We start from the raw sequence: 144,179 nt of genomic DNA on the forward strand, positions 1-144,179 counted from the left end.
CAAGGAACTTTTTTCTGGGAAGAAGTGGAAGAACAGTACGTAAATCACTTTTTTTTTTTTTTTTTAAATCCTCTGCAGCCTTCCACTGCAGCTGAATGTCTTTCTTCAATAGCTATTGCTTTATAATGTGAGCATTTACATTGACATTTAAATTGGCCATTTGGCTGGAGATAGTTTTCTGTGAGGCAGATTAAACTAGGAAAGCATCCACTGGTTTATACTGAAATCCTTTATAATTATAAAAGTCACAGATCTCATTGGTTCCAACATCAACATTAACAAACACCCCACCTTCAAGAAAGAAAAAGACATGCCCACATGAAAGGGCACTTTGATTACATGGAACTTTCCGACGTGCAGCTTTAAATACATCTTTTCACGGGTTATCCTATTACGGTAGAGGAAAATGAATGATATTTTCCCCATCATGGGGTTAGAGACTAAGAGTGAGCTTATAAACCAGAGGGTGCTGGCCAAAGCCTGGAATACAGGCGTTTTGGGAGGCTGTTGCTTGTGGTGATCTGGTAAAGGGTTACTCAGGGAATAGAACTGTAGAGGCTAGGTCTTGAAAAAGAGACCAGGGTATGAGATAGCACGCACTTATCCAAAAACCATATTTCAGAGTTGAACGTGGGCATGTAACTGTCCTTGTTTTTCTGCGTTTTCTTCTCACATGCTCTGAGTCTCAAAAGATTCCTGGCACGCGACCATGTTCGGAGGCTGTTTCTGTACTCATACAGTCTGTGATGCCAGAGACACGAAAACACCCCTGATTTTCTAAGTCTAGACACGAGGGGATATCCAGTGACCAAATACACGCGCCCATTTGTGTTTTTTTCTAGGAGAAAAATCAGCTGGGTTCCATGAATACACTTCTTTAATCAACTTTCCAAACCAAAGAACTGTGTGTATTTGGCAGCCATATTTTAAAGAATAGGCTGAAACCCAATCAGGTGAATTATTGAGGATTCCTGTGTGTTAGCATCATCTTTTCTGGCACTTTAGTTTTAAAAGAACTCCACAATATGACATTTTTGGTTTAAAGAGATGATGGAATTGAAATTAAGAAAAATCATGTCACTTAACACTGGCAGGAAGAATATTTCAACTTGAGGTTCTTTAAAGACTCTTTTGTTCTTACTAGGTTCTCCATCTCCTCAGAGAAAACCATAAAAGAAGATAAATTAGTTAAAAGAAGACCTACAGGAAGAGGGTGGTGTTCTGTGTTGGGAGGCCTGACCGCCGTCAGGAGCAGAAAGGAACCCACCCATGGGCTGGCTGTGGCCTCAGTGAGTTCTGAGCTGCTAGGGCCCTGGCTTCAATCTTACAAGTTCAAAATTTAATCTGATCTTCATTCCCAAACTGATCCAGCTAGAGTATATTTTTCTCCCTCTCTCAAACATCACAAAAGTATATTTAAAATCACGACAATCTTTAAATTTATAGAATGAGAACTGTAACACCCAAGTGAAATGAACAATCACATTATCCTTCCTGCACATTCTCTTCCCAGAGATAAGCTTTATGAGATGCCAAATTATGACTGGAACCAGCCAGCTTTTGTAGAGTATTCGAAAATCTACCAGATCAGAGTCTGATAGCCATGCACACAGCTGGGGATCGATTCCTTGGGCCGGCTAATCAATTGGTCTTCATTATGGATCAACATCTCAGTCAGCCTTGAATATTCAGATTTAACTTTCCAATGTGTGTCTCCCCGTGCTCTCTTTTTCCCAAGACCTCTATGGCTCACTAATTTCTTTCTGATTTATTAAATTAGCACAATTAATTAGGCTATTGACAATCCTTGAGGCCAGGGGCCCATTTTTATTTTTATTTCATTTTTAGGTCTCTTGAGATAGGTTTGTGTTTAGCCATTCAACAGACAAAGAGAAGCCATTAATTTTATTCAAATCTAGCTGCCTACCCCTATCTTTGGAGAAAAGAACCTTTTGAGAGTTTCAGCTGTATCTGGGACCAAAGGAAGTCCAGTTTTCACCAGGTTGACATAGTAAATCGTATAATAAGATAATGATTCTACACACGAAAGGTATAGCTCATTTGGCACAACTGTCCTTTAACCTGATGCCTCATTAGGAGATTTCAAGCAGCTCATTTGCAGCATAAAACCACCATTCTGGAGAAAATTTCTTCATGAGTAATTATACAAAAATTAAATAAACATGCTGCCACCAAGTAAATCCGTTAAATTGTACTCTCACTATATCAGGGCCTCGATTCCATTGTCATCTGTCTGTAAATACTAGGGAAGAATTGGCCATCACTTTCAGAAGATAATGACTGGCAGTTTTCCAGATGTAATTACTCAAAGACAGAACAGCATTGTGTGGACCGCAAATGCTGACACAAAGGCTATAGTCTGTGTCTGAGGTAAAGTAAGGGCATGGAAGAGGAAATACTACTTTTATGCCCATTACAAATATCAGGAAAAGATTGGGAAGAGACAGTGCCGTAGAGTTAATGAAGGTGACATTCCCACATGTAACTACAACCCCAGTTACAGAGAGAAACATCCTTCGGCTGCAAACATCATCAGAACCTATCAAATTTCAATCAGGCTTATGCTATAAATACTGGAGAGGAAAGACCAGTGAGACATAATGACTTAGAGCAGATCAGTACTTTTCCAGAGATGAGACAAGGATGTCATGGAACCAAATATGGCAGTTTTTCAGTTCAGAAGAAATGGAAGCAGGACAGATTTAGCGTGAATGAATGGGGTGGCGACTTGGAGAGCTGGACTCAAAGGTGGAGGAGGCCCTGGGTGTTGCAATCCAAGGAGCAGGAAGGAGCCCCTCCCCCAGAATGCTCTGCCCCTGCCTTGCTGCCAGGGAAATTCCCCCTGGAGTCTCTTCATACAGTGCTGGTTCTATTCACATTCCAAATGCCATTGAGAACGAAAGAACAGCAAGTGTCTGCCAGTTATTTACTTTTTAGTGGGAAATAATTTCACAACATTTATTGCACAAACGTTTATTTATATACCAGGCCCTCTAATAGATGTGAGGGATGCATGGTGGAAATAATATAAGTAATACAGATAGGATTCCTTGTCCAATGGATCTTAGGTTCTGGCTGAGAGGATGACCATTGACCAAATAGCCCCCAAATGAGTACTTAATTGCAGCTGGAGATAAGAGCTATGCAGGAAAGAAAGCTGAGCCCTGAAGTGCATATGACCTCATCTAAGCTGGGGTTTTGGGGGAGTTCCTTGAGGAAGTGTGATCACTGGGCTGACTACTGAAGGCTGGACAGAAGACAATCAGATGAAGAAAAGAGTAGAAAATCATTCTGGGCAAAACAACAGTATGTTCAATGCCCATAAATGGAATATCATTCAACTATAAAAATGGATAAAGTGCTGATACATGCCAAAGTGAATGAACCTTGAAAACATTATGCTGAGTAAGAGAAGGCAGACACAAAGGCCATATATTGTATGATTCTATTTATATGAAATGTTCCCAATAAGCAAATTCACAAACAGAAATCAGATTAGTGGCAGGCCGGGTCTGGGAGTAGGAAAGAATGAAGAATGTCTCTTTAATAGGCCTGGAGTCTCCTGTGGGGGTAATGGGATTGTTCTGGAACTTGACAGTGATGATGGTCATGCAATATTGTGAATCCACTAAAATGTCACTGACTTATCTACTTTGAAAGGGCTAAAATGATGAACTGAAGCTGGCGGTGGTTTAGTTGCTAAGTCATGTCCAACTCTTACAGCCCATGGACTGTAGCCCACCAGGCTCCTCTCTGTCCATGGGATTCTCCAGGCAAGAATACTGGAGTGGGTTGCCATTTCCTTTTCCAGTATAACAGCATATGTAGTATATATTTATGATGCTGAAAAATGACAATGTTGGGAATTTTTAATGGATTGTTGTTGGTATTGTTTAGTTGCTAAGTAGTGTTCAACTTTTTTGTGACCCCCATGGACTGTTGCCTGCCAGACTCCTCTGTCCATGGGATTTTCCAGGCAAGAATACTGGAGTGGGTTGCCATTCCTTCTCTGGTGAACTGTAAGTTATGTGTATTTTACCACAATTAAAAAAAAAAAAAAACAACTGTATGTTCAAAGGCTCTCCCCTGCAGGAATGAGCATAATCCCTTCCTGGCACTGAAAGATGAATGGTTGGCAGGAGTGAAAGCAAGGCCAAAGGGACAGGGGGCTGGAGAGTCAGGCTGGGGCCGGAGCATGCAGGGCATGGAGACCGTGTTAGACTTTGACCTTTATCTTAGGGGGAATGGCGCTTAAAGTGGGGAAGGGCATTGTCAGACAGACAGACATTTTAGAAGATATCATATATCCAATCAAGAGTGAGTTTCCACAGCTTGAAAGTAAGATGTGATCAAAGTCAGGACAGAGGAAGGGTACTCTACACAGGTCAAAGGGTGCCTCCTCCCCAGTTTCTATAGCATGGATTCTGCCTGCTCCTGCTACATAGACCTGTAGAGAAGTTTCGGATTATCATAACAGCTAAGGACATTTCAGAGCAAGGTAAAGCAGAAAGTGATGCTGAGTGTAATTACTGGGTCTTAAGTGTCAATGCTCTTAATACGGGAAGGCAGAAGAGTAGACCAGCAGACATCTCATGGGGTTCTAAGATGAACAGCCTAGTTGGCGTTCAGTGTGGGCGTGTGTGCTCAGTTGCTTCAGTCAGGTCTGACTCTTTGTGAAACTACAGAACTGGAGCCTGCCACGTTCCTCTGTCCATGGGATTTCCCAAGCAAAAATGCTGGAGTGGGTCACCACGCCCTCCTCCAGGGAATCTTGCCCACCCAGGGATCGAACCAGGGTGTCCTGCGTCTTCTGCATCACAGGCAGATTCCTTACTGCTGAGCCACCAGGGAAGCCTGGTGCTCAGTAGAGGGAGAGGTTTATAGGGCTTCAGGATGAGGCAATGAAGAGGAGACCTCAGAGAGGTTGGGATCGTCAGTGACAGTGGTAATATGATTTCGGTTTTCTAGAGTTACTTAGGTCTCTTGAAGATGGGCCAGAACATCTGGACTCCAGATCATTTGTGGAATGCTGTAGTCTGGCCAGATAATGAGCACTCTTAGCATCAACCATGGTATTGATTGTGATGGGAATGGTACTGATTGTGGCTAGGTCTCAGTATCAGAAAGGTGCTCTAAGAGTCAATCTGCTAACTGATTTTGAAATGGTAGGGTAGCTAAAAGGGCAAATACAACATTGTGAACATGTTTCACTCATTTGTTCCTTCTGTTCCTTTCTCATTCAGCAGGGATTTTGTTTCTTTGTTTAGTATTGCCTATGGTAGGGTGCTATGCTAGGCATAGATTTATGACTAATAAATAAGTTAGGTCATCTTATATGAAAACTAAGAAAATATCTTTTTTTTTTTTTTAGTTCTACCAGTTTATTGCTACCAACCCATCACCCTCCACCTTCATGCACACATGCTCAGTCATGTAACCCCGTGGACTGCAGCCCGCCAGGCTCCTCTGTCCATGGACTTTTCCAGGCAAGAATGCTGGAATGGGTTACCATTTCCTTCTCCAGGGTGAAATTATCAATAAAATATCACAGATAAGCTACATAAAAGAAGCTTTCCATTTAGATCACAGGCGAGAGCCGAGGCCCCCTTGTTTGCTTTCTTGTTTTCTATGTTATTGAGCCCATCTTTGCATGAAATGTTCCCTGGGTATCTCTAATCTTCTTGGAGATCTCATTCTATTGTTCTTTCCCATTCTATTGTTTTCCTCTATTTCTTTGCACTGATCACTGAGGTAGGCTTTCTTATCTCTTCTTGCTATTCTTTGGAACTCTGCATTCAGATGCTTATATCTTTCCTTTTCTCCTTTGCTTTTCTCTCTTCCTTTCACAGCTATTTGTAAGGCCTCGCCAGACAGCCATTTTTCTTTTTTGCATTTCTTTTTCTTGGGGATGGTCTTGATCCCTGTCTCCTGTACAATGTCACAAACCTCAGTCCACAGTTCATCAGGCACTCTATCTATCAGATCTAGTCCCTTAAATCTATTTCTCACTTCCATTGTATAATCATAAGGGATTTGATTTAGGTCATACCTGAATGGTCTAGTGGTTTTCCTTACTTTCTTCAATTTAAGTCTGAATTTGGCAATAAGGAGTTCATGTTCTGAGCCACAGTCAGCTCCCGGTCTTGTCTTTGCTGACTGTATAGAGCTTCTCCATCTTTGGCTGTAAAGAATATAATCAATCTGATTTTGGTGTTGACCATCTGGTGATGTCCATGTATAGAGTCTTCTCTTGTGTTGTTGGAAGGTGTTTGCTATGACCAGTGCGTTCTTTTGGCAAAACTCTATTAGCCTTTGCCCTGCTTCATTCTGTACTCCAGGGCCAAATTTGCCTGTTACTCCAGGTATTTCTTGACTTCCTACTTTTGCATTCCAGTCCCCTATAATGAAAAGGACATCTTTTCGGGGTGTTAGTTCTAAAAGGTCTTGTAGGTCTTCATAGAAACATTCAACTTCAGCTTCTTCAGCATTACTGGTTGGGGCATAGACTTGGATTACCATGATATTGAATGGTTTGCCCTGAAAACGAACAGAGATCATTCTGTCGTTTTTGAGATTGCATCGAAGTAGTGCATTTCGGAATCTTTTGTTGACCATGATGGCTACTCCATTTCTTCTAAGGGATTCCTGCTCACAGTAGTATATATAATGGTCATCTGAGTTAAATTCAGCCACTCCAGTCCATCTTAGTTCACTGATTCCTAGAATGTCTGTGTTCAGTCTTGCCATCTTCTGTTTGACCACTTCCAATTTGCCTTGATTCATGGACCTAACATTCCAGGTTCCTATGTAATATTGCTCTTTACAGCATCGGACCTTGCTTCTATCACCAGTCACATCCACAACTGAAATTAGAGATACCAAGGGAACATTTCACGCAAAGATGGGCTCAGTAAAGGACAGAAAAGGTGTGGACCTAACAGAAGCAGAAGATATTAAGAGGAGGTGGCAAGAATACACAGAAGAACTATACAAAAAAGACCTTCATGATCCAGATAATCTTGATGGTGTGATCATTCACCTAGAGCCAGACATCCTGGAATGTGAAGTCAAGTGAGCCTTAGGAAGCATCACTATGAACAAAGCTAGTGGAGGTGATGGAATTCCAGTTGAGCTATTTCAAATCCCAAAATATGATGCTGGGAAAGTGCTGCACTCAATATGTCAGCAAATTTGGAAAACTCATCAGTGGCCACAGGACTGGAAAACGTCAGTTTTCATTCCAATCCCAAAGAAAGGCAATGCCAAAGAATGCTCAAACTACCACACAATTTCACTCATTTCACACACTAGTAAATTCATGCTTAAAATTCTCCAAGCCAGGCTTAAGCAATACTTTCAGATGTTCAAGCTGGTTTTAGAAAAGGCAGAGGAACCAGAGATCAAATTGCCAACATTTGCTGGGTCATCAAAAAAGCAAGAGAGTTCCAGAAAAACATCTATTTCTGCTTTATTGACTATGCCAAAAGCTTTGACTGTGTGAATCACAAAACTGTGGAAAATTCTGAAAGAGATGGAAATACCAGACCACCTGACCTGCCTCTTGAGAAACCTGTATGCAGGTCAAGAAGCAACAGTTAGAACTGAACATGGAACAACAGACTGGTTCCAAATAGGAAAAGGAGTCTGTCAAGGCTGTATATTGTCTCCCTGCTTATTTAACTTATATTCAGAGTACATCATGAGAAACACTGGGCTGGATGAAGCATAAGCTGGAATCAAGATTTCTGGGAGAAATATCAATAACCTCACATATGCAGATGACACCACCCTTATGGCAGAAAGTGAAGAAGAACTAAAGAGCCTCTTGATGAAAGTGAAAGAGGATAGTGAAAAAGTTGGCTTAAAGCTCAACATTCAGAAAACTAAGATCATGGCATCTGGTCCCATCACTTCATGGGAAATAGATGGGGAAACAGTGGAAACAGTGGTTGACTTTATTTTCTTGGGCTCCAAAATTACTGCAGATGGTGACTGCAGCCATAAAATTAAAAGACACTTACTCCTTGGAAGGAAAGTTATGACCAACCTAGATAGCATATTAAAAAAACAGAGACATTACCTTGTCAACAAAGTCCATCTAGTCAAGGCTATGGTTTTTCCAGTAGTCGTGTATGGTTGTGAGAGTTGGACTATAAAGAAAGCTGAGCGCAGAAGAATTGATGCGTTTGAACTGTGGTTTTGGAGAAAACTCTTGAGAGTCCCTTGGACTGCAAGGAGATCCAACCAGTCCATCCTAAAGGAGATCAGTCCTGGGTGTTCACTGGAAGGACTGATGTTGAAGCTGAAACTCCAATATTTGGCCACCTGATGCAAAGAACTGACTCATTTGAAAAGACCCTGGTGCTGGGAAAGATTGAAGGCAGGAGGAGAAGGGTATGACAGGATGAGATGGTTGGATGGCATCACTGACTCAATGGACATGAGTTTGGGTGGATTCTGGGAGTTGGTGATAGACAGGGAGGCCTGGCGTGCTGTGGTTCATGGGGTCTCAAAGAGTTGGAAACAACTGAGCAACTGAACTGAACTTTCTATGTTATAGATGTATGGATGTGAGAGTTGGACCAGAAAGAAGGCTAAGCACCAAAGAATTGATGCTTTCGAACTGTAGTGTTGGAGAAGACTCTTGGGAGTCCCTTGGACTGCAAGGTAATCAAACCAGTCAATCCTAAAGGAATCAACCCTGCATCTTCACTGGAAGGACTGATGCTGAAGCTGAAGCTCCAATACTTTGGCCACCTGATGTGAAGGGCCAACTCACTGGAAAAGACCATGATGCTGTGAAAGATGGAGGGCAGGAGGAGAAGGGGACAACAGAGGATGAGATGAGATGGTTGGATGTCATCGTTGATTCAATGGACATGAGTTTGAGTAAATTCTAGAGATAGTAAAGAATAGGGAAGCCTTGTGTACTGCAGTCCATGGGGTCAGAAAGAGTCAGATACAACTTAGTGACTAAACAACAATAATGTTATAAGAATTATTTTCCAATAGTCATAATCTTTGAATGACTAGATTTTGAAAAATAACTAAAATAACTTCTTACCCTGATGCCATCAATTGCTGATTTCTGCCCCCATCATAATGTTTTTAGGGTACCAGGAAGTATGGACATCTCAGGTAAAAAACTAAAAATGGGTAAAGAGATGGGCTTCCCTGGTGGCTCAGTGGTAAAGAATCCACCTGCCAATGCAGGAGATGCAGCTTTCATCCCCGGGTTGGGAAGATCCCCTGGAGAAGGAAATGGTAACCCACTCCAGTATTCTTACCTGGGAAATCCCATGGAGAGAGGAGCTTTATGGGCTATATAGTTCATGGGGTTGCAAAAAAGTCAGATATGACTTAACCACTAAACAACAACAACAGAGAGATAAAGATTTCTTTCTTTATTATTTATGTACATGTAAACCCGTGTCATCATAGTCCACTGTAAGATGTGAGATTCTCAGAACCAGCTGACAATGAAAATGGAAATGTTCAGTGAAATCTCACCAAGCAGTTTCTTTGTGAAAACAACTCTCAGAGAGTTATCCACGTTCCCATAGCAATAAAGCAGCACCGCATTAAACCCCCTACATCTTGCTGTTATTGTCTAGCTCTGTAACAGACAGCCTTTCCACTGAGCAGTGAGCAGATCAGAAGGGGCTGCTTCCTTTCCTTTCTGTGGAGCTGAACATTGGTCAAAAGATCAAGAGACCATCTAATTAAAATGTTTCCTACTGACTCAAAACCAAGATGCAAGGGTAGGCATGAAGAGGCACCCAATAGTTAAGAAGTTGAAAAATCCAGAAAGAGTAAGAGTATCTTCCACAATCCTATGGCTTAAAAATATCAGAAACATTAGATAACAAAGAAAAAAAATTTATTTATTTTTTTCTCATTTATTTTATATAATTAATTTTATTATACTCATTTATTTTATATAATTAATTTTAACTAACGTCCATGGCACATATGATAAACCTGTAATAATATGTGCATGTGCTTAGAAAATTGGAAAACAAAGCTTACATTTGAAAAAGAACAACCATTTTTAAGAATGTGACTGTTTAGTATCAAAGAGGAGACTAGCAAACTTCTAAAAATTCTTGCTCTGGGATAAAGAGGAAATTATAAAGGCAACAAATATGATACACCCTTTCAGTTATTAAAACTTATTGACACTGATAAGCCTAAATTTGAATGGCAGTGTTTTCTTATATGAATGAGTCGTTGATACCATTCATATTATCATGTCCAACTAAGAAAGGGATTTGTAGTAATCCAGGATTTTTATAGCACATAGGCTATCTGTCAGTGGGCTTTCAGGCATCTGTGAACTCCCCATCCCACCAAATTTTATGAGGAATAGTATGTGATTGTTCTGTATGATGTCAACTTGGCTACATTGGAACTATGTTTTCCAGAATTCCCTTCTCTACCCACGGAGTTAGGCCTCAAGAGAGATTTTGCACGAGATTAAGAAAGTAGAAGAGGAGCAGTGGCCAACTTGTTTCCTTTATGCTTGTAAGATGGGCACAGGACAAAAATGTGGAAACAATGACAATTTTATTTTCTTAGACTCCAAAATCACTACAGGTGGTGACTGCAGCCTTGAAGTTAAAAAACACTTGCTCCTTGGAAGAAAAGCTATGACAAACTTAGACAGTGTATTAAAAAGCAGAGACGTTGCTTTGCTGACAAAAGTCCGTATACTCAAAGCTATGGTTTTTCAGTAGTCATGTATGCGTGTGAGAGTTGAACTGTAAAGAAGGCTAAGCACCAAAGAATTGATGCTTTTGAACTGTGGTGTTGGAGAAGAGTCCTGAGAGTCCCTTGGACTGTAAGGAGATCCAACCAGTCCATCCTAAAGGAAATAATCCTGAATATTCATTGGAAGGACTGATGCTGAAGCTCCAATACTTTGGCCACTTGATATGAAGAGTCAACTCACTGGAAAAGACCTTGATGCTGGGAAAGACTGAGGACAGGATGAGAAGGGGATGACAGAGAATGAGGTGGTTGGATGGCATCACTGACTCAATGGGCATGAGTTTGAGCAAACTCTGGAAGATAGTGAAGGACAGGGAAGCCTAGTGTGCTGCAGTTCATGGGGTTGCAAAGAGTTGGACACAACTGAGCAACTGAACAGCAGCAACTACACCAACAGGGCACCAAGAGCTGTTGGCACTAAAGCGTGTTGTTACTTATCTACAGGCTCACCATGTTGGCCTGGGACAGCAGCTGGGCCCCTGCCAGATCCTTCTGCTGGCAGCTTCCCTGATTCCTGGACCAGATGCGTAGTTAGCTCCATGATGGAAGGCACCAGCTTCACCTTCATCCAGCCTGTCTGTTCTGACCCTGCTTCACATCCTTCTTTTCCCAACTGCCTGTGGAGTCAGGTGCCAGAAGCAGACACAGAAGCAAGTGTGCACTCTTACCTAGACCTCTTAACCGGCTCCCAGAGTACAGTAAGTTTAAGTCCTGGTAATTAATATATTATTAATAAACATATATAAATAAATGTACATGTGGTTTTGCTTAAACCCTAATACATTGTATGCAAAAGCATAATTTTTGAAAAGCTGCAACTATAATTCAATGCAAATACATAGCAAGCATGGGAAAGATTAATTTATGAGGAACCCAGCAAGGTTTCATATATAGTTCAAAGAAAGATACTAAACACTGATGTCAGTCAAAGAAAAAATTCTGGAATATGATTGGCTAAATTAGACTCAAAACTGGTTAATATATTGCATGACAATCAGAGCATAATCTTTGGGATTATCTTCTCTTTTGGAGAGAAATCCCTGCACAATAAGCATTTCTACAACTTAGTACACATTTTTCACTTAAATAGAAATTTTAAGGAAAAACTTTTAATGCTACAAAATAAAAAAAACCTGGAAGTCAGTATCACTTGCTTTAAATAGAAGTAAGCCTTATAAATTATAATTATTAACATAAGTATTACATATCAGTTCAGTTCAGTTGCTCAGTCATGTCTGACTCTTTGCGACACCATGGACTGCAGCACGCCACGCTTCCCTGTCTATCACCAACTCCCGGAATTTACTCAAACTCATGTCCATTGAGTTGGTGATGCCACCCAACCATCTCATCCTCTGTCGTCCCCTTCTCCTCCCACCTTCAATCTTTCCCAGCACCAGGGTCTATTCAAAACAGTTCTTCACATGAGGTGGCCTAAGTATTGGAGTTTCAGCTTCAGCATCAGTCCTTCCAATGAATATTCATGATTGATTGCCTTTAGGATGGACTGGTTGGATCTCCTTACTGTCGAAGGGACTCTCAAGAGTCTTCCCCAACACCACAGTTCAAAAGCATCAATTCTTCAGTGCTCAGCTTTCTGTATAGTCCAACTCTCACATCCATATATGACTACTGGAAAAACCATAGCTTTGACTAGATGGACCTTTGTTGGCAAAATAATGCCTCTGCTTTTTAATATGCTATCTAGTTTGGTCATAACTTGTCTTCCAAGGAGCAAGCATCTCTTAATTTCATGGCTGCAGTCACCATCTGCAGTCATTTTGGAGCCCAAGAAAATAAAGTCTCTCACTGTTTCCATTGTTTCCCCATCTATTTGTCAAGAAGTGATGGGACCAGATGCCATGATCTTTTTTTCTGAATGTTGAGTTTTAAGCCGACTTTTTCACTCTCCTCTTTCACTTTCATCAAGAGGCTCTTTAGTTCTCCTTCACTTTCTGCCACAAGGCTGATGTCATCTGCATATCTGAGGGTATTGATATTTCTCCCAGTAATCTTGATTCCAACTTGTGCTTCATCCAGCCCAGCGTTTCTCATGATAGACTCTGAATATAAGTTAAATAAGCAGGGTGACAATATACAGCCTTGACGTACTCCTTTCCCGATTTGGAAACAGTCTGTTGTTCCATGTCCAGTTCTAACTGTTGCTTCTTGACCTGCATACAGATTTCTCAGGAGTCAGGTGGTCTCGTTCCCAACTCTTGAAGAATTTTCTACAGTTTGTAGTGATCCACACAGTCAAAGGCTTTGGCATAGTCAATAAAGCAGAGGTAGATGCTTTTCCAGAACTCTTTCACTTTTTCAATGATCCAATGGATGTTGACAATTTCATCTCTGGTTTCTCTTCCTTTTCTAAAACCAGATTGAACATCTGGAAGTTCACGGTTCATGTATTGCTGAAGCCTGGCTTAGAGAATTTTGAGCATTACTTAACTAGTGTGTGAGAGGAGTGCAATTGTGCGGTAGGTTGAGCATTCTTTGGCATTGCCTTTCTTTGGGATTGGAATGAAAACTGACCTTTCCCAGTCCTGTGACCACTGCTGAGTTTTCCAAATTTGCTGGCATATTGAGTGTGGCACTTTCCCAGCATCATCTTTTAGGATCTGAAATAGCTCAACTGGAATTCCATCACCTCCACTAGCTTTGTTTGTAGTGATGCTTCCTAAGGCCCACCTGACTTCCCATTCCAGGATGTCTGGCTCTAGGTGAGTGATCACACCATTGTGATTATCTGGGTCATGAAGATCTTTTTTGTACAGTTCTTCTGTGTATTCTTGCCACCTCTTCTTTATATCTTCTGCTTCTGTTAGGTCCAAACCACTTCTGTCCTTTATTGAGCCCATCTTTGCATGAAATGTTCCCTTGGTATCTCTAATTTTCTTGAAGAGATCCCTAGTCTTTCCCATTCTATTGTTTTCCTCTATTTCTTTGCATTGATCACTGAGGAAGGCTTTCTTATTTCTCCTTGCCATTCTTTGGTATAAATATTACATATATACCACTTGAAATACATATTCCACAGGTAGCAAATACTGTTCCATACTTTGGGAAATACTAGTGTAAGATATTTATGAAGATTCTAGATTACAGGTTCAGTTCAGTTCAGTTCAGCCACTCAGTCATGTCTGACTCTGTGACCGCATGAATTGCAGCATGCCAGGCCTCCCTGTCCATCACCAACTCTTGGAGTTCACCCAAATTCATGTCCATTGAGTCAGTGATGCCATCCAGCCATCTCATCCCCTCTTGTCCCCTTCTCCTCCTGCCCCCAATCCCTCCCAGCATGAGTCTTTTCCAATGAGTCAACTCTTCGCATGAGGTGGCCAAAGTACTGGAGTTTCAGCTTCAGCATCATTCCTTCCAAAGAAATCCCAGGGCTGATCTCCTTCAGAATGGACTGGTTGGATCTCCTTGCAGTCCAAGGGACTCTCAAGAGTCTTCTCCAACACCACAGTTCAAAAGCATCAATTCTTTGGTGCTCAGCTTTCTTCACAGTCCAACTCTCACATCCATACATGACCACTGGAAAAACCATAGTCTTGACTAGACGGACCTTTGTTGGCAAAGTAGTGTCTCTGCTTTTGAATATGCTATCTAGGTTGGTCATAACTTTCCTCCAAGGAGTAAGCATCTTTTAATTTCATGGCTGCAGTCACCATCTGCAGTGATTTTACCTACCCCTAAACTCAGAAGAGACTGTAGGAACTAGCTCATTTTAGACATGAAAAGATGGAAAGAGAAAAAGTTTTAAGTGACATTCCCAGCCATTCAGTGATGACTATGGTCCTCCTCCACCCTATTGCACAGCTGTCCATGACATATATTTGCTTATCTCTATCTGCCATTTGCAATTAAGTAAATCTTCTCTAAGCATTTACCTAACTCTGAACATTTCCTTTTGCTTTTCTGGCCCACCCATCAGATTCATCTTGAGTGCTACCTCCTCCATGAACGCTTTATTTGTATTTCTCTTTTAGCATTTATTTGTCCCTTTTTTTTCATTCAACTGCTCTCTTTTTGCACTTGTTTTGTGTTTTCTACTTTTCTTGAACCTCAGTACAGAGCTCGTACCTTCCTCTCATGGTGCCAGCATTATACCTGTAAGAGTTTGTGCTCCATAGGCTGCTTGCAATGAACTGTCTATTGAATCTCACTACTATTTGGGAACAAAGCAGTGGAAAATGTGATGCTGGTGGTCTTTCTATATTATGGGGCCCATCTGTTTGCTATTACCTGTTTCCCACCTGCTGTTCTTACCAGCATAAAACTCCATCTGCTACTTTCTCTTCGCTTCCAAGCCTGACTTGGCACTAAATCTATCAGACTCTGCTTTAGGTGTGCCTAGTCAGCATTACTTTTCCTTAATGATTTTTTACTAATTAATATTAAAGGTCTGCTTTATTTTATTCGCCTCTTGAGAGTATTTAAGATGTGAGCAAGGTAAGCAATACTGAATTCAAGACAATCTGTCTAAACTATTTGTAAAAATAGTACTAAGCAAAGCCAAAGGAGGGGGGAAGTATTAAGCAAGCATCCAGATTTGGAACTGAAGAAAGGGTTACAGATGAGAGCGAGTGACCTTGGGAAATAAATTAATGTTCTTTAAGATGAGAGAATTAGGTTCAAAGTCTCTAAGGTCTTTTCTGAATGAAACATTTTCGATGGCAAATATTCATCCTTTAGGACAGCTTTAATTCCGTCTCAATTCCATTTCCTTTATGAATCTTTCCTGACCTCTATCTTGATAAAAATGCATCCCTTCTTTTAACTCCTACATGGCTTAGTTCTCAACTATGTTACAGAAATACCTTACCCTGAATCATGGTCAAGTTAGCTCTTCAACTTGACTTTGTTTTACTCCATTACACTGACCCTTCCCTTAAGCTGTGGGTTCTTTAATGTATTCATAGAGACTTTGTAACTCTCCCAAATGCCTAGCCAAGTGGATTATAGCTAGTACCTTACAGTGCAGGCTGGATCACTATTTATTGAATAAATTAATGAATGAACTTGAAAATGACTGAATAAGTGAATGAATGAATAACATCATAATAGTTCTGTTCTGAAGGAAATAAAAACCAAAAATGCTACTGAACTAACTGAATAATGAAAGAAATTAATGCCAGAGCTATGAATTTTGGTCACCATGGAAAGAAACTCCAGAAGGTAAATATAATAATTATTTAATGGCAACATCTAGTGTGGGTAAATTGTAAATACAGTAGTGTATGTAGAAGGAGAGGCCATGCTACAGAGTGACTGGGAGCACAGATTCTAGAGATAGATAGTGGCTTTTGTTCTGGCTATTAGATCTGGAATGACCTTGGGAAAGGTACGCATGTAACTCTGTCTAAGCTTTATGATCATCTGTAACATGGGAGTAATTACTTCATAGAGTTATTGTGAAAATTAGATGACTACCTGGCAACCTGGCACATATTAAGTGCTCAATAAATGTTAACTTATTGTACAATTAGTACTGACATATTTCAATATGTCTGTTCTTTAGTACATAAAATGAAAGTAATAATGAAAGCTTTCTCCAGGAAGATTGTGAGGATTTTTTTTTTTTTTTTTGCTCTTATGGCCATTGAATATGTTCTACTTACATCCTTATATTGAACAAAAATAACTTAAAAATACCTAGAAAGCACAGAGGTATTATTAAGGTGATCTGGATTCTTACTCATCTCCGGACAGTTTATTTTTCCAATCTAAGAATCCTACAATGTGTTCTTGTTACAAAACCGGCATAACATAAACTGCATTCTGTACTTATCTTATTATATACACATCAGGCACAAAACTAACAAGCACAAATATTTCCCCTTAATGCTTCAGAAGAAAATTCTACAACATTCTTGAAAGCTACCAGAACCCTTTGGGGTCCTCCCAGGCACAAACCCTTTCTGTGTCCCCCATTTCCTGTTTGTAGGAAAATAAGGTTTCAGCCTCCTAGATCTTCCCTGAGTTCCAAACAGCAGATTCAAACAGTTACTAACTAGGGACAGGAGGTAATGCAGAAACAAAGGAGAAACAGTCAAGAAAAAGGAGTGCAGGATGGGGCAGAGTCCTGGGTCCCCCTCAAGGGATATACAGAGCAATATTTTCGAGATTTTCTGCTGGAACTCTGCCCCACCCTCCAGGTAGAGGATGGTACATTCAGGCTGAACACAAGATTCCTGGAACACGCCCTGTTACCTCACCACAAAGCCATCAGAAGAAAGTTAGACTCCCTGCAGCCCTCAACCCAAATTTTGCCTATAAGAACTTTACCCTGAAAACCATAGCAAGCCCAGGGTTTCTAAGCACAGGTCACGCATCTCCTCGTATAGCCCTGAAATAAACCTTTCTCTCTGCTCCAGGTGGTGCAGTGGTAAAGAATCTGCCTGCCAAGGCAGGAGACATGGTTCAATGCCTGGGTAGGGAAAATCCCCCGAAGAAGGAAATGGCGACCCACTCCAGTATTCTTGCCCGGGAAATCCCATGGACAGAGAAGCCCGGTGGGCTACAGTCCGTGGGGCCGCAAAAGAGTTGACACTAGTGAGCAACTAACCGTTTCACTTTCTGCTCCAAACGCTGATGATTCTGTCTGTTTGGTCTCACTATGTATTAGTCCATGAACTTGCATTTGATAACATTCTTACTTCAAAAACATCTTCCTCTTGGAAGCAACCAAATGCCTTCCCCAAATTTGTCAGTTAATGCTAATTCTGTGAGGATGAAATTTGTAATTAGGGCCCAGATGCCAGTTTCCATTCTGGCTTTACCAACTTCCTAGCCATATAAATGTGTTATTGCATGCTCTCTAAACCTCAGCTTCTCTATCTGTAATACAAGAGTAATAGCAACATTTGTACTTAGAGGGTTATTGTAAGGATGAAGTAAGATTGCATAGAAGATACTAAGCTCTGAGTGTGTGGCAGATAATAACTGATCAATCCGTGGGACTGATACTTTTTTTGGATGAAATACACTTGCAATTATACCAACAAAACACTAAAGTAAGTCCATTTAGGTATACTGCATTTCATAAAGAGGTTCCAGGTTTCTACAATACTAACTGATTGAACAATTAGAGGAATTTTATTTTTATTTTTTTTTAATGAGAGGCAAAATTTTGCTTGAGCTGTGAATAGTCTTTTTTTTTTTTTTTTTTTAACAAGGCTTTCCAGATCCTGGGATGACGTCTTGCTATCATCTTTCTCATTGCTGAAAGACTGACAGTCCACAGAATTGTTTCCCTAAGTGTAGGCGGTGAGAAACAGGGAGGAGAGAGAGGTGTTAGAGCAGGGATATAGGAGTGTTTTGAAGCCGTAGGATCTCTCGCATCTTGCCCAGTGGAAGAGACATAAGCCCCCGTAACATCCCCACCTGACAGCACCCAGAACTGAAGGGCTGTCTCACGGTCAGCACATGCATTTACATCTACCTTTTCTGCCCCCATTCTCCTGACTTCTCACTTCAGTGACCACAGTAGGAGCACATATAGGAAAGCACATGAAAAATTCAACAACACAGCAGAATTCAGTGATACAACAAGGTGACTTTTCAGGAAGCTTTAAACCATAAGAAATGTCTCTTGGGAAAACAGAAAAAGGAGTTAAAACCTAAGCAGTTTGACACAAAATATTTCTCTAAGATATTTCAGATCAATTGGTGATTTAAGATGATACAGTGCCAAGGTGACAAACAACCCCAGATTTAGTGATGAGCAGAGAAATGCCCTCTAATTTCCGTGACCTTCTTGAGCTCTGCTCTAATTCACAGCATCTCCACTGACAGCTCGCTGAGCTATGTATGTATATCTTTTTATTTCCACACAGGAACCATGCTCAGAAGCCCATGAGCTGTTCAAAAATGCCAGGCTCCTAGCTGCCATTCTCCTAAGACACAGAAGATCCATAATTTCTTCATGTATTTTTATAAATGACTCCGATGTGTGGGAAAGACTTTATGAGGCCATCCTAAACTTCTGATTTGAAACAACCCATTACCTATTACCATCCTCTGTCACTGGTCTGAGCATAGAGAAGGAGAGCCCATAGAAATGTCATAAAAGAAAAATGAAATAGTTCAAAAAGATGAGGTGAAAGACAATTGCCTAGCTCTAAAAATGCAAGTACTGGGTATAACTGTATATCATCCATATTAGGTCATTAAACCAGGGGACGCAGAGAAGGACTGAAAACCCTGGTACTGAAAATACTATAACCATTTGATTCTTTCTCATCCCCTTCTCCCTCTCTCCTTCCCTCCGTATCTCTCAGTCTTCCTCTGTCCCTCATGTGAAAACCCTATTATTCAAAGAACAAAAGCAAACCTGTTTGAGGAAAGAGAAAAAAACACTAATATTTCTCTCTTCTTTCAATCCATTATTCTTCTACAACTGTGAAAGCTATTAAGTGATCCTTGCACCACAGAATACCATTGAATAATCTGAGCACTCTAATGAGGACATTTCATCAAATAGTTGCTTCAATTATAAAAATTACCTAGATTGGATAATTAGATCTTTACTGAGAAGCTGTTTCTAACCCTCTTGTACAAGAAGGTATGAAAATGGATAGATTTGAAACTGCGTTTATTCCAGAACTTGTTTATCCTCAGTTCGAAATGTTGAGATCTGGGGTCAGCTGGTCAGAATCCTTTTTATCAAAGAACAGAGGAATCATGGAGAATGAGCTCATTCTAAGAAGAGAAGCTGGGACACGAGGTAACTTCCAGGAAAACGGACCAGAGTGTCAGGGGGAAGATGATTCTGGGGAAGTCGGTGCTAGATTTTTAGCCTATCATTTTCCAACCACTCACTGACTCTCTTCCTGAAAGCAGCTTTCTTGAGTCCACAGCAAAGACTGTACTTCCATTATCATTCCCCCTCACAGCATCTGTAGTCTTCCTCCTAATAAAATTACATATTTGTTGTTATGTTTACCAGCTCAATGCCTGTTCTTTCTACTTGATTGGAGGCTCCATGAGGCCAGGGATCATTACTGTTTTGTTTCCTATCTCCTTATTGTTCTGGGTTTCCCAAGTGGCACCAGTGGTAAAGAATCTGCCTTCCAATGTGGGAGATGCGGGAGACTGGGCTTTGATCCTGGGGTCAGGAAGATCCCCTGGAGGAGGAAATGGCTGGCTGAACAACTGAGCATGTATTGCTCTGCTCTGATGCTCTCAGTTGCTTGGTCATTTCCGACTCTTTGCAAATCCATGAACTGCAGCCCACTAGGCTCCTCTGTCCATGGGATTTTCCAGGCAAGAATACTGGAGTGGGTTGCCATTTCCTCTTCCAGGGGATCTTCCCAACCCAGGGATTGAAACCACATCTCCTGTGTCTCCTGCACTGGCGGGCAGAGTCTTTACCACTGAGTCAGCTGGGAAGCCCTGTCCCCCTATTACTCAGCCTATGTACTTATTGAATGAATGAGCAGATGAATGCATGAGTACCAGGAGAAAGAGGGAGAGCTTTGATATAAAGAGAGAATAATGAACAAAAAACCAGATACACTAAGAACAGAAATCACATCGCCATTAGCTTCGATTACATTCATAGGGGTAGGACATGGCACACGTAGTGCAGATCTTCGACATCAAGCATTGGCATCTTTCTCCCAGACACTAGATCACTAGATGCCACAACCAGTAGCAAAGACGCTGTCTCTAGGAAGGGAAGGGGAACACAGTTACACTGTGCCCTAAACAGCACTAAGAACAGGCCATGAAGGAGAGAAGTTGACGCTTTATAGAGAGAAAAATAGCCCAGAAGATTATTTTTAGGGTTCACACAAGTTACCTCAGGAAATTCTCTGGATTATTTGGGGAATATTTGAGAAAAGCTCAAAATTTACATTTATAAATTGATTTTGAGATGTTATAATCACACTTATAAACATTAATGGAGGTACTGCTAAGAGAAGAAAGCAGTCTGTAGATGAACATTATAAAGTCATGTTCCTATATGCATGCATATGTTGGAAAGGACAGGAAATTTATTTACAATACATTCATAGTGTATTATATAGTATATATTATTTTGAAAAGTGACATAGATAGTTCTATTTATCTTTTTTTTAAGGTTTGTCTTTAGTTTGTTAAGTGAAAAATCATTGTGCAATCTTAATGAGTCTTTAACATATTACATTACACTTGAAGTATATTGCAGTGTGCAGCCCCAGGGAACATGGTGCAGTGGGAGTTACGTGCCACAGAGAGACACACTGATCTGTGAGTTCATAGTGCTGCAAAATTAGCATTTATTTGTATTTCTAATTTAAGAGTTTTAAAGATGTGCTTTTTTTTTTGAAAACTAGTAAGAAAGGAGAAACAAACTGCTCATTTCAGCGTGCTAACTTGAGAACAGAGAAAAAAAGGTAAACGGGTACAGGGTCACTTATGGAAGCAGGGACACGATGACCCCGCCAGATAATGCGATGGTGCAGCTCCTCTTTCTTACACTCTTTTCTGCAAGTGATCACTTCCACTCTTAGATCATCTATGAGAAAATAAAGGTGTTTTGGAGGGAACAGAAAGAGTGAATATGATAGTAGACAATGGGATCAGAGAGTGAATAATATGAAGTTCTTATGTAGATCAGGTAGGAGTAACCCTATTAACCGCCGCCCCCGCCCCGCCGCCCCCAGACACACGCTGGGCAAGATGGGACACGGCCCACAGGCACCTCTGTGTCTTTGCACAGAGCAGCTCCTCTGGCCTGGAAGATGCTCTCTGCAGTTTTCCTCCTTGCTCCTTCTCATCTATCCAAGAGGAGTCAATATCTGATAGCTTTTGATTATGCCCTGAGGAATCTGTTACCATCAAGTGGGATAGCAATTTGAAGGGTTGAAAAATTAAGAAAGCTACTTAATGGCTGTTTTCAATACAAGCAAAGCCAAAGATGGATTGCTGTTCCCCACTCCACCTCTGGTTTTGGCTTTCCATCCAGTTGTTTCAGCTTCACTGGCACAATTAAACAACAACAGTGACCACAACAGGACCTACTGACCCAAAGAAACAAACAGCGCACCTTCTCAAGTGCCCGTTTGTTACTGCACTGGGCTCTGGAGAGATGACTAGTTTGGGATTGTGATGGCAGAGACTTGGGTCTTTTAAAATGCAAAGTGAGAGTCACAGGAAGAAATGAAGTTGGCTTTAGCCCAAGTAGTTTCCACATCTGACACTCCGGTTTCTCACTGTGCCCTATGGCCTTATTCAGAGTATTTCCTCCGCCCACAAAGCGGCTCAACATCCCTGCACATGTCAGTGTGCCATCTGTTGATTATTTCTTAACAATATCTCCCCTTAATAAATGGCTGAAGACCTAAAAAATTGTTCTTAAAGCCACCAGTCTGTGTGGAGAAGAGGATAGGGAAAATTTTAAAGTACACAAACATGGTAGAGAGCACACCAACCACATGTGCTTGTCATGCAGAGGGGCTTTGTAACAAAGACCAAATCTCTCTTCTACCTGAAGGTTAAGTACTTCACCAAACAAGTTTCCCAGCCCACTGCAACCATCCCAGGCAGACACCATCACCCCAATTATAGAACTCCCATAATACTTTGGTTTGCACCAAAAACAACAATGAAAGTTAAACCTCAATATGAAAGTTAGATGTGGTCTTGCTATGACTCCAGGTAAGGTGCAAGCTTCTCCACTAGGGGAATGTCTCATACATCTTGGTCTTCAGAGCTTCTAACTTAATTTTTGGTACTTGGGAAGTTTTGATAAACAATTACAGATAAGATAATCCAAAGAGAACTTTAGTACCTCTTACTTTATAGAGATATATATTATTATATAGCTGAATAACAATGTTTGAATTAAGACGAAGGACCCACATCTCTAATTCTTTCATACACAATTTCATGGATACCTATTGTCTCACTGAAGTATAATTCTAGTCATGCCATTTTCCTGCTCAAAAAAAAAAAACAAACATAAAACTTAAATAAGCTGCTCCCCATTACCTGGAGAAATGTGGGTTCCCCTTAAAATCATCTCATCCCCAGTCTTCTCCATCTTTACCCAGTCATCCAACACCTAGGAGCCATTCTTGATGTCTCTCTTTCCCTCTGATCACTCATGATCAACTCCTATCAAATCTGCCTCCAAAATACACCTAAAATCTGTCCACTTTACCTCCTCTGTGACTTTCCTAATCTCAGGGTACCAGTACCCCTTACTCAATTCTCAAAATAGCTTTACTAGTCAGTAAAACTAGTCTCCCTGTTCCTAGTCTTGCCCATCTCTAATCCACTTTTTACATAAAAGGGCAGTGGAATGAACTTTAAAAAACTGTGCATTCATACTTCAATGCATTCTAACTAAAACATTTTATTACCTTCCATTGTACTTAGGGAAATACAGAAACTCCTTACCATCACCTTGACAGTGCTCTTTGACCCAGCCCTCCCTATGTTCACCTCACTTGACCACATCATCCATGACTGCTCCTTTTCCTTGACCATTACTTTTCAGCCATACTACTAATTTCAACCTGAAGCCTGTCCCCTCCCCGCCCCGCAGACAATTCTTCTCAAGGACTTTCTCATGCATGCTTCCTTCTTGTCTCAGCCTTAATGTCACTTCCTTAGGTCTTCCTGGACGACCTAATGGCTGCCCCATCCACGCTGTCATCTCACTGTCCATTGCACTTTCTTCCCAGCACTTATCACCACTTGATATTGCCTTGTTTGTTTTCTTGATTTTTTCGGGCTCCCCTGATGGCATCTGGTCCCATCACTTCATGTGAAATAGATGGGAAACAGTGGAAACAGTGTCAGACTTTATTTTTGGGGGCTCCAAAATCACTGCAGATAGTGATTGCAGCCATGAAATTAAAAGACGCTTACTCCCTGGAAGGAAAGTTATGACCAATCTAGATAGTATATTGAAAACCAGAGACATTACTTTGCCAACAAAGGTCCATCTAGTCAAGGCTATGGTTTTTCCTGTGGTCATGTATGGATGGGAGAGTTGGACTATAAAGAAAGCTGAGCGCCGAAGAATTGATGCTTTTGAACTGTGGTGTTGGAGAAGACTCTTGAGAGTCCCTTGAACTGCAAGGAGATACAACCAGTCCATTCTAAAGGAGATCAGTCCTGGGTGTTCATTGGAAGGACTGATGCTAAAGTTGAAACTGCAAAACTTTGGCCACCTCATGCGAAGAGTTGACTCATTGGAAAAGACTCTGATGCTGGGAGGGATTGCAGAGGATGAGATGGCTAGATGGCATCACCGACTTGATGGATGTGAGTTTGAGTGAACTCCGGGAGTTGGTGATGGACAGGGAGGCCTGGCGTGCTGCGATTCATGGGGTCACAAAGAGTCGGACACGACTGAGTGACTGAACTGAACTAAACTGATGGCTCAGATGGTAAAGAAACTGCCTGCAGTGTGGGAGACCTGGGTTCAATCCCTGGGGAGGGAAGATCCCCTGGAGGAGGGCATGGCTATCCACTCCAGTATTCTTGCCTGGAGAATCCCATGAACAGAGAAGCTGGCAGGCTACAGTCCACAGGGATTGCAAAGAGTTGGACATAACTGAGTGACTAAGCACAACATCCACTTCCAGTGAAATAGAATGTTGGACCCTCTTCCATCTTGCTTGGAAGATGGAATCACACTGAACTGCATTGCCTGGAACAACTCCTGACACATGGTGGATGCTCCATAAATATTCATTGAGTGAATAAAAGAATGTGGTCCAAATAACTGGACAGGCCATTCAGAACCCTGCTGTTAAGATACCACATTATTCTTCCAGCCACTGCTCCTGCTGTGTTTCTAACCAAACACAACAGTTTGTTCCCTCTACACACTTAGGATTTCCCTGAACTGTTCAAGGATGGAAGGGTATTCAGGATGAATTCATGACCAAACCCAGCTAAATGTGTCGAGTCAGTCACATTTGTCTTTTGATCTTTCCAGCCCTCTGCTTAGATTTCTCCCTTTGCCTTGCTCACTATGCAGTGTTACTACTTTGAGGGGAATTCTGTAAACTTATTCACCGTGATGTGAAGGGCTATAGATAACCAGATGGGTTCATACAGTTTTATCTACATTTCACTCAGGTTGACCAAGTGCCTCAAAATGATCTGGATAATTGAGGGTAGAAGTTTCTGCTCAGGAAACAAACAAACGAACAAATGTTCTATGAAATTTTGATTTCCTAATTAAGCAAATTGTACTGTTATTACTATCTGACATGCCTCAGGGACAGATATTTCATAGGAGAGGCTCCACACTTACTGTCTAGGCCTGCACCGCACATTCCAGGGCCAATGTGCTCTTTTTGTTAGCCTGGTATCTCAATCCAGGTGTCTCTGTGCAGAACAGCCTGGAAAGACATAGTCCCAATTCTCAGGACTGCAGGGTGGTGCTAAGCTGTTCTAGTTCATTGACACATAATTCAGGATAGTGTTATCTCATTTTTAAAAAAAATTTTCAGAAAATATAGGCAGTTGGGCAGTTTTATCAAAAACCTTACAAATAAAATCTTCAGTCTTAAATTCTCACTTAGTTTGATATCTCTATTTTCCCTTTGCCTCTTTTTTCTGATATATACATATATAGTTTCTATAAGAGTGTCTGGCACATTATAGACACTTTAAAAAAGCATTTGTTGGGTTTCCCTAGTGATTCAGCGGCAAAGAACCCTCCCTCTCGCAGGAGACACGGGTTTGACCCCGGTCCAGAAGGGCCCCACATGCTACAGACCCACTAAGCCCGTCTGCTGCGACTACTGAGCCTGTGCTCTTGAGCCCAGGAGCTCCACAACTGAAGGGCACGCCGTAGAGCCCTTGCGCTGCAACAAGAGAGGCCGCGGCAATGAGAAACCCAGGCACCACACTAGAGGGTCGCCCCAGCTCACCACAGCTAGAGAAAAGCCTGCTCAGCAACAAAGACCAATCACAGCCGTAAAGCAAAAGTAAGTAAACAGAATTTTAAAAAATAAATAAGAAACACTTGTTGAGTAAATTTTCTTTTCAAAATATTTTGAAAAAAGGCATTGATAAAAAGATTGTCACTATAAAAATGTATTCCTGCGTCACAGAAAGACTACTTAGAGGTTCTAATGTCTGAAGTGCTGAATGTATAGAGGTCCTCAAATAGCCAGAGAACTTTCCGACTGAAAATTTCCTTGTAATATCCTGATTTGGGCTTATCCTGAGAACTCTGAAGAATCACTACTCTTGGCCAGACACAGAGAATACATCACCTCTCTTCACTGCTTCAAAGTTAGTCAAGCATCATCTCTATACTTATGTACATTAAGTAAGCCCTCCAAGAGCCCACAGCCAAATCTGGATGATTTTGTCCTTTGCTAGATATGTGCTTCCTTGTATGAAATGTTCATTTCCCCTGAGGTAGGAGCACATCTTGATAATTCATCATAAGTTTCCCCCATGCCTACCCCCATCCCCAGCAAAGACACTATCTCTCTAACATTCTGTGTCAGTTTGGGGAAAAATGCTGGAATGAAGGGAACAGATTGTAACCTGAGTAGTTCATCTCTCGATGACTTCAGCAGATTAAGTTTTGATTCAGTAAGAAGGGAATTTTTTTTATTTTTAAAAATTTACTTTGAAAAAAAACTTTTAGTTGATAAATGTTATATAGTCTAGTATAAACTGCAAAGTACAGTGTAGATGATTGTCAAGATTTCAACATTGTATGTATGTTTTTCTGCACATTTTAATTTTATGTCCAAGGTTTTCATTGAGACCATCTGGCAACATTCATTTCCTCTCGCTTTTACTCTGTGCTAAATTATACTGCTTCCCATGTCCTGGGCCATGTGCCCCTTAATGTACTAATTTAAGGGCTCAGGGCTTAACGTGATGCTGCTCCTAGATTACACTTGTGTTTGACACAGTTGACTTTGGTGCTACAAAAACTTCCGTGCTTCTGATTAATCAGAAGAGGGAATTACCCACAAAACCTGATATCACTCGGGAAAGTGTTTCCTGGGGCCTCTCAATTCCACCAAGATAGATAAATGGAGAAGACATTTTTTTTTTTTTTTTGAAACACACTGTATGTGTGTGGAAAAGCCATGAGAGAAAAGTTGAGTTCCATGGAGTATACACGCCATCCCTGTCAGTTGTAACCCTGATGCTCTCACTAACATGTAATAGACTAAGGAGGGGGGAATACAAATTAAGCTTTTCTGAGTTACTATACACAATTTTAAGAAAAATGTCCCCTGAGGATGTGTTTATACACACACACAATCTTGAACACAGATTCCCTAAAAAGGTTTCAGAGTAACAACACCAGATGGTGGTGAGAGGGGGAGACTATTCAACACAACCACAGGGAAAGCAGTTCAAAGCTGAGGTCAGGTTGGCCTTCTGGTCAACAGATGCATAGTTTAAATGATTGCTATGTTTGTAAAAGAGAAGAAGGAAGGAAGGGGGACAGTAGAAAGGAATGAAGGAAGAAAAAAGAAAGGAAAAGGAAAAAAAAAAGGCTATCTCCCATTATAGAGCATGTCTCCTACTGGTAATTTAATGTTTTAAACATGCATTATTGTAACAACCTCTTAAAGGGAAAAAACAACACATATGAGGCGTTACCCAAAGTAATAAACTCAATAATGACTTCAACAGATTGGGTTCCTGTGACCCCCTTTGAAGTTCAGTTCAATTCAGTTCAGTTCAGTCACTCAGTTGTGTCTGACTCTCTGAGACCCCATGAACCACGCAACGCCAGGCCTCCCTGTCCATCACCAACTCCCGGAGTCCACCCAAACCCATGTCCATCGAGACGGTGATGCCATCCAGCCATCTCATCCTCCATCATCCCCTTCTCCTCCCGCCCTCAATCTTTCCCAGCATCAGGGTCTTTTCAAATGAATCAGCTCTTCACATCAGGTGGCCAAAGTATTGGAGTTTCAGCTTCAATATCAGTCTTTCCAATGAACACCCAGGGCTGATCTCCTTTAGTATGGACTGGTTGGATTGCCTTGCAATCCAAGGGACTCTCAAGTCTTCTCCAACACCACAGTTCAAAAGCATCAATTCTTTGGCGCTCAGCTTTCTTCACAGTCCAACTCTCACATCCATACATGACTACTGGAAAAACCAAAGCCTTGACTAGATGGACCTTTGTTGGCAAAGTAATGTCTCTGCTTTTTAATATGTTATCTAGGTTGGTCATAACCTTCCTTCCAAGGAGCAAGCGTCTTTTAATTTCATGGCTGCATTCACCATCTGCAGTGATTTTGAAGCCCAGAAAAATAAAGTCAGCCACTGTTTCCACATCTATTTCCCATGAAGTGATGGGACTGGATGCCATGATCTTAGTTTTCTGAATGTTGAGCTTTAAGCCAACTTTTTCACTCTCTTCTTTCACTTTCATCAAGAGGCTCTTTAGTTCTTCTTCACTTTCTGCCATAAGGGTGGTGTCATCTGCATATGAAGTCACAAAACATACAGCAAACTCTGAAATTTTAAAAACAAAATGGCTGAATGAACTGAGCTTTACAGCCTGTGGCTTGGTCAGCATCTCACTCTCCTCCCATCTGAACATTGTTAACGTTCCTTTACCAAGTTCTCACCCATTTACATATGTACTTTTTCTTAATTTTTTCCCCCAAACTAACAGATCATTGACATTCCAAATTCATACTGATACAATTAGATTATTAACCCAGTGAAATGTTTTTGTCACAGATGTAAGTACACAGATGAGCCAATGAGAATTGTGTGCTTGAGTTGCTTAAGGACCAGTGGGAAATACATGATACATTCACACCCACATATACAGGCCGAGGTGACACGTACGGTTGGTTAAGTTGTGCAGTGTACAAGCTGCATGGTCGACTAGGCAGTCTGTAAGTAAAGTGATAGACTGTGGGAGTACAAAGGGGAGAGGCTTCCTTCGTCTGAAACATTAGGAAAGGCTTCCTAGAAGAGATGATATCTAAGGGGCACATTGATGGAAAGGGTTTAGACCAACACACATGTTGTAATGCTGGTGAGAGAAATTTAGCTAGGAGGAACTGGCTGCTTCGGACCCCGTGGCCCAGAAGCCACTCACTGGCCTTGGTCCCCTGTGCTGTGATCAGTGTGTATCACTCTGGCCTGACTTCTTCATAGGACTCCTTCATGGGGATTCTTTCTATACCTGCTGAGGCCTTTGCTTCATGCCTCCTACCCTTTTTCCTGCTTTGCTAACTCCCCTGCCGATCTGAGGTTAGGCTTTACTGTCCATCACCCACTCTCCATCCCAGTCTAGATTAGGCCCTCTCCCTGGAACTCTGGACAGATCTGTCATCAAACTTATATATGTTCTGAATAGAGTCTCTGCAAAACTACAGGCTCTTTAAGGGCACAGACTATGCTTACCTTGTTCACAACTAATTCTCCAGTGACAAACAGTCACTGATACTGACGAGCTCAGTAAACAATTTTTGAATTGCTAACAAAGCAATACTTTGCTACATCAAGTTAAAATAGGCTTTGTGAGAAAGGGAGACTGAAAATACTAGGTTTTCTGTACAATTCAACTTCTTTCAAAAGTACCTGGAGATTTATAAAATTAATTTAAGGTAATAAGATTCCATATTTCTTTAATTTTTAAAACTCTGCTCTATGAACATTTAGAATTGTTATCCGACTGAATAAATAAGTCCTATCCATTTGGAGGCAAAGGAGAAAGGGAAAGATATATCCATATGAACGCAGAGTTCCAGACAATAGCAAGGAGAGATAAGACAGCCTTCTTAAGTGAACAATGCAAAGAAAGAGAGGAAAACAATAGAATGGGAAAGACTGAGATTTCTTGAAGAAAACTGGAGATATCAAGGGAACATTTCATGCAAAGATGGGCTCAATAAAGGACAGAAACAGTGTGGACCAGAAACAGACGAGATTAAGAAGTGGTGGCAGAAGAGATTAAGATTGCAATGGACTGGTTCCAAACTGGGAAAGCAGTACGTCAAGGCTGTGTATTGTCACCCTGCTTAGTTAACTTCTATGCAGAGTACATCATGTGATGCTAGTCTGGGTGAATCACAAGGTGGAATCAAGATAGCCAGGAGAAATATCAACAACGTCAGATATGCAGATGATACTACTCTAATGGCAGAAAGCGAAGAGGAACTAAAAGAGCCTCTTGATGAGGGTAAAAGAGGAGAGTGAAAAAGCTGGCTTAAAACTCAACATTCAAAACACTAAGATCACGGCACCAGGTCCTATCACTTCATGGCAAATAGATGGGGAAACATTGGAAATAATGACAGGCTTTATTTTCTTGGGCTCCAAAATTACTGTGGATGGTTACTGCTGCCATGAAATTAAAAGATGCTTGCTCTTTGGAAGAAAAGCTGTGACAAACCTAGACAGCATATTAAAAAGCAGAGACATCACTTTGCTGACAAAGGTCCATATAGTCCAAGCTATGGTTTTTCCAGTAGTCATGTATGGATGTGAGATTTGGACCAGAAAGAAAACTGAGTGCTGAAGAACTGATACTTTTGGAATTTTGTGCTGGAGAAGACTCCTGAAAGTCCCCTGGACAGCAGAGAGATCCAACCAGTCCATCCTAAAGGAGATCAGTCCCGGGTGTTCACTGGAAGGACTGATGTTGAAGATGAAACTCCAATACTTTGGCCACCTGATGCGAAGAGCTGACTCATTGGAAAAGACCCTGATGCTGGGAAAGGTTGAGGGGAGGAGGAGAAGGGGACGACAGAGGATGAGATGGTTGGATGGCATCACCAACTCAATGGACATGAGTTTGGGTAAACTCCAGGAGATAGTAAAGGACAGGGAAGCCTGGTGTGCTGCAGTCCACGGGGTCTGTCCAAAGAGGTGGACTCGACTTAGCAACTGAACGACAACGATCCACATGGCACTAATCTCCACATGGCAAGAATATTAAAACACATGAATTTCAGTTCTTTTGAAAGTATAGAACATATATGACAGGCTAAGGATAGATTTCATCCACTGATTCATCCATCCAATAAAACATTCACTCAATGCCAGAGCTATTCTAAGCATCGAGGATACAGTTAGAAATAAGACAGAAAAGACTGCATGGGGGTGCTGGGTGGAGGAGATAAACGTGTAAACCAACAAATAATAAAAAACACTTGGAGATGATGAGTGCTACCTCAGAAAATAAAAAGGAGCTTGTGCCAAGAGATGGGAACGTGAAATCACTTACTTTATAGATGATCAGAGACGGCATCTCTGAGGCGGGAGTATTTAGGCTGAGACGAGAAGGAAGCAGGCCTGAGAAGAACTGGGGAAGAATGTACTGAGGTCTGTTATAGGAAGTTGTAAAGGACGCAGTTCAGATATTTCACTGTAACGAAAGGTGAATCCATTGAGGGCCAGTGATGAGTACTATCCAGGCTTCTGCAGAGATCTTCTTGCTCCCCGACCCCACTCCTCCCCCACCCCCAGTAGAATCACCTTTCATGGTCAGAGGAGCAAGTCTTTGAAATGTGGGAGGTGAGATAGAATTTTTTATTTTTATTTCAAATGCCATTCCCCATTTTCTATTTAAATAACTCTGCGGAGGTATCTTCGCCTTCCAGCCCTGAACTGGTTAGGCTTCTTACTTGTACACCACTGACACTAACCCGACTGACTTAAGATGAAAAGGAGTCATTGGAAGGATATGAGGATTTTATTCATCCAATGAAAATGCTGGAGAGTCAGCTTAAAAAGCTGTTGGGAAACAAAGGTCCTAATCAGCAAAGAACAGGGCCAATTCCCTGAGAAAAGCATCTGCTTGGAACCCGGAGCCTGGCCCTGCCCCTACTCAATCCACACTGCCAGCTCTGCCCCTACTCGATCCACACTGCTGGCCCTGCTCCCACTCCATCCACAGTGCAGGCTCTACTGTCAGTGGGAGCTAGCCATGCAGTTCCCTATTCACTCCATCCCCACTGCTTCCAAAATCATCTCTCAATAGCCTTTTATCTTTGCAGCTGTCCCTCCAGCTTCAGAGTCCTTGGCAGACACCAAGGAACCCAGGTGGCCAAATTCAATATGCTTACACCTTGGTTTTCTCATCTCAAAAATGGGTACGCTTGTATCATATCCATTTCATAATGTCATAATTGTCAGGATTAAATTAGACAATATGACAGTAGCTGTGCTTTGTGTTATTTTCATTCCTATTTGGACAGGTTCTTTGGGATAAGCAAAGTAGCTACATAGGCCTTTATTCTGTTTTTTATTTCTTTTATTTTGTTTTTGGTCATATGCAGCATGTGGGATCTTAGTTCCCTAATCAGGGATTGAACCCACGCCCCCTGCATTGGAAGAGTCTTAACCACTGGACCACCAGTGTTGCTCTTTCCATTTTTGGTTTCTATTCCCTCTTCCTTTGTCATTTCATCATTCTTTTTTTCCCCTTGATTTTCTCTTTTGTCTCCCATTTCATCTTCCTTAATGAATCTCAGTTTTCAGAATTATACATTGGTCTTTCATTGCTATCACTGGCCAATCAGAGAATGTCTCTCATTTTATGAAGGAAAAGAATGTTTCAAGCAGGACCGACAGGACTTTGGTTCTTCTCCATATTTTAAAATGATGTCTTTGGTTGTTGAGGACAAAGAGGTATTGTATTCTTGCTTTTCTTTTCTAAGTCCAGGGTCAGCCTAAAAACTGGAGGCTGCAAAATGTTATTCTCTAGAGCAGAGTTTTCAGTCTTAGCACTCTTGACATTGTGGGTTGAGCAGTTCTTTGTTGTGGGGTCTGTCTTGCATATTGAAGTATATCTAGCAGCGTTTCTGGAAGCCAGTATCTATCCTCTCCCCTATTCCAGTGTCACAATAAAAAAAATGCCTCCTGGAGGTTAAAACCATCCTGGTTGAGAATATCTGCCAGGCATTCGATTAGGTGATTTAGATCTATGTTACTCTTGACTTCACCATGGGGCTTTTTTCTAAACAGTATTTAAATATTTTGCCCCAACTTAGATGACCTGGACCACTTCTTGAATAAGCTGACTGACTTTTTCCAGTCCTAACCATAAGTTGTGTCTTGAACTTCCCACCTTGGCAATAAGAGTGACTTCATTCAGAGGGTACATATGGATCATGACTGTATGGTCCATCAAGAATATTCATAAAGCAACTCAAAAGTGTCTTTTTTTCCTACATGACTTATAAGCTCACTGTTGCTGAAATATAGTTGTTTCATTGTCAAATACCATTGATTGTAGGATTCACCATTATCATTTTTTTCTCACTTAAAATACATTATGTTAAAAGTTCACATCTTCTTTTTAGCTTAATTAACCACAAATGTTACATATATTTGCATTCCACTTTATTTCTCAGGATTATAGTCAAACTATGAGTCTAAGGATAGTTTTAAATGGTAAGGTACATCAGAATTATCTTGGGACTCTGTTAAAATGTATCTTATTTCTGTCCCTGCCCTTCATATTATAACTTTGAGGATGAGCGGCAGAGTCTAAGGACGCTCTAAACAAGCATCTCGGCGAATTCTGATGCCAATAGCCAACCAACACACATTGAAAAAGGTTGGTTTAAGTTTTCTTCCCTGTTAGAGTATAAATGTTTTTCTAAATCACTCTCGGACCTCAGCAGTCATGTGTACCATCACAATAACACACTGTTTCATAGGCTTGCTTGTGATCTTAGGAGATGTTCTAAATAGTACCAAGGGTTCATTTGAACTTTCTATTTTGCTAAATTTGCAGTTTTGCTTTTAGTAATTCAGTGATGTACCACTGGGAGTTGAATAGCTTGTTTTATAAGCCAGCTGGGACCTTTCAACAGATGAATGTTTAATCCGTGATACCCCACTTTCCTGATGCTTATGTTGGCTACACTAATCTTTGCTGTCTTAGAAAATCCTCTAACTATTCCCCAAATTTTGGCACTTTCTACTGTTTTTCCCTTGGGACAAAACAGATGGTCTTCTGGATATAAAATAATTTTTATTTCAAGACTGCATAATAACGTCAATTTTACAAGAAATGTTAAGTGATGGTTAAGGACTGGAGTTGAATTTAAAATTCACCAGAATGCGTTGTTACTAATGCAAAGCTGTTAATTAGGGTGACACCTGAGTGATCAGCATCTTGTCCACATGTTACATCTGTTTGTGTCCAGTCACTGACAACTACTTGTCAACTCGCCTTCTCCCTGGCAGCTGGCGATTTTTATTTGTCATTTATTACATGTTCAGGTTTTAGAAGCAATCAACTATGATAAAAAGTATTTCACAATAAAAAATGAAAAATTTTAAGGCTAAGTTTTGCATTTGCTAATCATCATACTTTTCAATAATATTGATTAGGCAGACTTATCCAAATAGGGCAATTGTGTCCTACATAGAATTTTTAAAACAAGAAATTTTACTATTGCCCAAAATAAGAAGCACAATATTTGAGTCAATGGGGCTCCTTTTTTATATCACACATACTAGTATTCATAAATAATTAGCAGGTTCTTAGTAAATGTGCTTTTTCCCAATTAAAAAAAAAAAAGCATAAGCTAATTCAGCAATTAAGGCTTAAACTCCTTTTCCCAGACAAACTACAGAATTAGAAGATGTGGAAACAGGTTTATCAGACAGAAAACTACAGGATTAAGTCTTTAAACAGAGTTAATACAGAAATGTTTTGGCTCCATTTAATTTCAGAAGGCCATGGTCCACATGAACGACCCTAGAACATGCTCCAAAATTGGCTGTTTCTATCCGTAAAATGTGCTAGTTAGTCATTCAGTCATGCCTGATTCTTTGCAACCCCACGTACTGTAGCCCATCAGGCTCCTCTATCCATGGGATTCTCCAAGCAAGAATACTGGAGTGGGTTGCCATGCCCTTCTCCAGGGACCTTTCCAATCCAAGGATTGAACCAGGATCTACTACATTGCAGGCAGATTCTTTACCATCTGAGCCACGAATGAAGCCATAATATGTGCTGGGATCTATTTTATTTGATGGGTTAGAAACCACTTGACGAATTCTGCTTACTCTACACAGACTACACAAAGCAGAGAAGTGAACGGAAGTCCTAAAGGTTCCTTACTGAGGGCTACTCATTGTGTAAACAATCATCGTTTACTCACCAAAGCTCTCTAATAGAGTTACTACAAAACACAGGTAGATGGGAGAGCTGAAAGCAACACTCTGTACTAAGAGAGTGCTAACAGGGCATCTCTGAAGGCTGTCAAGAAACTGGTATCTTAGCTTCATTAAAAACTCCCCCTCTACATTGGACTTTTATTTTGATATGGCCAAATTACAAGAAGACGGCCAGACCTCTGCCTTGAAGAACACCAGCAACACCAAGAAATCCTTCCTGTTGTTTTAACAGTCAGTCTGGCTTCTGAGATGTTAGGACAAAGTAAACATGGGATTGGGAGAAGACGATGGCACCCCACTCCAGTACTCTTGCCTGGAAAATCCCATGGACGGAGAAGGCTGGTGGGCTACAGACCATGGCGTCGCTAAGAGTCGGACACGACTGAGCGGCTTCACTTTCACTTTTCACTTTCATGCATTGGAGAAGGAAATGGCAACCCACTCGTGTTCTTGCCTGCAGAATCCCAGGGATGGGGAGCCTGGTGGGCTGCCGTCTATGGGGTCACACAAAGTTGGACACGACTGAAGTGACTTGGCTGCAGCAGCAGCAAACATGGGATTTTGTCAAGATCAAAGTCTCCTAAGATTTATTCCCTGGAAATAGAAAGCTTTGGTGCATCTTCACTGACTGAATCATGGAAATGAGAGCCATGGTAATCAAGGTGAACTGTCAGCCTTAGCCTCCACAACAGCAGTGAACATCCCCCAACAACTTGCTTAGTCTAAACATAAGCTAATGACGGCCAAAATTATGGTGGTAAAAACTGGATTAAAAGATGGAACAAATGAGGACTGAATTGCCAAGAAAGGCTAGGCAAACCTTGTCAGTTTTTTAAAATGGGAAGGGAAAGAGAAGGCAAAATAAAAAGCCACTTCCATTTTTAAAACCCAGAAGACTGAATACAGCAGTGCCATTAATAGCACTTGCAAAATCAGGATAAATATTTGAGGGTTCAAAGATGTGTGAGGTTTGCAATTTATTAAATTTGAAAGACCAATCCAGTTGCAACTGTCCAGTTGGCATGTAGAGGAATCGGAACAAAATTCAAGAGGGGATTTGGGAAATTGCACAAAGATGTCAGCGGACATGAAGTAGTATATAGGAACCAAGGAAGAAGTGGCTGAAGATACATGTCTTCAAAATATTTACAGTTAGCAGATAGGGGAGGGCAAACCGGCAGCTGAGAAGACAAAATTCTGAAAGTGTGCTCAGAAAGCTCTGTGTCAGAGAGGCACATCTCAGGGAAAGGGCTGATCAGCTGCAGAGATGGAGAAGCCTGAGCCAGGTTACAGGACGGTGAGCACAGCAGAAGAGGAACTGAAGCAGCCTGGGACACGTTGCGGCCACACTGGAAGGAAGTGCTGTAGAGACTGCGCCCATGACACCTGATATTTCATCTCCAGCTTAGCCTGAACAGATGGCACAGATGACACTCTCTTCATGTGAGAGTTCATCTGGATTTATAATCTAGTCAGTCCCATTTCCTTATTCGCCTCCAGAAGGACTGGAAGCAAACCCCATCTGTATTCCCAGAGGATGCAGAATAAGGCTCATTAACAAGATGTTTGAGACAGCTCTGCTTGCAGTTTTATGAAGAAACTTTATGAATTAGCACATAATATGTAATATAGTGTACACTCTCACCATTGCAGACCAAGATTTCAGTGTCTTATATTACAGCTATATTTTCAATGAAATGTAATCGGTTTCTTAACTGACAGATTTTAGCATCTTAAAGTTAGTATTAAAAGTAAGATTGATAAAGTTATTTTCATGTAAAATATTAAGAGCTGGATTCCTGTGAGAAATAGAAATATGGCACTTTCTTAATTTCCAAATTTAGCAAATCCCAAGCCGAACCTTTTCAGAATAATAAATCTTTTTTGTATTACACTGAAATCCCCTCAAGTCTATCCCAGAAGTGGGAAATAAAGTATGAAATTAACACTTGTTTCATTTCTGCAAAATACTTCAAGTTTCCTTTTTGGTATACAGTACTTGTTCAGATTTTATCCATATGTTTTGAATTTCACTAATGCCATTTCAAATACTTTATCATATTTTGCTATACTGGATGATGTATTAGGAGTTTAGTGAAGAAATAAAGCCACAATTTGATTAATTACAGTCCAGTGGTTATAATTCTGCCTTTCAAGTAATTGAAGTAATTTCTTTTGTCGTAACATAAGTAGTCCTTTTACGGACATAATTTTTCACCAACCACTAATAACTACATTTTATGGAGTTACATCTGGTTGTAAACAGTAGAACACTTCTTTGAGCTAACCTCAATATTGTCATAATAACAAAGGCCAGTAACCAGACAAAGCACCAGAACGTAGCTGGGCTCCGAGAGTGATCTAGAATCAGCTTTGTGCTCCGTCTGCTCTTCTGCTTCAGTTTTCCTCCAAGGACTAGCTGTGTCTGCTCCTTTGTCAACAGATAGAACATGGGGACCAAAAGCTGATTTATAGGTCATAATTCAGTCATCCATGGGGAGACTGATCCTCTCTCTCTCGTTTCAAATTTTAAAATTCGGGGACAAAAAAATGACTAGTTTTCATCAGCTATCCATTCTTAAATGAATCAACTCTGGCTAAAAAGTGGTGTCTCCAGAGAGGAGAAGGGGATTTTTTTGACCCAGCCCATCAACTGTGGACAGGAGCCATGGACATGTCAGACAAAAAGGCTGCCCAGAATTTCCAACCATTGTGATGAAAGGAGAGGTGAAAAGTGGCAGAAGCTACAGAGGCTCTTCTTCTTCTTCTCTCTCTCTCTCTCTCTTTTTTTTTTTTTAAATACAAGAGGCTCTTCTTAAGCGTTGAGATAACATATTGATTCCATCACTTACATTTTTTTTTAATTGACTGATTTGCATAGAAAACTACAATCATAACTATTGTTTGGGTCTGTTTAAGTAACTTTATTGAAAAATATTTGGTGTGGGTGCATGTGTAAACACTGTTTATTTTTAGTTGCCTACTGGGGACTCTGGTGGAAAACTGGGTGAGCAGGAGAACATACTTCAAATAACACAAGACAGCTGGTTTTATCCAGTCACTGATTGGTTAGGTGTGGGGGCGGAGGAACATAGAGGCTTGGAATTCCCCTTGGTTAATAGAGACAATACTCAGGTTGCTGACTCAACTCCCTTCATGCTTGCTTTCCTCCAATGCAGAGATCAAATGGTGAAAATTCATCTTCCCAGCCTCCCGGGAAGGGGGGCCTTGCTAGTCAGTTCCCATGATCAGGACACAAGTGGAAGTCCGTTAGTGCTGCCCCTTCTGCTTTCCTCCCAGCCTGGAATGCGGGGAGGACACCTGAGGCTCATGTCACCCCTAAGGATGACAGAGCAAGAAAACAGGAAGAAGACAAGAAACCATGAAGTGCCCATGTCTGAACTTCCTGTTGCCAGGAAGATAAACTTCCTGAAACAGATAAACCCCCTGCCTTATAGAAGCTCTCTGCAGAATTTTTCTTTGACTCAGAGCTGACACAACCTAATGGATGTAGCTATTACATCAAGAAGTAGAAAATAGTACAGGTCTGACCTTGGTAGCCAAAGGTCACCAATTTTTTCTGCAAATCATGTTGCCCTTTCAGGAGGCATAGAAGCATCAATATTGATCCCTCAAAGCTGTTCACATCCTATCTCCAGAACCTGTGAATTGGATATCTGTGAACATGATATCTTTCCTAATAAAAGAGAGCTTGTGTTATGATTAAGTTAAGGATCTTGAGCTATGAAGGTGAGCCTCGATTATCTAGGTGGGGCTAGTAGTAGTTACTATGGTTTTTTGTAGTTACAAGGGTTTTTATAAAAGGGAGACAGGAGTGTCAGAGATGTGAGGACGTAAGCAGAGGTTACGAAAGAAGATACTACGCCACTGGCTTTGTAGACAGAGGAAGGGATCACAAGTCAAGGTTTGCAGATGACCCCTAAAGACTGGAAAAGGCAAGAAAACGGATTCTCCCCTAACACTCCCAGAAGTAATGCCACTCTGTGGACCCATTTTAAACATCTGACCTCCAAAATTGTAAAATAATAAACTTTTGTAGTGATAATACTTAGTTTATGGCAATTTGATATAGAAGCAGTAGTAAACTAACCCAGGAGCATTTAAATCACAACAACACTAACACACAGGACTCCTACAAGACTTCCCAAAAGATCACTCAGCCCCCAAGCACCCCTCAGATCCGTACAGGACGCTTCAGGGGCAGCAGGAGACTGTGCTTTCAGCAGATCTCTGACCTAATGAGATGACATTGCAGACTTGAAGGCAAATCTGGTTTCTTTGATCCGTAACTGGTTTTTTGAACTCAGTTTCCCAGAGGTTTTTGTGACTAGGTTGTATCTATTGAGTTGGAAATCTCATTCATGTGACATGTAATATAGAACTCTCTGAATGCATGATTAATTTTTGCAGATCAGATATTACCTCATTATCAGATTTACAGAAAGCAGCAATGTAATTATAAAGCAGCTATTTTCAGCACACTCTGCCCAGGTTATTTCTCTGCCAAATCATTTTGCCCTGGGAAATCACACGTGGCACTATCAAAAACAAGTTGAATCTTGGTGAGCAATCTGTTCAGATAATTGCATCTTTATTATTGATGGTCCCCCCTTAGGATTTGGGGATCTCAAGATCTGCTCTGCCCCTGTACTGTAATTCATTAAGCTTTCCATCCTGAGCCAGTTTTAATTAAACTGTCCTCCTTTTCTCTTTAGTTTCCCATAGCTCATCTTTCTTAGCAGGTCACAGTTGAGAAATCCAGCTGCTGGGTTCATCTGAGTCCTGCCTCCCTCCTATTTATCATTTCAAGGAGTCACCTCTCAGTTTACAAGTTCAGCATTTTATTGAGCTGAACAAGCATAAAATGTACCTGCTTCCAAAAAGAGAAAACAAAAACTAAAAAGGAAAGGGAAAAAAAAGACAGGCATCTCAGTCTGCATCTTATAGAAAATAAAACAGGTACTATTTTATTCATAAGCTGACCCTGTGTTTGTGATAGTAAGGCTAGGTGATAATTTAATGTCCTTAAAAAATCAACTTCTGGCTTTCTTCATTCTGAAATTAAACTGCCTTGTGATGGATTAATGCGACATGACAGGGTATGACATGAGATATGACATACAATAGGCAGATTTCTGGAAGATTTATAACTTTTCATCCCCTTTCCAGTAGGATTCTCCTGAATGACTGCAGTCAGTTTTTTAATCTCATGTACAAAGTGAAATAGACTTGATTGTCTGTCACTTGTTTATTTTCACTGAGAAGCAATAATATAACTGCATTTCTTGTCAGTTGTCCTTATACGTTTTCACAGTGATGACTTTGTTTCCATAACACGGGTTCTCCTTCATTGTAGGTAAGGAAAAAAAGGAGTTTCTTTGTTCATCCAACAGTCTAATAAATATTCATTGAGAGTTTTCTTTGTGCAAGGCTTTGTGCAAGGCAATGCATAGAATATAAAATTGTCTAAGAGAGGCTCTACTTGAAGGCAGTTCACTGAGTTAGGTTTTACATGTTGACGATCATTCTCTACCTCAAAGAAAAGCAAAGGACTCTTCATTGCCACCCCATTTCTCGTTACACTATTTGGAAGAAAAGATTTGAGAACATAGCCTGGAGGAAAGGTTAAGATTAGTTACGAGCCATCAGTTATTCATTAGATACTGTAGGGACAAATAGAACAATAGAATAAAGAGAAAAGTAATGTTATAAAATACATTTACAAAGGAAGGCTTGAAAAAAATGTAGTAACTGGTCAGCCATTAGGTAAATATATAGTAAATATAAAACATTTTTTCTTTTAACTTCTTTAATATACATATCTAAGCATTGTCTTATGAGGTTAAGATAAAACAATAAATGTAGTACAAATGAAAACTACAGCATGAAGGATTGAGTGAAGTGGAGATAAATGGAAATACACCCTATTACAAAACTGCTACGTGATGTGAAGCGGTATAATATTTACTTGATATGTGTGCTGTGAACAGTTAAGGATGTGTGAGTGTGTGTGCGTATATACACAGGCTGCGTGGGTCCGAGTTGTAGCATACAGGGTCTTTGTTGCCCCACGGCATGTGGGCTTCTAGTTCCCTGACCAGAGATCGAACCTGCACCCCTGCAGAACTGCAAGGCAGATTCTTAACCACGGGATCACCAGGGAAGTCCCAAGGATATATGTTTTAATTCCTACAGCAACCCATAAAAATAAATGCAAAGAAGTATACCCCAGAAGTCAATATGTAAATTCCAGCAGAAATCTAAAAGTTATTCAAGTAAGCTCAAGAAAAGCAGGAAAAGAACAGAGCCAAACATACAGAAAACAGAGAATAAAATGGTAGACCTAAATCCAACTATATCAATAACTGCAGTAAACGTTAAAGACACTCACTGGGTGATGAAACACTTTTCACCAAATAGTGCTAGAACCGAAAGTCCATATACAAAATACTGAACACTGTTCCCTATTCCATGCCACACACAAATATTAATTTGAGGCATATCATAAACCTAAAGGTAAAACCTAAAATCATAAGGCTTTTAGAAGAAAAGAAAATGGGAGAATACAAGTAAGCCACAGAATACAATATTAACTAAATAAAACTGGTAAATTATATTACACCCAACACTTCTGCTTATCAGCAGAGATTACTAAGAAATGAAGAGGTGACCTATGAACTGGGGAATAGCATATGCTAAACTAGTATCTGGAATACACAAAAGGTGGTCTCAGTAACAAGAAGACATACAACCCCATTAGAAAAACAGACAAGGGATTTGGAATTTACTCAGCGTTTAAATGTTCTTTTGATGAATTTGTGGGAGAGGAAGTGTTCTCCCTGTCCTACTCCTCCGCCATCTTAGCTCCTCCTAGACAAAGAATTTGGACAGACAGTTCATAAAACAAGATAATACAAGTGGTCAATAAATATATGAAAAAGCTTTTAACTTAATTATGCAATAGAGAATGCAAATTAAACCCACAATTAGGTTTCATTATGTGGCCATCAGAATGGCAACATTTTAAAAAAACTGAGAACAGCAAATGTCAACGAAGCTGTGAAACAACTATAAGGTTTGTGGGGATGTAAATGGTATAACCACTGAAAATCATCCAACAGTTCTTATAAAATACACATACCTATGCTACAACCTAGCAATACCATTCCTAAGTATTTACCCCAAAGAAATGAAGACTACCATCTACATAAAGACACGAAAGAATATTTATAAGAGCATTTATAACATCTCAAAACTGGGAACGGCTCAGGTGACCATCAAAAGGAGAAAGGATAAACATAATATATTCATGGGGTATTATTCAGCAATAAAAAAAAGCAATAAAAACTACTGATACAAGCAATAGTGTGTATAAATTTTAATTTATGTTGGAAGAAAAAGCCTTAGGCAAGAGAGTACTGTATGACTTTCATTTATATGAAATTCTAGAAGATTTAAAATTAATCTACTGTAGAAAAAAAATCAGAACAGAGATCCCTCTGGAAGTATAAAGTCAGAGATTGCTGTTTCAGGGACATAAAGCAACTTTTTGAGGTTATGTTAACATTTTATACCTTGATAAGACTTTGGGTTACTCAGATGAATACATTTTTCAAACCTCATTAAAGTTTATAGTTAATATTTGTGCATTTTATTATATGTCGAACCAAAGAAAACTGTGAAAAACCAAAAAGCATTAAACTCTAATTGTTGATATGTAAACTAAAATCTTTAGAAACAAGTCTATGAATCTGAAAGTTACTTTGAAATTCATAAATAAATAAGATGGGCTGATGGACAGATAATGGATGAATCTAATAAAGCAAGTTAGTGAAATGTTACTGGTCATTCATGGCAACACTTTCCACCTTTTCTGTATGTTTAAAATGTTGGAAAAAATTTTTTAAAGTCAATCAATATAATGCCCAATGAACAGAATAAGAAAAATAAAGCAATTCAACTCAATAGCTGCAGAAAAACACTTTAAAATTCAAAAACCCATATATTATAAAACTCTTAGAAAACTAGGACTATAGTTTATTTCTTAAACTGAAATAAATTACACAGACACATGAGCACACAATTTACAGCAAAATCTACCTAATGGTGATTACTTTAGAAATTTCCTTTTGAGATAGAGTATGATACAAGGTTTTCCAATTGTCATTAATTTTATTCCACACTTCTGAAAGTCTTCAGTTTAGTTCAGTTCAGTTGCTCAATCGTGTCCAACTCTTTGCGACCCATGAATCGCAGCACGCCAGCCCTCCCTGTCCATCACCAACTCCCAGCGTTCACTCAGACTCACGTCCATCGAGTCAGTGATGCCATCCAGCCATCTCATCCTCTCTCGTCCCCTTCTCCTCCTGCCCCCAATCCCTCCCAGCATTAGAGTCTTTTCCAATGAGTCAACTCTTCGCATGAGGTGGCCAAAGTACTGGAGTTTCAGCTTTAGCATCAGTCCTTCCAAAGAACACCCAGGACTGATCTCCTTTAGGATGGACTGGTTAGATCTCCTTGCAGTCCAAGGGACTCTCAAGAGTCTTCTCCAACACCACAGTTCAAAAGCATCAATTCTTCGGTGCTCAGCCTTCTTCACAGTCCAACTCTCACATCCATGCATGACCACTGGAAAAACCATAGCCTTGACTAGATGGACCTTTGTTGGCAAAGTAATGTCTCTGCTTTTGAATATGCTATCTAGGTTGGTCCTAACTTTCCTTCCAAGGAGTAAGCATCTTTTGATTTTATGGCTGCAATCACCATCTGCAGTGATTTTGGAGCCCAAAAAAATAAAGTCTGACACTGTTTCCACTGTTTCCCCATCTATTTCCCATGAAGTGACGGCACCAGATGCCATGATCTTTGTTTTCTGAATGTTGAGTTTTAAGCCAATTTTTTCACTCTCCTCTTTCACTTTCATCAAGAGGCTTTTTAGTTTCTCTTCACTTTCTGCCATAAAGGTGGTGTCATCTGCATATCTGAGGTTATTGATATTTCTCCCGGCAATCTTGATTCCAGCTTGTGCTTCCTCCAACCCAGCGTTTCTCATGATGTACTCTGCATATAAGTTAAATAAGCAGGGTGACAATATACAGCCTTGACAGACTCCTTTTCCTATTTGGAACCAGTCTGTTGTTCATGTCCAGTTCTAACTGTTGCTTCCTGACCTGCATATAGGTTTCTCAAGAGGCAGGTCAAGTGGTCTGGTATTCCCATCTCTTTCAGAATTTTCCACAGTTTATTGTGATCCACACAGTCAAAGGCTTTGTTGAGCCTAAAAAGATAAAAAAAATTCAGATGAAAAGAAAAAAAAGGCATTATCATTGGATTAAAAATAAAATTTACAGACTTCCCTCGTGGTCCAGTGACTGAGAGTCCGCCTGTCACTGCAGAGGACAGTTTCACGCCCTGGTCCAGGAAGGCTGCACAGGCCTTGGGGTAGCTGGGCCTGTGTGCCGCAACTACTGAGTCCATGTACCTAGAACTCGTGCTCCATACAAGAAATGAAGACCCAGCACAGCCAAAAAATAAAATAAAATAACATTTTACTATTTGCAAGTTCAATTCAGCCACTCAGTTGTGTCCAACCCCCACTGGGACACGGGGACGGAGCAGCTGAGCGAGTACCAGCACTGCTTCTTCCTCCGTGTACCAGCGAACCCTGCTTCAAAAATATAAACAAATTGAACGAAGGGCTCTAGATAAATCACCTGATTGCATTTCATGCCTTTGGGGAGATGGCTGTTTCAACCAATAAAACCGGTATTTTTTTGCTACACCTTTTGCATTTCCTCCTTGTCCTTGGGTGCCCCTTCTAAGTGTTTTACACATGACAGAAAAGAAATCCTATTTTACACTCAAGTGTAACCTTTAGTTTAAATTATGTCCACTCCCCTTGATTGTCCCATGAGGACAGAGAACTGTTTTGTTCCCTCCTCATCAGTTCAGTTCAGTCGCTCAGTTGTGTCCGACTCTGCAACCCCATGGACTGCAGCACGCCAGGCTTCCCTGTCCATCACCAGCTCTCCGAGTTTACTGAAACTTGTGTCCATTGATTCAGTGATGCCATCCAACCAGCTCATCCTCTGTCGTCCCCTTCTCCTCCCGCCTTCAATCTTTCCCAACATCAGGGTCTTTTCCAGTGAGTCAGTTCTTCGCATCAGGTGGCCAAAGTATTGGAGCTTCAGCTTCAGCATCAGTCCTTCCAATGAATATTCCGGACTGATTTCCTTTAGGATGGACTGGTTCGATCTCCTTGCTGTCCAAAGGACTCTCAAGAGTCTTCTCCAATATCACAGTTCAAAAGCATCAATTCTTCGGTAATTAGTGATAGTTTGAACATTTGCAAGTTTGTAAATAAAAAATTTGTAAATAAAAAATCTGAAATATTTATAAATGCTTTAGAATTAATAAGTAAATTTATCAGGTTTGCTGAATTTAATGTCACTATTCAAAAAGTAATTGCATTTCTATGAACGAGCAATAAAAGTTTCTTAAAAAGTAAGATTTTAAAATTATAACATTAAGAGAAAGGAAAAATAACAATTCCCTTGGAATAAGATGTGTGAAACATTTTTTACAGAAAATTACAAAATATTGAGGTAAATTAAAAATAAAAATTTAAAAAAAGATATAAATGGAAACATACACACTGTGCATGATCACAAGTTTCAATATTACAGAAACATCTACTTTCTCCAGTCAAGACACGAACAGGACCTTTTGTGAAACGTAACAAGCTGATTTTAAAATTTTAATGAAAATTACCATAGGCCAAAAAACATCAATGCAATCTTGAGGAAGGGAAACAAGATCAGATGATTTGGTCTACTGGGTATAAGACTTACTATAAAGCTACAGTAATAAAGAAAAAAAAAAGCATGGACAAATATAACTAAACATAATGGAAAAGAAAAAATATCCTTGCATTTATGTACCTAATACTCAACAAAGCAGGCATGAAGAACAGTAAAGAAAGGTCAATATTTTGAAAAAAAGATTCTGTCTAATTTGGACATCCATTTGGAACAAAATAGAATCTTAACTCTGTCTCCCACCATACACAAAAATCAATTCCAAGAAGACCGTAGCTCGAAACAGGACAGAATAATAAAGTATCTAATATAGGAGAATGTTTTCAGGATACAGGCTATTTATTTCTTTTCAAAAATTAACTACTTCTTCTTCCAGTTTCATTGAGATACAACTGACATACAGCACTGTAAGCTTAAGGCATGCAGCATAATGATCTGACTTACACACATCATGAAATGATTACCACACAGTGAGCATCCATCATTTCACACAGATACAAAAAAGAAGAAGAATGTTTTCCTTATGATGGGAACTCTCAGGGATTACTCTCAGCAATTTTCATATGTAACATACAGCAGTGTTAAATATATTTATAAAGTTGTACATTATATCCCTAGTGCTTATTTATCTTATAACTAGAGTTTGTACATTTTGACCACCTTCATCCAGTTCCTTCTCCCCAACCATTTTCCTCTGGTAACCACAAATCTCACCTCTTATTTTTCTATGAGTTTCTTTTTGATGTATAATTGTCCTTCAACACTATATTAATTTCTAGTGTACAACAGAGTGATACAGTGTTTCTATAGTACAAAATGATCATTATGATAACTCTAGTTCTGTCATCATACAAATATACTACATTATTATTGATTATATCCCTATACCGCACATTTCATCTTTGTGACTCATTTATTTTTTAACTGGAAGCCTGTACCTCTTAGTTTCTTAATCAGGGAACAATACTAACCATGTAGAAATAATTTTTAGAAATTGTAATATATTAAAATTAATAACTGCTTTTGTAAAAAAGATTTCAGAACATGAAAGTTAGAGAGGAGATTTGTAAAGCTTATAACTACTAAAGGGTTGTAGCCAGAATAATCAAGAACTCTAAATCAAATAGAAAAAGAAAAGGCAACAAGAAAAATGAACAAAGAGATTTAAACAGGTAATCACAAACTAAAATATCCAAAGTGAAAGTGAAGTCGCTCAGTCGTGTCCGACTCTTTGCGACCCCATGAACTGTAGCCTACCAGGCTCCTCTGTCCATGGGATTTTTCAGGCAATAGTACTGGAGTGGATTGCCATTTCCTTCTCCAAGGGATCTTCTCAACCCAGGGACTGAACCCAGGTCTCCCGCATTGTAGACAGACGCTTTACCGTCTGAGCCACCGGGGAAATCAAAATATCCCAATGACCTTACAAAAACATAATGACCTCATCAGTAATTAGGAAAATGCAATTAGTATCATATTGTAGTACCACTATAAACCCATCAAAATGGTAACATTAAAAAGAATGATAAGACCAGGTGTTCACAAGGACATGGAACAATGGAAACACTCATCCACTCCTGGTGAGAGTGTAAATCGGTACAAGCATTTTGAAAGACAATTCACCATTATCTACTAAAGTTGAAAACAGGCAACCAATGACTAAGCACTTCTTTTCTAAGCTAAGCTTCAGTAGTATGTGCATGGAGAACTTCCAGATGTTCAAGCTGGATTTAGAAAAGGCAGAGGAACCAGAGATCAAATTGCCAACATCCGGTGAATCATAGAAAGAGCAAGAGAATTCCAGAAAAACATTGACTACTGCTTCATTTACCATGCTAAAGCCTTTGACTTCATGGATCACAACAAATTGTGGAAAATTCTTAAACAGATGGGAATACTAGACCACTTTAACTGCCTCCTGAGAAATCTGTATACAGGTCAAGAACCAACAGTTAGAACTGGACATGGAATGATGAACTGGCTCCAAATTGGGAAAGGAGTACGTTAAGGCTGTATATTGTCACCCTGTTTATTTAACTTCTATGCAGAGTATATCATGTGAAATGCCGGGCTGGATTGAAGCACAAGCTGAATCAAGATTGCCAGGAGAAATATCAATAACCTCAGATATGCAGATGACACCACCCTTACAGCAGAAAGCAAAGAGGAACTAAAGAGCCTCTTGATGAAAGTAAAAGAGGAGAGTGAAAAGCTGGCTTAAAACTCAACATCCAGAAAACGAAGATTATGGCATCCGGTACCATCACTTCATGGCAAATAGAAGGGGAAACAATGGAAACAGTGAGAGACTTTATTTTCTTGGGCTCCAAAATCACTGCAGATGGTGATTGCAGCCATGAAAGTAAAAGACACTTGCTCCTTGGAAGAAAAGCTATGACAAACCTAAATAGCATGTTAAAAACCAGAGATATTACTTTGCTGACAAAGGTCTGTCTAGTCAAAGCTATGAATTTTCCAGTAGTCATGTATGGATGTAAGAGTTAGACTATAAAGAAGTCTGAGAGTGAAAGAATTGATGCTTTTGAACTGTGGTATTGGAGAAGATGCTTGAGATTCCCTTGGACTGCAAGGAGATCCAACCAGTCCATCCTAAAGGAAATCAGTCCTGAATATTCATTGGAAGGACTGATACTGAAGCTGAAGCTCCAATACTTTGGCCACCTGATATGAAGAACTGACTCGTTGAAAAAGAGCCTGATGCTGGGAAAGATTGAGGGCAGGAGGAGAAGGGGAAGACAGAGGATGAGATGGTTGGATGGCATCACCAACTCGATGGACATGAGTTTGAGCAAGCTCTGGGCGTTGGTGATGGACAGGGAAGCCTGGCATGCTGCAGTACACGGGGTCACAAAGAGCTGGACACAACTGAGCGGCTGAACTGAATGAACTAAAGGTTAAATTATGAAAAAAACAATATCTGGTCTTTGTGGCTTTTGTAGTATAGGGTGGACCTTGTCATCATCAAATCATAAAATGTGAAAAGCAAATCATTGCTTTTTCTAGTTTGATTAGATGCAGCCTGGAAATTCATTGATCTCACTATGCCATGGCAGATCTTTCAATTTATTCAATAATTATATATCAAATAACTTCTGTTTCCTTTTGTAATAGTGACTGAGTGAATGAATGCCACAGAAAGTTGACCACACTTTTCAAGATTGTTTATAATAACCTTGTAAAATACAAAGAGCTCTACACAATCTTAATGGTCTCATAAGGTAGCTCTGAAAAGCTGGTGAAAAGACATACCTCTACTCCAAGCCCCAGAGTGTATAACCATGCATTGTTACAATAGAAGCATTAGCAGTTTCGGACTCTACTCTAGAGGCTGCACACCCTGAGTTGACTACAGACAGGTGTCCGAGCCTTGGTTTCTTTACTTACAAAATGAAAATATCAATAAAATTATAATAACCTTCTATTACTGCCTCACCAAGTTTTTCTGAGGATCACATAGGACAATATATGAGTATACCTCAAAGAATAAAAGATATGCACAATACATGTAAAGTATCAATATTATTATTATATAAGTAGCTGCTGCTGCTGCTAAGTCGCTTCAGTTGCGTCCGACTCTGTGCGACCCCAGAGACAGCAGCCCACCAGGCTCCCCCGTCCCTGGGATTCTCCAGGCAAGAACACTGGAGTGGGTTGCCATTTCCTTCTCCAATGCATGAGAGTGAAAAGTGAAAGTGAAGTCGCTCAGTCATGTCTGACTCCTAGCGACCCCAAGGACTGCAGCCTACCAGGCTCCTCCATCCATAGGATTTTCCAGGCAAGAGTACTGGAGTGGGGTGTCATTGCCTTCTCTGATATAAGTAGCAGGACTCTATTTTCATTGGAGACCATTTCTATCCTAATCACAGGAACTACCATTTATTTGTCTCTTGCTATGTCCTATAACTGCTTCCAAGGCGGTTCAGTGGTAAAGAATCCACCTGCCATCCACGGGTGCCATCGCTGGGTCAGGAAGATCCCCTGGAGGAGGAAACGGCAACCCACTCCAGTATTCTTACCTGGGAAACCCCATGGATGGAGCAGCCTGGCTGGTTGCAGTCCACGGAGGCGAAAGAGTCAGACACGAGTTAATAACAACAACAATGTCCTGTAAACATGCCTAGCCCCTTATTCTCTCATTCTTTTTTCTCCTGCCACCTGGCTGAGCACAAACATCTCAACTAGATCTCTACCAGATCTTAGAGATCCTGACGAGGGCCCCTTCCTTCTCTCTTGACCTCATGCTTCGTATGAAGAGGTTTCAGATAAGCCAGCTAAACTCATGGTCTCCCTCCCCAAAGAAGGGATTTATTTGATTAAAGAGTTTAGGGTAAGAAACCGACCTTCCTTAAACTAATAAGAAATAATAAGTCATTTTTGCCTTATAATTATATTGGCCATTTTGTCTTATACTTGACAATATCTCTGCAGGGAATGAAAGTTTCTTTATAACATCTAATAACCATTCGCATTACTTCATTCATTGTAAAAGCTTAGGTCTTCAAAATTTGGTTAGTTCATGCTATGGCTGGCTATATAACACCTGGAGTATTTTATGTATATTCATTCTAGGCAATTTTACCCTTATAGTTCTTGGCAGTTTTGCCTCTATTCATAATCAAAGACATATAGATTTGCCCCTTGTAAACACTTTAACATATTCATTCATTTTAACTTGCTAACACGGAAAATGTGATACGTAAAGAACAAACGCAAGTCACAGTGCTTATAACACAAAAGCAGCAGAGTGGACAGATTTTTAAAAGGCTCAGCCCAACAGGGAATAGAAGAAAAGAAAACACAAATGTCTCTGCCCTGCATGGAAAAGCCTTGCCTTTGTGTGCTGTTTCCAGGCAGATGAAAAGGCAAAGAGAAGCCCCCGCCTGCGTTGCTCCCCTGGGATTCAAAAGAACAAAAGAAAAGTAAACACTCCTTTGCTTCCAAGAATGACATTTAGGCAGGAAGCCTCCATCTTTTCCTTTCTCCTTTTTCCTTACTGTTAAACAAAAGATAATGGGAAGGTAGGAATCATTTTTATAATTATTTTTGATTAGGGGTTAAGCGTGTGGTACCTCTTGTGAAAATGACAGCAGAATTTATTTTGCTTCTCTTCTTCACATTGTCTAATACAAAATCCAGTTGTTAATTTCCAAGGGATTTCTGATTGCTTTATGATATAGCTGAAATGTAAAACCTCTGATTTTTTTCAACGATCTTTATTCCAAGAACTATAGGGAACACCCTCAGTTCAGTCTTCCCTGGTGGCTCAGTCGGTAAAGAATACATCTTCAATGCAGGAGATCTGAATTCAATCCCTGGGTCAGGAAGATCCCCTGGAGAAGGAAATGGCAACCCACTCCAATATTTTTACCTGGGAAATCCCATGGACAGGGGAGCCTGGTGGGCTACGGTTCATGGGGTCACAACAGTTGGACACAAACTGTGGTTTATCGACTAAACCACTACCACCAACAGTTAATGGTGATTGTAAATGACTTCCTCATGTGACCTAAAACCTTCTCAAAGCCCCATTCCTAGGACTTCAGCTCATCTTATATGTTCAATGATGTGCCATGATGGTGAGCAGCCACTAGGATGAACTCAACGCTTGCCACGCTTCTGACCTTATAACTGTCCCAAGCTCTTGAACCAATGAGTGGGAGATGATGTGAGACTCTCCAATGGATGGTAAGAGTTGTGCTAGTGTGCTTACTTCCAATCCACACTGAGACGAGGGGTTTCCGTTACTGCCTCTTTCTCACGAATCTTATTCTAAATAGCAAGACGTGTGTGGAAAACTCAAGTTTTATTGAATTCAAAAAACATCGCCATCAAAATAATTGCTGGCTAATGCATTCAGTATCCTCATCCTCTAAATCCTGGAAGTTGTAACAGGTCCTGTCTATGAAATCCTTTGCATTTCTTCCTGACTCTGAGGATCAGATACTGAGATGAATCACATAAAGAGAGCAGAATCTTCTTGGGCAGCTTTTGCCAATTAAATCCACAAATATCTTTGACTTAAAAAAAGACTGTACAGGGAATTCCCTGGCGGTATAGAGGTTAGAACTCCATGCTTTCACCACCAAGAGCCTGGGTTCAATGCCTGGTTGGGGAACTAAGATCCCACAAGCCACTTAGTGCGGTATTATCATCATAAAGACCTTACAGCCTAAAGTGGATGCTCTTGACCTCCAATATTCTTCACATCCTATCCTTATGCATTTACTCCAAATTCTCTGGTTATTACTTTTCAGTGCCTAAGGCTCTTTGTCCACTTTCTTTTTTTGTGGATCTTGTCGAGGCTTCCATCCTTGGTACAATGTCTTGGACACTCGATAGGACTAAGGATCACAAAGCCAAGTGAGTACATGACTCTGAACATAAATAAATGGAACAGGCCATGATAACCCTCATCCAAGATAAGGAGCAGCGGCTCCACTTTGCTGGAGCAGCCGTGAAGAGATACCCCAAGTCCAAGTTAAGAGAAACCCAAGTAAGATGGTAGGTGTTACAAGAGGGCATCAGAGGGCAGACACACTGAAACCATAATCACAGAAAACTAGTCAATCAAATCACACTAGGACCACAGCCTTGTCTAACTCAATGAACTAAGCCATGCCCGTGGGGCCACCCAAGACGGGCGGGTCATGGTGGAGAGGTCTGACAGAATATGGTCCACTGGAGAAGGGAATGGCAAACCACTTCAGTATTCTTGCCTTGAGAACTCCATGAACAGTATGACAAGGCAAAATGATAGGATACTGAAAGGGGAACTCCCCAGGTCAGTAGGTGCCCAATATGCTACTGGAGATCAGTGGAGAAATAACTCCAGAAAGAATGAAGGGATGGAGCCAAAGCAAACACAATACCCAGTTGTGGATGTGACTGGTGATAGAAGCAAGGTCTGATGCTGTAAAGAGCAATATTGTATAGGAACCTGGGATGTTAGGTCCATGAATCAAGGCAAATTAGACGTGGTCAAACAGGAGATAGCAAGAGTGAACATCGACATTCTAGGAATCAGTGAACTAAAATGGACTGGAATGGGTGAATTTAACTCAGATGACCATTATATCTATTACTGTGGGCAGGAATCCCTTAGAAGAAATGGAGGGGCCATCATGGTCAACAAAAGAGTCCAAAATGCAGTACTTGGATGTAATCTCAAAAACAGCAGAATGATCTCTGTTCGTTTCCAAGGCAAACCATTTAATATCGCAGTAATCTAAGTCTATGCCCCAACCAGTAACGCTGAAGAAGCTGAAGTTGAACAGGTCTATGAAGACCTACAAGACCTTTTAGAACTAACACCCAAAAAAGATGTCCTTTTCATTATAGGAGACTGGAATGCAAAAGTAGGAAGTCAAGAAACGCCTGGAGTAACAGGCAAATTTGGCCTTGGAATACGGAATGAAGCAGGGCAAAGGCTAATAGAGTTTTGCCAAGAGAATGCACTGGTCATAGCAAACACCCTCTTCCAACAACACAAGAGAAGACTCTACACATGGACAACACCAGATGGTCAACACCAAAATCAGACTGATTATATTCTTTTTTTTTTTTTTATGTTTTATAATGATTTATTACCTTATGAGTACATCTACATACCCTCATCTTGCATGATTCACATACAGCCAAAGATGGAGAAGCTCTATATAGTCAACAAAAACAAGACTGGGAGCTGACTGTGGCTCAGATCATGAACTCCTTATTGCCAAATTCAGACTTAAATTGAAGAAACTAGGGAAAACCATTAGACCATTCAGGTATGACCTAAATCAAATCCCTTATGATTATACAGTAGAAGTGAGAAATAGATTTAAAGGACTAGATCTGATAGATAGAGTGCCTGATGAACTATGGACTGAGGTTCATGACACTGTACAGGAGACAGGGGTCAAGACCATCCCCATGGAAAAGAAATGCAAAAAAGCAAAATGGCTGTCTGGGGAGGCCTTACAAATAGCTGTGAAAAGAAAAGAAGTGAAAAGCAAAGGAGAAAAGGAAAGATATAAGCATCTGAATGCAGAGTTCCAAAGAATAGCAAGAAGAGATAAGAAAGCCTTCCTCAGCGATCAATGCAAAGAAATAGAGGAAAACAACTAAATGGGGAAGACTAGAGATCTCTTCAAGAAAATTAGAGATACCAAGGGAACATTTCATGCAAAGATGGGCTCGATAAAGGACAGAAATGGGATGGACCCAAGAGAAGCAGAAGATATTAAGAAGAGGTGGCAAGAATACACAGAACAACTGTACAAAAAAGATCTTCACAACCAAGATAATCACGATGGTATGGTCACTCACCTAGAGCCAGACATTCGGGAATATGAAGTCAAGTGGGCCTTAGAAAGCATCACTATGAACAAAGCTAGTGGAGGTGATGGAATTCCAGTTGAGCTATTTCAAATCCTGAAAGATGATGCTGTGAAAGTACTCAACTTGCCAGCAAATTTGGAAAACTCAGCAGTGGCCACAGGACTGGAAAAGGTCAGTTTTCATTCCAATCCCAAAGAAAGGCAATGCCAAAGAATGCTCAAACTACAGCACAATTGCACTCATCTCACATGCTAGTAAAGTAATGCTCAAAATTCTCCAAGCCAGGCTTCAGCAGTACGTGAACCATGAACTTCCTGATGTTCAAGCTGGTTTTAGAAAAGGCAGAGGAACCAGAGATCAAATTGCCAACATCCGCTGGATCACGGAAAAAGCAAGAGAGTTCCAGAAAAACATCTATTTCTGCTTTATTGACTATGCCAAAGCCTTTGACTGTGTGGATCACAAGAAACTGTGGAAAATTCTGAAAGAGATGGGAGTACCAGACCACCTCATCTGCCTCTTGTGAAACCTGTATGCAGGTCAGGAAGCAACAGTTAGAACTGGACATGGAACAACAGACTGGTTCCAAATAGGACAAGGAGTACGTCAAGGCTGTATATTGTCACCCTGCTTATTTAACTTCTTTGCAGAAGTACATCATGAGAAACGCTGGGCTGGAAGAATCACAAGCTGGAATCAAGATTGCCGGGAGAAATATCAATAACCTCAGATATGCAGATGACACCACCCTTATGGCAGAAACCGAAGAGGAACTAAAAAACCTCTTGATGAAAGTGAAAGTGGAGAGTGAAAAAGTTGGCTTAAAGCTTAACATTCAGAAAACGAAGATCATGGCATCCAGTCCCATCACTTCATGGGAAATAGATGGGGAAACAGTGGAAACAGTGTCAGACTTTATTTTTTAGGGCTCCAAAATCACTGCAGATTGTGACTGCAGCCATGAAATTAAAAGACGCTTGCTCCTTGGAAGGAAAGTTATGAGCAACCTAGATAGCATATTGAAAAGCAGAGACACTACTTTGCCAACAAAGGTCCGTCTAGTCAAGGCTATGGTTTTTCCTGTGGTCATGTATGGATGTGAGAGTTGGACTGTGAAGAAAGCTGAGTGCCAAAGAATTGATGCTTTTGAACTGTGGTGTTGGAGAAGACTCTTGAGAGTCCCTTGGACTGCAAGGACATCCAACCAGTCCATTCTAAAGGAGATCAGTCCTGGGTGTCCATTGGAAGGACTGATGCTAAAGCTGAAACTCCAGTACTTTGGCCACCTCATGTGAAGAGTTGACTCATTGGAAAAGACTCTGATGCTGGGAGGGATTGGGGGCAGGAGGAGAAGGGAACGACAGAGGATGAGTTGGCTGGATGGCATCACCAACTCAATGGATGTGGGTTTGAGTGAACTCCAGGAGTTGGTGACGGACAGGGAGGCCTGGCATGCTGCGATTCATGGAGTCGCAAAGAGTTGGACACGACTGAGCGACTGAACTGAACTGAACTGAACTGAATGCTCTTTTACTTTTTGATACAGTAAAGAACTACCTTTTCTCTTATAAGAAAAACAAATCACAAGCACAATCTTAAATGGCAGCTGAAATTCAGCATCAGGGCGGTAATGAGTCAGTAGAATCACTAAGGCTACAAGGAACCAGGAAGCAGCTACTTCTTGGCTTCAGTCAACGTCTGCCAATAAGTAAAACAGCTATTAGCAAATATTTTCATTTCTCAAATGAATCCAAAAGCCAGATTTTTATATGAAACCTCCAATATTTAAAAAAGATTAGATATGTATATGTATAATTAATCAGTTTGCTGTACACCTGGAATTAATACGTTGTTAATCAACTATATTCCAATATAAAATTTAAAAATAATTTTTAAAAATTAATACAATAAAATAAAATTCTGCTCAAGACTAACACATCTGCCTACCAGAAACAGCCAGCCAAACAGAACATATTTTCTTGGCAGATGTGATCATTTGGTCATCAGTTGGTGACTTCTTTGCTATAAATTACTATAGGCAGTTGTTTTCAAACTGTAGAGCAGTCTAACAGTCCATTAGACTGTGTAATCAGTTCAATGGATTGCAAGAAGCAATTTTAAATGAAGTCAAATTGCTTTGAAGAAAATAAAAAATAAGGAAATATATCACACTGAATAAGGATAGGCGTTATTACAGGAGACCAACATGCATCTGTGAGAGTGTGTGTGTGTAGTTGGGGATTCCCTGGTGGCTCAGACAGTAAAGAACTGGCTTGCAATGCAGGAGACCTGGGTTATGATCCTTTGGTTGGGAAGATCCCCTGGAGAAGGGAATGGCTATGCACTCTTGCATAGCCATGTACTTTTGCCTGGAAAATTCAATTTTTAACTGTCATCAAAAAGTTTGAAAGTTACTACCTAGTTATGTCATTCCAATCCTTTATCTTCAATTGCAACTTAAATGCAAATTATTGTGAAATGTTCATCTGCATGCTAGATTTTTCTCTTGAACTTCAGTCATTTACTTTCAATTATCTGCTGGATATTATCATTGGATAACTCACAGGTCCCACAAATACAATCTAACAGAATGAAATAATAGCCTCTATAGTTAGAGCTCAGTGTGACTCTTAAGATTTCTTAGCCTGTTTTCTCACCCTTAACATTAGGATAGCTGAGCTGTCTGAATAGGGCAGACTTTGTCCTTACAACAGTGCCTGACACATACAAAAATAAATATTGCTTGAGCACCAATCATAGACATTGCTCTGGGCACTAGAGATTAATGAGAACAGTTAGCCCTTCCGTAATAAGATAGTGCTGCTTTTCAGCAGTTCAATAAAGAAAATTAAATCAACAAAACATCACTTCAGTATTTACTGGGTACATACTGTAATCCTTTCATAACGTAACCTCTCAATACCCTTTTCAAATCACCTCTTTGAGGATTACCAACTTGTGACCATAAGGATGACCTTTTCCCTCTGGAGTATCATGAGCCCACCCCTGCCCTGCTGACCAGGAGGCAGTTTTCAGACAGGTCTTAGCTGCACTCGGTATAGGACACAACCTGTCATTCTGCTGTGTTACAGAGCTTGGGTGTATGTTCCACAAGTTCTGGGGAATAAGATGGTGTTTGTCTTGGTCCCTTAGGGCTGCTGTAACAAAGCGCCATAGATGGGTGGCTTATCTCCAGTGGACATTGATTTCTCACAGTTCTGAAAGTGGGGAAGTCCAACAACAAGGTACCAGCACATTCAGTTTCTTACCTGGTAAGGGTCAGCCTCCTGGTTTAGAGAGTCTTCTCACCGTGTTCTCATAGGCAGGAAGGACAAAGGATCTCTCTGGGGCTTTTTTTTTTAAGGGCACTAATCCCATTCATGAAGAAGACTCCACTCTCATGACCTTATCACTTCCCGAAGTCACCAAGTTCAAGCAGAATCACATGGGGGACTAGGTTTCAACATATGAATTTGGGGGGTGGGGGACACAAACATTCTGTCCATAGAAATGTCCTTCGCCTTGAGAAGCAGTGAACACAGGAGCGATCTCTGTTAATCTCCTGATTGGCCTTCCTAGCCCCTTTTAATATATGCTTTACTCTGAAACTACAGACTACTTCTAGAATAGACTCTGATCATGTCCCTTCTCTTTCTTACCCTTTCATGATGTCTTCATTGCTATCTGTAGAAAAGTCTAAACTCCCAGTGAGATTTACCAGGGCCTTTCTGATCTTATCCTCATCTCTCAAATTCTACCTTCCTTCCAATGAGAACAACCTGTAGTTTTCAATACTTGTAGCACTCTCTGTCACTTCTGGACTCTTACATGGGCTACTCACCTCTTGGAAAGATTTTCGCTGCCCTTGGTTTCATCACTTCTCCCATCTCCTCCCCGCAAACTTTCAAAAGTCAATTGAATATCCTTTGAAATTATTGTTTTCTTATTCTCTCTCCTTGAAGGAAGGGGAGCATATCTTTATTCATTGTTATATTCCCAGGAACTACAATGAAATGCCTAGCACATAGAAGGCTTCTGTGTTTATTTCCTATTGCCTTGGTAATAAATTATCACATAGTAGCTGAAAATAATCCAAATTTGTTATCTTATAGTTCTATGGGTCAGAAGTCTGACAGGTCTCATTAGGCTAAAATTAAGATGCCAGCAGGGCTCCATTCATGTCTGTAAGTTTCTGATGGGATCTGTTTCCTTATCTTTCCGGCTTCTAAAGGCCATCATACTCCTTGGCCTGTGGTCCTTTCCTTCCACTCTCAAAACTAGAATAGGCAGGGCAGGCCCTCTCACGTCCTCTCCTGTCTCCCTCTTCTGTTTCTAAGGACAAGCACAATTACAATTTACCCGAATAATCCAGGACAATGTACTGATTTTAGGTTAGAGCCTTAATTACTTTTGTAACCTTAATTCCCCTCTGTCACGTAAGGCAACACTCAAATGCGTCAGGGATTAGGTTATGGACATCTTGGTGGTGGTCCTTGTTTAGCCATTAAGCCGATGCCCTGAAATGTAGCCCACCAGGCCCCTCTGCTCATGGGATTTCCCAGGCAAGAAAATTAGAGTGGGAAGCCGTTTCCTCCTCCAGGGGACCTTCCCGACCATGGGATGGAAGCTGCGTCTCCTGCATTGGCAGGCGGATTCTGTACTGATGAGCCACCAGGGAAGGCCGTGGACATGTTGGGGGCTATCATTCGGCCTACCACAGTCCCCGTCAATGGTTCATGAATGGACAATAACTGAGTGTCCAGTGGACCAACTGGTGGCTGTAGTAGTGGATGACTACCATGCCTGCCCAGCGCGTGTTCTCTTTTTCCTGACAAGGCATTCTCATATTTCCAGGGCAGCTCCTGCCTCCTTCTCCCATTTCATACCATCTTAGTGGGTATGAGTTAGTTAAAGTAATGCTAGTTGCTGTAACTTATAATGCCTTTAGTTTCAAGGGCTTCAAAATATAATTATTTCTTGCTCACATAAATGTGCAGTGAGTATTTCTGATTTAGCTGCTGTCTTTCAAGTGGTTCAGAGGACTCAAAGACCCAGATTACTTCCATCTTGTGACTTCACCATCAGCAACACATAATTGCCAATATTATCTGGGAATCCTCTTCGATTCATCCAGCTGGAAAAGGAGTAAATTTGAGCATTCAGGAAACGTTTCTACAGGTCACATCAGGAAAGTGGCATCCATCAGGTCTGCTCACATTCTGAGGACTGTGACTATCCCTAATGACAAAGGAGATTGGAATTGTGGTCCAGCCATGCCCAGGAAGACCAGGAAATGAGCAAGCTAAGCATCTTGCCATTTCAGCCACAGTGAGAATGTTAAATAACAGTGCCCAGGACTCCCATGGCCAAGGACTATGCTAGTGAGCTAAGTCAATCAGAAAATAAATCTTAAATGACTCTCAGTTAAAATGTGTTCAGGTACCAGAACCAAAAGCACAATTCAGTGGCATAATCGAATAAGGTATATTTTAGGTCCCAAATAAGAAGTCTGGGGATGGCAGGCCATGGCAGGAATGCCAGCTCATTGAAAGGATCAGGAAGCCAAGCCTCTTTTTATTTCCCTGCATCACCATCCTCAGTATGCTGTGGTTCTTGCGGTTATAGGTTGGCTACTGCGCTTTCAGGCCTCGCGCCCACCGTCCAGACAGAAGGAAGCAGAGGACTAGAAATACTGGCCAGGGCTTGAACTGCGTCACTTAGACACGCCTAAGTGGGAGACTGGGAAACTGAATACTTTCATTTCCTAACTTCCACTACTGGCAGGAAGGAGAAGGGTTTGGAATGGGTGCTAAGCAAACACCTGTCTGTTTGCATAATTGGAATCTTTGGAGCTGATTCATCTTTTATAATTCTTAAAGGTATCTGTTCCTGCACCTAAAACCCCCCAGAATCCTGAGCTGCTCTGTTTCTTGTTATTTCTTACACTTAGCTCTTAAAGCTTCTCTTTTACTTCCATGAGCTATTATTTTTCCAAAAAATTTCCTTTACTATTTTAGTCATTAAGAGTTAGTGTTTGTTGGTGACAAACAACGTAAATTAACTGATAGCACCCAATGAAGGATTCTGGGTATTTAAGGGACCAGGAAGTATGAGTTTTATGCATATTACTCTTTTTATAGTTTAGAATCTATTGGGTACTTAGCCCTGTGCATGAAATATCCTAGCAACAACTTGGAACAGAAATTTTAACAGAATACTTGGCAGTTTTGTTAAAGTACCTAAAATACATTTATTAGAAGTGAAAATATTCACCTAATGGAACATTTAGATAGAATGAGTTTTTCTGTCTCCATTTCTGAGATCAACTCTTATCTGTGCAGATTGGCTAGTGAATGGAGATGGGTAAAAATGGTGCAAATGGATTACTAGCACTTTGTTAATGAAATATCACTATTTAAATACAGTAATTTCATTAAACAATTGTCATTATCCCTAAGATCCTTTTGATGATTTCTTCCATATAACTCTACCAGAAAAGCACTTGAAAAATAAAAAACAAATATCTACCAGCTAAAATGCTTTCAGAATATAAAATGGGACAGAAGAGAAAAATAGTAGACTAGCATAGACCCTCAGTAACCATTACAGTTGCAAAACTGATGATAAATGACAGCAGGATGAGAATGATGTCTTTAACAATATATGAGTACTACTCACCTACAGGTGAATTTTGGATCATATTTAATAGAATCTACTGCCTCATTTTAGAGATGAGAAAACGAGTATCAACAAGGTAACCAACACGAACACTGTCACTCAGGTAGTAGACAGAAGCACCAGGATGCAAATCTAGGTATGAACAGAAGTGTAAACTTTGTGCTACAAAGGAAAGAGCTCTACATCTGAACAACAAAAAGTAATAATAATTGGAACTTATTTTCCACCTTATATTGAGGTTAATCTGCAAAATATCTATCATTTATTAAATAATTTACATAAAAATTGAATAACAAATTAAAATTATTTCAGGTACAGAATATTTAGTAAGGAATGTGTCTTTTGTATGTATCCTTCTATATGTGTGTACATGTATAGGGATATTATTTATCATTAAAGCCAGGGCATTCTCCATAAAACTGAAGTTTAAGCATATGACACTGATTAAAAATATTATTATGGCAGACATAAAATAAATCAGTAAATTCTAACCAGGCTTAAAGGATCTGAAAGAAAATGCAACATTTTTGCCTAATCCAAGTTTGTTTATAAGACACCTGCAGCTATCAACCTTTTCTCTTGGAATTTAGAATGCAATTAATCATACACCATAAACCCAAACAGAAAAACTGTGCGTAGTAAAAATGCAGATTATGTAGAGTTTTGAAACTGTGAAGAAAAGCTTCATACAAGAATCCTGCATGGACAATTAACTTGTTGCCAGTCACCATTAAACAGATGCAAGTACATTAATGGGAGGAACATTTCCAAGCAAACTCTAGTCAGTTTGATTGATGATTGTTTAATGCCTGGAGAAGATAGCACAAAATTGAGTAATAATGATTAATTTGTATCTCTTAAGGGTATTGGTGTGATTGAGGGAAGGGAGGTGGAAGGTGACATGAAATGAAGGGATATTGAGGTAAGATTTAAGTCATGCATATAATTCAGGCATAATTATTTTCACATTGGTTTTATAAAAACTTACAGGTCCCCTATAATAAAGTAATTATGTCCCAGAAAATGTAAATAAGGTAATAGTAAAGAAATAATAGACATGAAATACTTCTCTAGTAAATCAAAGACTTATTTTGCAGCAGGGAAAAATACCTTAATGGAATCTTACTGTATTAGAAAGACATTATTTCCTCCAGAGTCACAAGATATACATAAAGAATATTAGGAGTTGTATCAACTTGGGCTATTAGTTGTAAGCAATACAATCTACTGCACCTAATGTAGGTATTAATAGAAAATGAACTTATTGAGAGCTAACTGAGTCTATCTAATAAATCTTAAATTTATTAGATAGCTCAGAGAATCGTTGGGTGGGTTGGAGAAACAAGCTCAAGACTAGCCTCTAGGGTGAATTACTGGAACCACACCGTAGAACTCACATCAGCAAAGTGAATGAGACAGCCCTATCCTGCTTCCTCCTATAGTTCATTTTCCCACTTAAGTCTCACTTAAGGGCATTTCACTGCTAATACCAAGGTCACATGCCTGCAGCTTAACCACAAGGGACTCTGAGAATGTAAGTTTTTTGTAAACTGCCTTAGAAAGATGGAGGTTTATACCGACTTGCCAATGGACTTCCCTGGTGGCTCAGATGGTAAAGCGTCTACCTCCAATGCTGAGGACCCAGGTTCAATCCCTGGGTCAGGAAGATCTCCTAGAGAAGGAAATGGCAACCCGCTCCAGTATTCATGCCTGGAAAATCCCATGGACTGAGGAGCCTGGTGGGCTACAGTCCATGGGGTCACAAAGAGCTGGACACAACTGAGCAACTTCACTTTCTTTTCTTTCTTTCTTGAGGAAGACGGAGCTCACAAAGTGGAGAACTATCAAATAGAGAAAAGGTGTTCAAGGCCTTCTGGGAAGTGTGGTAGAAGAATTCTAAGACGGGTATTATGGTTACCATATCCTGGCATTATACCCATGATCACTCATACAGTAAAAGGGATTTGCAGATGTAATTAAGAATCCTAAATAGTTGATTATGAGTTCATCAAAACAGTGATAATCCTTGGTGGGTCTGTGCTAACTAGGTGAACCCTTAAAAGGAAATGTGCCCTTTCTGAGAGGTGGTCAAACTAATACAATTATGTAAAGTTTAAAAATATAATAAAATTAGAAAAAAAAAAAAAAGAGGAGTTTTTCTTCTGGTCTTAAAGACACAGGGTCCACCAGTTTGATATATGTAAGGAAATGGATCCTGCCAATGACCAAGTAACTTGGATGAGGACCCTAAGCCTCAGATGAGATGGGAACCTCAGCTGACACTTTAATTTTAGCCTTGTGAGACTCTGAGCAGAGAATCCAGTTAATACCTGCCTGGACTTCCAACACATAAAATTATGAGCTACTAAAGGGTGCTGTTTTAAGCTACTAGCTTTGTGACAATCTGTTATGCAGGTATGAAATTAATATAGGCAGCTACAAATGACAGGAATCTCCCACAGGTATCAAACATCAACATCAGGATGGTAGATTATTAATAATCTTGTTTCACAGTTCCAAAATACAAATGATTGTTATAAAGCCAATTTATATTTTCATTTAAAACCACTGTTAACTGCTGCTTAGCTGTTGTTAAAAAGTTATTCTCTGGTATAAACTGAAATTTAGAAATTAAAAGGAAAACAGTTATTTAACAATAAGGGGGTTTGGGTTTTTTTTTTTTTTTTTGGCCATGTGGGTCTTTGTTGCTGTACAGGCTTTTCTCCAGTTGCAGTGAGCGGGGGCCACTGGCTAGTTGCAGGGCATGAGTGTCTCTTTGCAGTGGCTGCTCCTGCTGCAGAGCATGAGCTCCGGGCACCCGGGCTTCAGCAGCTGCAGCATGCGGGCTCTGGAACACAGGCTCAGTAGCTGTAGCACACTGGGTTAGTTGCTCCATGGCACGCAGGATCTTTCCAGACCAGGGATCAAACCCATGTCTCCTGCATTGGCAGGCAGATTCTATACCACTGAGCCACCAAGGAAGCCCTAACTAAGTTTTTGTATTGGATGTATTATCTCAGTTTACTGTCTAAGAGTTTATTATTATGGTGAAAATTACACTTAAGTTTGATTTTATAAAACCCACAATGCAAATATTTACCTTGAAGGAAGGGTATGAGAAAAAAAGAGAAAATGAACAAATTATTAGGGAGGCTAATCAACTCCCTGACTTAGGAACAATGGTATAAATGTATCAAATCATATGATTTTATACAGCCTGTGCTGTGCTATACATCCTGCTACTGCTGCTGCTAAGTCGCATCAGTCGTGTTCGACTCGGTGCGACCCCAGAGATGGCAGCCCACCAAGCTCCCCTGTCCCTGGGATTCTCCAGGCAAGAACACTGGAGTGGGTTGCCATTTCCTTCTCCAGTGCGTGAAAGTGAAGCCGCTCAGTCGTGTCCGACTCTTAGCGACCCCATGGACTGCAGCCTACCAGGCTCCTCCATCCATGGGATTTTCCAGGCAACAGTACTGGAGTGGGGTGCCATTGCCTTCTCCAGCTATACATCCTACCTGGGGTTAAAAAGATAAATTATCCTAGAATAAGAAGAGATGTGTTCTTTTTCTTCTCCCTTAGTAGCTTCTTTAATGACATGTAGAAAATGAAAGCATAAGTCTTAGAAAAATAAAGTCCATTTTTACAATTAGTTGAAATCAGGTCAGTTTGTCTCATTAAAAAAAGAAAACAGATCAGTGGTTTTGACATGAAATGGTTTAAAGCTCAAAACAAAGAAGATAAAATAGAAAAAAAAATGGTGTGAATGAAGTCCTGAGAGATATTAGAGATTTATGGAATATCTGCTCTCCCCCCACATCCCACTTGCCCCCCTCCAACTTTGAGATCTGAACATCAACCTGACATTTAATGACTTCTTTTGAGAACAGAAACATTCATGACCATTGTTCCTAAGCAAGACATGCTAAAGATTTCTGCATCTGAGATGCATGAATATCTGCATAATTTCTCTTTAGGATGATCTGTCTGAGACTACAGACAATACATTGTCATTGGCAACACGTGGCTATGGAGCACCTAAAGATTGGCTGGGCCAAATTGAGATTGGTTCTAAGGGTACAGTGGAAATGAATCCACCTGCCAACGCAGGAGAAGCAAGAGATGCAGTTTCAGTCCCTGTGCCGAGAAGATCCCCTGGAGGAGGAAACAGCAACCGACTCCAGTATTCTTGCCTGGAGAATTCCAAGGATTGAGGAACCTGGTGGCTACAGTCCTTGAGGTTGCAAAGAGATGGACACGACTGAGCCTGTATGTATACATATGTGAAGAGACTCTTCGGACTCTGAATACTTGGTACAGGAAAAAAAAAAGAAAAAACCCTCATTTATAAGTTTTACATCAATTATGTGCTGAAAATGTGTATTTTTTAAGTGTTAGTTAAATATATGGGCTTCCCTTGTGGCTCAGCTAGTAAAGAATCTGCCTGCAATGGGGGTTGACCCTTCAACAACTCAGGGGTTAGGGGCACCTACCCCTGCTGCACAGTAGAAAATCTACATACAGCCTTCCCTGAATATCCTAGGGCACCGGTTCCAGGACCTGCCATGGATAGCAAAACCCAGTGATGATCCTGTTCCATGTCAGCCCTCCAAATCTATGGTTCCTCAGCCACGGATTCAACCAACTGCACATTGTGTAGTACTGTTCTGAACTGGGAGGGGGGATACCTGTATAAGTAAACCTAAGCACTTCAAACCTGTGCTGTTCAAGGTCAACTGTATTAATAAAATTAATTTCATCTGTTCCCTTTTTGAATGTTGTCATTCTTGATATCACAGAGAGATGCATGCTGAGGGCCAATGAAAATCAGAATTGGCATTTGTTCCTAACTGTTGGGAAATTCTCTTTTCTAGTAGAGCTGTCGAAAGAGCTAGAACAGAACACCTGAAATCTTCAAAAACCACTGTTCAATTATGAGAGATGAACTCCTTGGAGAATGCGGCCAACTGATTAGGTGGAACATTGAAGTCATTTAAATCCCCGAATTTATGTGAAAACTAGCCTTACTTCTGGTCTGTTTAGGAAAGGGAATCAATAAATCCCCTAGGCCAGTTAAGGTCCACTTGCTTTTACCATTTGCAATTGACAACATCCCAACCAACATAATTATTGAGCCATCTATAGGGATCTTTTTCAGTGTATTCAAATCATCACCAGAAAGATCTAGGAAGAAAAGTCCTTCTAGGAGCTGCTGTTTAAAACTTATACACATAATTTATTGTGAACATTTTGAAAAGAAAGCAGTCTCCAAGAACTGAGAATATAATCTAAGCCATAAAGCAAAATTTGTCAGTGTTGTTTCTGTAGTTATCACTGGATGGTCAACACCGAAATCAGATTGATTATATTCTTTGCAGCCAAAGATGGAGAAGCTCTATACAGTCAGCAAAAACAAGACTGGGAGCTGACTGTGGCTCAGATCATGAACTCCTTATTCCCAAATTCAGACTTAAATTGAAGAAAGTAGAGAAAACCACTAGACCATTCAGGTATGAACTAAATCAAATGCCTTATGATTATACAGTGGAAGTGACAAACAGATTCAAGGGTTTAAATCTAATAGACAAGAGTGCCTGAAGAACTATGGACGGAGGTTCATGACATTGTACAGGAGGCAGTGATCAAGACCATCCCCTAGAACAAGAAAAGCAAAAAGGCAAAATGGTTGTCTGAAGAGGTCTTATAAACAGCTGAGAAAAGAAGTGCAAGGCAAAGGAGAAAAGGAAAGATATACCCATGTGAATGCAGACTTCCAAAGAACAGCAGGGAGAGATAGGAAAGCCTTCCTCAGTGATCAGTGCAAAGAAATAGATGGAAAAAATAGAATGGGAAAGACTAGAGATCTCTTCAAGATAATTGGAAATATCAAAGGAACATTTCATGCAAAGGTGGGCACAATAAAGGACAGAAATGGTATGGACATAACAGAAGCAAAAGATATTAAGAAGAGGTGGCAAGAATACACAGAAGAACTGTACAAAAAAGATCTTCATGACCCAAATAACCATGACAGTGTGACCACTCACCTAGAACCAGACAATCTGGAGTGCAAAGTCAAGTGGGCCTTAGAAAGCATCACTACAAACAAAGCTAGTGCAGGTGTTGGAATTCCATTGAGCTATTTCAAATCCTGAAAGATGCTGCTGTGAAAGGACTCAACTTGCCAGCAAATTTGGAAAATTCAGCAGTGGCCACAGGACTGGAAAAGGTCAGTTTTCATTCCAATCCCAAAGAAAGGCAATGCCAAATAATGTTCAAACTACCGCACAATTGCACTCATCTCACACGCTAGCAAAGTAATGCTCAAAATTCTCCAAGCCAGGCTTCAACATTACATGAACCGTGAACTTCCTGATGTTCAAGCTGGTTTTAGAAAAGGCAGAGGAACCAGAGATCAAACTGCCAACATCCGTTGGATCATCGAAAAAGCAAGAGAGTTCCAGAAAAACATCTATTTCTGCTTTATTGACTATGCCAAAGCCTTTGACTGTGTGAATCACAACAAACTGTGGAAAATTCTTCAGGGGATGCGAACATGAGGCCACTTGACCTGACTCCTGAGAAATCTGTATGCAGATCAACAACAGATGAACAACAGTTTAAGTGCTGCAACAGTTAGAACTGGACATGGAACAACAGACTGGTTCCAAATCAGGAAAGCAGTACATCAAGGCTGTATACTGTCACGCTGCTTATTTAACTTATATGCAGAGTACATCATTTGAAATGCTGGGCAGGATGAAGCACAAGCTGAATCAAGATTGCCAGGAGAAATATCAATAATCTCAGATATGCAGATGACACCACCATAATGGCAGAAAGTGAAGAAGAACTAAAAAGCCCCTTGATGAAAGTTAAAGAGGAGAGTGAAAAAGCTGGCTTGAAACTCAACATTCAAATAACAAAGATCATGGTATCTGGTTCCATCACTTCACGGCAAATAGATGGGGAAATAATAGAAACAGAGACAGATTGTATTTTCTTAGGCTCCAAAACCACTGCAAATAGTGACTGCAGCCATGAAATTAAAAGATACTTGCTCCTTGGAAGGAAAGTTATGACAAACCTAGACAGTGTATTAAAAAGCAGAGACATCACTTTGCCAATAAAGGTCCATCTGGCCAAAGCTATGGTTTTTCAGTAGTCATGTATGGATGTGAGAGTTGGAACATAAACAAGACTGAGCACTGAAGAATTGATGCTTTTGAACTGTGGTGTTGGGGAAGACTCTTGAGAGTCCCTTCGACAGCAAGGAGATCCAACCAGTCCATCCTAAAGGAAATCAGTCCTGAATATTCATTGGAAGGACTGATGTTGAAGCTGAAGCTCCAATACTTTGGCCACCTGACTCAAAGAACTGACTCATTGGAGAAGAGCCTCGTGCTGGGCCAGACTGAAGGTGGGAGGAAGGGATGACAGAGGATGTGATGGTTGGATGGCATGACCAACTCGATGGATGTGAGTTTGAGCAAGCTCAGGGTGTTGGTGATGGACAGGGAAGCCTGGCATGCTACAGTCCATGAGGTCACAAAGAGTCAGACATGACTGAGTGACTGAACTAAATTCAGTTGAATTGTTAAAATATCAGTGAATGATAACTTATTATTGAACAACTCAAGTGAATAGATGTAGCACATTATTATTTAAGCAATTCTAGTCATTTATAGTAGGGACTTTTTGAGTTTTTAAGCCATAAATTACTTTTCTCAAAATAAATGTTTATGAAAAGTTAGGTATGAACACAAAATGAATGTTAGTGAGACCAAAAATCTCCTACAACAGAATTTTATTATGTTATGATTTGCAAGTTCAAGTTGGACTACCACATGCAATATGTTAGCAGTAGCTAGGAAAAAAATAAACCAGAAGTCTTTTTGCAAGACTTAGCTTTAAGTATTAAGGAGATTGTAAATTAGAAAAGTCAAAGCAAGGATAGTAGGTAAACAATTCATATTATAACAGAAACATGAAGCCAATATTCGGCTAACTACACCTAAAGAAGGAAAAGACACAAATTTAACAAAGCAAAAGAAAATTCCCAGATCACTTGCCTTTGACACAAATCCTCTTCAACCAATCTGGCTTTACCCTAATCTCAACAGCCTAATCTCAATCCCCAAAGTGGAGCGTTTGAGATCATTTCAGAAGACCAGTAGCGGGTGAATAAAGAGGTGACCATTCATGTTGATGCTATCTTATAATTGCAGAACGGAGGGCTCATGTGATCAGAATGCTCATGTTCATTCTATCTCTCCCCAGCTCCATCTAGCCCTGTCTGCAATCCTCACCCCCTGCCGTAATTACTTCCTCTGTTACTTTCGCCACCCTCATCACTACGCCCTTCTCTCCCTAAACTATTTTGGCTAAGATAGAGCAGCTATCACCATCACATCTGACTTAAGAGGACAAATGACCCTGCTGCCTGCCTCAAATTAAAGGAAGCCTCCAGAAATGCTTTCAGAAACTGCACACTCCCCTGCGTTGTCGGAGAGCCTAAAGATTCTCTGTGGACTACATGGACCTGTAAGCAACCTGCCTGCATCACTAACTTTCCCCCTGCCTCCCAGCACTAAAATATTTGCTAATGCATAGGAAGGAGAACCATGGAGTCAAATGTTAGATGATGAGTACATTTGAAACATCCTGAAATTCACCACATGGGCTCCTAGTTATCAATCATTTTCTTCTAATAATAAAGCTTTTGCATTACTTCTAAGTCAGAATTACTAACACAAATGCAAACATTAAATGCCTCTTAAAAATGTCACTTGAAAAATTTGCTTGTTAAGCAATTTCGGTATTATTTGTACAAATTTCTCAGTTGGTTAGTAACAGTTGATTATCACCTAATATTCATTATTAAGCCAGAATATACAAAATACAAAGGAAGGGAACATCTGAAAACATCCATTCCAAGGAATGAAAATAAGCCCATGCAAAGCAGAGAATGCAAAGCAGAGAAAAGCTATTCAGTTCCACATTCAATCAATAGTATGAACTGAGGACCCTCTACAAACCAAGCATTACACTGGGCATTGAGAATGCCCACACAGGAACAAGAATTTCTCCAGAGGGCATACAAAAATACAACTCCCTGGTGGTCTAGTCTTGGGATTGTGTTGCATTTAAATCAATAAAAATTTTGATCTTTGCTTGCATTACTCACAAATGTTCTTGACTGTTGGAATACGTGATTTGGGAGAATCTGCATTACTCTTGGCCCTTTGCAATATTCAGGCACTTGGGACCTTCTGAGAACATCTCACACTTTGCCCAAGTAGAACCCTCTCTCATTCTTAGTTCCCCACCCCTGCCATTTGGCACCTTGATTATTTTCTCTCCTTGTTGATAATTTTCATCCTGTTATATGTTTAAATAGATCTTGACTTCAGGGATCCTCTGATACAATGGAGAAGTAGGAAATATACATGAATATTTCAATCCTGAATGACATAAGTTTCCATGGAAATATAAAAGAGAGAACAACTGCTGACCTGGGAAAGGAGGTGGGGTCAGGGACACAGTTAGGAGGACTTTGTGATGAAGAAATAGCCCTTCCCCAAGTAAATCTTTCCTGAAAAAAACCTAGATCAACCCCATGAAAGCCCAATGTTAAAAAAAAAATTGTTTCATTATTTTTTCTTAAAAAAAAAACAAAAACCTTTCCTAAGTTCTTGACAGCATTCAATAATTACTGTACACATAGTTCCCTTGAGTTCTATTTCACTGGCATGCATTAAGGTATCCTTTTCCATTTGCTGCCACTTCCTCCACAAATATTAGTAAAAAAAAAAAAACCCCAAAACTGTGTTTTGTTAAGAAAAACAAAAAGACAAAAAGCCATTAAATCTATCACATCAAAACTCAGAAGGAGCTACAGCAAAATATGAGAAGATGACTATAACTTCAATTTATAAATCTTCAAGCAGTATTTAAGCTCACCTTTTTAGACTGTCACCATTCTCTTGGTTAATATATTTGGAAATTAGAAAAGGCAGAGGAACCAGAGATCAAATTGCCAACCTCCACTGGATCATCGAAAAAGCAAGAGAGTTCCAGAAAAAACATCTATTTCTCCTTTATTGACTATGCCAAAGCCTTTGACTGTGTGGATCACCACAAACTGGAAAATTCTGAAACAGATTGGAATACCAGACCACTTGACCTGCCTCTTGAGAAACCTATACGCAGGTCAGGAAGCAACAGAGCTGGACATGGAACAACAGACTGGTTCCAAATAGGAAAAGGAGTACGTCAAGGCTGTATATTGTCACCCTGCTTATTTAACTTCTATGCAGAGTACATCATGAGAAACGCTGGGCTGGAAGAAGCACAAGCTGGAATCAAGATTGCCGGAAGAAATATCAATAACCTCAGATATGCAGATGACACCACCCTTATGGCAAAAAGTGAAGAACTAAAGAGCCTCTTGATGAAAGTGAAAGAGGAGAGTGAAAAAGTGGCTTAAAGCTCAACATTCAGAAAACTAAGATCATGGCATCTGGTCCCATCACTTCATGGGAAATAGAGGGAAACAGTGGAAACAGTGTCAGACTTTCCAAAAGTCTGATTTTGCAGTTTCCAAAATCACTGCTGATGGTGATTGCAGCCATGAAATTAAAAGATGCTTACTCCTTGGAAGAAAGGTTATGACCAACCTAGATAGCATATTCAAAAGCAGAGACATTACTTTGCCAACAAAGCTCCATCTAGTCAAGGCTATGGTTTTTCCAGTAGTCATATATGGATGCGAGAGTTGGACTGTGAAGAAAGCTGAGCACCGAAGAATTGATGCTTTTGAACTGTGGTGTTGGAGAAGACTCTTGAGAGTCCCTTGGACTGCAAGGAGATGCAACCAGTCCATTCTGAAGATCAGCCCTGGGATTTCTTTGGAAGGAATGATGCTAAAGCTGAAACTCCAGTACTTTGGCCACCTCATGCAAAGAGTTGACTCATTGGAAAAGACTCTGATGCTGGGAGGGATTGGGGGCAGGAGGAAAAGGGGACGACAGAGGATGAGATGGCTGGATGGCATCACCGACTTGATGGACATGAGCCTGAGTGAACGCCGGGAGTTGGTGATGGACAGGGAGGCCTGGCGTGCTGCGATTCATGGGGTCACAGAGAGTCAGACACGACTGAGCGACTGAACTGAACTGAAACATGTATAAACAAACAAAAAACCTCTAGAAGCCTTGTTCCCATTCTGAAAGTCAGGTCCTAAAAGCTCTGAAATTTCACCTCATCATGGCTATGGAAGGACATAGAATAAGGGATTTTTTTAATTTATTTATTTTAAGTTGGAAGATAACTGCTTTACAATGTTGTGCTGGTTTCTACCATACATCAACATGAATCAGCCATAGTTAAACACATGTTCCCTCCCTCTGGAATTTCCCTCCCACTCTCTCCCACCCCTCTAGGCTGTCATAGAGCGGCAGGTTGAGCTCCCTGTGTCATACAGCACCTTCCCAGGAGCGATGTATTTTCCAGTCAGTGCTGTATATATTGCAGTGCTACTCTCCATTCATCCTGCCCTCTCCTGCCCTCGCCGTGTCCGTAAGTCTGTTCTCTATGTCTGAGTCTATTCCTGTCTTGCAAATAGGTTCATCAGTTCTGTTTTTCAAGACTCCAGATATGCGTGTTAACATACAGTATATATTTTTCTCTTTATGACTTACTTAACTCTGTATAACAGTCTCTAGTTTCACCCACCTCACTAGAACTGACTCAAATTCATTCCTTTTATGGCTGAGTAATTCAGAATAAGTGATTTATCACACATAGTAGCTTTACTTTAAAATGCACCAAAAACAGAAATTCAAGGTGTAGACTGTAATGGAATTCTCAAGACTATTTAAGAACCCCTTCCCTCCCTACCATAGAACTACATAGTTATTCAATTAATCCAGGCGAATAAACATTACCCTTTAGTGGATATCTCATTAGCCTGATACAAGCTGGAGCACACTGTTCTTTGTCACACAAGCTGCATTTCTTGCTATGAAATGATAAATTTTAGGATATAAGGTGCATAATGGAAAAGTCATGGTTCCAGAAGAGATGTGTGCAACATATAATCTTGTAAATTAATTCTGCCTGGGCTACATTCCAGTGTTCCAGAACAATTACTAGCAAATGAAAGCCATCAAAGGACGGGGAAAAAGTCTGCCTCCTGCTATACATCCCCTCCAAGGCACAGCCCAGAATTTCGTCATAATCCCACAAGCAGTCTTTTTCCCTTCTAAGTAGTAATTTCATTGAAATACTTGGTGCAAAGGAAGATAGGGGTGGGAAAATGAGCAGTAGAAAGAGGCAATAATGGAGTTCTAAACCATGTGGTAAACAACTGCTGATAAATAGGAACATTCTGGTACAGTTAAGGATGCTTCTCAGCACAGAGAAGATTATGTAGGACATTTCTTTAATATCCTTTTATTAAAGTTACAGATGCTGAAAACTAATTCTTCCCTAAGTTTTTATGTTCAGTTTGTTGCTCTATTTATAAACCAAGCAAATATTTACAACCACTTGTCAGGGAGACTGGAATGATGCTGATTGGTTCCCACTTATAACCTTGGTAACCTAAACACTTTCAAATGTTGTAAACATTATTTATATACTTAATATATTCTAAGTAATAGAATGGGGAAGACTAGAGATCTCTTGAAGAAAATTGGAGATACCAAGGGAACACTTCATGCAAAGATGGGTACAATGAAGGACAGAAATGATAAGGAACTAACAGAAGCAGAAGCTATTAAGAAGAGGTGGCAAGAATACACAGAACTATACAAAAAAGATCCTCATGACCCAAACAACCATGATGGTGTGATCACTCACCTAGAGCCAGATATCCTGGAGTGCAAAGTCAAGTGACCTTTAGGAACTGTCACTAAGAAGAAAGCTAGTGCAGGTGATGGAATTCCAACTAAGCTATTTAAAATCCTAAAAGATGATGCTGTGAAAGCATTGCACTCAATATGCCAGCAAATTTGGAAAACTCACCAGTGGCCACAGGACTGGAAAAGGTCAGTTTTCTTTCCAATCCCAAAAAAGGCAATGCCAAAGAATGTTCAAAGTGTTAGTCTCTCAATCATGTCAGACTCTTTGCAACCCCATGGACTCTAGCCTGCCAGGCTCCTCTGTCCATGGAATTGCCCAGGCAAGAATACTGGAATGGATTGCCATTCCCTTCTCCAAAGAATGTTCAAACTACTGCGCAATTGCAGTCATCTCACATGCTAGCAAAGTAATGCTCAAAATTCTCCAAGCCAGGCTTTAATAGTACATGAACTGTGAATTTCCTGATGTTCAAGCTGGATTTAAAAAGGGCAGAGGAAAAAGAGATCAAATTTCCAACATCTGTTGAATCATTGAAAAAGCAAGAGAGTTCCAGAAAACAGCTACTTCTGCTTTATTGACTATACCAAAGCCTTTGACTGTGTGGATCACTAAAAACTGTAGAATATTCTTAAAGAGATGGGAATACCTGACCACCTTACCTGTTTCCTGAGAAATCTGTATGCAGATCAAGAAGCAACAGTTAGAATTGGACATAGAACAGTAGACTGGTTCAAAATTGGGAAAGGAGTATGTCAAGGCTGTACATTGTCACCGTCTTTATTTACCTTATATACAGAGTACATCATGTGAAATGCCAGGCTGGATGAATCACAAGCTGGAATCAAGATTGCCAGGAGAAATATCAACAGCCTCACATATGCAGATGATACCACTCTATTTGCAGAAAGTGAAGAGGAACTAAAAAGCCTCTTGATGAAAACAAAAGAGGAGAGTGAAAAAGCTGACTTAAATCTCAACATTCAAAATATCTAAGATCATGTTTTCTGGTCCAATCACTTCATGGCAAATAAATGGAGGAAAAGTGGAAACAGTGACAGACTTTAGTTTCTTCAACTCCAAACTCACTGCAGATGATGACTGCAGCCATGAAATTAAACGACACTTGCTCTTTGGAAGAAAAGCTATCACAAACCTAGACAGTGTATTAAAAAGCAGAGGTATTACTTTGCCAACAAAGGCCCATATAGTCAAAGCTATGGTTTTTTCCAGTGAACGTATGTGAGTGATGGACCATGAAGGAGGCTGAGTGCCAAAGAATCGATGCTTTCAAATTGTGGTGTTGGAGAAGACTCTTGAGAGTCCCTTGGACTGCAAAGAGATCAAACTAGTCAATTCTAAAGAAAAAAATCAACCCTGAATATTCACTGGAAGGACTGACACTGAAGCTGAAGCTCCAATACTTTGGCCACCCAATGTGAACAACTGACTCATTGGAAAAGACCCTGATGCTGGGAAAGACTGAGGGCAAGAGGAGAAGGGATGGCAGAGGAACAGAGGGTTAGATATCATCATTGACTCAACGGACGTGAGTCTGAGCAAATTCCAGGAGATAGTGAAGGACAGGGAGGCCTGGCATGCTGCAGCTCATGGTATCATAAAAAATCAGACACGACCTAGCAACTGAACAATAACAATTTTTCTTTTAATTTAAAAATGTCTGATTGGCAAACCCTTCAAAATAATTAATTCATATATATCAGACTAACTTTATGTCTATGATGAAATTTGAGGTTTTTTAAATATAATGTATATAACCTTATTAATATTCACCAGAATCAATTATTCAGTTACACATTTGAAACTGAAATTGTAAGTCTGTCAATCTAAGATTCCAGATTTCCTCAAACATATAAAATTTAAATTAGGTGCAAAATCCTACATAACAGAACACTACGGTTCTGATTCTTTAAAAAATTTTTAAACTAATCTGAAATATTCTGAGTTAAATGATACTTAAATCTCAGAAAAACATTGCATTTTCAGTTAACTTAGGTAACTTTTGACTAGTAATTTTATCTGACTGTGAGATCTAGAAGTTTAGACATTCAGGGCAATTCTTACCACCTGCTGTTTAGATGGTTATTATTTAAGGAGTTACCTATCCATCTCTGGCCATAAGGTCATTAGGCATGCTTAACATCCCTATCGCCAGAGATTTTGACCAAATGTAACTTTCAGTTTACAAAGGTTCAAAAGTTCCACTTCTTCCTGATGATCCAAGATACCAATAGAGTCTTTCTAATCATCTATGCAACCCTATCTGAAGGCCTATACCCATTCCCCACCCCCCACCACCACACACACACCGATTTCCTCCCTCATTCCTCCTACTCCCTCCCTTACTCCATCCACTCCAGTTTTCTAGCTGCATTTGTCTCAGCACCATTGCACTGCCTCTTCCTTCTGCCTGAAATCATCATCCGGAAGTATACATGGCTTGCTTCCAGGCCATCTTCAGGTCTTTCTTCAGACATCACCTTCGCAAAGAGGCCTATTCCAGCCACTTTCCTGACACCTTCTCACAGAGGCCTATTCCAGCCACCTTCCTGAAAATTCCAATCTTGCCCTCTGTTTTGGGCTTCCCAGATGGCTTAGTGATAAAGAATTCGCCTGCTAATGCAGGACACGCAGGAGACGCAGTTTCGATCCCTGGGTCAGGAAGACTCCTGGAAGAGGAAATGGCAACCCACTCTGGTATTCTTGTCTGGAGGTTCCCATGGACGGAGAAGCCTGACTGGCTAGAGTCCATGGGGTTGCAAAGAGTCAGAGCTGAGTATGCACATACCTTCTCCTTACCCTTCTCACTCAATTCCTTTCTCATCTCCCGCTCAGTCACTCGACACATCGAACAGACTATGTGAGAGTTGCTCAGTCATGTCTGACTCTTTGTGACTCCATGGACTATACAGTCCATGGAACTTTCCAGGCCAGAACACTGGAGTGGGCCCTTCTCCAGGGAATCTTCTTAGCCCAGCAACATTTTAATTATTTAGTTGTTTATTCTCTGTTCCTCCAAAGCTCCATAAGGGACAGGATTTTTTCATTTTTTATTCAGCACTGAGTCCTCATGGCCAAGAAGAGTGCCCGATGCATAGACAGTTCTCAAAAAATATTTGTCAGATGGATGAATGAATGAATGAGTATAATGAAGAAGTTGGTTGTTTCCAGGTACCAGGAAGAGAGCCCATGATGCTTTTGGAGAGAGGAGCATATCTTGTAAAGATGCAAAGCAGTGCAAGCACTTCAGCAACGGCTTTTGCAAACAAGACACAGATTGACATCCAGTCTTTCCTGCTTCCCCCAATACCCTGGGACTACCTCTGCCTACTTCCAACAACTACTGATAGTGATTATTCATGTTTGAAAGTCAGGTTACATTTCTTTACAAATGTTCCTTAATCAGCCTTATCCCTTAATCAGCCCAAGTGGTAACTGAAGTTTACACCATAATGCAGTGTGTTTGGACTCTCTGTGGCAATCTCCTTTTCACTCAGTTGTTCCATTAACCATGAGCTGGGCTGTGCTGCGTGCTAAGTTGCTTCAGTCGTGTCCGACTCTTTGCGACCCCATGGACTATAGCCCACCAGGCTCCTCTGTCCGTGGGATTCTCCAGGCAAGAATACTGGAGTGGGTTGTCATGTCCTCCCTCCAGGGGATTTTCCCAACCCAGAGATCGAACCCGCATCTCTGACAAGTCCTGCACTGGCAGGCGTGTTCTTTTCCACTGGTGCCACCTGAGAAGTCCCAAATAAAACCAGAGGATGGATGTTGTTGTTCTTTAGTTGCTAAGTCGTGTCCAACTCTTTTGCAACCCCGTGGACTGTAACCCACCAGGCTCCTCTGTCCATGGGATTTCCCAGGAAGAATACTGGAGTGGGTTGCATTTCCTTCTCCAAGGAATCTTCCTATCCCAGGATTGAGCCTGGGCCTCCTGCTTGGCAGGTGGATTCTCTACTGCTGAGCCACCAGCAGGGTTAAGCAGGGCTGAGAGAGGACTAAATTGTTTTCTCATGACTGAAGGTCTGTATAGAATAATTAGGCCAGTCCACCCCAGGGTGCAAAGGCTAAATTTTCTTTCTTCTGGATATGCGCCACGTATCTGCAAACCACAACACAGCTAGTTATCAAATGTTCTGCAATGTTCTATGTGGAACTCCCTCTGAGGTAGTCAGAGAGGCTTGGTACAGATCAGAAAGGATTTCACCTACATTCTTATTGCACAGGAGGGAATTCTGTGAGGGAAAACGATTCCTCAACATCAACTTCTTTTATTACACTTAATACAGGAACAGAGAAAAGAAGAGCCAACTCTGGCTTTCCCTGTTCTGAGTGTCTGGCCAACTGTTTATCTTTCTTATGGAAAGTACTGGGTGGGAGGGTGAGGGCTGAAACCACTTGTCATTTACCTTTCTGTATCAATGTGTGGGAGTAAGTAGGTCTTGCTCTGACTTGTACCACCCAGGGGAAGACCAATTAAACTCCTTTAGTAAAGACAATCTCAAATGGCCTATGGAGCAGGGGTCCCTAACCTCTGGGATCTGACGTCTAATGATCTGAGGTGGAGCTGACGTAATCACAATAGAAATAAAGTGAACAATAAATGTAACACACTTGAATCATCCTGAAGCCATCCTCCCACCGCATCCTGATCCATGGAAAAATTGTCTTGCGTGAAACTGGCCCCTGGTGTCAAAAAGCTGGGGACTGGCCCTTCCGCCACTGAGCTGTGGGCAGTGGGAAACCCCGAGAAACTATATACCTGGACTCAATGCAAGGACTGGTGGCACCAGTAAGGAAAAAGTAAGGCAGAATTTGGGGGCTTTCAAAGCCATGCTTCCTTTGAATTCCGTTTTACTTAAACTGAAAAGGTAACCAAGTACTGTTTGAAGGTCTCTGGATGCTGAATTTGGCGACAGGAATCTCTCCATTCCCACAGGAAGAGACAAACCAAAGAGTGAGGTTTAACCCGTAGATTATTCTTTCCACAGTGGGTATTATCCAGTGTATTTAGGGGCAAAGAGACCCTTGCATTTTGAGACTAATCCTAGATGAGCAAGAGATTTTCTAGCCCTTATGAGATGACAGTTTGACTTTACATCTAGACAGACCCACTCTTGTTTTGGAAAAAACCAATTGAATGGGCCCTTCAGTTTTGCTGATGTAAATAAAATACAGATCCATAGCTTAGAAAAGAACAGTCAGGTCATGACGAACCTGAACGCAGATGATGAGTGAATCAAACACTGCATCACTGCTTTTCTGTCTGCTTTATGCTTTTATATAGTGTGGTTCAGGATAGCTGTGTCTTAGTTTTACTTAAAAATGCAGTTCTGTTTCTTGTTACCATTTTTTTCTTGTTTTAGGGTAATTTATGAAAGGCTAATGTGGCAAAATAATTTTATTATGTCATTAAAAATCAGAAGTGATATGTGATAGATATCATTTTAGATATTTGTCTTATCACTCTAGCAACTCTATAAAGTGGATATAATGAGAAAGATAAATTGTATTACAGTAAACTGAACTGAAGAGATTTCTGCCTTTTGGGACTAGACATGCAAAACCTAATTCAAAATGATCAAAGCCCTAAATGTAAGAGCCAAAACTATAAAACTCTTAGAATAAAACACAGAAGGAAACTTTAATGGCATTGGATTGGTAATGATTTCTTGGCTATAACACCGAAAGCAAAGGCAACAAAAGCAAAAATAAATAAGTGGGACTACATCAAACTCAAAACCTTTTTCATATCAAAGGAAGCAAGCAGCAGATGGAGAAAGGAACTTACGGAATGGGAGAAGATATTTGCAAATCATATACATGATAAGAAATTCATAACCAAAATGTATAAAGAACCCCTGAAACTCAACAGTAGAGAAACAGCCTGGTTTTAAAAATGGGCAAAGAATTTGAATAGGTATTTTGCCAAACAAGATATGCAAATGGTCAGTAAGTACATGAGAGTTGCTCAAGGATACTAATCATCAGGAAAATGAAAATGAAAACCAAATGAGGGGACTTCCCTGGTGGGTCAGTGGTTAAGAATCCTGGCAATGCAGAAGGCATGGGTTCTATCCCCGTCCAGGAAGATGCCCACATGTCACGGAGCAAGTAAGGCAGTATGCCACAACTACTGAGCCAGCGCTGGAGAGCCTGCATGGAGGCGACTGAGCCCACATGCCCTGGAGCCCATGCTCTGCAACAAAAGAAACCACTGAGATGAGAAGCCCCCGCACCGCAGCGAATAGCACCCCCACATCCACACCGGGGCTCCCAGGCGCAGCAGTGAAGACGCAGCACAGCCAAAAACAAGTGAATAAATAAAATGTTAAAAAACGATCTTTCTTAAAAAAAAAACAAAACCCACAATGAGATATCATCTCACACCAAAAGTAGCAAGTATTAGGATGTAGAAACATTGGAACGCTTGCGCACTGCTGATGGGAATGTAAAACAGTGCAGCTGCGGTGGGAAAGGCACGGTGGGTCCTTGACAAACTAAACATAGAATTACCATTGTGCTGCAATCCCTCTTCTGAATACATATGCAAGAGAGCTGAACCAGGACTCAAACAGATATTTGTATACACATCCATGTTCATCGCAGCATTATTCCCAAGAGCTAAAAGGTGGAAGGGCTTCCCTGGTGGCTCAGATGGTAAAGAATCCGCCAGCAATATGGGAGACCTGGGTTCTATTCCTGGGTTGGGAAGATCCCCTGGGGGAGGGCATGGCAATGCACTCCAGTATTCTGGCCTGGACAATTCCATGGACAGAGGAGCCTAGTTGGCTACAGTCCATGAGGTCACAAAGATTGGACATGACTGAGCGACTAAGCACACAAAATGTGGAAGCCACCCATGTGTCTACTAATGGATAAATGAATAAACAAAATGTGGTGTATGCATGCAGTGAGACAGTGGTTAGCCTTAAGAAGGAAGGAAATTCTGACACCTGTTCCAGCATGGATGAAACTTGAAGACATTACGCCAAGTGCAATAGGTCAGACACCAAAGGACAAATATTGAGGTTCTTCAAGCAGGCAAATTCATAAAGACAGAAAACAGGATGGTGGTTGCCAAGGGCCTGGGTGAAGGGGAGAATGGGGAGTTATTGTTTAATGGGTATGGAGTTTCAGTCTGAGAAGATAACAAAGTTCTTAGAGGTAGATGGGGCTTATAGTGGCAGAATGTGAATATACTTAATGTTACAGAACTTAAACATGGTTAAAAGGGTAAATTTTATGTTATCTATATTTTGTCACAATAAAAAAAAAAATCCCTTTCAACTATTCCTTTTTCTTTCTCCTCTCCTTCACAGTTAAGCATCTAAAGAGTATTTTCTTTCTCTTTAAAAGTTCTCCTCCCCATTCACCCTATAACCTACTTCAGTCTGACTTTCATCCTTCCACATCATCAAAACTAAATGTGTAGGTTGTCCATGACCACATGACCCTATACCCATTAGGTATTTGTAAGACCTCATTTGATTGACTCATAGGCACTTGATATATATGATCAGCTCTTCTTTTTCGAATTCTGTCTCCCTTCGGCTTCTATGTAGCAGCCCTATCTCAGGGTTTCTGGAGGCTCTCCTGGATCCTGTCTCCTTTGCAGTGTCTTTCTCAACAGTGTCATCATATGCCACATTCCTACTTTCTCTCTGAGGTACGATCTACAAGTCTCTTTTTAGTATCCATCATCCCTGTCACATCCCTTGACACATGCTATAATCTTAAATGATATTCAGTGTAATTATCACTCCTTTAGGAAGGCCATCTTTTAAGTATCCAAATAAATCAAGTCTTCCTAGTTATTCTTACTGCTGTCTATACTTCTTCTTCATGGTATTTCAGGATACTCCATCTCTATCTGCTTTAGATAGAGATTTTACAGATATTGGGCGGCCAAAAAGTTCATTTGGGGTTTTCATATGATTTTATGGAAAAACTCAACTGAACTTTTTAGCTAACCCAATATTGTTATGACTGTGTTCAGTCTCATCTGACTCTTTGTGACTGCATGGACTATAGCCCGCCAGGCTCCTCTGCTCATGAAAATTTTCAGGCAAGCACATTGGAGTGGGTTCCTACTCTGGGGATCTTCCCAACACGGGGATCAAACCTGCATCTCCTGCATTGGCAGGCAGGTTCTTTACCACTGGCACCACCTGGATATGTCTCATCCAACTGACTGTATATTTCATGAAGGTAGGGATCATATTTGCTTGTTTGTTTTATCATTTCTGACTGTGGGGAGATTACATTCTCTTCTCAGTGCATTGCCTGCCAGAGAATGATTCTCAATGCATACTTTAATAAACATCGATCCCAACAGTTTCTTGTTAGCATTGTTGAGCAAAGGAGGGAGAAACGAGGACACCACTGTAAGCCCCAAGGACAGCTGAAGTCTGGAGAGCTTGGAGAAAAAGGCCCCAGCGTGGAAAGACTCAGGCTAGCACAAGTGTCCCCTTGGGCACTCTCAGAGATGTGGGAGAGACTGCAAGTCATTTCACTTGGCCATGGAGAGAAAAGATGACTCCTGCATGCTTGGGGACATCCAGTGACAATCTTCATGTTTGCAAAGGTGTTACTACTATACTCTCAAGGAGAAGAAATAGGGGTTTTCAGACTCTAGATGTCAAAATTCATCTGTGGGTCCCAAACCTGGCAGCTCAACAGAAACTGTCACAAAACAAACAGATTCTCATTCAGTTGGTCTGTAGTGAAGGTCAGAAAACCACTTTCTAAAGTTACCCTGCCCTAATCCACCCTTACTTGATTCTGATATATGGTCACACTTGGGAATCGTTAGATCAAATAACTCTTCAGATATTTTTTGCTTCTGAACTTCAATGACTTTTTAAACATATAGGTTTTTCCTCAACAGAGGCTATAAAAGCTTCAAATCAAATCAGAATATGTAGATTAATTATTCATGCTTTTCTGCAACAAATTTGTTGCACACATTTTTATCCATACACAACCTTTGAGTACATTTGTGCTCATTAGGAGTGAGACAGGATTGGGTGGATAAAAATACCTTTGCCCATAATGAATGCAGAAGGCAATGGCACCCCACTCCAGTAAACCCCATGGATGGAGGAGCCTGGTGGGCTGCAGTCCATGGGGTTGCTAAGAGTCGGACACGACTGAGCGACTTCACTTTCACTTTTCACTTTCATGCATTGGAGAAGGCAATGGCAACCCACTCCAGTGTTCTTGCCTGGAGAATCCCAGGAACGGGGGAGCCTGATAGGCTGCCGTCTACGGGGTCGCAGAGTCGGACACAACTGAAGTGACTTAGCAGCAGCAGCAGCAGCCCATAATGAAATTACAATACAATGCAGTTACAGAGATAAGACATTCAAGAAATAATTAGGAACACATAGGGCATTATATGAGCTAAAATTCCAGCTACCTGTCCATCAGCACTGCCAAGCAACCAGAAAATTTCTGAAACCACACGTAAAGGGGACGTATTCTCGACCTTCTCTGCCTTCTCCTCCCCACCACCTTGTGGGATTTGACCTCTTTTCTGTTTCTTCTAAATCTTCTACATCTCTATATTGTAACTGTTTCCTAGGACTTTGCACAAAGTACTTTTTCCAAGTGGATATGTAACAAATACATGCACTCTGCATTCAGTAGGGGGTTAATAAGAAGTTTCCAAATGAATGAATTACCAAGCAGAATCAGAATGCCAATTAATGAAATTGTTTTCATTTTGTGCCCAAACCAAGAGGTGCCAACAGGGGACAGAAAAGACAAGAAAAAATGAAGCAGAGAAAAGGAAGTTTCAGAGATGAGCAGCAGGCACAGAGTCAGAAGGGACAGAGATCAACCGCAGCGGCGCGGGATAAAGCAACAACATCGGCGGTAACAGAGAGGCAGTAGTTGACTTGCAGAAAGGTAAGGTAAGAGACAAATGTTCCAGCCAACATGATACGGCAGTGACCTTTGAAGGCCAAGGCATTGGCCATTTCTAGCAAGTGCAGAAAGTGGGAAGAAAAGGAGGCAAAGAAGAGAGGTGGAGGCTGATGAAGAAACCCCTGAGGAAGTTACTGCGGGGCCGGGAGCAGAGTGTGGCCTGGATGGTGGGCTCACTTATCACACAGGAGTCAGGTAGGAGCATCGTTCTATCCCATACTGCACAGAGCTTTATCTCTTCCTATAACTTTACCAATCTCACCATGTACTGCTATTTCATACTCCTAATGATTACTCTGAGTCAGCCCTTAAAGATCATATGATATTAAATATATGTTATTAACAAGGCAGGGAAAGCAATAGTCATAGCCAAGAGCCTTAAACTGGTTTACCCTGAGCTCAATCCTTTGTGTGACTTATAACCTCTTATCAAGCTAGCAACATAGATAAAGATATCATTCTTGTTTTACATTTGGAAAATGATCCATTGTGCTGGTAAATGCTTAGTAACTAAAAAAATCCCTGATTTATAGTGTCTGCCAATTTCTACTGTATAAATACTCTCACACTGGCCAATTTTAAGTTTTCAACATTACTTCACTGAATGCACAGTTGGGGAGAGTTGCAAATAGTACACTATTCTATTGTACAGTATGATTCAGTATAAATATTGTACATATGTGGATAGTATAGTATATACAATGTTTATATGCACAATAGTTAGAAATAGCTTCAAGAGCCTATACGACAGCAAAATATAGTAAAACAATTAGGAAACCATGAGTTTAGAGTGTTCATTGGCTTCTCTGGTGGCTCAGACAGTAAAGAACCTGCCTGCAGTGCAGGAGACCTGGGTTTGATCCCTGGGTCAAGAAGATCCCCTGGAGAAAGGAATGGCAGCCCCCTCCAGTATTCTCACCTGGAGAATTCCATGGACAGAGGAGCCTGGTGGGCTACAGTCCATAGGATCGCAGAGTCGGGCACGACTGAGCGGCTAACACTTAACTTTAAACATTATTTAATTGTAAATATATTTAAATTGTAATTTTAATTTTTAATCACCGTGTTTAACAATGTGTTTACAAAGTTCCTGCAAATTTAATAGTTGACTTTGATGAGAGCAGGAGCTGGCCCCAGCATGTCTCTCTCAGCCCTCTGTCACTTGGAATGCATTCTCAACTTCTAACCATTCCTAGAAAAGTGTGGATTGTAAAAAAGCTTGTCTCTTTAAATCAGAGACTGAATCCTGCATCTTAAACTCTGTCCTCAAGACCTTCTGGAGATCCAGATAGTAGGTAATCAGAATCCTATTGCAGAAAAGTCTAGAAAATTAAGATAAGCCGAGGATAAGCGGGTCACCAAGAAGCAGATACTAGTGTGAGCATCAGTACATGACTACAGAAAACAATCACTTTAAGTAGATCCAAACAAATATATAAAGATATAAAGACATATGTACAAATATATACAAAGCTATAAAGACAAATCTTGTATATCTAGACAAAGCTGATATTAAGCTTGGAAATGGAGAGTTTTGAGCTTACCAGGCAAGGGAGGTAGATGGTTGCACTTGACTGATGAAACACTTGCCTCTCCAATATCCAATACCCTTACTCATATTTTTGTCATAGAGAGCAGCCCACGAGCTTTGGGAATGTTGACTCCAATTTTGACTCTAAGGATAGAGCATATTTTTAGGACCCAAGAAAATCAGACTGTTCCTACCACCTAGCCCCAGATACATGTTTGGGCCAGTAAGACAGCAGGGAGGGTTTGCTGGAACATTGTAGTAAATAGATTTACTCTTTGGGAAATGGAAGTATGTAGAACTAGGAGTTATTACCACCCATACTGGGCCCACCACAGCTCAGCAGCCTTAACACGAAGCTGATAATATTGCATATAAGAGAAAATAAATGACACCAGGTCCTTGGTGATACTGTTGTGTCCCTGGATCAGACCAATCCTGATATCCACATACTTCTGGATGCACTTCCAGTTCTGTGAGCCAGTCATTCTTTTTGGCTTAATTCAGTTTGAACTGGGTTTTCCAATATCAGTGACTGAATGCATTATAACCGAGACAACCTTCAATGTGATCAATGTAGGTTTCATTGAGAGGGGAACCTAGCAAAACATGTCAGAGAAACCAGAGAAGTAAACCAGAGAGGGCTGGAGTAGTAGCAGAAGTGCCTTTGAAGGAAATGTAGATATGGCAGATAGGAAAGAGAGAGAGCAGGCCTTTTCATCTACAAGGAAGGGGTGGCCGGCTGGGGAGCAACCAGCTAGGACCTGCTGAGTGTGACCCTGCCCTTTCCCTGTCTGACAGTTATGGAAAGGAATTCACTCATTTCCTGATGAGCAGAGGCTCTGCGCGTTGCATCAGCTTGCTGTGCCAGCCTGGCCGCTGCTCCTAATCAGATAGAGTAGCTAGAGGAAATGAATGCCAAGTTGTAAAAATAGAAAATGGGTAATGGAAAGTTCTCTCCAATGTGCACCTGAAGAAATAGAGAGGAGACAGACGTGAGAAGGCCAAACTGCTTGGGAATCCATGCATCAGGCGTAGATGATTACATAACCGCGAACAAACTTCTCTGGAAAATTCGCCTTGACTGCCAGATGGGATCTGGGGAGGTGGGGAGGTTAGATATTCCATAATCGGTTAAGAAAAATGTCTAGAATCCAAATCAATGTACATTAGAAACCAACCAAAATCAGAGCTCTGTAACACCCTCAGACTGGAGATACTACTCTTCCACAATTCAACAAATGGGAATTTGCCCCATACTCTCAATGGCTCCACTGCTGTGAGTACATAGAAATACAGCTAATGGAATACAGGGGAAAGCAAAATGAATATATAACAAAGAACCTGGAACTTAGATGGTAAACTCCTCAGAAGCATACCCTCCTCCAGCTTTCAAGAGGAAATAGGGAAAAGTATCTGAACTGTGCAACTCTAACATGCCAGCCATTCGGCAGGTTTTCCTGAAATAGTAGTTTATGATTACAGACAGTCTAGCACCACAGCCTCTGCTGACACTTTTCAGATGTTTTCCTTTTGATAAGTTTCTTTTGTTTCTTATTAAATTTACTGCTCTGGTCTCCTTTCCCCTTCTTCCAGGAGTTTGAAAATCCTCCTGCAAGCCTACATCAGAATCTGAGCCACATGCTATTCTTCCCTCTTGCCAAGAACCTGGAATGGGGCAAGAATTCATCCTTCTGTGCACCCCAGAAGACTCTCAGATATCTGGGGTCTGGGAGTTTCAAGGCCAAAGCCAGGCAGAGTTGAATGAACCTAGATTAGACACAGAGCCCCTTCAATCATGGAGGCTATTCCAGTAGCCAAGGAGCCTCTTTGCACATATGGGAAAGACAGGAAGTGTTTCTAGTCTACAAAATATAAAAATGGGGGATTATTATTGTTAACCTGGTTACTTTATGACCTGTCCTTTTCTAATAAGAATTTGGGGCAAACTTGTCATCAGAAGTTTGGGTTTCCCTGGTGGCTCAGCTGGTAAAGAATCCACCTGTAATGTGGGAGACCTGGGTTCAATCCCAGGGTCTGGAAGATCCCCTAGAGAAGGGAATGGCTACCCACTCCAGTATTCTGGCCTGGAGATTTCCATGGCCTGTATAGTCCATGGGGTCGCAAAGAGTCAGACATGACTGAGTGACCTTCACTTCACTTTGTCATCAGATAACGTTTTCAAGGCTTCCCTGATAGCTCAGTTGGTAAAGAATCCACCTGCAATGCAGGAGACTCCAGTTCGATTCCTGGGTCAGGAAGATCCGCTGGAGAAAGGATAGGCTACCTACCCCAGTATTCTTGGGCTTCCCTTGTGGCTCAGCTGGTAAAGAATCTGCCGGCAATACGGGAGACCTGGGTTCGATCCCTGGGTCGGGAAGATCCCCTGGAGAAGGGAAAGGCTACCCACCCCAGTATTCTGGCCTGGAGAATTCCATGGACTATACCCCACAGGTATAGTCCGTGGGGTTGACTGTGCCACTTTCACTTTCAAACATTTCAAAGAAGCTGTGCCTTAGGGAAGTAGTCTAGATGGTGAGTATGTGTGCTTAGTTGCTCAGTCGTGTCCAGCTCTTTCCAACTCCATAAACTATAGGGCTTCCCAGGTGGATCAGATGGTAAAGAATCTGCCTGCAGTGCAGAAGACCTGGATTCGATCCCTGGGTCTGGAAGATCCCCTGGAGAAGGGAATGGCTACCCACTACAGTATTCTTGCCCAGAGAGTCCCATGGAGAGAAGAATCTGGCAGCTACAGTCCATGGGGTTGCAAAGAGTTGGACACAGCTGAGTGACTAACACTTTCACTTTCGGACTGTAGACCCTGAAGTTGGACAGAAATGGGTACACATCCAAATTCATTCAACAACCAGCTCTGTGACTTTTGGCAAGTGACTTCATCTCTCTGGCCCTTGTTTCCCATTGCCATAAGAAGGGGCTCTTGCTACTTGTATTTGGGCATGTGGCATGGATTAGAAACAATTTATAAGACATAGCACAGTGGCTGGTACAGAGTAGACAGTTAATACATCATATGTATTATTATTTTCAAGGTAAACTAGTTGAAATACTTGGGATTACATGAACCTAAAAGATTTTTCCCCCCATATAAAATTTCTGTGAATCAAATTATGAATCAAGGACAATATATTTAAATAAATCCTGTTCCAGATTGAAAATAAATTCTAAAAACTTCCCTCAAAAGAGAAACAGTCAAGATTCCCATTAAGACAAATTCAGTAACCACAAAAAGCATACAGAGCTAGACAAAAGAAGACAGGACCATTCTTTTCATGAGTGTGTGACTCATTTTCAACTCAACAATGGCATATAGGAAACAAATGCTCACTTACCCACAAGGCTGCCCAGAGCATACAGGAATACAGACTATACCCCACTCATTTTTTGCATATTCAGGAAAATGTTACATCCTTCCTTACTGGACTCAGTCCCATTTTTGCAGGTGTAACTTGCATAAGCAACTCTGAAAGAAAGTGTCACATGAGAGTTCATTCAAAGCCCATTAAAATGGCACATCCACTTGGATTTCTCTTTAACCTTTGGGCTGCAGGACTGCCTCTGAACCATGCTTTAGAAGCAAGTGCAGAGGGCCAAAACCCTCAAAAAAAGGACATGATATTTTAAATATATCTGAAAAAAAAAATCAGGTGTGTTTTTCAAGAAGCCTTTCCCTCAGTGGCTTTAGCTTTTGCAAGTAGCCCAGAAGTAGCTGAGAAACTGAGGCTCTCTAGCTTTGCAGCCTGGTAGATATAATTTTCTTACTGTAAATAGGGAGATAACATACACAATGTATCAGACAGTTGTCCCCGTTATCAAGCAGGTGTCTCATTTCACTAACAAGTGTGCAGACAAACGTATATTGTGCAAATGCAAGGAAATAACTAGCCTGTGTCTGAAACTTGAGCCTCCCCATTCTTTAGCGCGTAGCATGACTCAGACAATAGGGATCCGTGGTACCAGCATTAGCCTTTCTCTCCAGACTCCTGTAAGACCCTGGCACATGAGAGTGGATACGTTTCAGTGTATGAATACTTTTGATTGAAGACAGATGATTACTGTGGAGGAATTGTCATGATAATAGATGTCTCATTAAAAATAAAAAGGTTTCTGAATAGAATAAAAACATTCAAAATGGACACCCATATTTTGGCCCTAGAGTAGAGTGCTAGTAAATTGTTATCAACAAATAAACACAAAGAAGAAGACATGTTTTCTGTGGATTTTGATGCCTTTCTAGAGAGACAACCTCAATCTCAGTGCATCCTTTTGAGATGAGAATATGTAGACATAGTTATGATAATCCACCATGGTCATAAAATTAAGAGCGGATTCAGGAACTCTCTTCTTGTCCCTTCATGCATTTCCTCTCTACTTTTTGGGAGAAAAAAACAAAACAAAACATTCCTGTCTTCCTGCTGTTTCTACCAATGAAATACTTACAGTCTGATGTTCTCTTTAGTCATCATTGAACAGAGCTGCAATCTTTTCATCATTTCTCAGAAGTCATTTTCTCCCTCTGCTTAATCACATCATTTACTTCTGACTCCACTACTCCACCCAATGTGCTCACATCTCTTAGACATAAGATTCCAAAAATGGAAGCTAGCTCTCCAAGGAAGCAGAGGGCATCATGGCAATATGGAGCCCCTTGATAATAGAACATGTCCTCACATGTGACTTGGCTGTTGTGGGATTCTTTGAAAGTGAAAGTGTTAATTGCTCGGTTATGTCTGACTCTTTTGCTACCCCATGGACTGTAGCCTGCCAGGCTCCTCTGTCCATGGGATTCTCCAGGCAGGAATAGTGGAGTAGGTTGCCTTTCCCTTCTCCAGGGGATCTTCCTGACCCAGGGATCAAGCCTGGATTTCTTATATTTCGGGCAGATTCTTTAAGGTCTGAGCCAGCAGGGAAGCCCATTCTTCACCTCTCGCCTTACAGGCAAATTGCAGTTTTGGGCCTTCAGTTGTGCCATCCTTGATCCTTGAGCTCCATGAGCTGTGCTACTGCATAGAAGAAAGCACACTGCTTTTGATACCTGGGTGTACATCTTGGCTTCCTAATTTGCTACCCACATGACCTGAGGCAAGTGATTTAGCCTCTCTAAATCCCACTTTCTTTGTCAGAAATAGCTTTGGGGAATACTAGCTACATTATAGGACTCTGGTGAGAAACAATATGTCTGTGGCCTGTATAAAGTATGCAGAGGTCTATGAATACACCTCAGGTGTGCACAACATTCCCAACCTCTTCCTAGATCCAAGAGTTAAATCAGTTCTTACCAAAATCAATTTACCAGATATTTTTGTCCACTCTTCCCCCATTTTTTTCTGAACTCATCCACTTCTCTCCAGTGATCTGAGTCACAGCTGGGTCGGCTGCCACCTGATCTGAACCAGAATGATTTCTCACCAGGACAGGGTAAGAGCCTGCCCCTGACTCATCTCCCTGCTTTCATTTTTGCCCCTTGAAATCCGTTCTCTATACAGTACTGATGTTATTTTTTAAAAAGATGAAATAGATCAGTCTGCTTTGCTTAAAACTCCACCTGGGTTTCCCATTACACTTAGAAAAAATCCAAACTCCTCTGCATGGCCTATAGGACCTCATGCGATCTACTCCTGCCTTCTCTGAAGTTACCCCTCTCCACTCTTCCATGGGTCACTCTGCTTTTAGCCACATAAGTTTTTTTTTATGTTTCTGGAACTCACTAAGCTTAGCCTGATCCTGGGACCTTTGCCCTTGCCATTTCTTGAGACTTGAATGTTCTTTCCCCCAGAGCCTCAGATCTTCACATGGCTGGTTCCTTCTCATCATTCAGATCTAAGGCCAGACCTCACCAGCAGGCAGGCACCCTCTGGTCAAATCTCATCATCTTTTCCTGCCCCACCCCAACCAGACGCCAACCAGTCACTCTCTAGCACATTACTTTGTCTTATTTTCTTCATAGCACTTATCACCATCTGAAATTACCACACTTATATGTTTACTTATAGAATGTCTGTCTCCCCCAGCAGAATGTTAACCCCATGAAAGAAGGACCCTTGTCTACCTTGCTTATCTCTGTATTGTCATCTTCTAAAATAGGGTCTGACAGGAAGTAGGCTCTCAATAAGTATTTGCCAAATGAATGAGTATTTTTAAGCCTGTCCCAGAAGAACTGATCTCTGCCATACTTTCCATAAACATGAAATCATGAAACAAGAAAACGAAGTCACAACAATTTAATATCTAGGTCCTAAATGTTACAAGGCTGGAAAATTCTGGACCATTATAAAGTGGTCAGAACACAGAGCATATTTTAATCTAGCTGGGTATTCCTATCTATGTGACCTTGGACATGTTAGTTAACATATTCTTAATAAAACTGATTTCCTCGTTTTAAAAAAAAGGATAATAACACATACATTAGAGGGTTTTGTGAGGATTAAATGAGCTAAGCCTTTAGCCCAGTTCCTGGAACATTGTGCAAACTTAATAAATGGAGGTTATTATTATGGTTATTGTTATTATGGCAATTAATTTTGGCACCATGCTTTACAAAGGACATTGACGAACTGGAGCTTATCCAGAAGAGAGCAAACAGTCTTGTGAAGGGCCTGGAAACTGCAACTTGTGAGGAACGACTGAAACTGCTGAGGATGTTTACATTGGAAAAGACAAATTTTAAGAGGAACATGATAGTTTTTTTAAAAAACACTGAAAAGAACTGTCTCATGAAAGTGAGATTAGATTTCTCCAATGCTGATCTAGAAGATACAATTAGAGCCAAGGAATACAAGTTAAATCTTGACCTCTTTATGGTCTAATAACCAAACTGTCCAAATCAAAGTCAGATTGTATTCTGTGTGTAAAAGTAAAAAATTAAGGCAAGGTTATACACATTTTGGTTAAGGAAGTTATACAGAATATGAAGATATTTATAATTGCCAAAATGGAGGTTTTGCATCGATATGAAAAATATCTGTGGCATGTCAGTTGCAAAAAGGAGACTATGAAATATATGCATATATATTATTGTGCTCCCAACTCTTTACGGATGAGAGAAGAGCATAAAAGTACAAACACACATTAAAGTGAAATCTTTTGCTTCATGAAGTAGTGTTTCCTGCCACTTCAAATGCTGAAGCAGAGGCCAGACAACCTCTTAGAAGGAATGGCTTCAAGAGATGATATGTCAGGGGATGGGGTGGGCAGGGAAAACGCTGAAGAGATTTGGAAGCTCTATGGGTCAATGATCCTCTAATTATATTGCTGAGTTGTGGTAATGTAAGACAGTGCTTCTTTTTAAGAAGTAAGGAGGACATTAGGTCACACAAATCTCTTCATTTCCTCCCCATTAAAAGAGGAGAAAAAAGAGCCCAGTCCCAAGAGATCCAAAGCGCTTGGCTCGGTCATCTCTGGAACACGGCAGAAAGCGTTTCTCACCACTATTTCTTCTGCCCCAGCAAAAGCCTGTCAACCTCCCTGAATCTCATCTTCTGGATCCTTCCCTAAAAAGGAGGAAGTTTCAACCTTTCTAGTTCTCAAAGTCTGTGATTCATCTTATTTTAATAAACATGAACTTGGCCAAGAATCAGAAACCACCTGAACTCTGTACATAAGGAAAGCGGACTGAGAGTCAGACAGGAGAGGCCACTTTTCATTCAAAAGCAAGGGAAGCGAAACAAACGCGAGCAGCGTAGGACCGTGAGGTCCTCCGTCGGCCACAGGAAGGAAGGGCGCTAGTTAGAACTCTTAGCCGCGAGTCCCAGAAATCCAACTGATAGTCTGACCCTTGACGCTCCAAAAGGAACACCTATCGGGGGTAAGCGGGGATGATACGTGACACGCGGTGAGAGAATAGAGCCTGGACTCAGAAGAAAAGCTCAGGGGGGCCCTCCCGCATGTTGGCGCCTTCATGCACTTCGGCGTCAGTTCATTCTCTGCTCTGCTCATGTGGGCAAAAGGCAGCCATCCCAGTTCCCACGTTTCTCTCTTTGCTATTTAACAGAGACCGTACTGCGTAAAAGCTAAGATCATGGGCTCCAGGACCGGACAGAAATGAACCTAAATCCTAATTCTGCCATTTAGGCTTGTGTGACACTGGACAAGTCACTTCACCTCTCTGACCTCAGTTTCTTCCAAAAAAGCACTTACCTCATAAAGTCATTGAAAAATTTAACCAAGAAAACATATTTAAATATCAATACCTTGCATGTGAATCTTCAATAAATATTAGCTTATATTGCTGTTATTATTATTAAAGAAACCAACTCTGAGTGGGTCTCAGTCACAAATCCAGATTTCTAGGAAGGAGACTCTGAATGAGCCAAGTTGGGTCAGGGGCTCACCTTTACTCCATCAGTCACAGCCAGAAGGGAGGGTCCCCAGGGACAGAGATGCTACCAAGAGACACATTCCTGTGGAAGGGCAGGGAGACCAGGAGCCACAGAACTGGAGAAAAGTTGGCAGAAACCAGACAGAAGAGGTATGAGGGGAAAAGTCAGGGCCCCTCCTGCCCAGAGGGCCACTGCATGCCAAGGTCAAGCCATAAAAGGAGAAACGCGTTGCAAGTTTTTCAGCTGCAGCCTAAAGAAATCTCAGGCTGATCTTTGGAACATATGCTACTGCTTACTCAATTCGACTGGTTAGCTGAATTTAGCTAACCTTTTGGACTTTGAAATCAATTGTTTACTTAAAAAAAAATCACTTTAGCTTGTTCGGGATGTTCTTTTATTCTCTCTGACCTTTAGTTTTAAATTTTCTTTTAAATTTTCTTTTAATTGTTCTTAGTTCATAGTTTGCTTGCTGCCTTCCCCTTTCTTTTATCTTATTGTATGTTCTTTTTTTTTTTTTTTTTGCAGTGGGTGTGGGTGGGTGTTGTAGACAACAGATCAATAATTTAACCTGGTTTCCAATATCATTTAATCTTTACTGAACTTCCCAATCTTATTTTTATTCTTTTCATTACTAGTTTTTAACCTTTTTGTTGTCTATAACTTCTAGTTCTCTGGAATACTGCCAGAATAAAATGTAGATGTAGGAGTTCCCCCAGGAAGATGGCTCTATATCCCTAAGAAATGGATGCATCTTTGTTTCCACTTCAGCCCCTGAAGCTGATCTTTATATGAATCTTAAGCCACTCAGAGTAATTCACCATTACTGGTTCCTCTGCTGAGGGTTTTGCCTCCAGCTCTTTCTCACCATGCTTTATTCCACTCTCCCAGGAGAAAGTACCTCCCATCAGCAGAGTAGGCAGTGAGCCCTAGTCCTCTGGAGAACAGAAAGCTTGCAGCTCTGCCAAAGAATTGGTGAAATAGAACACATTGTTCCAGATGAAGGAGGCTTTCTTGGCACTGGGAGGCTCCCGGACTTAGCCCCAGGACTGCTGCTCTTCTCTGTCCACATCTAGTCCTGGCTTGACCTCTTAGATACCATCCATATGCTGATGACTCTCAAATCTGCTTCTTCAGAATGCAACCTCTCTTTCAAACCCCACAAAGCTAAACTCCCATTGGAAATCTCACTTTAAATGTTCAGTAGAACCTCAAACTTAGCATGTCCAAGATGAAACTATGAATTATCCCCCACCTTTGAACCAGTTCCTTCCAAAGTCTTTTCCACCTCAGACAATGGTGACACCATTCTTCTAGGCCAAAAATCTAAGGGCCATCTTTTACTACTCTTGTTCTTTGACAGCCCGTATCAAACCAATCAGAAAATCCTGCTCGTTCTACTTCATTCAAATTTTCATCCTCTTTCACTGGGAGTAATGCAATAGCCTACTTGCTTACTGGTCTCTCTCCTTCCATCCTGCTTCCTAAATTCTACTCATTATATGACAGCTAGAGAGATCCTTTAGAAATACTAATATTTGACCATGTGAAGAGGAACTAAAAAGCCTCATGATGAAAGTGAAAGTGGAGAGTGAAAAAGTTGGCTTAAAGCTCAACATTCAGAAAACGAAGATCATGGCATCCGGTCCCACCACTTCATGGGGAAACACAGATAGGGAAACAGTGGAAACAGTGTCAGACTTTATTTTTGGGGGCTCCAAAATCACTGCAGATGGTGACTACAGCCATGAAATTAAAAGACGCTTACTCCTTGGAAGGAAAGTTATGACCAACCTAGATAGCATATTCAAAAGCAGAGACATTACATTGCCAACAAAGGTTCGTCTAGTCAAGGCTATGGTTTTTCCTGTGGTCATGTATGCGTGTGAGAGTTGGACTGTGAAGAAAGCTGAGTGCCAAAGAATTGATGCTTTTGAACTGTGGTGTTGGAGAAGACTCTTGAGAGTCCCTTGGACTGCAAGAAGATCCAACCAGTCCATTCTGAAGGAGATCAGCCCTGGGATTTCTTTGGAAGGAATGATGCTAAGGCTGAAACTCCAGTACTTTGGCCACCTCATGCGAAGAGTTGACTCATTGGAAAAGACTGTGATGCTGGGAGGGATTGGGGGCAGGAGGAGAAGGGGACAACAGAGGATGAGATGGCTGGATGGCATCACTGACTCAATGGACGTGAGTCTGGGTGAGCTCCGGGAGTTGGTGATGGACAGGGAGGCCTGGCGTGCTGCGATTCATGGGGTGGCAAAGAGTCAGACACGACTGAGCGACTGAACTGAACTGAACTGAGACCATAATATTCCACCGAGAACCCTGTCTTATTGAGGCTAAATGCCCTAGTCTTGACCATAAGGTACAGGATCACACGTGATATGCTATACCACCTCTTAACACCCAAGCTACCTATCTAAATTTGTCTCTTTCTGTTTCCTCTGGTTTATCCTATTCTAACTCTACTGGCTTCCTTCCTGTTCCTCCCACAACAATCAAGGTTTTTGTAATTGCTTTTCCCTCCTTCTGGAACTCTCTTCTACCAAACATGCACATGTTTTAATCCCTCACTTCTTCCAGGTTTATACGTAAATGTCACTCTATCATCCTGTATAAAATGGTACCCACCTTGTCATTCTATCTCCTTCCTCACTTTTTCTTCATAGTACGTGTCATCATCTGTCACAATTGGTTAATGTCTGTCTCTTTACTAAAATGCAAGCTCCATTTCTAGAAATGATATTCTTTTCCATTTACTAACTTATGTATCCCTAATGTCTAGAATATTGCCAGGCACTAGAGATGCTCAATAATTGTTTGAAAACTTCTTGAAAGATTCAATCAATGATTTAACAAATCCTGATATTATAATTCAAGCATCATTTTCAAACAGAGTACATATTAGGAGGGGGAATATCAGGAAGGGGGAAGAGAAAATTAAAAAGGAAAGCACCAACCATTGACTGAACTCCCTCTAGTACAGATGGGTCTAGATGGGTCTTCTGGGTTATTACTTTTAATCCTAAATTTTGTAAGATACATGTAACATTCATTCAGCTCTAATAGGTCCTCTGAAACTTATCTCCCATAGCTATTATCTTTTAGCTCAAGCTATAGTACTATAGACTTCCCTAGTGGCTCAGACTTTAAAGCGTCTGTCTACAATGCAGGAGACCCAGATTCGATCCCTGGAAATGGCAATCCACTCCAGGACTATTGCCTGGAAAATCCCATGGACAGAGGAGCCTGGTAGGCTACAGCCCATGGGGTCGCAAAGGGTTGGACATGACGGAGAGACTTCACTTTTGCCTATGAGAGACAACCTCCAAAAAATAATTCTTCTGATCCTGAATTCTTACATTCTTTCCCTTGTCTATAGGAAACTAATTATGGCAGGCAAAGGTGAACTGACTATATTTATCCTGGTGAATTCAGAATAAAATGTAAGCCATAAAAGGGATACAAAGTATAATGGGTTGACAATGAAAGGAGAAGCCAAAGAAGACCTTAGTTAGAAGGTAGTATTTGATTTGGACCTCAAATATTGACACGCTTTATAAACTCAGAAGTTTGATATAAGGCAACCTATAGTATAAGGAAGGACAAAGAACTCTTAAAGTGCCTAGTATACAAAACAATCTTTCAGTTAATGTGGTAGGCAACTTCTAAGATGACCCCCGGTACCCCCTATCTTCCAGTATTTAGGCCATTGTGCCATCCTCTCCACTTAAATGTGAATGGGACCAATGACTGTCTTCTAGCCAATAGAATAAGCAAAGGTCAGTGGGTGTCACTTTTGCAATTAGGTTACATGAGATTGTATCTTACTAGCAGATTCTCACTTTTGCCTTCTCAGTTCATATGCTTCCATGAAACAGGCTTTCATGCTGGAGGAACCCACATGGCAAAAAAGTGCAGGAGTCTCTAGCCAACAGACAGCAAGGACTTGAGGGTCTCAGTCCAACAGCATTTCCCAGTCAAGTTTTCAGATGAGGTATCAGTTCTCACATAAAACATATAAACATATGAGACTTGCATTTTTCCCCAAATCCTTTTTGCAACAGATCTTTTCATTTTAATTCAAATATTCATTGAATACATATTTATGAGGAGTCTTCTGTATGTAATTACTGTTATAGTTCCTACAGAGACTGGAAAGGTGAATCAGAGAAAGACTTTACCTTCAAGAAGTCTAGTGTGGGTAGGTAAGGTGTGCTCAAAAATAACTGTAAAACAAGGTGGAAAGTGCTAAGTCACTAAAGGTAACTGGAGAGATCTATCAAGGACTCCTGGTAGAGAAGAATTTGTGCTACATCTTAAATAGGGTTGGCATGCTGAAAAAGGCAATGAACGACATATAAGCAATTACATGGAGGTGAAGATTATGGGGCATGTACGACAGACAGCAAACAATTCCTCTTTGCTACAGAATAGGACACATTCAGGCTCTAGGGACATGCAGCTGAACAACATTGATGAAGTAGGCTGGGACCTCATTGTGAAGTTCCTTGAGCACTGAGTGAAGGGCTAAAAATTATTGCATTTTTTGGAACATTTATTCAAACTCCACTGCCAAGCACAATACAGTTCCAATATCCCTATGAAACTTTCCTCATTCCATAGTTAATACTTTTAAATATTGGGCCAAAAGTCAAAACTTCCTTGTATTTTATCATGTCCCAGTTCATTCAAGATTACTTATCCATTGAGTCTCTCTGAAGTGAATGGCTTGCTGAATTTGATGATGCTGTTTGAAGACCCGAGTATCACTGAAATTGAAAAATTAACACCATCTATAAAGTGCCATATGCATTTTTACTATGCATGAATTTTTTTGGTCAATGTCTTCGTTTGTTTCTAGTGTAAAAAAAACTCTTCTAACTCTTCCCCACTTACTTTAAGTATTCTCATTTATTCATCAGGGTTTGGAGACATAATATATGGTTGCCAAATGTGTACTTATGTCTAATTTGTACACAATTTTTATTTGTAATTTAATCAAAGGCAGCTGAAATGATGTTGAAACAGCCAGTTTTCACTTGTGCATTTACCACATGCAATCACTTGGAAAATCCACCCCAGAACATCTTGAAATTAATCTTCATTGGTTGTTTCTGTTGTCCAGTCACTAAGTTGTGTCTGACTCTTTGTGACCCCATGAACTCCAGCATGCCAGGCTTAATCTTCACTGGAGGCTCTGCATGATCTTAATCTCTGCTAGCTACAAAATGCTTTGTAGAGGTTCCCAAGGTGTTTCAAAACCATTCTTCTCACCCAGCAGGACGTGGCTCATCTTTCATATATTATTTTTTGGGTTTCACTGGTGGCTCAGTAGTAAAGAATCCGCCTGTCAAGCAGGAGATGCAGGGTCAATCTCTGGGTCTGGAAGATCCCCTGGAGAAGGAAATGGAACCCACTCCAGTATTCTTGCTTGGGAAATCCCATGGACAGAGGAGCCTGACAGGCTACAGTCCACAGGTTGCGAAAGAGTCGTACACAACTTAGCGACTAAGCAACAACATCCATCCATCCTCAGGTTTTGTTTTAGAAGATAGCACACACCAATGTGTTCCTCTCATAGTAAAAGTTTCTTGCAAGTCTCTGCCATCACACACCAATATATATTTAACTGCTCCAAACAATACCTAACTATGTATTCCCCAGGCTTTAACAGTATCAACAAGTAGTGATTCAGATTCTGTCACAATTTCGTGTTGTAGCATGTGTAATCCTGTGGCAACTACTTTCCAACGACCATATTACCATCCCCAAGTTTTCCCAGATGAGAATAGTTTACTGTTCAATGTCACGATTTTATTATTATTATTTTGATTGATGATGTTTAAGTCTTGAGAATTAATGGAGTTCAGCAGAGGCCACAATCTTAACCAGGGTTTATAATTGATACTTGGGAGGCTGCAGCCTTTTCCTTCTTGAGAGGCCATGTAATTAGCCAGGGGTGCCTGTTTGTGTAAGGGAGGAGGGGAAGGGGGATTGAAAGGTTGGGGAGGAGTGGGAAGGGGGTGGGGAGGGGAGAAGGAGAAGGTCTGAAGTTCCCAGAGGGTTTAGAATTGCAGGACCCTTTCCATAGGAAAACACCTCCAAAGAAGCAAGAGAAGTAGAGTGCTTCTAGAAAGGAAAAGCTCTTCAAATTTAATATTTGCAATTTAGTACAGTCATAATTCTCCAATTATTATTCAAAAGAGCTTAGTGGTTTACTCCTCTAAATATTGAGTGTATAAAACATAAATTGATTCACTTAAAATTATTTTAAATTTCTAATACAGTTCATGTTGCTGTATGTTTAAATAGCAATTTCCTTGATTCTCTTAAAGTTACTTTAATATATATTGGGATTAATTTTAATAATAAGTTGCTTTAAGGACTACAATTTGATTTTTAAATTATGATTTATATCCTTATATTTTAAATTTTGCATATACTTAATAATATGATGGACTTCCTGGTGGTTCAGACAGTAAAGAATCTGCCTGCAATGCAGGAGATCCAGGTTCGATCCCTAGGTCAGGAAGATCCCCTGGAGAAAGGAATGACTACCCACTCCAGTATTCTTGCCTGAAGAATTTCATGGACAGAGGAGCCTGGCGGGTTACAATCCAGGAGGTCACAAAGAGTCAGACACGACTGAGTGACACTTTCACTTTCACTAATATAATTCAATGTCTGAATGTTTCAAGGATCCTCTTTATATCATTTATGTTATTTGGTGCAGACCAGACTTGGGAAAGAAGTAGAAGGGAGAGAAATTTTTGAATGTGACATTTAATATAACTCAAAGAGTTATATTAATTTTTTTTTAAATCATTAATATTCTTTAATTTTTCCAATTTATCAAACAGCTGATTTTATGAGTCTTACTTTTTATAATCTTTTTCTTCTTTATACATATATCTCAAATTCTGTTTCCAAAGGTACTGCTTAAAATAAAAAGATATACTTTAGACATTCTGTGATCTTGGCTACTGCAATTCTCTTTTAATTTCAGTCTGTCAAGGTCAAAAGAAATTGTTTTCATTTTTGCCATGGCAATACAGACCTCATATCTTTTGAATGCTTTCCTTATAATTTCTCTGTATTTTAAATTAAAAATTCATTCATAATATTCATACAAGTCCCTCCTTACATTTTACTTACTTCCTGGTACTTCCCTGGTGGCTCAGCTGGTAAAGAATCTGCCTGCAATGTGGAAGACCTGGGTTTGATCCCTGGGTTGAGAAGATCTCCTGCAGAAGGGAATGGCTACCCACTCCAGTATTCTGGCCTGGAGAATTCCACGGACTGTGCAGATCATGCAGTCGCAAAGAGTCAGACATGACTGAGTAACTTTCACTTCAGTTCACACAATATGCTCACTTTCTAACTTCAATCTCATTTTCTGTTTGTTTTTCCCCTTATTATTATTATTGGTTTTTGTTTTTTTTTTTTTTTTGGTTTTGGTTTAGCAATTAGTAAAAGTTTATTGTGAACACACCAAAAGGACAGTTTGCAAACTAGGATCACTCAAACCAAAACATGTAATAAGGCTCCGGAGTATATTGGGATTTTGTTTTGTTTTAGTTTATACACCCATTATCCTTTAGTTGACATCCTACTAGACCATTCGATGTAGGTGTAAGTCATCTTTTCTTTAACTTTAACTTTTACTTAACATGGAATGTTATACTAGTTTCAGGCGTACAACACAGTGAGTTTAAATTTTTATACATTATTAAATAATCACCACGATAAACCCATTTACCATCTGTCAGCATATGATGCTACAATGCCATTGACTACACTGTTTATGTGCACATTACAACTCTGTGACTTATTTATCTTACAGCTGGAAATTTAAGTTTTTACACATTATTCCACGCAACCTGCTGCTGCTGCTAAGTCACTTCAGTCGCGTCCAACTCTGTGCGACCCCATAGACAGCAGCCCACCAGGCTCCCCCATCCCTGGGATTCTCCAGGCAAGAACACTGGAGTGGGTTGCCATTTCCTTCTCCATCCACGCAACCTCCTGCATAATAAATCAGTGTGTTCATATCCATTCACTCTAAGCACTTTAATCTGTTATTGATCACCAGTCAAAACAACTAAGCAAATCTAAACTCACTACTAAATTTAAAATAAAACCAAGTAGACCGATTATCAGGACATAATATCTCTATACAAGACTGTAAATTCCAGAAAAGCAATAACCCTGTGGTGTTGCTAATTTGTATTCTGGGTGATCAGCAAATTTCCTCGAACACAGACTGTGTACAACAAGTATTTGTAGAATGAATGAATCCGAGAGGTGAATACGATCATTTTCCTAATTTTATTGCTGAGACTACATCATTACTATGTGGGAAAGCCAAGGTCCAAACCCAAGTGGAGAACTCTGAAATTTACATTCTTCTTATTTTTTTTTTAACTTTACAATATTGTATTGGTTTTGCCATATATCAACATGAATCCGCCACAGGTATACACGTGTTACCCATCCTGAACCCTCCTCCCTCCCCGTACCATCCCTAATTACTATGCAATTCTGCCTCTTTTAGCAATAAAAGATAGTCACTGAAAAGTCTTACTCTTAGAATTAGGTTCTGTTAAATATATGAGAAAGTAACTAGCAGCCTAAAAGAAGAAAATAATTTTATGCCATTACATGACATTTTTAAAAAGTGATATAATATTCTCCTACAATCTCATTCAAGTGTAGAAAATAAAGACAGAATATTAAATATTTAGATCTCAGAAATCATTAACATATCATTTCTGCTACAGCATTACTTTTACCCAAATGTCAAAGCCTTGTAATTGCAGGCTTGCAAAAACAAGAAAAGAATAGAAGGGTCCTCTCCTAAGGGTATAAAAGATTGAGATAAATATTATGTTTTTACTGCCTGGTTTGTCAGAAGAAACATATGAGACAAATGCCAGGGGAACACAACAGAGATCAGCACCCTCAGCAAATGGTTGGATTCATCTTTGAACGGCCTTGAAGTCTTACATTTTCTCTCTAGCAAACCTGCATAGCTAATTTTCATTTCAAAAGCTCAAATTTAATTTTTCTCACCCTAGGTTGGGTTGCAGATTGCGTAATGACCCATTATGTACTGTCAGTCAAGAGTCTGGTACCAGTTAGTTGCTTCTGAATACCCTTGGCTTCTAAGACTCGGCATTATTCTGTACAAATAATGTTTGGTCAGGAAAGCCCCCAAAGGTGATGACCTACAAAGTCAGCAGGAAGCCCTACAGAGAAAACATATGACAATCAGTTACTGTTCCAATAGGCTGCATTTGGTTTCACATAGTTTTTGTTCAAGATTTGTAAGTCTTTTCAATAATGAAATCCTAGGACTCTGGCACAGGCATAAATTGCCCCTCACTAGAGTTCAACCACAGGGTGTGGCAGCTTGTGAGAATGCATCACTGAGCCCTGGCATAATCCTGCACAGTCATGACGCTTAGCTGAACCACTACCACCCAACCAAAAGGTACAGATAAATAAAAATCCAATTTCATCTTCTTAAGAGTAAGATGATTTTAAATGCATTTTTTTAACCTATGATGATTATCAAGTACAGAAAACCTTCATGGATTTAATAAAAATATTTGAAAATTAAGTTGAAATGTATCTTTTTTATTTCTTATGAAAAAACATGATGGCATTTTAAACAAAAAACGTAGAACTCTGCAAAGCAAGTGGTGACCTATTTAAAAGAGCAAACTATTTTTAAATATCAGAGAATAATTTACATAAAATAACCGTTTTGTAAGTAGAAGGTAGCACTGGTTTTCTTAATGGGGTTACCATATTCATTTTATCCAAATCGGTGGAGATTTATGATTATTGTTTATACTCATTCTGTGTATATTAAAATATCTCTGGTTTAATATGACTATCATTGCTGTCACTTTGTACTTTTAAGTATTATGTACATATTACAAATATTATGTTATATTTTATATGATATATTACATTACCATTTTTATGTTCTTTCTATGTGTGACCACAATGGTCATTAACTTGGAGGGTCACCTAACTCCCCGACTGTACCTCTGGGAAATGAGAAAACGGTTAATCAAGGACAGTGGAGCATGGTATTCTCTCATAGGCAGGGAAGGAGTCAGGTTTTACAGAAGAGCTGCATTCAGAAGGGCCTCTCACAGCCAAGGAATAGAACAGGTCATTTCTCTCTGTCACCAGATCAACATTTCTTTTACTACCCAGTGTGATCAGTGAAACAGAGATGAATGTCCAAACCAATCTGATAATGAAAAGTCAGACTTGAGGGGCCGCTTCTTCAAAAGACAGGTTGCCACGGTTTAAAAAAATAAAAAGAAGACAAGTTATCAAGAAAAGGCCTTCACCAAGAAACCCTGTAGACCTCCACTGATCACAGTGCAATGTGGATGACCCTCTTGAAATCCGTTTTTGCCCTTGTTCCTTGTTCAGAGACTGAAGTGCTAGAGTCAGCAGCTGTATCCTGAGCGCTAAGTGATGACTTCTGAATCCCTGTAAACTGACTGCTTTGTACCTTGTCTGCCAATTCATTTAATAAAGTGTTGTATCTTGTTTATGCACACATTGTATGATTAGCACTCTGGGCTAAAAATTACATTTCTATAAATAATAATAGCGATGATGATGCCTTATGTTTATGTTGATAGCTTACAAGTGTCAGACATGAGCACAACCAGAACAGAATGTTAAATCAATTTTCTTGTTCTCTTAGAATTGTAGTGGGGGCCCAAAAGCTGAGTAAAATCAGGCCAAAGCCAGTTTGAGCGGAGCTTATTAATTCAAGGCTGAAACACTGTAAAACCTGATCCATACAAAGGTGGCGTCTGGCTCATCACCTCTGTGTAAAGAAAGTGGGTGGTGAGGATTTCCTCAGAGAGATCTGTCAGCGGGTTCCGTGTCCCTCTTACCCAACACACAAGGGTGCAGAAGGAGGAAGTGCTTCTACTCCCCCCCAGCCCAACTAAATGAGGCAGCTTCAGAGTCAACCAGGAGAGCTGCCCCAGGGTCTGCTCAAAGTTAGGTGACACGGGCCATTATATCTGACTTGCACCAGAAAAAATTTAAACATGAACTCTTGATTCCCCTGAGAGCAGAGTGACTGTTCTTGCCTCAATGGTGGGACAGAAGGGTACGTATTCTGAAGACCAAATATAGATTCTGTCTTGGGGTGAAATGTCCTATAGATATCAATTAGGTCTAACTGGTCCGTTGTATCATTTAAAGTTTGTGTTTCTTTGTTAATTTTCTGTTTAGTTGATCCATCCATAGGTATGAGTGGGGTATTAAAGTCTCCCACTATTATTGTGTTATTGTTAATTTCCCCTTTCATACTTGTTAGCATTTACCTTACATATTGCGGTGCTCCTATGTTGGGTGCATATATATTTATAATTGTAGTATCTTCTTCTTGGATTGATCCTTTGATCATTATGTAGTGTCCTTCTTTGTTCACAGCCTTTGTTTTAAAGTCTGTTTTATCTGATATGAGTATTGCTACTCCTGCTTTCTTTTGGTCTCCATTTGCATGAAATATCTTTTTTCCAGCCCTTCACTTTCAGTCTATATGTGTCCCTTGTTTTGAGGTGGGTCTCTTGCAGACAGCATATATAGGGATCTTGTTTTTGTATCCATTCAGCCAGTCTTTGTCTTTTGGTTGGGGCATTCAACCCACTTACATTAAAGTTAATTATTGATAAGTATGATCCTGTTGCCATTTACTTTGTTGTTTTGGGTTCGAGTTTATACACCCTTTCTGTGTTTCCTGTCTAGAGAAGATCATTTAGCATTTGTTGAAGAGCTGGTTTGGTGGTGCTGAATTCTCTCAGCTTTTGCTTGTCTATAAAGCTTTTGATTTCTCCTTCATATTTGAATGAGATCCTTGCTGGGTACAGTAATCTGGGCTGTAGGCTATTTTCTTTCATCACTTTAAGTATGTCCTGCCACTCCCTCCTGGCCTGAAGAGTTTCTACTGAAAGATCAGCTGTTCTCCTTATGGGAATCCCCTTGTGTGTTATTTGTTGTTTTTCCCTTGCTGCTTTTAATATTTGTTCTTTGTGTTTGATCTTTGTTAATTTGATTAATATGTGTCTTGGGATGTTTCACCTTGGGTTTATCCTGTTTGGGACTCTCTGGGTTTCTTGGACTTGGGTGACTATTTCCTTCCCCATTTTAGGGAAGTTTTCAACTATTATCTCCTCAAGTATTTTCTCATGGCCTTACTTTTTGTCTTCTTCTTCTGGGACTCCTATGATTCGAATGTTGGGGCATTTAACATTGTCCCAGAGGTCCCTACGGTTGTCCTCATTTCTTTTCCTTTTTCTTTTTTCCTCTCTGTTTCATTTATTTCTACCATTCTATCTTCTACCTCATTTTTCCTATCTTCTGCTTCAGTTATTCTACTGTTGGTTCCCTCCAGTGTTTTTGACCTCATTTATTGCATTTTTCATTATTGATTAACTCTTTTTTATTTATTCTGGGTCCTTGTTAAACATTTCTTGCATCTTCTCAATCCTTGTCTCCAGGCTATTTATCTGTAACTCCATTTTGTTTTCAAGATTTTAGATAATTTTTACCGTCATTATTCTGAATTCTTTTTCAGGTAGACTCCCTATCTCCTCCTCCTTTGTTTGGTTTGGTGGGCATTTATCATATTCCTTTACCTACTGAGTATTCCTCTGCCTTTTCATCTTGTTTAGATTGCTGTGTTTGGGGTGGCCTTTCTGTATTCTGGCAGTCTGTCAAAGGGAGCTGAGCTTTAATCATCTTTATATGAACCCTAAATATAAAGTTTACCTGGAAGGCTGCAATGACACCCCCAAGAAGAATTTGAGGAGACTCTGGAAGTCAGAGGCTGGGGAGGAAACTGTCCATGACTGACTGCAGGAGACATCACTGTGTCAGGGACCCACAGATGGACAAGCCACAGCTGTGGGGCACTCTTAATAATTCATAAAATCTCACCACAGGCCAGTAAGGCATGTCTGCAGTAGCAGAGAGAATGGAGGGCTCAGAGAATTAGGGGAGACCTTTCCAGTGCGTTATTTTCTCCACCCACCGCCCCCACTCAACCCCAGAGAATCTTGATGCAGCCTTGTAAATGACGAAGGAGTGCCAGAACTGAGAAGGGCGAAACAAGCCACCAGAGCCCACCTTTTCATTTCAGAGTGTTAGCCAGAACTGAGATGAGCTGAATGAGATAAGAAATTAGAGCTTACGTATTGAACTGTTAGACTGCTTAATTCCCTGTAAATGATACTGATGTGACATGCAAAGCTATGGTTGTTGCTGTTATTCAGTCTCTAAGTCATGTCTGACTCTTTGCAATCCCGTGGACTCCAGCACACAAGGCTTCCCTGTCCTTTACTGTCTGCTGGAGTTTGCCCAAGTTCATGTCCATGAAAACTAGAAAGAGAAGAGTGAAAAAACCGGCTTACAACTCAGCATTAAAAAACTAAGATCATGGTATTCGGTCCCATCATTTCATGGCAAACAGAAGGGGAAAAAGTAGAAGCAGTGACAGATTTTCTCTTCTTGGGCTACAAAATCACTGTGGATGGTGACTGCAACCATGAAATTAAAAGATGTTTGCTTCTTGGAAGGAAAGCTACAACAAACCTAGACAGTGTATTAAAAAGCAAAGACATCACTTGGCCAACAAACGTCTGTATGGTCAAAGCTATGGTCTTTCCAGTAGCCATGTATGGATATGAGAGTTGGACCATAAAGAAGGCTAAGCGCTAAAGAATTGATACTTTGAACTGTACTGCTGGAGAAGACTCTTGAGAGTCCCTTGGACTGCAAGGAGATCAAACCAGTCAATCCTAAAGGAAATCAACCCAAAATATTTATTGGAAGGACTGATGCTAAAGCTGAAGCTCCAATACTTTGGCCACCCGATGTGAACAGATGACTCTTTGGAAAAGACCCTGATACTGGGAAAGATTGAAGGCAAGAGGAGAGGAGGGCAGCAGAGGATGCAATGGTTGGATAGCATCACCTACTCAATGGTAATGAAAAGCTATGGAGTCAACCTCAATCTCACCCAAGGGAAGGGAAGAACAATTCAGCAGAACAGGGTTAAAGGGACAGGAATGGGGAAGAAAGGCACTGCTTTCCATTTGCTTGGTACCAAAACCAGCTGATTTAATAAAGTCTTAGATTATGTTTATGCACACATTCTGTGATTAGTACTTTGAGCTAAAAATTACATTTCTATACAAAATAATAGCAATGATGCTTTATGTTTATATTGATAGATTGTAAGTATTAGACATTGTATAAAGTATTTTTATAAGCATTATCTCATCTGAGCTTAACAATCACATTTAGAAACTTACGCATTCTGTTTTACAGTTAAGGAAACTAGGGCCTCAGTTAAACAACTTGCCAAAGGTCACTTAGCCAGAAAATGATGAAGGCAGGACCTGAACTCGGACAGCTTGTCGTCAATGCCTGAATTCTTAATTACTATGCATTTCTTGCAAAACACTGGACCAGATATTATGTAATACAAGAAAATAGTTAATGTTAGACATGTCTATGCTCAGGTCCATTTCATCATATTATTTTCCATTTCCATAATAAAAATTTTTCATATATGCTATTGTTTATCTAAGTGGCATGAATGAAGCTCAAGGGCAGCACCATCCAACAATATTTTCTGCAATGAAGGAAATGCACTGTAGCTGTGCCATCCCAGACAGTGGTCACCAGCCACATGTGACTGTTGAGCACTTAAGTGTGACTAATGCAACTGAGGAACTGAATTTTTAATTTACTTTGTTTTTAATTGCATAATTTAACTTCAAGTTTAAATGGACATATGTGGCTTAGGGAAAGAAATGGCAACCCATGCCAGTATTTTTGCCTGGGAAATCCCACAGACAGAGGAGCGTGGTGGGCTATACAGTCCACGGGGTCACAAAAGAGTCGGACACAACTGAGCAACTAAAGAGCAACAACATGTGGCTGGTAGCACAACACAAGATTGGTCAAAATTAATACTACAGGCATATCCTGGCCTGAATATCATAGCATTCAGGCAGAGCCGGGTATATTATATAATTCGGACCATAATGGACTCCAGGTCACCTGAAGGAGAAACTCTAGATCAAGGAGGAGTTAGGCTATTCATTTGAGCCAGAAAATCTCTCAGTGAAATCTACCTAAAGTCTGAGATGTTGAGGAAGCTTCATAGATTCCTTTGGATTAAAATTCCCTATAAATTTGGGGATGTTCAGAAGAATGTGTTTAAACCACAAAGTAATTGTCATAAAAATATTTTCTTCAGCATTAAAAAAAATAAACCCTCACTTCTAGTGGTTAGACTCAGATCAAGCTAACAATTTACTGTCTGAAAATCAAGGCATTTCTCTCAACAGCTAGAACATTATCATTGTTCTGGGCAACATTTTTAAAAAGACATTCTGAAAACGATCCTGAATATCAATTTCAAAGCCAAGAGTGAGCGCCTCTGTGTTCCATGATGTCTGAGGTCTCAGCTGGGAAGATTCAAACCTTGTGTGCTAAGTTGTTTCAATCGTGACTGAAACAACAGTCTTTGCAACCCTGTGGACTCCTCTGTCCATGGGATTCTCCAGGCAAGAATACTAGAATGGGTTGCTGTTTCCTTCTCCAGGGGATCTTCCTGACCCAGGGATTGAACCCAAGACTCTTATGTCTCCTGAACCGGGAGGCAGGTTCTTTACCACTGGTACCACCTGGGAAGCCCCCAGGAAGCCTCTAAGGCTGAGAGTAAGTCAGTGACTAGGGCTGGAATCAGTTGAAGACTTGTTCAGTCACACGTCTGGTGATTGGGTGGGAATGACTCAAAGATTAAGGCTGCCAACCCAAGTACGTATCTGAGGCTTCTCCACGTGGCTTGGTTTCCTCACAACACGGTAGCCTCAGGGAAGTCAGCTTCCGGCACAACCATTCCAGCCAACCATGTGAAGCCTGTATTGCTGCTTCCAATATTACAGTGTCCTTCCCTCACACTGGTTAAAGCACTCACAAGACTATTCAGAATCAAGGGAAGAAACTAGAGACCCCTTCTCTTGGGAGGAGTGACAAGGTCACATTATCAAGCAAAATCAAACAAATAGGATGGGAAATATTGTTGCAGTCATTTTGGAAAGTATAAGCTACAGTCTTTAAATTCTTTGCCAAATGCAATTTTTGAGTCAGTTCTAGGCTACAATGGACTACACAGTCTTTGGCTCTGCTCAGTCTGTGACCAAATGCTCTGGATCAATCAAGTCCGTGCCAAGGTACAACCTGCTAGTAACAACAGCAATAAGAGACACCATTTATTGATGTGTACATTAAATACTTTCAACGTGCCAGGCAAGCATTATCTAATCCCATTCTCAGAATGACAGAAAGAGCTTATTATTACCCCTATTCTATGAACAAGAAAATTGGGTCACAAAGGAGTCAAGTAGATTGCCCAAGGTTTGATATCACTCAGGCCTGTCTGACTCTGCAGTCCAACTTCTTAAACCCGAGGGTGTACTACTTCTTTAGAGGAAATTGCTCACTGTAAAGGTTTGGAGCCTCTCAACTCCACAGCTGTCTGTAAAGACTTCAGTCTGCCTGAGGAGTGTCACTTTTATCACTGAATCCTCCTGTAGCGTGTTTCATTGTTCCTGGTTGTGTGGAGCTTGCACAAACCCTCCTGGAAACTTTGTGAAATTGTTTCTCAGTTTGTTTTTTGAAATACCACTTGGTCGTAATTGCTTCTGGCATCTGTTTTCACCAGCTCAAAGCATCATTTCTTCCCTTGTTCTTGCCTACAATAGCAGCTGCACAGGAGCAAGTAAGAACAAATCTACAGATTGAAACTAAATCCCCTAACAGAAACTTTCGTTCCTATGTTTGAATCATACTGTAGGGCTTGTACCCAGATTATTGCAGGTTTATTATTTTTTTTTTTTTAAAGGAAGATTTATCCAAGCACCTGAGTAATGACTTTTTCTGATTTCATGGGACAGAAGAGGGTTCCTGCTGCCGCCTGAGAATTTTTCCCATCTAGTTAAACACAGATTGGTGAAGCCTGAGATACTGCAAGGACTAATTAAAGAGAAACTGCCAAACCATGGGGAAAAAGAATTTCCACATAGATTTTCCTATAGCTATGCTTATCAATTTGTAGGAAACCAAGAACAAATATCCCAAATAGTGATTAATGGTCTGAATGAAAATTGTACACATGCACAAAGAGCCCGCTTAATAAACTAATAATGGAAAGTACAACTGTGGATAAGCTGCTACTCATTTTTCTCCTTGGAGGTACAAATTCAGCAGCGAAACTAAGCAGATATTCGAATGAAGTGATTTTTTCCCCCTGAAAAGAAATTATCTCTATTTTCAAAATTCTTTTCTGTTTTGCAAGGCATGCATACCTTATATTGCACAGGAATAAAAAGCCACCAAGTGCCTAAAGGCTGGTGGTCTAGCCTTGAAAGACGCTAACATTCACCATTCAATTAGAATCGCCTAGACTGCTTAATTGGAATTGGCCTTTTGGGTTTAGCATTATCAGGGGAACAGAGAACTGTCTTCCCTTCAGGCTGAATACTGGGGAATAGGTGTTCTGAATATCAATCTAAAAGTCAAGAAACAAGGAAAATATTTTGGGTAACATAACCCCTGCTGGGCTGTACAGAATACATTACGGAAATCATCTTGGATAGCTACAGAGGGAAACACAAAGAGCTTTTAGCAGCTCCTGGTTCCTGGGGAGATTTTGAATATTCTATTCTAAGGACATGTGTAGATACATCAAAGTAGAAAGGCAGCTCTAGAACACTCAGAAAATCACTGGGGTGCAGAAAGCAGGAAGGACAACACCGCCTGGAACAGCCATTGAACTACAGCAGCCCAGGAAATGGAAGAAAGAATTAAAGAGCAATGGGAATCTTTCAGAAATTTCATGAGATTATGTATAAATTAAGGGCTTTCCAGATGGCATTGGTGGTAAGGAACCTGCCTGCCAATGCAGGAGACATAAAGAGACACAGGTTCAATCCTTGGGTTGGAAAGATCCCCTGGAGGAGGGCACGGCAATCCACTCCAGTATTCCTGCCTGGAGAATCCAAAAAACAGAGGAGACTGGTGGGCTATATAGTCCATAGTGTCACAAAGCGTGGGACATGACTGAAGCGACCGAGCACAGCACACATGTAAAACACTCATTTCAAGTTTTAGATTGATTGAACATAAATGCTAATAGGAATCTCAAAACGTCTCTAACTTTCTTGTTTTATGCTTTGTTTGATAAGAGAGCAGTAGAGAAAAAGTGGGTAATAAACAGTATACATAGCGCTAACTACAGGCTAGCCTATTCCTAACTCCTAGGCTGTTTCCCTTCCTGTACTTCTTAGCAGGCATGTTTCGCAGTGTATCTGACAGTATTGTCATGTATCTGATAGTATAGTCATATTTGTCATTTCATCTTCACACAATCTAAGATATCAGAAAAAGCACTATTTAAAAGATGAAACATTTATTTAAATGCAATTAAGTAAATTTTCTAGTTATAGAAAGTTTCAGTTCAGTTCAGTCACTCAGTTGTGTCTGATTCTTTGCAACCCCATGGACCACAGTACACCAGGCTTCCCTGTCCTTCACCAACTCCAGGAGCTTGCTCAAACTCATGTCCATTGAGTCGGTGATGCCATCCAACCATCTCATCCTCTGTTGTCCCCTTCTCCTCCCGCCTTCAATCTTTCCCAGTATTGGAGTCTTTTCAAATCAGTTGGTTCTTGCATCAGGAGGCCAAAGTATTGGAGTTTCAGCTTCAGCATCGGTCCTTCCAATGAATATTCAGGACTGATCTCCCTTAGGATGGACTGGTTGGATCTCCTTGCAGTCCAAGGGACTCTCAAGAGTCTTCCCCAACACCACAGTTCAAAAACATCAGTTCTTCAGTGCTCAGCTTTCTTTATGATCCAACTCTCACATCCATACATGACTACTGGAAAAACCACAGCTTTGACTAGATGGACTTCTGTTGGCAAAGTAATATCTCTGCTTTTTAATATGCTGTCTAGGTTAGTCATACCAACTCCAGTGTTCTTCCTGGAGAATCCCAGGGATGGGGGAGCCTGATGGGCTGCCATCCATGGGGTCGCACAGAGTCGGACACGACTGAAGTGACTTAGCAGCAGCAGATTAGTCATAGCTTTTCTTCCAAGGAACAAACATCTTTTAATTTCATGGCTGCAGTCACCATCTGCAGTGATTTTGGAGCCCAAGAAAATAAAGTCTGTCACTGTTTCCATTGTTTCCCCGTCTATTTGCCATGAAGTGATGGGACCAGATGTCATGATCTTCATTTTCTGAATATTGAGTTTTAAGCTGGCTTTTCCACTCTTCTCTTTCATTTTCATCAAGAGGCTCTTTAGTTCCTCTTTAGTTTCTGCCATAAGGGTGGTGTCATCTGCATATCTGAAGTTATTGATAGAAAGTTTAGTGTTCTCATATTAGATACATAGATAATGGGTCAAATAAGAATAAAACCAAAGCCTCCGGCTTTCTGGTCCTATATTCTTCCTACTGGATCAGATGTCTCAGGTAAATAGAAATAACTTAAGACTTGTAACATTCATGTGATTAGCTGCACTGGACAGCTAATATATTACCAAGTATAAATATCTGTGACACTGAATTCTATACAGTGACACTCTGAAATAATATACTTTAATAACAAGTTTCTTGTAATGAATACCATTATAGAAAAAAAACAAAACAGAGGCAACGGGCACACTGCAGCAAGCTTTCACTTGTGGCAAGAGTTTAAACCAACCAACCAACAAGCTGACAAGCTAATTTTCTTTCGTCCTTTTTTAAGAAAAGCATAGCGACCCAAGTAAGGAAAAGATTGCTTCATTCTTCTTCATCTGTTGTACTTTTCCTACCTATTCTCTTCATCCCTTTCTCTTATTAGAAAAGGAAAGGCTTCATTCATTCATCTGTCCATCTAATCACCATTCATAACTATTTATTGAGCATCTGCTCTATGCTAGCCCTATGTGAAGTGCAGGGACTACCATGGGGAAAAAGTCACGCCAAGAAACTTCAATCTAGTGGAAGATGTAGATAATAAAATAGCTGCTACCATACAATGTGCCAAGGGCTGTGGTGAGAACCTACTATGCCTAGGTTATCTCTAACGCCTACTGGGGAGGTCAGCAAAAAACTCCTGGAGAAAATTGCTCTAAGCTGAAAGTAAAAATTGAACAGTTTGAGGAATGAGGGGTTTTATACCTTGTATAATGGGGTAGGAACAAAAAGTTTCCTTTTAAGAGAACTGAAAAGAGATGGTGGAAGAAGAAATAGGGACTTAGCAAACACAGAAGCCTGAATGTACTAACAGAGATTGGAGTCCGTGGGTGGGAGGTGAGCTGTTCCTGGCTACCAAGAATGATACAAGACTCTGCTGAAGTAAGAAGTGGGTTAGGACTCTATGCTTCCACTGCAGGGGACACAGGTTCAATCCCTGGTTGGGGAATTAAGATCCCACAAGCCCCCTGGTAGACCAAGAAAAAAGGGCACAGTCAAGAAAAAAACAAAAGAAACTCCCAGGAGGATCTGAAACTGAAGCAGTACTTTTTTTTATATAGGTTGTACTTCCCTTTCTTTATCCTCAAACTGAATCCTTAAAACGCTCAAAATCCTCAAAATCTTAAAATGATGACATGTACTTCCTGGTCTATGTTTTACCAAGGGACTATACGGCGGAGCAGAGCACCCACAGGTGAAATGCACTGGTCCAGCAGAGTAGTCTACCTTTTCTCAAGGTCACTGGCAACAGCAGCAGCTATCATGCTGGAAGAAAGCTATCCCCACAGAATGATGCTCTCACAGGGGTAGAGCAGCAACAAAGACCAGCTGTCCAGAGATTCCAGAGCAATCAGCATCTGAGCTAGAGGCTGTGGCTGCCCTGCCTCGAGGGCCTGTGAAGGGCTCTGGGCTGAGCAGCAAGCCACGAGAACAAGCCTCATATCTGGCTGAAGATGTTAAGTGAGCGAGTGTAGTGGTTCATGAGCCAGACCTCACCCATGCATCACCATCAGAATACAACCGAGACATAGTTTTGACCATTAGGCAGCTCTCGATAGTTTTTTGTTCATAGTCATTGTTTAATTTGTATCTGCGGTGTACCATCAGTTAAAGAGAGATCACTAAAGAAGGCTGGGACATCCTAGAGGGATAGGGTGCGGAGGGGGTAGGGAGGGATCAGGATACGGGGACACATGTATACCTGTGGCTGATTCATGTTGACATATGGCAAAAAGCACCACAATATTGTAAAGAAACTACCCTCCAATTAAAATAACTTTTTTAAAAAAGAAGGCTGATCTCGAAATATAAATTCACAAGGAACATAAAGATATTCTATGTGTTTCCTTAATATTTTCTTTATCAAATCCACAGGTTCTTAACTGACCAAAATACATGTCTCAAGTTCCATAAAAACCAGTGTTAAAAAAGAAAACATTTTACCAATAAAATGGAGTTTGATTTTTTAATGGAATTTAAGATTATTCATGATAAAATGTCTTCTTTGAGAATAAATGTTGGTAGATAACAACATAACCCTTCCTTTCAATTCATCATTTAGGAACAAAAACATAACTATGTAGTCAATAAAACACTTCACAATTTTAAGAGTAAGATACAAGAAGTTCAAGCTTATAAAAAATGCAGTTTTGTTGATGTTGCTACATGTAGTTAAGTTTATATTTTCATTTTAATGTACAATTACTTCCCAGTTATACATGATAGATATCATTTTCTATTTCTGACATCTTAATAATGTGTTTAGCTACGTAATCTAATTTTTAAAAACTGAATAGCTGATGTTATTTGTTAAATTAGAAAAAGTTTAAATGTACTTTTATAGCTATTATTAAGAGTACATCAGGCTGTATAATGTCACCCTGCTTATTGAACTTATAAGCAGAGTACATCATGAGAAACGCTGGGATGGATGGAGCACAAGCTGGAATCAAGACTGCCGGGAGAAATATCAATAACCTCAGATATGCAGATGATACCACCTTATGGCAGAAAGTGAAGAAGAACTAAAGAGCCTCTTGATGAAAGTGAAAGAGGAGAATGAAAAAGTTGGCTTAAAGCTCAACATTCATAAAACTAAGATCATGGTATCCAGTGCCATCACTTCATGGCAAATAGACGGGGAAACAGTGGAAATAGTGTCAGACTTTATTTTTTGGGGCTCCAAAATCACTGCAGATGGTGACTGTAGCCATGAAATTAAAAGATACTTGCTCCTTGGAAGAAAAGCTATGACCAACCTAGACAGCATATTAAAAAACAGAGACATTACTTTGCCAACAAAGGTCCATCTAGTCAAGGCTATGGTTTTTCCAGTAGACATATATGGATATGAGAGTTGGACTATAAAGAAAGCTGAGCACCAAAGAATTGATGCTTTTGAACTGTGGTGTTGGAGAAGACTCTTGAGAGTCCTTTGGACTGCAAGGAGATCCAACCAGTTCATTCTGAAGGAAATCATTGGAAGGACTGATGTTGATGCTGAAGCTCCAATACTTTGGCCACTTGATGCGAAGAGCTGACTCCTTTAAAAAGACCCTGATGATGGGAAAGGCTGAAGACAGGAGGAGAAGAGGACGACAGAGGATGAGATAGTTGGATGGCATTACTGACTCATTGGACATGAGTTTGAGTTGATTCCAGGAGTTGGTGATGGAGAGAGAGGCCTGGCATGCTGCAATCCATGGGGACACAAAGAGTCAGACATGACTGAGCGACTGAACTGAAGATTGCATATAAATAGTCAAATAAGGTAATCAAAGAGTTTCTCATACAATTAGAAAAGTTCGACGATTATAGGCACTGCTAATAATCACCAGGAAGTTACATAAAATCCAGGCTATTCTGAAGAAACCAGGACTTTGAGTTATACTTCTAAGATTAAGATCTGTAATACTGGAGTTGCCAATAAGTTCATTTGGGTTTTTTCATAAGATGTAAAGAAAAATGCAAATAAACTTTTTTGGTCAACCCAATAGTATATTGATGTTTTAAATTTATAATTATTTATTATAAAACACATAATATGACACACTGATTTTTAAAAACCCTAGGGAGTAAGTGAGATTGTGTGCTCAGTCATGTCAACCCTATGGACTGTAGCCCACCAGGTTCCTCTGTCCATGGGATTCTCCAGGCAAGAATACTGGAGTGGTTTGCCATTTCCTCTTCCACGGGATCTTGCTGACTCAGGGATTGAACCCATGTCTCTTACATCTCCTGCACTGTCAGGCAGGTTCTTTGCAACTGCGCCACTTGGGAAGCCCAGTGTGAGATCAGTGAGATTGCATATACTATAAAAGAAGTTTATGACCCAAAATGGATACCTCAGGTAGATTCTGCTATTTTAACCCCATGTCTTCATTTTGCAAATGAGAGTCCTACACATAAACAGGCTATAAGACATGTCCAAGGTATCATAGCTAAGTTAGAAGAAAAGTTTATGACCCTAAATTATACCTGATTTTTGGACACTGTTGTTCTTGTTTAGTCACTAAGTCATGTCCAACTCTTTTGCAAACGCATAGACTGTACCAGGCTCTTCTGTCCATGAGATTTCTGGATGATGGACGGCAATTATGGGCAAATCCAAAATCTTGCTCCACAGAAGAAACCAAGGAATTAAAACTGTATTTTTAAAAGGACTTGATAATTATAAAATTCTAAACAATTAATGTAACATAACTAGCCCTTTTAATAAAATCATGAAAAATAGTATGCTCAGGTTTTAAACCCCATTTATTCATAGAAACTCTCCTATTAATCTCAGTGACAGAAAAGATCACCAAAGGCATCAGAGGTGAGAAGGAAAGGTTTAGACTGGTGACCTGGACAGTTTCTCATCTGAAGGCTTATGCAGATGCGGATTCTAACAGGTTGCAGGCTCATCCCCCTGCCACCCCCCTGACATGCATGGTCCACTTACATGGCAATAATCAAGTGTGAGAAAGAACACTGAAAGAATTCTAATCTTGGTACCCAAACACAGAAGATGCAAGATCCAGGTGAGGCACGCCAGTCCACAGCAGCAGACAAAATTTTCAACTGCTTTGCGAAAAGTAAAGATATATGCATTTGAATGCAGAGTTCCAAAGAATAGCAAGGAGAGAGAAGAAAGCCTTCCTCAGTGATCAGTGCAAAGAAATAGAGGAAAACAATAGAATGGGAAAGACTAGAGATCTCTTCATGAAAATTAGAGATACCAAGGGAGTATGTCATGCAAAGATGGGCTCAATAAAGGACAGAAATGGTATGGACCTAACAGAAGCAGAAGATATTAAGAAGAGGTGGCAAGAATACACAGAAGAACTATACAAAAAAGATCTTCACAACCCAGATAATCATGATGGTGTGATCACTCACCAAGAGCCAGACATCCTGGAATGTGAGGTCAAGTGGGCCTTAGAAAGCATCGCTATGAACAAAACTAGTGGAGGTGATGGAATTCCAGTTGAGCTCTTTCAAATCCTAAAAGATGATGCTATGAAAGTGTTGTACTCAACTTGCCGGCAAATTTGAAAAACTCAGCAGTGGCCATAGGACTGGAAAAGGTCAGTTTTCATTCCAATACCAAAGAAAGGCAATACCAAAGAATGCTCAAATTACTGCACAATTGCACTCATCTCACATGCTAGTAAAGTAACGCTCAAAATTCTCCAAGCCAGGCTTCAGCAATACGTGAACCGTGAACTTCCAGATGTTCAAGCTGGTTTTAGAAAAGGCAGAGGAACCAGAGATCAAATTGCCAACGTCCGCTGGATCATGGAAAAAGCAAGAGAGTTCCAGAAAAACATCTATTTCTACTTTATTGGCTATGCCAAAGCCTTTGACTGTGTGGATCACAATAAACTGTGGGAAATTCCTAAAGAGATGAGAATACCAGACCACCTGACCTGCCTCTTGAGAAATCTGTATGCAGGTCAGGAAGCAACAGTTAGAACTGGACATGGAACAACAGACTGGTTCCAAATTGGGAAAGCAGTATATCAAGGCTATATATTGTCACCCTGCTTATTTAACTTATATGCAGAGTACATCATGAGAAATGCTGGACTGGAAGAAACACAAGCTGAATCAAGGTTGCCAGGAGAAATATCAAAAACTTCAGATATTCAGATGACACGACCCTTATGGCAGAAAGTGAAGAGGAACTCAAAAGCCTCTTGATGAAAGTGAAAGAGGAGAGTGAAAAAGTTGGCTTAAAGCTCAATATTCAGAAAACTAAGATCATGGCATCCGATCCCATCACTTCATGGCAAATAGATGGGGAAACAGTGGCAGAGTTTATTTTGGGGGGGCTCCAAAATTACTGCCGATGGTGACTGCAGACATGAAATTAAAAGATGCTTGCTCCTTGGAAGGAAAGTTATGACCAACCTAGACAGCATATTAAAAAACAGAGACATTACTTTACCAACAAAAGTCCATCTAGTCAAGGCTATGGTTTTTCCAGTTGTCATGTATGGGTGTGAGAGTTGGACTATAAAGAAAACTGAGCACTTAAGAATTGATACTTTTGAACTGTGGTTCTGGAGAAGACTCTTGAGAGTTCCTTATACTGCAAGGAGATCCAACCAGTCCATCCTGAAGGAAATCAGTCCTGAATATTCAGTGAAAGCACTGATGCTGAAGCTGAAGCTCCAATACTTTGGCCACCTGATACGAAGAACTAACTCATTTGAAAAGACGCTGATGCTGGGAAAGATTGAAGGCAGGAGGAGAAGGGGACGACAGAGGATGAGATGGTTGGATGGCATTATCGACTCAATGGGCATGAATCTGAGTAAACTCCAGGAGTGGTGATGGACAGGGAAGCCTGGCATGCTGCAGTACATGGGGTCACAAAGACTCGAACACGACTGACCGACTGAATTGAACTGTGAAAACAGTTTACAACAACCGAGACATGAGCAAATGCAGTGGCCTGTAATGGCCCCATCAGATTTTAGTTCTCCTTCTGCATTCCATTTACAAACAGGCTCCACTCCTAATAATTCAGGAAATCCCAGAATCCTTTGGCAATTTCAAGAAGAGTGCAATGGATATCTCAGCAAGAAGGCGTATGATATTCTTCTGAAGGGCAGAAGCAGCGTCTCAAGTAATTAATTGGAAAAATAAAACATGATTATATTTGTACCCCAGATAGGTGATATGGTTTATGCCATTCACACAAAAATTTCATTATCTTTCACTCAAAATGTATGAAATCCAGTGGAAATAGAATGCTGCCAGATAAATGTGGACATAGAGCATTCTTCTGGATAAATGAATGATTCCTACATAACTCCAAGCCATTAGCTGGCAAACTGGAAAAGAAGAAGATGAAAAAAGAGAAGTTATGTTGGATTAAAGGAGTAAAGGTGAGAAATGAGTAGAATAGTGAAAAGTAAGATGAGGAAGCCAGTGAGGACATCTGATGGGGGGAAGCCCTTTCATTGTTATTTATGGGTCACTTTTTCCCCCATTTATTTTGTCCATGCAGTAAACAACTAACATAGACCCTTGAGTTTTCTAGAGTGGAGAACAAAACATTAAAAGACAGAAAACCTGAACTCAAATTCTTACCTCACGTTGAGCACATCACTTAGCATTTTTTTGTCCTCATTTCCCTTTGCTAGAGAGGAATAGCAACCACTTACTTACAGGTCTTGAGGGAAAGAATAAATAAAATGACCATGTGAGCATACTTGTATAGAAGACAATCAAATATGTTAATTTTTCCAAGAATATTTAAAATTATCTCAAGGAATACTAAAAAAAAAAAAGAATGTATAGAAAAATAGGGACATAATAAAGGAACTATGGAAACTTAAAAAGCCTTGCTGTGAGTTAATAAGCCATTTAAAAGTGCTCATTAGCATTTGATAACCTTTGCAGTTGGTAAAGTGCTGTTCTGAAGATTCTATTATTAGACAAATTGTAATTAATGAAATAAGGAATAATGAAAGCTCAATCTGTCAGAAAATTGCCAGTTCGCAGAATGAGGATTAAGAATATAATTGTGATTTGAGAAAAGACATTAACAACTAAAAGGTCAAGATAGTCCACCCCTTAGGAACTCATATAACAGGAAGTTTATAATTAGCTATGCAAGGGGAAGGTTTCACCTTTGAGCATCATGTAAACTTCTAAAAGAAGACAAGCCATCTGTTTCTCCTACCTGAAAAGATGCCCACCTTTCTGCTATTTGGTTTGGTCATCACCAATACCACAATCAGACATATAATGAATGTTCCAGGCCCCAAGAATAAAAGTGTGTAAATAACTGTCCCTGTGTTAGAATTAATAATAAAAATTTAAAAGGACATCTAAGTAGGAATTCAAGACTAGATATAAAAGAATAAACATGAAAAGTCAAGTTTCCCAAGTTGTGTGGGAGTCATCATTGTTATCATCAGCATCATAGTGTTTATTTTATCAACTGTTATGTCAATAAAAATATAGCATTTCTTAAAATTCCTCCTACCAAATTCCAGAAGTCCCCAGAGATTATTTTAAGTATGCTTAATGTTAGCTTCATAGATAATATTCAGTGTCTGTCCCTTTGCTCTAGCCCTGCTCCAATATCTATGCTAATGGCTGCTGGAGAAATCACAGAATCAGTGAGCACTAGCCAAACTAATACTGGAAACAATTCCAGGGCATCGTGTCCTCCCCATTTCAAATAAGACTCAGGCTCTTTCAGTTCACATTCCAGCTCTCCAACAAACAGAGAAAAGAGAACATTCCTTACTGCCTCCTGACCTGCCCTGCTCTAAAATCTCCATGCTCAAAATATCTTAAGACACTCCAATAAAACAATTTTCTTTTTTCAAATGTGTGACTATTATGTTGAACAACTGAGGCTTGAAAGAAATTAGAAGGCAAGTTTGTTTTTCTACTATCTTTAAATTATGTTTGGGGATAGATATTCTCTGACCCTGGATGAAAACTTAGACAGGTGACAGGACTTTTCAGGTCATTCTCAGATGACACAGTTAGTCATGTACTGAATCTGTTCATATTGACTCGCCAGAGTCAACGGCACATATTTCTTCCTAACTCTGCATTTAATGATATCATGCTTGAAATCAGTCATGGCGGGCACACATTAGAAACCAGTTTCCACCACAGAGAACTGCTTACCAATCACTTAACCATCACTGCAAACAATTCTCTGGTTACTGCAAAAAATAAAGCATGCCTTCAGTTTAGCAAAGAAATCACCCTGTCCCTCATAATAGGAAAATCTGCAAACATGCTTTAACGTTGAAGTTTCCATCTTGGTAGTGCTGAGGTTTTCATAGGGGGGGATGGTCTGCGATGAGGAAAGGAGAGTGAGCAGAGAATTTTCTCTCTCATTAACTAGGGTTTCTCTCCATGCCATCTTGCCACGACAGTTCCAGATTCTCTCTGGACTTAGAGCAGGAGGAGGTGGAGGCAGACCGAGGAGCTGGCCAGTTTTGACTTGGCTAGGATTGTTAGGACATCCTGGTGTGAGGGACCTCTGGCTTGGCAGACACAGAGAGCTGACTCTTTCACTTGCACGTCTGTGAGCTCTTCAGCATTCTCACACTGCTGGGGTCCTCTATGCGTAGTTGGACTTCCATAGCCCTTTAACAACTGTTTCCTGCCCTAGTTTCTTTCTGCTGAGTTTCTTTCCTCGCCCCTCAAGGAAGTCTCTTGTCTGTGTGTGAGCTATGTTGCTTCAGTCGTATCTGACTCTTTGCCACCCCATGGCCTGGAGGCTGCCAGGCTCCTCTATCCACGGGCTCCTGACCTAAACCAAATTTACTCCAGCCCTCACACATACATCCTCTGGCCTGACAGGCTCTGAGAACACAGGTGTCCTAGTCGGCTTGGGCTGCTGTAACAAAATGCCACAGACTGAGTGAGTGGCTTAAACCAAAGGCATTTATCTCTCACAGCTCTGGAGGCCAGGAAGTCCAGAATCATGTGAGCACATTTGGTTCTTGTGAGGGCGCTGTTTCTGCCTTGCAAATGGCTGACATCTCTCTGTATCTTCACATGGCAGATGGGGACAGGGGTGGAGAGAAAGAGACAGAGAAACTCTGAACTCTTATCTCCTTCTCTTCTGAAAGAAGAAGCTAATTCCATCATAAGATCCCATCTTCATGACCTCATCTAAATCTAATTACCTCCCAAACACCCCACCTTCAAATATCATCACTTGGGGTTAGTGCTTCAACAAATGAATTTGGGGGGAACATAAACATTCAGTCCAAAGAAGAACACATCAGTAATTCTCTAATATGGTAAGGGAATCAATATCACAAACCCAGTTTTTTAATCTCTTTTGATAATTTTGTATCATATTTTCCCATCTTGCTGTGAATCATCGTGTATCTATGACTCCTTGCTTTAGGCAGAGCTATTTTCAGATTGTTACACAACATATTTGTTGCAAAGACCCATTTCTTAGAACTCAGACTTGGGATTAATGAAGACAGGGCTAGAACGATACTGTCCTCAATCCAGACAAGCAAGGACTTGCCCCGAGTCTTGCACAATTTGAAATGCTATCCTTTTATATCTGGAGAGGGCTGTTAGAATAGGATGCAATATCCTCTGTGGTACATTTCCAAAATCTGTTGAATTCAGCAATACAAGAAAACTTGGCAAAAGACTTCAGTTCAAGATAGGGTTTATCCCCTGAGGTAGACCCTGGTTAAGGTTCTCATGCTTCTGGGACTTCTGACATGGCATGTCAAAGGAAAGTATAATGAATATGTGCTTATGTGTTACCAAGTCACTATCATATAACTGGAGACCAAAGACAGAATACCTACTGGTCACATAGCTAGAAGATAAAAGTAAAATTTGAATATTAGATTTAAGTGACAAGGTTCGTCATAAGCAATTTTTTGACCATTTAAATCATTATTCTTTAATTTTAGAGGGATATGTCTGGAGCCCAAAAAGCTCAACAAGATCCTGTTTGGAACTGCCTTCAACCCTGCAGGATGACCTCCCTCATGAACCTAAAGACAGGAGCCAAGGCTTAAGCATTTCTTTCTTGACAGAATCAGAGGAAACCTGAGAAGGCATACTCATGGAGCATCTCCTAATTGATGGTATCTTGTAGACTTCATCCAGAGCTATATACCCTTTAAGCTAACTGCAATAACATATAATTCATATAAAATCTAGGTGTTTCGGTCTCATTCTCTCACATTTTTAAATCCAGTCTTCTATAGCCCTAATTCGTACTGCAGATGTCTGCCTTTCTACTGTGTCATCCACTGCGTTACTGCTGAACCCCAGGTCACACAGACACACACACATACCATAAGCAAGAGAGAGTCAGTGTATGAGAAACATTGTAATATGACCTAAAGAAAACATACATGCATAAATATAAAATGAACAAATGTTTGGCACACAAAATGTATTCCAGCATATATGATGTATTTTGATATTTGCTGTTTTATTTTCAATAGTTGATCAAATAATTAGTTGATCAAATAATAGGTCTGATTAGTTGATCAAATAATAGGTCTCATCCTACAGTTCAAATCCATTTTGGCCTACATTCAGTTTTCAGATTGTACCCTGGAATCCATTAGTCAATGAAATTCCTTACAGAGTTATCTGCTTTTCTGGCCTACCACTTAACTTTTTTTTCTTTATAAGAATGTCTCATGAAATAATTGTGCCAAGTATTTTCCTTTTTTCTCAATTACGCTCTGAATGTGAAAGGAAAATATGTATCCTCACTTGCAAGTAAAATTAAGAATGAAGGGCTTCTCTGAGAAAGATAAGTGTATATATGCATGTGTGTGAACACAGATACATATAGAAGGATATAATTACAGTGAATATAGATTTTTGTTCTTCTTTACTTAGTTTACAATAAAGGATATTTATCTATGTTTTAAAATTCCTCAAAAAGCTTTTCATAATCACTTATAGTTCATCAAATATGTATTTCATAAAATAGAAAAGTAATCATTTATTCTTAAGATTATCTCCAGAATATTTAATAAAATATTTTAATTATAAATCACTAAATAAAAGAAAAAATAATTAAATTTCTATCACAGTCCTGTGTCGTATAAAAATTAATCTAAAACATGTACATAGTTAAAATCCAGATAATAGTTTAATATGAAGTATGGCTTAGTTATTACTCAACATTTTTTAATCCAGTTTTCAGGTAAAATAGGTTACTGAAATGTTCAGCACTTTCAGGCTATTATCATTCAAAGTGGTTTAGAAAATCTGCGAAGTCATCAGAATCCAGTGAAGCTTAATAAAATTCATGGCTAAGGCCATACAAAAAATAAAAACATACCTTACCATTAAATGAGGAAGGGGGGGATCTAGAATGGGTATAGGTTTAAACACACTGCACTTGAGGTTCCTGTGAAAATCTTGTGGTAATATACAAATAGACAGTGAGTGCTATACCTGTCAAGCTCAAAAGATATGAAGTGGTCAGACTGTATATTTAGCAATAAGGCTAAAGCCATGACTAGTGAATGAGACAAGACAAGACAAATATAGAATATGGAACAAGAGGAGAAGACCACTGTTAAGTCGCACCAGTCGTGTCCGACTCTGTGCAACCCCATAGACAGCAGCCCACCAGGCTCCCCCGTCCCTGGGATTCTCCAGGCAAGGACACTGGAGTGGGTTGCCATTTCCTTCTCCAGTGCATGAAAGTGAAAAGTGAAATTGAAGTCCCTCAGTCGTGTCCGACCCTCAGCGACCCCATGGACTGTGCCTTCCAGGCTCCTCCGTCCGTGGGATTTCCTGGCAAGAGCACTGGAGTGGGTGCCATCGCCTTCACCACAGTCACACCGCAAAACCAGAACCAGGGCCTTAGTGATCACAGCCCACCTCTACTTCTCTTCCTTTCCGCTTGAGAGATTGTCCATATGTATTCTTCCTTTAAATAGACACCACACTCTATGCATTCCTAAATATGCTGTGAGCTTTTAAAGGCATATATTAATACTTTTCTTCTTCAACTGTATATAAAGCAGAGTTAGATGTTAAAAGAGCTCTGGTCTTCCATTTGCAATCATGAGAGAGTTCATGATTCAGACAACCTTTGACAAAATGTAAACAAGCTTTTACTTGAAGGCATGGAGACTCAACAAGATAGTGAATAATTAGCAGCCCATGACCCAGTAGAGGAGAGAAATCAAGAGAGGCAAGTTTAGGATTTAGCCTCACTTTTCCCCTGGCGCTCCTAAGAGACTGAGAAGCTGAGCAGCATTCTAGACAATATCCCAGGAATCAGTAGAAAAGAGCTGGATTCCAGGACCTGCTTGGGAGTATGGTGAGGTGCTAGTGATCTAATCAACACATTCCGGGTTAGGGTCTTGAAGGGTTGGCCCTTAGGAATAACAGTGAACCAGAAGTGGTCCTTCATTGGAATGAGATTCAAGCTTTCAATTCCCTCAGTCTCAGAAATTAAATGAAGGTCATCCCAGATGCTAGTACCCAGAGATAACTGTTGAAGCAAAAGTAAATAATCTTCAAAGACTTTAAATCAGGACTCAATTTCTACAAGTGATCTTTAATACAAAAGAGTGTTAGTCACTCAGTCATGTCCAACTCTGTGACCCCACATACTACATAGCCCACCAGGGTCCCCTGTCTATGGAATTCTCTGGGCAAGAATACTAGAGTGGGCAGCCATCCCCGTCTGCAGGGGATCTTCCCAAGCCAGGGGTTGAAACTGGGTCTCCTGTATTGTAGGCAAATTCTTTACCATCTGAGCCACCAGGGAAACCCTTTAATACAAAGTCTGTGCTCAAACTGAAAACATTCACACATACGAAAGTATGAGGTAAAATAAGTTGGAACCAGCAGAAACAACAAGTGATTTAAAAGGCCTACAGGGGCTGCAGATGTCGATGTTCTCCAACACAGGCTTTAAAATAACTATGATTACTATAATTAAGGCTATAAAGATATACTTGAGAATTTCAATATAGCTGGAAACTATGAAAAAGGACATAGCAGATTCTTAAAAACACACAGAAATTCTAGAAATCAAAAATACAATCAACAAAACTAAAAACCCAGTGATGGTTTAACACTAGCTTAGAAGTAATGACAGAATTAGTTAAATGCTACAGAAATAAGAAGAAACAAGTTAGAAATAAAGACAAAGAGAGGGAAAATGATTAAAAATACAGAAGAAAGGTGAAGAGGCATGGGGAACAGAATGAGAAGGTCCAAACTGGCTGTAAATCACAGTCCTGGTTAAAGAGGGGATAATGGGTCAGAAGTGCTATTTAAACAATTGTGGAAAATATTTCAAAACTGAATATTCTAAGACAGATTCAAGAAACTCTATAAACCCAAGAAGATTACATATGGGAAATACATGTTTAAACACATCTTAGTAAAACTAATTATGGGTCAAGAACATACAGATCGTCTCCAAAACTGCAGAGGAAATAAACGTAGATTCCGTCAAAAGGAGTAACAATTACACTGAACATTGACTTTCAAAACAAACAAATGACAACAAAACAGTAAAAGCTGGAGATGGTATATTTATAGTGCTTAAAACAGGTGCTAATTCATAATTCTAATGAAGGTGAAATAGAAACACTTTTGGAAAAAAATTGAGAGATTTCATTACCAATAGACCAATATTAAAATATTCAAGACATTCTTTAGGTGGGAAAAAATATAAAACCAGATAAATGGTTAAAAAATGAAAAAAAAAAAAGAATTAGAAGAAGAAATAGCAAACAAAAACAGTAAATGGGTGAGCAAATATATTTGAATATTGACTACATAAAATAATTAAAGCTAACAATACAAGTAGCATCTAGTGGGAAAGGTAATGACATTAAAATGCTTTAAGATTATTTTATTTTCTGGAAATAGATTAAATATAATAAAATTGTGGCCCCATGGACTGCAGCCTACCAGGTTCCTCCGTCCATAGAATTTTCCAGGCAAGAGTACTGGGGTGGGTTGCCATTTCCTTCTCCAGGGGATCTTCCCAACCTGGGTCTATCTTCCCAACCTTCCCAATCTATCGAACCTGGGTCTCCCACATTGCAAGCAGACACTTTACCATCTGAGCCACCTGGGAAGCCCTATATAATAACACATTAAATTAAATATAATATAAATATAATAAAATGTATTTATATTTTAATGAATATACTATTATATTTAATAAATATTATATTTATTAAATATAATAATAATAGATTAAAAACAATTTAATATTAGAGTTTGATAAGTTATAGATACATGTTGCAACCCCTAGGATAACACTAAAGAGGATGTAAATTCTAAGTTAATTGGATGAGAGGAATGGAAAAAAATACAAAAAGTGTCAATCGAAAGGAGAAAAGATATACAGGGCTACCAGGACAAATAGAAATGAACATCATAAAAAGGTAGATTTAAATCCAAGGAGATCAGAAATTGTATTAAAGATAAACATTAAGGGCTTCCCTGGTAGTCCAGAGGTTAAGAATCCCCCTTGCAATGCAAGGGACATAGTCTGGTCTGGGGGGGATCCTGGTCTGGGAAGGGATCCTGGTCTGGGGGGGATCCTGGTCTGGGAAGATCTCACTTGCCGCAGAGCAGCTAAACCCGTTTGCCACAACTACTGAGCTCACACTTTGGAGCCCATGAGTTGCAACTGCTGAGCCCGTGTGCCACAACTACTGAAGCTTGCACGCCTAGAGCCTGTGCTCCACGACGGGAGAAACCACTGCAGTGAGGAGCTGCAAAGGAGCGTGGTCTTCACTCACTGCAAGGAGAGAAAGCCTGCGTGCGGCATGAAGACCCAGCGCAGCCAAAATAAAATAAATAGATAAATATGTCTTTTAAGAAAGATAAATGCTAAATGCTACAGTTAAAAGATGGCTTATTGGACTGAATTTTTTCTCTTAATGCTATATACAGGAGAAATATAGACAAAATTTAAAGGGTGAAAAAGAATTTGCAAACATTTACCAAAAAATTCAGTCATCTTAATGCCTAAGTAGATTTTAAGGAAAACAAGCACTATAAGAGATAAAGAGGAAACTTTTTTGTTGGCCGATGACTATACATATCCATAAAATGACTAAAATTAAGGAGGAAAACAAAAGAGAATATGGGAAAATGAGAATTCTATATATTCCAAGAGAGCAGGAACAAGTACATTTGGAAGACATTCTAGTATCATTTACATAATAAAGATAAAGACATGCATATTTTCTATGAACTGCTTATTTGCTTTCCCCTAAAATTCATGTCCTAACCCAAATGCAATGGTATTAGAAGGTGGGTCCTTTGGGAAATAATAAGGTCATGAGGGCAAAATCCTCACAATGGGATTAGTGACCTTTGTAAGAAGAGAGACAGGAGGGAGCTTGCTTCCTCTCGCTGCTCTCTGCCCCGTGAGGACATAGCAAGAAGATGGCCACTGGCAAACGAGGAAGCGAGCTCTCCCTAGACGCTGGATCGGCTGGCACCCTGATCTTGGACTTCCCAGCTCTCAGAACTGTGAGAGATAGATGCTTGTTGTTCAAGTCACCCAGTCTGTGGCGACTTGTTATAGTGGGTCAAACTAAGACAATATGTATGTATGCAGAAAATTATATACATATGCATCAGGATTCATATATTCAATACAATAATGTTCATGGTAGCATTATTCACAATTTTCCCAAACTGAGAACTCCCAAATTTTCATGCCATTAGAAAATAATAAGAAAACTCATACAACAGAGTAGTATAAAGCAATTAAAATTAACAAATTGTTACACACAGCATGAAAAACTCACAAATGTCTTACAAATCTAATTTTTAGCTAAAGATACCAGACATATAAGAATGCATGATTTCTGGAAACATACATTGCCATATGTAAAACAGATAGCCAATGGGGGGTGGGGGGGGAGACTATTTCAGTTAAAAAAAAATACTGAATTTATTAACATCATAAATGTAGAACCTTATTTAAATTCAACTTATTAATCTATTATTTTAATTATGAATCTTCCAAATTTCAAGCAATTATTTTCAGGAGGTTTTTGTAGCTTTATTAAATCCCCTTTATGTTTGAAACTGCTACCTTAATAAATTTATTATACCTGGTTTCCTTTATAAGCATTTCATGTATTTGCCTAACTCCAAACACCTTCCAAGTACTTAAGTAATTCTTATTTAATCAAGGTTGATAAATCTAACCAATAAAACTTAAGATAACATGTATCTTGTTATCTTAACTATTCCAATATTGTTTATAAGCTTAATAAAGTTTCATCTTAAAATTTAAAAAAAGAATGCATATTTTCATTTGAAAGTCACCATTACTAAATTTAACATTTAGAAATACATATGTGGATGATAAAACTGTAAAGAAAAGCAAGGAAGTGATACTAAAAAGTCAGGATAATGATAATCTTTGTGAAGGAGGAATAAAGGAGGTCATAACCAGATAGGAGGTTAAGGAACTTCTCTGAGATGCTGGCAACATTCTATTTCTTGACCTAGGTGGTAGTTAGACAATCACTTTGCAATAATTCATTGGGATGTACATTTTTAGCTGTTTTGCATTTTATTCTGTTTCTGTATGTGTGCTTTGTTATTTTTAAATAAACATATAAATAAAAATCTTTGAGAATTTGTAGCCTTACCAAGGTAAGTCCATGTGATCTGGACTAGGTCAGTGGATCAGTCAATTTAAAGTTCATTAATATAAAAATTGGGCTTCCCTGGTGGCTCAGAGGGTAAAATGTCTGCCTGAAATGTGGGAGACCTGAGTTTGATAATATAATAATAATATAAAAATTATTTAAATAAAGATGCTTCCATACCCAGAACATTTAATTTTCAGCTAAAATTATATGCAATCCCACTCCTAGGTATTTGAAAGTGAAAGTGTTAGTCACTCAGTTGAGTCCGATTCTTGTGACCCTATGGACTGTAGCCCACCAGGCTCCTCTGTCCGTGGGATTCTCCAGGCAAGAATACTGGAGTGGGTTGCCATTTCCTTCACCAGAGGATCTTCCCGACCCAGGGATTGAACCCTGTGTCTCCCCCATTGCAGGTAGACTATTTCCCAAGTGAGCCACCAGGGAAGCCAGGGAACCATAACCCTAACCCTAATGGGAAGCCGAGGTATTTATTCAAAATAAATAAAAACATATGTCCACAGAAAGACTTATATAAGGACATTCATGGCCATTTTATTCACAATCGCCCCAAACTAGAAAAATACAAATACGTATCAACACAATTTGCAATATATCTCTACAATATATTGACAAATGATCATGGTGTATCTATTTAAAGAAACACTAGTCTGTAATATAAAGGATGTTTTCCTGATTCGCCTGACCACATGAGTGAAACCAGCAGTGTGCTGACAGCTGACTCTTCAGGGTAGAAAAAAGCCCAATTCCTACTGTTTGCCAATTTCCATAATGTAAATATCCCCACTTAAATATTCCCATTTCAAGCTGACAGTGCTTGCGGGTTTGGAAGAGACTCCACTGACTCTCACAACCTTGTTTGAGCTGCCTTATAACCAGTTGAGTCTCACATACATTATGCCAAGGAAAAGAAGGCAGACTCAAAAGAATACATATTATATGATTTCATTCACATGAAGTTCTTAAACACTAAAGTGAGAAAAAGAAATCAGAAAAGTGGTCATATCTGGGAAGGGGCATTCCCTGGGAAGGGGCATGAGGAAATCTTCTTGATTGTGATAAGCATGTATATAACAAAAGTCTACTTGTCAAAATGGTACAAAATTGTAAGATCTGTGCATTTCAAAGCACATAAAGTTTACCTCAAAAATAAATAAATAAATAAAAGGAACCAAGGAAAAACGATGGGATTAATTGAGATAGCAGAAGTAGGTGAAAGGCAAAAGTTGATAACTACTGGATCTGCATGAGGGGTATATGGAGGTTATGTTACTGTGTTTATTTTGCATACGGTAAGTTTTTCTGCAATGAAAAACTTAAAAATAACACATATAGAGATGAACATAAATACATCCAGTTTTCTACACTTGCCTTGTCTTGGATCATAGGTCCTCCAGTTTTGCTTTGTCTTTGTTGCATAAACTGCTCCACACATGTCTAGTTGTTTTACCTTAAGACAAAGACACATGTAAAGCCATTACTGTACATAATTCTAGATTGTTCTGATTTTCCCTACATACAGTTTTCCCCTTTAGCAATTATCTCATCCATACTTAATTGACAGATTTTTTTTTAGCCACCTAAATATATTGTGCCTTTCCATAACATAAAAATCTAGTTGCCATAAAATCAATACGCCCCTTTCTTTTTTCATTCACATTTCACCAATCATATAATTTTCAAAGTTATGTAAGTAAAATAATAGCATACCTGGCACATACAGGTTTGGAAATGAAGACAACCTCAAGTCACTAACCCTTGGCAAACAAACAGCAACTTAACTGACATACAGGGCTACCAGAGTGCACCAGAACACTCCTTACCACTTCCCAGGCTCACCGGGTTAACTGGCACTCTCTACACACTCTTCTAAATACAAAATCTGGTGCATATGGCTATTTGATTCCTAGACTCTTTTAATGAAATTTAAAACTCCAAAGTTGCCTGAATAATATACAGTGATATATTTCAACCATTGCTGACTGTGTAAGTATATCATTTTGTCTATTGGAGAATATGTTTTAAGTCCTCATTTACACATATTTCGGTCTTTCATAGTCGTAGTTCTATCCAGCAGTGACATTTGACAACAGAAAGATAAACTAATGCCTTATAAACTTGGAATCTCTGCATAAGACATGCCACCAAACTCCCCCAACAGTCTGAAGAAGGGTAGATGCTAAAGAATACAACACACGTTATAATGTAATGAAGTTCTAGAAAACTAACACAAAATGAAACAAATCAGAATAGTCGTTTGGGGAATGGTTAGTGGTTTATTGAGAAGGAGTATGAGTGAATTTTAAATGTATACCCAGGGGCATTCACCCTTGGAAACAGAACCTTTAGACCAACAATCTTATAATGCACTTATAAGAATGGGAGAAAGGAAGAAAGAAAGCTGGGCACAGCTCTATTTTTCTGCTTTTCTAGCCTGAACTCACCTTAGACAGAAGGTTCTTGTCTGCTGCATTGTTTTACTTCCTGGAGAGGAAGTTAGAATATGAATAAAGAATGATTTTTTTGTTCTGTAAGAGACAGATGTCAGATGTACTCTGGCCAATGGATATCCTTCAGTGGCTAACAATGGGCCTTCCGCTTCGTCCTTTGAAAGTCAAGAGAGCAGAGAGAATGACAACTCGGTGACGGACAGGCCCACAGAATAGCTCTGTGCACCTGCGTGGGCTGGCCATGGAGGCCCACAGCGCCATTCAGGTGTACTTTTGGAAAATCTAGGCAATATGACCTTCTCCATCTCTCTCAAGGTTAAGAATACTTAATTTCATATATAATCAGAATAACAGCAATTCTTTATAGCACTTTTAATTGGCACCAGGAAATAACTGCTTCACATGAATTATCTCATTTGACCTTCCCCCAAATCCTATATGTGAGATGCCATTATTATCCATGGTTTTTAAAAACTGGGAAAAGTAGCTCAGATAGTTTAAATAACTAACCCAAGATCGCCTAGCTAACAGAGGTAGAGCCTGGATTCCAATCCGTGCAATCTGACTCCAGAATGCCTATTATTAACTACAGACAAGTAAATCGATGAACGTGCTGCAAGGAGCCAGGGGAAGTGTCAGCAAAGTAGGATCCCCTTATTTGATCCCCCTAGACTCAGTATTAACTAGGAAGTAAAAGATGCAGCTGATGAATCCTTTCCAGAATTTGTCCAATGACACAAAGTCTCCAAAAGATGATGCAAACAGAAGTACTGTGATTGCTGTCCTGGGAAACTAGTAGAGGAATTTTTAAACCACAGGATTAAAAATCAAGAAGATTAACAAGAGTGTAGCAAAGGAAGGGAAAGAGAGCCAGGTGAGGTCTGAATGTGTTAAGAGCATTCTCCTGTATTTTAGAACATTGCATTTTTGCTCTGCGTGTGTGCTAAGTCCCTTAAGTTGTGTCTGACTCTGCAACCCTGTGGACTGCGTAGCCTGCCAGGCTCCTCTGTCCATGACTCCTCAGGTGAGCATACGGAAGTGGGTTGTCGTTTTCTCCTTCAGGGGTTCTTACTGACCCAGAGATCAAACTCCCTCCTCTTACGTCTCCTGCATTGGCAGGCAGGTTCTTTAACACTAGTGCTCCCCTGGAAGCCCATATTTTTACTCTAATTTTATAGGGAAAAAAAGGAAGGATATTCATGTGTACCATTTCATATTCTTGTAGCTTATATCAACATGACTTATCAGAATTGAAGTGCCTCGTCTAGTATATACTGGGTCAATTTATTTTACAACTTTGATGTTTTCATTTTGCACGAATGCAAATGCGTTTGCCTCCTGGCCCTGCGACAAAGTAACTGTTAACAGAAGTAAAACACATGCACAGGTATGAGTGTTTATATAGATACAGTATATATATTTACATTTCTATCTTATCAAAATACACATTTCTGACAAGTTGGAAAGAACAGACCATATTCAGTCTATCACCAGCAAACACAATGTTCCATGACCCCTAAGATAAATAATAACAAGAACAAAAATTTCTCTGCAAAAACTCCTTATCACCTTGAGATTCTTTTCCCAAGATCAAAGGTACACATATTATAAGAAGATAAGGGCATAACTAGCCAGATGACCTTGGACAAGTCACTACAATTCTTCTTATCTTAGGACAAAGGACCTGATTCAGGGCTGTGACTCTGAGTTCTCCTTCCATCTTAAGACTGTCTCCACTGCAGCATGGCTGGGGACAGAGCGTATGATGAAAGAAACTTCTCATGTGTTCATTCTACCTCCTCCCTCCATTTCCCCCATTCTGCATGGAGGCGCCAACACCATCGCAGAGGCTGAACAAGACAATTGACATCTCTGATAGTTTGCTGCTAGGATTGCATCCAGGTTTTGAAAAGCCATTAGGCACTAGAGATATGTATTCCAAAGTCCTGGAGAGTTCAAACTCTTTGATAAACTTGTAAAAATCTCAACTGAGTAGGAATAGGAAAAAGCATCTGGGTAACACTTACAGGAAGCTCCAGCTGATGGGGAATAAATGGGCTCTATACTCAGCAACAGCTGCAACAACAGAGGGCTGAGCCTTGATAGGTGGACATGCACAAAACAAGCTGAACTGGGGCCTGGAATTCCCCGAAATGAAACCTGAGAACTATTTAGGTTGACCTTCTCTCTCTCAGCACAGTTGACCCTTAAGAAATAAGGAACAACACATCCCAAAGCACATTAAACTTTACAACAGCAGTTTAAAAAAAAGAAAAGATTGGAAAATGCATGAGAGTTCTCTTACAATACTGGAAGAATAAACTGGTTGACTTGACTGCCTTCTGTTTGAGGGAAAAAAACAGAGAGATTATTTAAGAATCGTATATGCTGGGGCTGCTGTGGAATGCACAGTTTCTAGAAAACAGACTTATCTGTTATTATCATCAGGCTTCCTACACTGCAGGACTCATTTTTACATGGCAGTCAGGGTTACAATGACATGAAACAGAATGCCATGAACTGTAATGAGAAAAGTTGATCTTTAAAAAATAAAATGCAATAGGGAGAAAGATTGAAGTGTTTGGGAAAATACACACAAGCAGGTACAGTATAGATGGGGAAATACACTCTTTTTCAGTAATGGCAGTCTCCTCAATCATATTTTGCAGAAAATTGAAAAAAGAATTTTCATAGCAGGGAAGCCATGTAAGCGGCATCACCTGCTGGAAAAGTATGTCAGGATATGTCTTAAAAGGTTGCTCTAAAGTAGGTTTCCCACGTGGAAAGCAAGGCTAGTATGAGGCGTAGCCCCTTGGATTACCCACTTCCATCCGGCCTGCAGTGACGGGCTTGGGGTAGGAGACAGAGCAGCACCGGGAACGCCTGTCCTGGATAAGAGTCCTCTTCTGACTGTGACTGTCACTCAGCCCTCTCTTTACTCTGTTGGATACTAATGTATACCTCCTTCAGTTCAGTTCAGTTCAGTCGCTCAGTCATGTCCGACTCTTTGCAACCCCATGAATCGCAGCACGCCAGGCCTCCCTGTCCATCACCAACTCCCGGAGTTCACTCAGACTCACGTCCATTGAGTCAGTGATGCCATCCAGCCATCTCATCCTCTGTCGTCCCCTTCTCCTCCTGCCCCCAATCCCTCCCAGCATCAGACTCTTTTCCAATGAGTCAACTCTTTGCATGAGGTGGCCAAAGTACTGGAGTTTCTTAGTTTTGTTAAAACTATGCCTCACAATCACAAGCATACAAGAAACAAGTGCAGTCCTAAGGATGATCTGGCAGGAAGTGCTGGGAAGGAAAAGCTCCGTAATTGTTCAATGGGCAGAAACCTTAGAAGCCATCTAGGCCCTAACCTTGCAAAGGCTGCCTTAAGCACTGTGTTCTTTGTAAAGCAATGGTCAGAGCAAATAGAGATCAGAGACTGCACTGATTCTATATCACTAACAGAATGGGTACAGACACGATGACTTTATAAACTATCTTACACTGACTGCAACAACACAAAAGAATGGCGTGCCCTCTCCAGACTTTAGTATAGCCACAGTCGAGAGCAGTGTGGAGGTTCGCTAAAAAACTAAGAGTAGAATCATCATATGACCCTACAATTTGACTCTTGGGCTTATATCCAGATAAAACTGTACTTTGAAAAGATACATGCACTGTAGTGCCCACTGCAGCACTATTTACAATAGCCAAGACATGGAAGCAACTTAAGTGTTCATTAACAAGTAAATGAATAAAGATATGTCACACACACACACATCAGATATACACAATGGAATATTACTCAACCATAAAAAATAACACCATTTGTAGTAACACAGATGGACCTAGAGATTTTCATACTAAGTGAAGTAAGCCAGATAAAGATAAATACCATATGGATAACACTTGTATGTGGACTCTAAAACTAAAAAGATGTAAATGAACTTATTTCTAAACCAGAAAGAGACTCATAGACAGAAAACAAACTTATGATTACCAAACGGGAAAAGGCGGTGGGGGGAGGGATAAATTAGAATGTTCAGATTAACTTATACACACTACTACATATATAATAGATAACCAACAAGCACAGGGAAATAAATTTTCTAAATTAAAACAAAAAATGCTAAAACTCAAAAGAGTTGTCCATAATCAATATCGTCTTCTCCCATCCTCTCTTAAATCCACCTAGAGAAGTCTTTGGCCCCAAAACTAAGAGCTACTGTTACTACAGGCTCTAATAAGTCCTGTTGCCAAATCCACACTCAATTCTTAATCTTCAACCTAGTTGACCTTTGAGCAGTTTTTAGGAGAGTTGGTCACTTCCTCCTTGAAACACTGTTTTTACTCAGATCTGAAACACCACGCTCTCTCGCTTCCTCTCCTGCTTCACTGGCTAGTCCTCCCTACCATCCCTCCACCCTTTTCCATCCAATTAGCCTCTAAATACGGAAATGAATTTGATAAGAGATCTCTGTAATTCATTGTGTGGTATTTCAGTAATTCAACAGCTTAAGGCAAAACAAACAAAAAGAAAAGCACTAAATATATGTAAATGGGATGTAGGGAGAATATGTTTCTTAGCAGAGGAAATATATTTCAGGAGCTGCCTTTGAAATATGGGTGGACTCTATGTCCTCAAGTCTCCTGGAAAGCTGGCTGCTACCATGTTCTTATTACTTCTGCCATGTAGAAAGCAGAGCAAATGCCTCTCCAAAGCCCTTCATTTTATTCAAACGCTGAAACTCCACTACAGGATGACCATGGAGTCTGGGAATCGCAGACACACATTTGCCTCATTTTAGTGACTAAATAATGCCTGTAGTTGATGGACATCCAGAGCAACTCTGTCGGGATGGCACACCATCCCACTGCGTCTGAGTGGTAGGGCTGGAAGTCTGGGCACAGGCTGATGGAAGAGCGGTGTTGTGCACCATGATCACTGCAGCTTTGCACAACACATTCAACTATACATTGCGAATGAGGGATGACACAGCGCCACACCATATATTTTACGGTAATACCCATAAACTACTTATCACGGGTATTTACCCTCTGTTTCCAAGATTTTATCGTCACCCTGCATGCTACAGACTGAATGTTTATGTCCCCCCAAAATCCATCTCCTGAAATCCTGATCCTCAGTGTGATAGTATAAAGAGGTGGAGGTCTTCAAGGTAATGGTTTATGAGAATGGAGCCCTCGTGGATGGGATTCGTGACCACAGAAGAGAGGCCCTTTCCCTTTTCCGCTTTGTGAAGACTAACTGTTGAATTGGAAGCAGGCTCTCACCAGACACTGAATATGCCAGCACCTTGGTCTTGAACCTGCCAGCCTCCAGAACTGCAAGAAATAAACTATTGTCAGGTATAAGCCACCCAATCTATGGCATTTTGTCATGGTAGTCAAGTAGATTAAGACAGTGGAGAATCCACACATGGTGATAAATGTGTTTGGACCTGTTCTGGTCCAGTTCAAAACACTTACAATATGGGCTGGGTCCTCAGCTCCCAAAAAACAAAGGCGGTTTTGACCTCTGCAAACCTGCCCAAATAACGAACAAGGAAATAAAACTCACAGGGTCCTTGCTGTATTATTGGCATAGTTCTGGAAACTTTCACACACCTACTCCACCTAACCCTTATACTCTCTCAAGGAAGAGACAGTGCTTAAGCATCATTACAACCATATGAAGGGAGTACTAACACTTTGGGTGTCGGGCGGGGGGTGGATCCCTGGTGGCTCAAGGGTAAAGAACCCACCTGCCAATGCAGGAGACATGGGTTTGATCCCTAGTCCAGGAAGAACCCCTGAAGAAGGAAGTGGCAACCCACTCCAGTATTCTTGCCCAGAGAATCCCATGGACAGAGGAGCCTGGTGGGCTACAGTCCTAGGATCACAGAAAGTCAGACACAGCTTAGTGACTGAAAGTGAAAGTGAAAGTGAAGTCGCTCAGTGGTGTCCAACTCTTTGAGACCCCATGGACTGTAGTCTTCCAGGCTCCTCTGTCCATGGGATTTTCCAGGCAAGAGTACTGAAGTGGGTTGCCATTTCCTTCTCCAGGGGATCTTCCCAACCCAGGGATTGAACCCAGGTCTCCTGCATTGTAGGCAGATGCTTTACCATCTGAGCCACCAGGGAACTACAACAACTAACACTTTTTTAGGCTCCAACAGGCTAAAGAACTAAGATTTAAACTCAAGTCCTCTGCTTCGAAAATGAATGGTCTGTCCTCCATGCCACACTATTTGTTCCAATTTTACAAATGAGTCAACAAGGACTGTAAGAGATTGAAAAGCTGGCCTAATGTCACATAGCCAATCCTTGGCAAAGCTGAAATTCAAACTTGGGTTTTTCTAACTTCAAGTTCCATATTCTTTCCACTATATAGCAGAACAGTTACATATCTTTTTAAAACCAGGGATAAAAAGAGAAGATAGAAAGAAGCCAGGAGGGAATTTGGGGTCTGTGTCTTTATACTGGACAAGAATAAGCTCAACATGATAAAAGAAATAGCAGATATCAGAACATTCATTATTCTGCATTTCTACAGCCTTGAGTGGTTGAATTGGAACCATCCCCAGAATGAGGACCAAATTAATGCTGAAATCACTGCAGTTATTCCAGAGGTCAGGAGCACAGTGCTAATGAGGTCAGGGCCAGGACTTCAGACTGCCCAACTTCTCTCTGGTCTAAAGCCAACCTTCAAAGTTCTCCCTATAATGCCAACTCAGAAACTCACCCTGTTGGTTACAAGTAGGACCAGGGAGAGAGTAAGAGTCTGTACACTGTTAACATTGTCAGGAAAACAAAGCTGGAGCACATGCCCTACAGCATGGGCATTTATTTTATGCTGGGTCAGAGACACTAGTTTTATATTATAATCAAAGGAGAGCCTTCTATACTGAGCAGAGGAATAAACAACGTGAGCTTCAGCCATGGATTCTATCAGATGCAAAGCTCTAGGACGTGTAATAGAACCATCAGAGCCTACGAAGAAGACACACTCCATGGTGCTGCCCCTCCAAGAGTCTCCGTTCCCCTCCCCTTCCCTTCTCCTCACCCTGCAGGTACAGAGCTCTCTGGGACTTGCCCTTGATTTCTCTAGAGATTGGGCCACTGAACCATAATATTCACAGCAGTACTAAAAGTGATCAGGCCTTTTCTTCAAATACAGTAGGCATTCAGACCAATTTTTTTAGTTGATTTACAATATTGTATTAGTTTCAGGTATACCACACAGTGATTCGGTTATTTTTTCTAATTATATTCTAGAAGGCAATGACAGCCCACTCCAGTACTCTTGCCTGGAATATCCCATGGATGGAGGAGCCTGGTAGGCTGCAGTCTATGGGGTTGCTAAAAGTCAGACACAACTGAGAGACTTCACTTTCATTTTTCACTTTCATGCATCGGAGAAGGAAATGGCAACCCACTCCAGTGTTCTTGCCTGGAGAATCCCAGGGACGGGAGAGCCTAGTGGGCTGCCGTCTATGGGGTCGCACAGAGTAGGACACGACTGAAGTGACTTAGCAGCAGCAGCATAGGTTATTACAAGATACTGAATCCAATTCTCTATGTTGTATAGTAAGCCCTTGTTGCTTACCTATTTGATATATAGTAGTTTGCACCTGTTAACAAGGAGTTACTTCAGAGAAACTAAGGTTTTAAATTCAGTTTGCTGCTGCTGCTGCTGCTGCTAAGTCGCTTCAGTCATGTCTGACTCTGTGCGACCCCATAGACGGCAGCCCACCAGGCTCCCCTGTCCCTGGGATTCTCCAGGCAGGAACACTGGAGTGAACTGCCATTTAACTATTTAAAAATAGCTAAGGTTTTAAGTCCAGAAGAACCTCTATTGTCCTTCATGAATCACAGCCTTGTTGTGGCAAAGGGGCTTGTGTAAGTCAGTGAAGCTATGAACCATGCCATGCAGGGCCACCCAAGACAGCTGGGTTACAGTGGAGAGTTCTGACAAAACGTGGTCCACTGGAAGGGGGAATGGCAAACCATTCTAGGAGTCTTGCCGTGAGAACCCCATGAACTTAAACAGTATGCTTTGACCACCTGATGTGAAGAGACAACTGGAAAAGACACTGGAAAAGACCCTGATGCTGGGAAAGATTGAAGGCAAAAGGAGAAGAGGGCAGCAGAGGATGAGATGGTTAGATGGCATCATCGACTCAATGGACCTGAATCCGAGCGAATTCCAGGAGATGGTGGACGACAGGGAAGCCTGGTGTGCTGCAGTCCACGGGGTCGCAAAGAGTCGGACATGACTTAGAGACTGAACAACAACGAAACCTCTATTAGACGGGAAGTGTCTGTTCTCTGTTGAGCCCTAACGGTATTTAATGAAAAGAGATCAAGGGATAGATGAGTGTCATCATAGAATGGAGGGTACAGTGAGTACTAGCCTTTATTAGTCTACGTTCATAAAAATCACAAGTGACCTTTTTTAGAAAATTATAAGAAAACAGCACAGCAAATATTACACAAAACTGTTTTCCTTTTAGGGAGGAGAGCTAGGAAAGTATTGCATCCTCTTGGAAGATCTCACGTGGAGAACAAAAGCAGCTCTGTGCGTACTTTACTGCCAGGTGACTGTGATTATACTGACTCATTCTTCTGTCCTAAAAAAGGTTGGTCTCTGAAAAAGACAACTGGCTCCTTTGCTAAGATTTCCTGGCAGCAGGAGCTTAGGAGAGTCCTAGGTGCTTTTTCACACCCAGTGCATGTGAGGCCAGTTTTCTAAAAATAAGTATTAGTTACCTGCTCTGGGAATCAGCGTTGTTTTAGCCCTTAGGTCCTATAACCTAGTAGCCATAGCCCTTACTTCCTACCTTTCCGTCTTGATACACATATTTCTACATGCCCATTGGCAGCTAAGAGTTGATCTCTACTTTCTCCAAAGGGCTTGGTTATCTATTTAAACACTCCAAAAGCTCATGGGAACTGCACACCCTCACTTTTTGTCTTTGGCCTGCCTGTTATTGTGGCATGGGTATATTGAATGTTATGGCTGTCTTTCCCTTTCCTGAGTTGCTACCCAAACAACAATATCTAATAATGCCAGAAAGAGCCATCAATTCTCTCTCTATATATATCCATAAGAATGAGCTCATCTGTAAATGAAGGATGGAAGGTACCACAAGTCTCCAAACTTTTGATGGTTTAGTCTAGCAATGCCTTAGAATGTCTCAAACTACATGGGAAACATGTCTGTGGACACTCAACACTGCGTCCAGTGAATTAGTCACCTACTTATTAAAGACACACACCCTACTATAGTGCTTGGCACATCTATCTGTGCTAAACATTTCCTGGCTCAGATGCTGTGCTGGCGAGAGGTCAGCTGGACACATGTATCTGTGTATGTGGGCACTGGCTCCTTCCTCTAGGATCACTGTCTGAGCCCTCACTTTAATTACAAGGAAATGATCAAACCAGTCAGGATCATGGTCCACTGCCTCTGTGTGAAAAGGGCAACCACCCTTCCTTCTGGAATGTGGACATGGACATTAGCTGCCTCATTAATTGAATCAAACCCACCACTACAGCTGAAGTATCCACTTCCAAAAAGTCTTGCTCCTCTAGCCACATGGAGGGGGAAAGGGACTCTATTCCCAGTATCGCAGGCACATCTTATTCCACCAGGAAAAAGAAAGGTATTCTCTGTAGGACTGAGTGCTCAGAAAGTCACTTTGCATTAGGGAGGATGGGCTGAGGCATGCTCTGCTCAAAAGGAAAATAGAAGCTGGATTGACCAGAGGCAAGTATTTCCTTCCCCTATTTTCAAAAGACCTCCCTTCTTGACTCTGATTTTCCACCAAGCTCCCCAGTTTCTTTTATTTAGTTCACAAAAATAGCAGCCAATGCTAAGATTAGGACCTGAAAACTGAAACTGGAAGCATAGGAGAGATGCAAGTTGAACCTTCGGACTTGTCTATTTGTCCATCTTCACATGTAGCGTTTTCCCCCTCATGCCCTAGTTCTTTGCACTGTATGCCAATATACCAGCTTCTCAAAATGCTGACTGTTATGGGCTGACAAATGTCATCAATTAACAAGGCAATAAACAACTGGTTTTATTTTTTAACATCAATAGATGTTTTATCTTATTTTTGACATTAATGGATTTTAGCCAGAATTAATTAGTATTTTATTGATATCTCAAGGTTTTCCTTAAAGTATATATAAGACAACCAGCTAGAGAGTATTCAAAAGAAATACATTTATTATTTGGTCACAGTAGGAAAGACTGGAGAATTTCAAGTTACAATTCAGTTCTAACTTTTGCCTAATTTATCTTTGGAGTTCATGGCTAACTTCCCTCACAGTCTGGGCCTTTCTATATGAGGACTTAACTGGAACCCCATAATCTCTACTGCCATCTGTACTTCCTGTCTCAATAGCCTCACCTTGAAACTGGGCAAGTTCTCAAGGATACAATAAGTCAAAGTCAAGCTGAACTACTTTTCAAAGGCTTTTTGGTGTCCTTTTCTAACCAAGGGGACTTTATTTACCTTGACTTCCAGGGGCTTAGAAAAAATTAGCCTTGCTGCTAATGCTGCTAATACACAATAACCCCTTTTCAAATTGCCTAAATGTTAAACAAATGCCATTCATAATTAACTGAAAATGATCAAATGCCAGATCTGCAGCATTTGAGATCTGTCTTTTGACTCTGTTTTAAAAAGTTGGTTGTTTACTCTGGCAAACAGGAAAACAAAAGAGCAGCATTATTTTTTTTTCATCTAAAAGCTATGAACGGAGGAAATATGCATGAGGCTCCAGGGTCTTTTCTACTTATTTGTTGAGTGGCCTTAACCTCTTTAAGCTTTCATTTCTGCATCTATAAAGTAGAGATAATCTATGAGATATGAAAAACATGCCTGGCACATAATAAACACTGATGAGATGATTGTTAATTGTTATGAAGGTGGTTTATGACATCATTTCCAGATACTGCCCAACCCAGGGAGAAACAGCAACATGCCTGTTCCTTTAAGGAATGATCAAACCCACCACACAGGAGCACCATTCTGCCACCTTTGTCTTCACCGCTGGCTCTGTTCACACCCTGATGGCTCAAACGGTAAGGAATCTGCCTGCAATACGGAAGACCTGGCTGGTTCAGTCCCTCAGTTGGGAAGATCCCCTGGAAGAGGGCATGGCAACCCACTCCAGCATTCCAGCCTGGAGAATCCCCATGGACAGCGGGGCCTGGCGGACTACTGTCCATAGGGTCGCAAAGAGTCAGACACAACTGAGCAACTGAGCGAAGCACAGCACAGCTTCACCAACCCCCGCAACCCACGAGCCATCAGATACCTCCCACCTGCCACTCGGCTGCCTCTGACCTACCATCAGGGCCAGCTTCTATTCCCTCCTACAGGTATCCCCTCTTTTCAAAAGCTTGCTTTATAGCACTTCACTCTTTACAAAAGATCTACATTGGTACCTGTTTTCCTAACAGAAAGAAATCTGAGGAGGACAAAAAAAGGTGAAAAGCAAAAATAGCGCTCGGAGTTTGGTTTGCAGGGGGTTGTCAGAGAGGCAGT

At 40.4% G+C, this 144,179-nt stretch overlaps 1 long non-coding RNA gene across 3 annotated transcripts; it reads right to left on the bottom strand.

Annotated features, from left to right (window-relative positions):
* Positions 1 to 35,882: 35,882 nt before the first annotated feature.
* LOC109558878 (uncharacterized) lies at positions 35,883 to 93,721 on the bottom strand. Of its 3 annotated transcripts, none has more exons than XR_011566507.1 (5): positions 93,444 to 93,721; positions 88,446 to 88,576; positions 85,112 to 85,242; positions 59,063 to 60,887; positions 35,883 to 44,197 (listed from the first exon to the last, which is right to left on the bottom strand). It is a non-coding gene; the product is annotated as an uncharacterized lncRNA (long non-coding RNA). The 3 variants fall into 3 exon arrangements; XR_002180669.2 differs by lacking the exon at positions 35,883 to 44,197 and having other exon boundaries at positions 44,452 to 59,211; positions 60,756 to 60,887; XR_011566506.1 differs by lacking the exon at positions 35,883 to 44,197 and having other exon boundaries at positions 44,452 to 60,887; positions 93,444 to 93,720.
* Positions 93,722 to 144,179: the final 50,458 nt, after the last annotated feature.

Source organism: Bos indicus, chromosome 5 (assembly GCF_029378745.1).
Source record: "Bos indicus isolate NIAB-ARS_2022 breed Sahiwal x Tharparkar chromosome 5, NIAB-ARS_B.indTharparkar_mat_pri_1.0, whole genome shotgun sequence".
Taxonomy (NCBI): domain Eukaryota; kingdom Metazoa; phylum Chordata; class Mammalia; order Artiodactyla; family Bovidae; genus Bos; species Bos indicus.